Genomic DNA, 104537 nt, shown 5'->3' with positions numbered 1-104537 from the left:
TAATAAACAAGGAATTAGGCTCAGTTATGAAAAAGAAATTGGCTATGATTTTGACCCCTGCCCCTTGTGGGAGGAGTCACGTGACGGGGATGTTACAGTCACTGGATACACCCTGGTCAGGAAGGACAGAGTGAGCAGAAGGGGCATGGCCTGGACATCACAGATCCTGTCCCCTGCGCTAGTGACTGACTGTTCAGTTCAGAGGGGCAGGACTATTAACTGGGTCAATGTTTTAATGATGTGTCACAAGGCAGGACACTGGGTGGCGTCTGTTATAGAGACCAGTCGGACAAGGGAGCAGAATAAGCAGCTGCTTAAACATCCGCCCCAATGTGTAGAAAGAAAGACCGTGTTATTGGGGGGCGATTTCATTGTCCGGGGGGGAGGCATGCTGGAGCTTTCATGCTGCCACTAGTAAGATATCCTTGAAAGGTTCTAAAAATTATAGACTACTTTCTGACACAAGAATTGGGGTCATTCCTCTTTCTGATAGATACGACTGAATTGATCATAGAACTAACTTTGATGGTTGTGTAGGTATAAGCGATCGTGACAATTTTATTTACTAGGTGCAAACAATATAGTCAAGTCCAGGAATATAGATACTTGATGCTTTAAAAGGGCCAACTTCCCCAAAGTGAAAACAACCATGAGCAAAACTGAAGGGGAGGAAATAATTAAACATGCAAATATGAATGGTAATTGGGAATGGTTTAAGAATGCTTTATTAGATGCAAAAACACAACAAACACTCACTGTTCTGCAATCACAAAAGAAGGCTTTTTCATTAATTTTAAAAAAGTCCTAATGAAGAGGAGAGGTGAAAGAAGCAATAAAAATATACATATAACAAATGGGAAAATGGGGAAACTGATACCGTGGAGTACATATCAGCAGGTAAGAAATGCAGACAATTGAAAAGGGAAGCTAAAAGTATCAGTGAAAAATCTGTGGCAGGGAGAATTTTCAAAAGCGGCTAAATGACTTACGAGCCTGAATCCCATTTTCAAAAGTGACTTAGGTTACTAGGGTCCTGAGAAGGTGTGTGATCTGGAAGGCTCTTAAGCTGCACCATTACCATGAGAGGCAGGAGAAAAAGGCCAGCTCAGGGATGGGGCTGGGCTCTCTACAGATACCCAGCATTTAACAATGCCATAAAGCAACCCTTGTGGCAGCTTAGCACACCTATGTCCAGCCAGACCCCTCGCTCCACATAGTGTCTCCCTCCTTGGAGTCTCTGTGGTGCCTGCTGGGGAGTTGCTCTCTGTCCCACTCATCCTTGTTGCGATGACACTTTCCTCCAGTATCTAGTCTGTGTTCCCTGGCACAGCTTGGTGCCATTGCAGCATGTTGCCTGAGCCCATCCCTGTTCTTTGGGCACTGGGAAGCCACATGACGCCTTCTCTTTCCCCCAAACGGTAAGTAATTACCATCTTTAACACCACTGGGTGTGTGTGTGTGTGGGGGGGGGTTCTTTCTGAAGAACAACAGGGAGTCCGGTGGCACCTTAAAGACTAATAGATTTATTTGGACATAAGCTTTCGTGGGTAAAAAACCCACTTCTTCAGATGCATCTTCAAATGCACCTGAAGAAGTGGGTTTTTTACCCACGAAAGCTTATGCACAAATAGATCTGTTAGTCTTTAAAGTGCCACCGGACTCCTTGTTGTTTTTGTGGATACAGACGAACACGGTTACCCGCCAATACTTTCTAAAGACCCTCTCCGGCTAACAGGAAAGGGAACGAGGCCTGTTGTTACAAGGAAAGCCTGACATTGCAAATGCTTGAATTTTTCCTTCTCTTCTGTATCTTTTAATAAAAGGTTAAGAGGATTGTCAATGGTGTGTTTGCTGTGGGACTAAGCAGGCTGAGGTCTCTGTGTGCCAAGCCGCAAACAGGGCCGGGTTACCACCTTTGACTCTCTGGGACCATGTATTTCATAGACATTAACACAGCAGGGGCCTGCGACTGCACGTGAGTGTAGAACGGGATCCTATGCTGCTTTCCCAGTCTCTCTGGGAGAAGAAGGGGAGCCTCACGCAGCCTCAATCTCATGGGGATGTTACAAGAACAGCCATGCAGGGTCAGCCCAATGGTCCAGCTAGCTCAGTGTCCTGTCTTCTGACAGGGGCCAATGCCAGGTGCTTCCAAGGGAATGAACAGAACAGAACAATCACTGAGTGATCCATCCCCTGTCATCCAGACCTAGCTTCTGGCAGTCAGAGGCTTAGGGACACCAGAGCACAGGGTTGCACTCCTGACCATCTTGGCTAATGGCCATTGCTGGACCTATCCTCCAGGAACTTATGGTCTTTTTTCCATCCAGTTATAGTTTTGGCCTTCACAACATCCTCTGGCAACAAGTTCCACAGGTTGACTGTGTGTTGTGTGAAGAAATACTTCCTTTTGTTTGTTTTTAATCCTGCTGCCTGTTAATTTTACTGGCTGACCCCTGGTTCGTGTGTTATGAGAAGGAGTAAATGACACTTTCTTATTCACTTTCTGCACACCAGTCATTTTATAGCCCTCTATCATATCCCCTCTTAGTCATCTCTTTTCCAAGCTGAAAAGTTCCAGTCTTCTTAATCTCTTCTCATAAAGAAGCTGTTCCATACCCTTAATCTTTTGTTGCCCTTCTCTCCACCTTTTCCATGTCTGACATACCGTTTTTGAGATGGGGCAAACAGAACTGCACACAGTATTCAAGCTGTGGGCGTACCATAGATTTATACAGTGGTATTCTGATATTTTTTGTCTTACTATCTATCCCTTTCTTAATGGTTCCTAACAATCCATTAGCTTTTTTGACTGCCACTACACATTGTGTGGATGTTTTCAGGGAACTATCCACAATGACTCCAAGATCTTTCGTGAGTGGTAACACCTAATTTAGACCCCCATCATTTCATATGTATAGTTGGGATTATGTTTTCCAATGTGCGTTAGTTTGCACTTATCAAACTTAAGTTTCATCTGCCATTTTGTTGCTCACTCACCCAGTTTTGTGAGATCCCTTTGTAACTCTTTGCAGTCTGCTTTGGACTTAACTATTGAGTAATTTTGTATCTTCTGCAAACTTTGCCAACTCACAGTTTACCCTTTTCCCCAGATCATGTATGAAGATGTTGAATAGGACTGGTCCCAGTACAGATCCCTGAGGAACACCACTATTACCTCTCTCCATTCTGAAAACTGACCATTTATTCCTACCCTTTGTTTCCTACCTTTTAACCAGTTACTGACCCATCTTGTACCATGACTGTTTAATTTGCTTAATGGCTATTGGTGATGGACCTTGCCAAAGGCTTTCTGAAAGTCCAAGTTCACTATATCCTCTGAATCATTCTTGTCCACATGCTTGTTGATGTTCTCAAAGAATTCTAATATATTGGTGAGACATGATTTCCCTTTACAAATGCTGTGTTTACACTTTCTCAACAAATCATATTAATCTGTGTGTCTGATAATTCTGTTCTTTACTATAGTTTCCACCGGTCCTGAAGTTGGCTTGTAATTGCCAGGATCACCTCTGATGTCTTTTAAAAACATTGGCATCACATTAGCTGTTCTCCAGGCATCTGTCACAGAAACTGATTTAAGTGACAGGTCACATACCACAGTTAGTAATTCTGCCATTTCACATTTGAGTTCCTTCAGAACTCTTGGGTGAAGACCATCTGGTCCAGGTGACATAATACTGTTTAATTTATCAATTTGTTCCAAAATCTCTATTGACACCTCAATCTGGGACAGTTCCTCAGATTTGTCACCTAAAAAGAATAAATTGTGTGGGATTTTCCCTCTCATCCTCTGCACTGAAGACCAATGCAAAGAGTTCATGTAGCTTCTCTGCAACAGCCTTGTCTTCTCTGAGTGCTCCTTTAATGCCTCCTTCATCCACTGCTTGGTTGGCAGATTTCCTGCTTCTGATGTACTTAACCATTTTTATTTATTTATTTATTTATTTATTTATTGCTGTTCGTTTTTGTGTCTTTTGCTAGTTGCTCTTCAAATTCTTTTTTGGCCTGTCTAGTTATACTTGACTTGCTAGAGTTTCCTTCTTTCTATTTTCCTCAGTAGGAGTTGACTTCCAATTTTTAAAGGATGCCTTTTTGCCTCTGACCACTTTTTGCTCTGTTGTCTAGCCATCATTTAGTAAACTATATGAAGATTTATTGAATAGGAAAAGGACATTTAGAGAGTTATTTACAAGGTTAAAGCAAGCCAGCATAAGCATACAAATGAGTTAGTCTTAGGTTTCAAAAGGTAATATACATTTCTATCATCAGCAAGCTCTATTTGTCCCTTAGGGCTAACCCAGGCTAAGCAGCTGGCGATCTCTTGCTTATGCCTAGGAACACCTCCCCTCCCCCTCCCCCAGCCCCCAGAGTACAAGCAGCACAGAGATACCTAGTTCCTTTGGTCTGGGGTTCTCCGGCCATGTGCTCTGAGCTGCAAGCTCAGCTGATAGGAGGAGTTAACTTGCATAACTCATTTTCACGTGGAGAAGAGCAGAACAATGAGTCTTTAGTCCTTTAGCTGACGATTCATCAATCCAGAAGTGGGGAGTGTCCAGTTGTATGATCCAACCACAGCCTGTCTGGTATCAAAGGGTCTCCTCTTTCAGAGGGGGCCTAACAATTTCTGTAGAACAGCTCTTCCCACTAACGTACGTCCTGCCAGGAGTGCAGGGGACTGGACTAGATGACCTCTCAAGGTCCCTTCCAGTCCTGTGATTCTAACGTCCTTCTCCTGTATGGCGATCCATGTGTGGTCACAGTACAACTGCCCAGGTACTACATTACAATGTGGAATACAGATATTGCAAGTAAGATCAGTGCAGGCAGCAACTTACAAGCATTTAGTAGAGCCCAGACACTCCAAACTTTCTTATAATTCTAATATCTACCATATTAGTATTAATCTACAAGTGAGCCAGATTCCAGCTATGTATCTGTTCGTGTCCAGTTGAGACCTGGGGATCTTGGTGTGAGCTGGCACCTGGCCTGCCAGCGTCACAATATTGTACTGAATATTTCATATGGTAAGGTTTGACACTATTGAAGTGAAATGTTTCAGTGGTCCTGATTCGATAGTTTTTGACATTTCCGTTCCCCAGAAGATTTTGAAATGTTGGCTTTTTGTTCCAGTTCGCAATTCATAATTTATTTATTTATTTATTTTAGAAATATCGGGCTTTCTGTGGAACGGGAGTTCCATTTTCCAACCATCTCTACCTATCACCAGAGCATGTAAGGCAGGGTAGTCAATAGGCGGCCTATGGGCCAGATCGGGACCACCAGATGCTTTTGAACAGACTGTGAAATCTTTTTATTATTAGTAGTAGTATTTTTATTATTGTATTATTTTCTCTGGAGTCTGGACCTTGACTATACCTTGACCAAGAAATTTGGACCTTGACAAAAAAATAATTGACTACCCCGGTTTAGGCTATGAGAACAGAGATTTTCTTTGCCTGTTTTTGCCTCATGTCAGTGCAAGATGAATTCCAGAGCAAGACTCCTGAGCCACATGAGGGACTCAATGGAGCTACAGACACTGCTGATGGCATCTTGCTATCAGTATGTTCAAAGGAAGAACACTGTGCAAACTTTTGCACCATGCTCTAGAAGTCCTGCAGAACTGGTGCCTGCCTCATCCTACTGCACAGGTCAGCCTGAGTCAGTAAGGTATGGTGGCTACGGTGAGAGGGATCAAATTAGATACCGCTTAAGTGAGTATGAAACAGAAAGAGTGGTATGCCCATGTAGAGCTGGAGAGAGCCCTGGACATCTTGACCTGCCTGTCCTGAATGTACCCCGTGCTGGGAACTCCCAAAGCACGAGAGTGGAAGTACTCAAGCAGATTTCAAGATGCTCAAGGCTCCCAGCATTCTCTGAGTGAATCCCGTGTGGGTAGAATGTGCCGATGTGAAAGGCTTGGACGCTGACACCCTCTGGCCACAGAACAGCTTCTGCAAAGCAGCTGTAGGGCCCCTGGGGCCTGAAGACATCCCCACCTCTAAAGGAGAGAGGCTGAGTCTGTTTCCATGGACTGTTCTCTGCTGAGTGGCCAACAAGGGGCTCCGTAATGCCAAGGTGATGGCTCCAGCTAGGAACCAGACAAAGTTGACCGCCTCATTGATCAGGAGTGGGTGGGTGAGATTCTGTGGCCTGCATTGTGCAGGAGGACGGACTAGATGATCATAATGGTCCCTTCTGACCTTAATATCTATGAATCAGGGGGCCAAACAGCCTTCAGACAGGAACAGCTTCCAGTCGTTCCTGGCCAGGCCTGGACTCCATCTGGGGAGCTGTTGGTGAATGGAACAGGACAGGGGACTCTTACCTGAGCTCCAGCTTTACTTGAGCAGGTCACCTGTGGCTCAATGCACCCATGAAGGCCTCAGTTAGTGATCCACTGACCAACACAGTGTGTCCGGGGTCCCCAAGGGGCCACACTGAGATTGCTTGATCAGGGCAAACCGCAAAGAATGGGGCAGAAAATCCCCAAAGCTGGTGGTTATTTCTAATACTTAGATTCACCAAGCCAGCTACAGAATAGCTTCTTCAATCCCTTACTCCTTACCCAGAAGCCAGAAACACAGTACCTTAAAGCAACCCAGCCTTGGGCTTCCACCCAGACACCCTAGTCAAATATGATGAGGATTACCGAAAATCTTGTTAATCATATGAAAAGTTCTACCAATCCCAAAGGATCGGACACATGACCCACCAGGTTAAAGAATATCTCAAGCTCTTACCCAAATACACGCTTACAGCCCATTCTTATTAACTAAACTAAAATTTATTTTGAAAAGAAAATAGAGTATTGGTTAACAGATCATTATATATACAGCTATGAATAGAGTCCTTAGGTCAGTTTCATAGTCAAGATGGTGAGCTTTGGAGTTGCAAGAGTCCATTCAGAATTAGTCCTTAGGTTGCCATCCAATGTCCAATATCAGGGTGATCTAGATAGAACTGGAGACCTCAGTCTTGAGGCTCAAGCTTCCCCTGATGAAGCTTAAGCAGATTTGAGATGAAAGGATCAGGGCCCAGAGTTTTTATAGAGATTATTGGCAGGCTATGATAACCTCTTGACAGCATGTAGTCCTTGGGTGAACAATAGGCAATTATCCTAGCTTTGAAGTAGACCTCCTGTTTCCTAAGCACCACCGGTAATTAGCTACATGGATTAACATAAGGCAATTGCCTGTCTCTTGCCATTTGCAGGTGATTTACCACAAGCTTTGAGGAGGAGTTAAGACAGTGATATCACTGCATTTGCAGTTCATTTAAATGTTAACATCTTTTTTTGATCTCTGAATTAACGGAATACAGTGATAGTCAGGAACTGTTTGGTTACATTGTTAACCTCTAACAATATAAATGTAAACACACAAAACCACAAACATTATCTACTAATGTGTCTCTGAAGGTTGAATCTGGGTCAGTTAGCCTGCTAGTTGAGTAACCCCTTCTGGCCCCTTCTTGGCTTTCTCAGCTTGTGAACCAGGAACTCTACAGTCTCCTCTTAACCTTAGAGATGGTCCCTCCAGCGTAGGGTGAACGCATGGTGGTAGGCGATAGAGGGGCAGGTCGTTGACGGGGGCAGGGTCAAATGGATTTGCTTTAAAAAGTGCCTCTGACGTTGTTTCCTCTGTCTGCGGCTGCTCGGTCAGCCTGTGACCCTGCAGTGGTGGCTGGTTTGCTAGGTAGGAAGGAGCTGGTGGGAGAATTGCCATGATTGAGTGCGGTTGCATGTGCGTATCTATATGGGGGAGGGGGCAGGAGCTGTGTGTAGTCGCAGCTCCCTTATGGGGACGCTAGCCCAGGAGGGTTTCCCCTGAGTCCTGCCTGTGGCTGTGGCCCTGTCCCCAGAGTGCACCGGTGCCCAGCCCAGTGCAAGCCCCTCTCCCAGCTCTCTGGGCTGGAGACCGCGCTGCCGTGGAGACTTGGAGAGGGTAAAGTCGCTTCGGGAGGGCAGCCAGAGTTCACGTCTGGCTCCAGCACACCCAGGTAGGGCTGCGGATGGATGGCAGCCAAGAGTCCGTCCTGCCCGCTCCCCCTGCTCATCGCTGCATGGCGAAGATGGATCTCGGTGCACCAGCGGTGGTGCCCACCTGGCATGGCACTGGCAGCACCTCGCGGTGGGAGCCAAGCCGTGGATTGTGCCAGGTTCCTGGCCAGGATTTCTCACCCTGGGAACTGTGAAGGTACATTTGTTTTCCTACCTGTTTTGTTTCCTCACTGTCAGAGAGGGACTGGCACCGCTCAGGCACCTTTATTGCTCTTGGCTCCCCGTCAGTTCCTGTGGTGCCTATGGGTTGAGTAGGCTCATGCCAGAGGAGAAACCAGCTGCTTGGCCTGCAATCCGCCCATGAGCCATGTGTCTTGGAGCCAGCAAGGCAGAGGCAGGTGCCAGCCCTTGCCGGGAGGAGCTCCTGCTTGGTTAGCCTAGCTTGGAGCTCCCAGGCCTAGGGGAGCTTCATTAACCCCCTGAGCATCATCACTCAGCAAAGCCAAGCCTCGCAGCCCTCAGGGGGCCTCCTGGCCCACTACCACGTGCACCCAGCATGCCCTCGCTTTCACTGGGTGTCCTCAGCCACAGGTCTCCTGGCTGACCCGGTGTGATGTTCTGGGGTGCAACACCGAGCAGTGAGAGGTTGTGTCACCATCTGCCCTGTAACCCTGGGTGCTGTAAATGCTCTGTGCTGCTGTGGCTCCCAGCCAGGATGCCAGCAGACAAGCATGCAGGGTCACACCCTGAGTGTCTTTGTCTGTGCAGCCCTGGCTCAGTGCTCTGAGCCCAGCAGCCTGCCTACGACACAACAGCCCCACCCTAGTCTCCACCAGCCTGGGTTACTGCTTGCAGGTTGACCCCAGCACACCCCCAGTCCCGACTGTCTCTCAAACTGTCTGCCCTGCAATGTCCAGCCCTCTCCTGGCCCACTCACAGACCTTATGAAGTTTGCTGTTCCCTTTAAAGGAACAGTAGAACTGCCATGTAATGCTCTGTTTTATTCGAAGCACTGGATTGGTTTGTAGTCAAAAGTATAGCACGTTTATTGAACAAAAGTCCTAGGTTAAATGATCCTCCTCATCCTCGCTGTTCACACCAGGGGTCTGAGTCTTGGGTTCCTTGGAAGTACCCATGGTAGTGTGTAGCGGGGGGGGGGGCATTGTGGGACAGCTGCTGGAGGACTATTAGGGACAACATCAGTAATTCAGTCTTTACACTCATGCTGTGTCTACCTCAGTACATCAACCATGGCTCTGTGCCACTCGGGGAGGTGATGTTACACCATTGGCATAACAGGGCGCTTATATTGGTGAGAGACAAATTTAAGCATAGACGCACGCCCACCTAGGTCAACGCAAGGCGGCGTACGTCTACCTACCTTTGCAGTGTAGACCAGGCCTGACAAATACATGGCTGGGATTAGCCTGGGTCACCTGTGCATTAGTATTGTTAAAATAGGTATTTGGGTTGTGTTTAGCTGTTACGGAATGCTTGTGAATTGCTTCCTGCAGTAATCTGACTTGTAACAGCTGTATCCCACACTGCACGGTAATAGATGAGCGGTTCCATTGTGAGCCTCTGTACCTGTGTAAATCACCAGACAGGAGAGAGACATTAACTATTGTGAAGGGCTGATCTCCAGCAGAGGGAGTTACTTTCTGCCTCACAGGGAAGGTTCAACAATGCCAGATAGACTATTGTGGAACATTAAAGAGGACATTTGTTGTTTTGCTCTCCCCAGTCTCCTGTGAAGATGAGTCATGCAAGTGAATTCTTCCCGTCAGCTGAGTTTGCAGCTCAGAGCACAAGTGAGGAGGGGGATAAAAACCCCTGACAAGAAGGAGCTGTATCTCGATACTGCTTGGACTCTGGGGCAAGGTTTTCTAAGCAAAAGATCCCCATCTGCTTAGCCTGGGTTAGCCCTAAAGGACATATACAGCTTGCTTATCACAGAAGCGTCTATTACCTTTTGGAACTCATTTGTGTATCTCTTACCTACTTTTACCTTGTAAATAACTCTTGATTCCTTTTCCTATTTAATACATCTGTAGATGGTTTGTTATAGGATTGGCTTCAAGCATTGTCTTTGGTGTGAGATATACGGTGCAATTGACCTAGGGTAAGCGACTGGTCCTTTGGGACTGGAAGTAACCTGAATATTGCTGCGATCTTTGGTGTAAGAGACCATCTATCACACAGGCAGGCTCCCCTGGGTGGCAAGGCAGACGGAGCACCCCTGGGGACTGTCTGGGACTCCACGTTAATGCTGTTACAGCGCCTGAGGAGTTCACACGTGATACTTGGGTGATGCAACCTAAATATAGAGCTCACCGCCAGGGTGGGGTTTGTGCCCTGCTTCGTAACAGTCCGCCCTGAGGCTGGTACCCGCGCTCTCGAGCCGCTGCAGGGCAGCTGAACAGTCCTGAAGCTGCCCATGCTCATAAGCCTGTACTGCAATGATGCCTGCTGACGTTCTCGCCAGCTGGCGGGGAAAGCGTCCTACCGCAGAGGAAGAAATAAGGCTGCCATCCCAGCAAACCTTCGGCGGAGGACTGCAGAGAACCTCCATGAAAGTTTCATCAGCATCTCTCAAGGTGATTCCAGGGACATCCCGGTGTACATGAGCAAACTGCTCCATGTGCCACCAACTGCCTAACTTTACAGGGGAACGCAAAGCAGATGATAACTCTCCCTCTCTTTGCTGCGCCACTCCTTCTGGGACGAGTAAATTATTGGGAAGTCGATCGCTGTGTTCTGCTACGTTGGGGGCACCAGCAGGACATCACTGCAATGAGCAATACTTTTACATGCTCACCCAAGGTTCCTTCCCCTGCGTCGGGCTGGCCCGTGCTTGAGGGCTGGGACTGATGGGATCGCAGCGGAGTCTCAAACAGGCCCTGCTCGCAGCGTAGCTGGACCCCTGGTCACGTTCCCCATCCTCCTCTTCCTCCTCTTCCTCCTCCTCCACCTCCTCATCCTCATTGTTCAGGCCAGATGTCCGCGTCTCCGATTCCATGGTGCTTCTGGGGTCTCTGCCAAGCTTGGCATGCAGCTCTTTGTAAAAGTGGGTCAGTGTCAGGCATTGTTGGGCAGCTCCTGGAGGACTTTTAGGGTCAATAGAGGTATGACAGTGTCTACACTTGCATTGCGTTGACCTCAGTACGTCATGGCTCAACGCCGCTCAGAGAGTTGGTGTTACTGCGTCAACATAACAGGGCGCTGACTTTGGTGGGAGACAAATTTAAGTGTAGACACAGTGCAAGTAGGTTGACCCAAGGCGGCTTATGTCGACCTCGCTTCGTAGTGTAGACCAGGCCTTATTTCCATCAGGAGCCACGCCACTGGAACGAGGCTGCAGGGTTGTCTCTCTGCACTGCTCTGCCGGGGAGAAGCCAAGGGTTTGTCGCTAGATTCTTACTGGGATCACGCTTTAGTGGGGAGCAGAGCAATCAATCCTGTGTTAAATGACGGGAACTATGTTTTCCGTGAGCACTGAGAAGGAGCTGCCATAGCAACTCGAGAGGGACGGCCCTCCAGGAGAGAGAACCTGGCAGCGCAAATGGACTCTCTTGTGCAGCCTCTGGCTGGGCTTGGTTAAAGATCAACGCTCTGAGAACTAGCCCTGTTACTAACTCTAAATACAATAAATACCCAGTGAAAAGGCCTGGGCTCATACCTTTGCTAACGAATTAGCTCGAAGCAAAGCAGCAAGAAGAGCTGCACTTTAGTGCCAATCAGCTACACGGAGAATGTTTACTAAAAGTTCCTGGGAAAGGAGCTAGCCAGAGCCTGTAAAGCTGTTTCCCACGTACTGGGGTGATGGGAATCTTACATACGTCAGCAATCAGACTGCACCAACCAATACTCAGACACCCAGCTTCCCGAGCAGAGACAGAGATGAAATATGGGCCTCCTGCCTTCCATCACGCCCCAGAAAATCACTTGCACACTTTCAGGGCTGATTCCCCACTCTGGCACTTCGAGTGCAGAAGCTGGGGGCCCGCAAGGATTGTACAAATTCTTACTGGCCACTCCAGGCTGGTATTAAACTCCCAAGATTACAGCTGTTTTTTGACATTGGAGGGGTAGATGCTGCCACTACCCAAGTGCATAAAAAACTCGGTGAGACCCCAAGAAGGTGCACGTGGGAATTCCTTCCTGCGGGGTACCCTCAAGCCCTTTCACCCACCCCCACCCCCAGGAAGAGCTGAGAAAGAAAACCAAGGAAATCAGCTGTGACCACCAGCTAATCAAACAACATCTGCACAAACCTCTTAGGACATAAAAAGCCAATCCTGTTCTTAAAAAAGGTAAATTTTATTAAAAACAAAAAGAAAGAAAATATATCTGGAATTTAGGCTTACAAGCAAAACAAACGCACCTGAGGTTAGCACAGAGGAATCCACAAGCCAATAAGAAATAAAAGAGAGAAACCTAATCTCTGGTTGGACATATGGTTGGACATATGACCAGGGAAGAGTATAAAAATATTGCTCGGGCATGTAGGAATGATATCAGGAGGGCCAAATCGCACCTGGAGCTGCAGCTAGCCAGAGATGTTAAGAGTAACAAGAAGGGTTTCTTCAGGTATGTTGGCAACAAGAAGAAAGCCAAGGAATGTGTGGGCCCCTTACTGAATGAGGGAGGCAACCTAGTGACAGACGATGTGGAAAAAGCTAATGTACTCAATGCTTTTTTTGCCTCTGTTTTCACTAACAAGGTCAGCTCCCAGACTGCTGCGCTGGGCATCACAAAATGCAGAAGAGATGGCCAGCCCTCTGTGGAGATAGAGGTGGTTAGGGACTATTTAGAAAAGCTGGACGTGCACAAGTCCATGGGGCCGGACGAGTTGCATCCGAGAGTGCTGAAGGAATTGGCGGCTGTGATTGCAGAGCCATTGGCCATTATCTTTGAAAACTCGTGGCGAACCGGGGAAGTCCTGTATGACTGGAAAAAGGCTAATGTAGTGCCAATCTTTAAAAAAGGGAAGAAGGAGGATCCTGGGAACTACAGGCCAGTCAGCCTCACCTCAGTCCCTGGAAAAATCATGGAGCAGGTCCTCAAAGAATCAATCCTGAAGCACTTGCATGAGAGGAAAGTGATCCGGAACAGCCAGCATGGATTCACCAAGGGAAGGTCATGCCTGACTAATCTAATCGCCTTCTATGATGAGATTACTGGTTCTGTGGATGAAGGGAAAGCAGTGGATGTATTGTTTCTTGACTTTAGCAAAGCTTTTGACATGGTCTCCCACAGTATTCTTGTCAGCAAGTTAAGGAAGTATGGGCTGGATGAATGCACTATAAGGTGGGTAGAAAGCTGGCTAGATTGTCGGGCTCAACGGGTAGTGATCAATGGCTCCATGTCTAGTTGGCAGCCGGTATCAAGTGGAGTGCCCCAAGGGTCGGCCCTGGGGCCAGTTTTGTTCAATATCTTCATAAATGATCTGGAGGATGGTGTGGTTTGCACTCTCAGCAAATTTGCGGATGATACTAAACTGGGAGGAGTGGTAGATACGCTGGAGGGGAGGGATAGGATACAGAAGGACCTAGACAAATTGGAGGATTGGGCCAAAAGAAATCTGATGAGGTTCAATAAGGATAAGTGCAGGGTCCTGCACTTAGGACGGAAGAACCCAATGCACAGCTACAGACTAGGGACTGAATGGCTAGGCAGCAGTTCTGCGGAAAAGGACCTAGGGGTGACAGTGGACGAGAAGCTGGAATTGAGTCAGCAGCGTGCCCTTGTTGCCAAGAAGACCAATGGCATTTTGGGATGTATAAGTAGGGGCATAGCAAGGAGATCAAGGGACGTGATCGTTCCCCTCTATTCGACATTGGTGAGGCCTCATCTGGAGTACTGTGTCCAGTTTTGGGCCCCACACTACAAGAAGGATGTGGATAAATTGGAGAGTGTCCAGTGAAGGGCAACAAAAATGATTAGGGGTCTGGAACACATGACTTATGAGGAGAGGCTGAGGGAGCTGGGATTGTTTAGCCTGCAGAAGAGAAGAATGAGGGGGGATTTGATAGCTGCTTTCAACTATCTGAAAGGGGGTTCCAAAGAAGATGGCTCTAGACTGTTCTCAATGGTAGCAGATGACAGAACGAGGAGTAATGGTCTCAAGTTGCAGCGAGGGAGGTTTAGATTGGATATTAGGAAAAACTTTTTCACTAAGAGGGTGGTGAAACACTGGAATGCGTTACCTAGGGAGGTGGTAGAATCTCCTTCCTTAGAGGTTTTTAAGGTCAGGCTTGACAAAGCCCTGGCTGGGATGATTTAACTGGGAATTGGTCCTGCTTCGAGCAGGGGGTTGGACTAGATGACCTTCTGGGGTCCCTTCCAACCCTGATATTCTATGATTCTAATGTGTCTTCCTAGACATTCCCTGATCTACTTACATAGCTGGGGTTTCAAATGAGTAGTTTCTAGGTATGCTCTGATGATTTTTCATACCTGGTTACAGTATAGTCCAGCCCTGTCCCTGCTCTCCGGGAGAACCACCACAGAGAGACAAAAGAAGAGTCTTGTTTCAATTTTAAAAAGTTCTAGCCATCCCACTGGCTCTTTTGGCCAGATGCCACTCACTTCCTTTTACCTATGCATGCAGTCAGACTTTTTAACCCTTTACAGGGTAGAGCAAGTAAAGAACAGCTACCAAGAGGGATTTTATAGCTAACTGGCTGGCTGGGTGTCCATAAAATGAAGCTCCCCCCGCACCTTCATTAATCACACAGCCCAAAGAACTGCACTCATAAATAACGCAACACAAAAGCCAACTACTCTCCTGGGTGCCCAGCCCAGCCTCCAGCATCTCTGTGCTCAGAGGGAGACCCGGGGGCCTCACCCCCCCCCCGACACCGTGACTGAACGACACCCAGCCAGCCCCCCAGAGACAACTTGCAAAGCCGATACAGAACATCATTCAGACATACAATAAGGCAACTGGACACACAAAGGTCTCCTCCAAGCCCTTCCCCCAGCACTGCCCTCCATCGCCTTCCCTCAGCCCTGAATGTTCCCCTCCATCACCTTCCCCCTCCCCAACTCAGGAGTGCGAGTACCAACTTCAGGACAGACTGTTACGAACCCGGGTATAAACCCCACCCTGGCTGTAGTTCTATGCTGAGATCTCACCAACAAAGCAGGGCTAGACCAGACCAAGCACGAGGGGTCTTTTGCTTAAGCTCAGTAATCCCTGCCTGTCAGAATCCAAGCCACAGGTACGGCCTGCCAGGGGCTTACCCTGAACAAGCCGTGAACCAAGTTTGGGAGCCCCTGATCTAGACCATCTCTGACAGGTGTTTGTCTAACCTGCTCTTAAAAATCTTCAATGATGGAGATTTCACAACCTCCCTCGGCAATTTATTCCAGGGCTTAACCACCCTGACAGGAAGTTTTTCTTAAAGTCCAACCTAAACCATCCTTGCAGCAATTTAAGCCCATTGCTTCCTGTCCTATCCTCAGAGGTTAAGAAGAACAATTCTTCTCCCTCCTCCTTGTAACAATCTTTTATGTACTATAAACTGTGATCATGTCCCCTCGCAGTCTTCTTTTCTCCAGACTAAACAAACCCCGTGTTTTCAATCTTCCCTCATAGGTCCTGTTTTCTAGACCTTTCATCATTTTTGTTGCTCTTCTCTGGACTTTCTCCCATTTGTCCACATCCTTCCTGAAATGTGGCACCCAGAACTGGACCCAATACTCCAGCTGAGGCTGTATCAGCCCGGACTCATTTCCTTGGTGACTACCCTGCCTACGGCACCTCTCTGGGTGTTTTATCTGCAGCTGCGGCTGTTGCAGCCTGGAGAGGCCCCCCCACCACATCCACAGGACCCCTGAGCTGAACGTGGAGGAGGAAGACGAGGACTCAGGACGACATGTTCAGCGAGACCCTGCAAGCCGGCGCTGCCTCAGACCGTGAGCCCGGGGCCCGGAGGGTGAACACTGAAGACAGCCTGGAGAAGGAAAGAGGTGACAGGAGAGAGGCCCAGCAGGAAAGGGAGAGGAAGATGCACCAGGACATAATGGGGCTTCTCCGGCAGCACACACAGCTGCTGCAGACTCTGGTGGAACCATCCCAGCCCCCCGCCCTCTGCAGTCCCTGGGGAACGCTCACATCGCACTCGACTTTCCCCGTGGCATCCCTGCGCCGAGCGCTCCACACCGAGGGGCCACACCGCTCCGCTCATGCTGGCCTGCGAGCGCCACCGTTTCTGGATGTGTAACTACAATGGACAGAAATGTTCTTTCCCGTGTTAAGTTCCGTTCCATTCATTTATTAAGCTGTTAATGTGTTTGCTTTTAAATTGCATGGATTTTTTTTTTTGCAGTGGTTTTGTTACTCCATAAAATTGTATTATTTGGAAAATAAACCCTCTTTATTAGTTCCCAACACACGCTGCAGCATGCCTCGCTGTACTGCAAGTGACAATTACTTGTTACTGTGCAGTGCGACACAACACAGGGCCAGTGACAAACGCCGTGTAATAATCACAAACATACCGCAAGCGCTGTAAATGTGCTGTCTTTGAATGTCCTTTTCTCCCTCTGGGGCACCTGGCGCTGGCCACTGGCGGAAGACAGGATACTGCACTAGATGGACCCTTGGTCTGACCCTGTCTGGCCGTTCTGATGTTCTTAATTTTTAACCGCCCGTTTGCCTTCGCTTTTCTGGTTCTCCTGTTTTCTTGCTCTCTCTTCTGGACTCTGGAACCTGAGCTTTGGCTGGTTTGCTCCTGGACGCAATGGGGGACGGGTTAGCCAGTGTCCCACTGCAAGGCACCCCATGCAGCTAGCACACCTCCCTCCCCGCCTGCCTGCCAGGGAGATGGTGCCAGCTGCTCGTGCAGCCAGCGTGTCTGGGGGGGACTGACAGACCCACCCCAGCATATTATCAGCAATGCAGGCAGCACCGGCGAGAGTTAAGGTTGTCCAGCAGTTCCCATTATCGGACCCTGTTTTCAGATGCTTCTATCTTTGCCTAACTTCAGTTGTTCAGGCTGAAATTCTCCATGCTGGGCATCTGCCTTGGGCTCAATGTTTGGAACGTTTCCGCTAAACCAGCTCGGCCGTTTCCCAGAACAAGGGCAGGGAAACCGCGTTGTTTTGCCAGATTCAAAGTATCCATAGAACTGGGTGTTGAGACGCTCCGACGCCTCCGTGCTTTGAAGCAGGGACTTGGTGTTTGGCGGGGGGAAGGGGCACCCTGGTGTCAGGACGTGCCTTTCGCTGTTCCCACAAAAATCTGTACACATCTGGCCAGGTTACAAACAACCCCAGTTGGGTGGAGGCTTGTTTGAGTTTGGCAGCAAAATTCTCTGAAGAGTTTGCCTGGACTGAGCATGCTTTGGCCCCCCCTCCAGAGCCCCTGTGCGCGACCAGACTCGGCATGCTCCTGCCCAGGGCTGCAGTGGCTGAGGAGGACTTTCCCTGCAGTGGTTCCCTCCAAATGCTAGGGGTGAGGGCTGCTGGGCACCTGAACTGTCTCTCCTGTGGGCTCCGTGCTCCTGCTGCTGGATACAGGCAGCCTGGAGGGGGAGGAGAAAGGACCGGGACTCAAATGCAGAGAGTGAGGAATAGAGAAAGCAGAGCTCAGGTGAGATGGGTCTCCCACAGTATTCTTGCCAGCAAGTTAAAGAAGTATGGGCTGGATGAATGCACTATAAGGTGGATAGAAAGCTGGCTAGATTGTTGGGCTCAACAGGTAGTGATCAATGGCTCCATGTCTAGTTGGCAGCCGGTATCAAGTGGAGTACCCCAAGGGTCGGTCCTCGGGCCGGTTTTATTCAATATCTTCATAAATGATCTGGAGGATGGTGTGGATTGCACTCTCAGCAAGTTTGCAGATGACACTAAACTGGGAGGAGAGGTAGATACGCTGGAGGGTAGGGATAGGAGACAAATGGGAGGATTGGGCCAAAAGAAATCTGATGAGGTTCAACAAGGACAAGTGCAGAGTCCTGCACTTAGGACGGAAGAATCCCATGCACCGCTACAGACTATGGACCGAATGGCTCGGCAGCAGTTCGGCAGAGAAGGACCTAGGGGCTACAGTGGACGAGAAGTTGGATATGAGTCAAGAGTGTGCCGTTGTTGCCAAGAAGGCCAATGGCATTTTGGGATGTATATGTAGGGGCATTGCAAGCAGATTGAGGGGCGTGATTATTCCCCTCTATTCAGCATTGGTGAGGCCTCATCTGGAGTACTGTGTCCAGTTTTGGGCCCCACACTACAAGAAGGATGTGGAAAAATTGGAAAGAGTCCAGCGAAGGGCAATAAAAATGATTAGGGGACTGGAACACATGACTTATGAGGAGAGGCTGAGGGGACTGGGGATGTTTAGTTTGCGGAAGAGAAGAATGAGGGGGGATTTGATAGCTGCTTTCAACTACCTGAAAGGGGGGTCCAGAGAGGATGGTTCTAGACTGTTTTCAGTGGTAGCTGATGACAGAACAAGGAGTAATGGTCTCAAGTTGCAGTGGGGGAGGTTTAGGTTGGATATTAGGAAAAACTTTTTCACTCAGAGGGTAGTGAAACACTGGAATGCGTTACCTAGGGAGGTGGTGGAATCTCCTTCCTTAGAAGTTTTTAAGGTCAGGCTTGAGAAAGCCCTGGCTGGGATGATTTAGTTGGGGACTGGTCCTGCTTTGAGCAGGGGGTGGGACTAGATGACCTCCTGAGGTCCCTTCCAACCCGGATATTCTATGATTCTATGGGTGGACAGGAGCAGGAGTAGTGGGGGGCAGAAGATGGGGGAGGGATAGGAACAAAATGCGGAAAGGGGGGGCAGGAACTGTAGGTGGCAGGAAGAGGCTGGAAGGGAGAGGAGCAAAAGGGTCTGTAATAGCTGCAGAACCTACTGGCAAGGTGTGTGTCTTATCCCATCAAGTGGCAGGTCGGTACATGTAGAAGATAACAGCCTTCTACTGCTACCAGCTATTCTGTTAGCTCCCATAGAAGAGGTCTGTGCTGTGGATCCAGAGATCCCACGTGGGGGTCAATATGGTTCCAGAATGTGACATTTTTTTTTCAATTTTTAAGTTTTTTTTAAATAGGAAATTACATTATTTAAGGAATATTCAGGTTGCAAAGTCAAGCACTCCTTGCCAGCATTAAGGTTTTCTCTGCAACCTCTTAATTCAACCTCTTCTGCATATGCATTATGATACAAGCATTAATTACACAATCATAGAATCATAGAATCTCAGGGTTGGAAGGGACCTCAGGAGGTCATCTAGTCCAACCCCCTGCTCAAAGCAGGACCAATCCCCAATTTTTGCCCCTCAGGAGGTCATCTAGTCCAACCCCCTGCTCAAAGCAGGACCAATCCCCAATTTTTGCCCCAGATCCCTAAATGGCCCCCTCAAGGATTGAATTCACAACCCTGGGTTTAACAGGCCAATGCTCAAACCACTGAGCTATCCCTCCCCCCCAAAATTTAAAGAAGCTTACAAGAAGTGGAAGATTAGACAAATCACAGAATAGAATATCAGGGTTGGAAGGGGCCTCAGGAGGTCATCTAGTCCAACCCCCTGCTCAAGGCAGGACCAATACCCAATTTTTGCCCCAGATCCCTAACTGGCCTCCTCAAGGATTGAACTCACAACCCTGGGTTTAGCAGGCCAATGCTCAAACCACTGAGCTATCCTTCCCCCATCATATATGATTTTTCCCATAGGACCCCTTCCTCATTCAGTGCACAGGACGGACTTGCTCTGGGGATGAATCAGGGCTGCGTCGTAAGACCCCAGCCTCATTTGTTGCAGAAGTTGGGCAAGTGTGTGGTGAATGAGGCAAGGGATTGCGCAATGAGAAAGGACATCTCCCATAAGCCACTTCCTCCTCAGTGTCTCGGAGTATTTTCGGGCACCATCTCCAGGCCTGCTCTGCCCAAATCAACCACCTTTCCTGAAAGATCATCTCTGTGCATGCTGGGTTCCCTGGGTGGGCAGCCCAGGAGGGGAGCAACTGCTTGTTAATCCTCCAGGGAGTCCTTTCCCAGCTGCCCCGTGTTGCAAAAGCTGTATGTGCAGGAGGGACCCAGGGCTTGCTGTAATTGCAGTGTTCACTCCTAATAGTGAGCTCCATGAAATGGGTGTGTCGTTCATTCTCTCTCTCAATGGGCTCCATCACACAGGGCTGAGGCAGTCAGTCAGTCAGGAGTCACCGCAGCCACTTCACCTCCAGTCCCACCCTGGAGCTGCCCCGGCTGATGAGACTTTCAAGGAATGAAGAACAAGTTCATCTGACTCAGTTGTTTTCCTCCTCTTAAATGTGTGGCACAAGGGCAGCTCCAAGCAGCGTGCGGTGCATTCCCGTGCCCTGGAGGTGACCAAGGTATTTGCAAGGACCATGTCAAAGAGGAAGGTTTGCAGCCTCCTAGCCAGCTGTACATAATGGACACACTGCAGGCTAGTGCTGCTTCCTGAGATGATGGAGCCACTGGGACCCGCCAAGGAATGACCCAGCGTGGCCAAAGGCAGGAAAACACCTTTAAAGAGGAGGCCGAGGAGGGTCATTGTTCTCAAAATCTGCCAGCAGATCTCATCAGATCAGCATGGAGACCGTCCCACCCTCCATAACTGGAAGAGAGAACCCCCCATTGAGCTCAGTAGAGGGTCAGATCCACAGTGCACTCTGTCCGCTGGGCGCCACTTCAGCACCGTGAAGCTGCTGCAAACCTGACTCAACTGCTCTGCACCACGGGAGCTGGACAAAGCAGCCAGAGTGAAACGCTGAATCTGGCTCGTAATTTCCATTCCATTCCCAGGCCTGAAACCAGACTGAACAAAATCAAGGAAATCGGTGGGATCTAAGGAGTGGAGTGGCTCCATATGCACCTTCTTTATTGCAAGATAATGTACGCTGGGAGGAACAATTTGGACCATTCAGACACATTGCTGGGTTGTGAATTAATAGTAACCACCCAGGAAAAAGACCCAGGCATCTCCCTAAGACCCGTTGCTCAAGGGACTGCAGCCCTGAGAAAAGCAAATGTAACTCTTCTGCCAGGTGGAGCCAGCAGCAATAAGGGCCAGGTTCAGTCTCTAGAGGTTCCTTTTCAACAATACAACACAACACCGGCTCGAGCCTCCACCCAGTGACCTGGGACAATGACACACCACCCCCTGGGCTCCTCTAAGAGGCAATACTTCCCCTCTCGCAAGCACAGAGTCTGAGCATAGCAAAAACTTTTAATAAAAGGAGGGAATTAACTCCAGCATTAATTTGGGAAAACACCGCAACTGGAGTTCATAAACACAACCCATGAGCAAAAGACCCACACCCAGGTAAGTTGGGCAGTGTCCTTTTCCCCTCAGGGTCTTAAATCCAGCAACCAAAAAGTCCCTTTAACGTGCCTGTCCCTTCTCTGTACCCCACTCACAGTTGCTGTCCTTGGCCAGTGTAGCCCCATGGTTCAGAGGTTCATCCACAGAGTTCATCACCCACCTTGGCTGGAAGACAGGGGAGATGAGTAAGGAGGCACCTTACAGGCTGCACTGCTCGGGCACTCACTCGTCACCCCAACGGCCGATTGTCATGCCTCTGCGGGGCTCTGCCCTGGCCCCCTCCGCCAGCTTCCCTGCTGGTCGCACCTTGCTGCCAGCCGCCCTGCTGGCTACCTGCCACGCCTCTCCGCCAGCCGCCCTGCTGGCTACCTGCCACGCCTCTCCGCCAGCCGCCCTGCTGGCCACCTGCCACGCCTCTCCGCCAGCCGCCCTGCTGGTCGCACCTTGCTGCCAGCTTCTCTGCTGGCCACCTGCCACGCCTCTCCGCCAGCCGCCCTGCTGGTCGCACCTTGCTGCCAGCTTCTCTGCTGGCCACCTACCACGCCTCTCCGCCAGCCGCCCTGCTGGCCACCTGCCACGCCTCTCCGCCAGCCGCCCTGCTGGCCACCTGCCACGCCTCTCCGCCAGCTGCCCTGCTGGTCGCACCTTGCTGCCAGCTTCTCTGCTGGCCACCTGCCACGCCTCTCCGCCAGCCGCCCTGCTGGCCACCTGCCACGCTTCTCCGCCAGCCGCCCTGCTGGTCGCACCTTGCTGCCAGCTTCTCTGCTGGCCACCTGCCACGCCTCTCCGTGAGCCACCCTGCTGGCCACCTGCCACGCCTCTCCGCCAGCCGCCCTGCTGGTCGCACCTTGCTGCCAGCTTCTCTGCTGGCCACCTGCCACGCCTCTCCGTGAGCCGCCCTGCTGGCCACCTGCCATGCCTCTCCGTGAGCCACCCTGCTGGTCGCACCTTGCTGCCAGCTTCCCTGCTGGCCACCTGCCACGCCTCTCCGCCAGCGGCCCTGCTGGCCACCTGCCACGCCTCTCCGCCAGCGGCCCTGCTGGCCACCTGCCATGCCTCTCCGTGAGCCGCCCTGCTGGCCACCTGCCACGCCTCTCCGCAAGCCGCCCACTTGCCAAAATGTCTTCAGCCCCCCACCCCGCCACCCCACACTTAACCCAGCTCTCAGTGATTTCAGTTGTTAGTGGGGGGAGCCTCATTGCTGGTGCACACTGGCAGTCTCTTGCAATAGAGACACTGTCCCAAAGTAGGTCTAATACTTAGACCTAGGTACCAGTGATTTCAGCTCTGCAGCGTGTAACAAGACTCTCCCTTGAATCTAAATTAGCTCTTTTATTATACCATGGAGCGAGGAAGGGTCAAATGGTGTCTAGGACCCTTAAACAGGGTCCACCCCACCAGGTGCAAGTACCTGTCCCCACCGTCTCTCCATGGTATAATAAAAGAGCTAATTTAGACTCAAGGGAGAGTCTTGTTACACGCTGCAGAGCTGAAATCACTGGTACCTAGGCCTTTCTGCCATTGGAAAGAGGGAGGAGGAGCCTGCTGCTTCTTCCTCTAGCCTTTCTTTGGCAATGTATGGGGGTGGAATGACAAGGCCATGGCAGTGCCTGGGCAGGTTTGAGTCCTGCTGACTTCAAAGTGATAAACACTCCCCGCCCCCCACCCCTCCGTTTTCTCTTCTCCTGGGTAGAGTCTTTGCAACACTGAAGCAATTAGCAGCTCCAGCTACAAAGCCCTGACAGGCGGCGGAGCTGTGATCTTGCAGGTCACCTTTGCAGAGGCGTAAAGGTGCTGTGAAAATGGCGCAGGTGAGGGTGAAGGGGGGGGGGGGGTCTATGTATGAATTTGCCAGGGTTCCATTTATTTTTTATGGCTGAAATCTAACCAACTGTAGTTGCTGATTTCAGCAGGGTCTGAATTGGCTCTCCCCTGACATCGAATGATAAGCTGGGGGAAAAGACTTCAGGAACCAACCGTGTTTGAAGAGACATGTCTACTCTGCCTTTCTGCGCAGCACGATGGAGCTGTTTTGCCCAAATGATTGATTTTGGCTGGTGTTGGATTGCCAGTCGCTCTGGTGTTGGCAGCAGGGGTGAAGGAAGGTGGTGGTGCGAGTGGTGACAGCAGAACCATGCTTGGCGTGCCCTGCCTGAGGGCTGTCAGTTTCCCAGGCATGATCCTAACCCCGTCCTTGAATTCTGTCCGTTGGCCTCTTTGTTTGGACTAATTCAGTCTCCGTCCCCCTTTTCCCATCAACATATTCCGCTGTTGGTTATTGTGACACGTTTTGAATTTTCGCTGTTTACAGTTGAGCTCACAGGGAAGGTTAGTTTGAAGGCTCAGTTCTTGCAACAAAGGAAAGTGACTTGGGCAGTGTGACCCTTGGAGGCCAGCGGCTGAGCCAGGAGGAGAACCTGGGTCTCCTGAGCCAAACACCTCTGTGGTTAAGGATAATGCTCTCAATCTCTCTCTGTATTTTTACCAGGCTCATCACCGTGACATCTGAGTGTCTAAGCCAAGCATTAACAGCCTGGGGTTAGGAAGAAATGTTCCCCGTGGGAGTTATTGCACGATTGTCCATTCCGGGGGGTTACACTTTCTTCTGAACAGCTGGTTCTGGCCATGGATAGAGAGAGGGTACTGGACTGAAGGCCACTGGCCTCATCCAGGATTACATTTCCTATGTTCCTGTAGCAAACTCCAGAGAGGGAGTTACACTGTTAACATCCATTTTTAAGTCTCACCACACCGCCCCCCCCTTTAGCCCCCCAGTCACATCTCTGACCCACTGAGTCAGCAGCCTCCTAGGATCACTGCAACGATGCCAAAGAATGGGCTGCAGCGCCAGGCTGTTGTCCCACTCTAGAGGCATCCCTGGCATGAACACCGAGGTTTCTCAGCACATGGAGTCTCAGCACTTCACCCGTGAAGAGCGTGGCCAGGTCAGGTGGAGGTTAGCAGCACACTCCGCATGCTGCCAGAACTCGCCTGGTCTCTTCCCTCGGGAGTCTCGTGTCCCCAAAGCCCATGAGCTTCACATATCAGCTCTGCCTGCAGGGACACTGAAGAATCCCATGCACCGCTACAGGCTGGGGACCGACTGGCTAAGCAGCAATTCTGCAGAAAAGGACTTTGGGATTACAGTGGACAGGAAGCTGGATATGGGTCAACAGGGTGCCCTTGTTGCCAAGAAGGCCAATGGCATATTGGGCTGTATTAGTAAGACCATTGCCAGCAGATCGAGGGACATGATTATTCCCCTCTATTTGGCACCGGTGAGGCCACACCTGGAGTACTGCGTCCAGTTTTGGGACCCCCACTACAGAACGGATGTGGACAAATTGGTGAGAGTCCATCAGAGGGCAACGAAAATGATCAGGGGGCTGGGCCACATGGCTTACGAGGAGAGGCTGAGGGAACTGGGCTTGTTTAGTCTGCAGAAGAGAAGAGTGAGGGGGGATTTGATAGCAGCCTTCAACTACCTGAAGGGGGGGTCACAAAGGGGATGGAGCTCGGCTGTTCTCAGTGGTGGCAGATGACAGAACAAGGAGCAATGGTCTCAAGTTGCAGTGGGGGAGGTCTAAATTGGATATTAAGAAACACTTTTTCACTAGGAGGGTGGTGAAACACTGGAATACGTTACCTAGGGAGGTGGTGGAATCTCCTTCCTTAGAGGTTTTTAAGGCCTGGCTTGACAAAGCCCTGGCTGGGATGATTTAGTTGGGGTTGGTCCTGCTTTGAGCAGGGGGTGGGACTAGATGACCTCCTGAGGTCTCTTCCAACCCTGATCTTCTATGATTCTATGACACTGGAGGGAGTAGGAGAGCAGGAGGGTACCACGTTAGCTGCTGGGCAGGTCACAGCTCAGTGTTCTGGTTCATGGGGAGGCAGGCTGGCTCCAGAAGCTCTGGGCTGGCTCGAACCCAAAATAAAGCCATTGTTCCCCTTTGGCTCATAGGGGCACTCTGTCGAATCCTGGCACTGTCATGGCTGGAGGGGACACAAATCCAGCCAGAAGCACCAAGAGCCAGGAGGATGGGAGGGAGTTTTATCACCTAACATGACCTGCCCTGCTGGCAGAACCAGCCCAGCAGCCAAGGGCTGAATGGGCCCAAAGGTGCTCTCCTTTCACCCCACGCGTGGGGCCCTCCAGCACAAGGGCTGTGGCACATTGGGGAGTTTGCACTCTGCCTCTGCCCATGCAGAGAGGATGCCGCACTGCCAGGCTGGCACCTTTCCCCCTCCCTGACTTTCTCCAGGCTGCTCCATCACTCTGCTGCAGGTTGTAAAGGGCAGCCTGGCATGCAGTAGCAGCCTGAGCGAGGGCCTGAGTGAACAAGTGCTTGTTGTTCTTGCAGATCTTGGCTTTGTAGCCTTGGAGCTGCTTTGCCTCCTCCCCGACCTCATCTCCCAGGCTCCTCACCTGGCTCCAAGCAGACGCTGGCCTTGAATGGTGCCTGAAGGGCTTGAATTCGCTCTGATGAAAGTAAAGCCTTGCGAATAAAGCATCAGTCATGCAAAGGTCTTCTTGGTGCGGAGAGCACAGCTAGAATGAGCGATGGGGCTGGGTGGGTTCACAAGCCCACTCCTGGAGGAAGGGGCAGGCTCCCGGGCCTGGTCTCTTCACTCTCTCTGGGGCACCTGGCATTGGCCACTGTTGGAAGACAGGACACGGGGCTAGATGGGCCATTGGGCTGACCCAGTGTGGCCGTTCTTATGATTTGTACCTGCACCAATCCAGACACACCCGCACTTGGGCAGATTGCTGAACTGGGGCCCCTGTAACAACTCTGAGGCCTGAGTGAAACCTACAGCGCTGTCTTGAGAACAGGCGCCTGCCTTCCTGGAGCTCCAAAGCACCCGAATTCCACCCTGAAAACTTCACAGTTACCCTTGCTATTGAATATCCTTACAACTAGGAGGCAGCACACCCATTTCTACTAAGCAGAAGAAGCATTGGCCACCCTGGATACAGCTGTCCTACTACCAGTCTCCCAGGGAAGGACCCTGCAGCCCCAGCTCTTCCTTCTGTGCTACTGTCACACTTGGCTTCAGAGGGGCAGCCATGTTAGTCTGTCTCAGCAAAAACAATGAGGAGTCCTTGTGGCACCTTAGAGACTAACACATTTATTTGAGCATAAGCTTCCGTGGGCTAAAACCCACTTCATCAGATGCATGGAGTGAAAAATACAGTAGGCAGAATATATAATACAGCACATGAAAAGATGGGAGTTCATAGAATCATAGAATCTCAGGGTTGGAAGGGACCTCAGGAGGTCATCTAGTCCAACCCCCTGCTCAAAGCAGGACCAATCCCCAACTAAATAATCCCAGCCAGGGTTTTGTCAAGCCTGACCTTAAAAACCTCTAAGGAAGGAGATTCCACCACCTCCCTAGGTAACGCATTCCGTGTTTCACCACCCTCCTAGTGAAAAAGTTTTTCCTAATATCCAACCTAAATCTCCCCCACTGCAACTTGAGACCATTACACCTTGTTCTGTCATCTGCTATCACTGAGAACAGTCTAGAGCTATCCTCTTTGGACCCCCCTTTCAGGTAGTTGAAAGAATCTATCGAATCCCCCCTCATTCTTCTCTTCCGCAGACTAAACAATCCCAGTTCCCTCAGCCTCTCCTCATAACTCATGTGTTCCAGTCCCCTAATCATTTTTGTTGCCCTCCGCTGGACGTTTCCAATTTTTCCACATCCTTCTTGTAGTGTGGGGCCCAAAACTGGACACAGTACTCCAGATGAGGCCTCACCAATGTCAACTAGAGGGGAACAATCACGTCCCTCGATCTGCTGGCAATGCCCCTACATATACATCCCAAAATGCCATTGGCCTTCTTGGCAACAAGGGCACACTGTTGACTCAGATCCAGCTTCTCATCCACTGTAGCCCCTAGGTCCTTTTCTGCCGAACTGCTGCCTAGCCATTAGGTCCCTAGTCTGTAGCGGTGCATGGGATTCTTCCGTCCTAAGTGCAGGACTCTGCACGTGTCCTTGTTGAACCTCATCAGATTTCTTTTGGCCCAATCCTCCCATTTGTCTAGGGCCCTTTGTATCCTATCCCTACCCTCCAGGGTATCTACCTCTCCTCCCAGTTTAGTATCATCGGCAAACCTGCTGAGGGTGCAGTCCACGCCATCCTCCAGATCATTAATGAAGATATTGAGTTGCCTTACAAAGGAGATCAGTGCCAAAGAGGCCAATTCAATTAAAATGTAAGTGGCCTATTTTCAACAGTTGACAAGAAGGGGTGAATATCAAGGGAGGGAAAATTACTTTTGTAGTGCTAACGAGGCCAACGCAATCAAGGTGGACATAGCCCATTTCCAATAGTTGACAAGAAGGTGTGAGTTTCAGCAGAAAGAAAATTACTTTTTGTAGTGACCCAGCTACTCCCAGTCAAGGGAAGAAATGCAGAGAGGCAGCCATGTGATTTGGGGCTGGCAGGGGTGGGGATACGTGTGGAAAGTTCTTAGTTGCCGTGCGCTGTACCTTATCGACAGGACCTTGGGGGGCCTGAGAGACACCTCCCCATATCTGTAGCGAGTGGACCGCCAGGCGGGGCAGGGTAGTGCAAGGAACTTAGCACCAGAATGATAAACTGAACAAAGCAAAGGCAGAGGCTGGGTCTCAAGAAGCGTTTCCTGACATTGAGAACTTGCAGGAGTGAAATAATCTCCCCAGGGATAGAGGCCGCTTCTTGGTTTATTTAAGAATGGGCTGGCCTAAGAACTTAAAAACACACCATTATGTTGAGGACAGTCCTGCTTGGGCCAGGAGACTGGGCTAGGTGTGACTGAAGAGGCCTCTGCCCTCTAATGTACTGTGAATGTCCGCATTCCTGCCCAGCGGCGTCTGGCTGGCAGGGCTCCTGCGCACATGGGACAGGGCTCCGGTGGCTGTTTGCACTTTTGCAAATGTTGGCCATGCTGGGCAGCCACCTCCCAGAGTCGTGGGTCCAACAGGAGAAATGGGTCATGGATTAAAGGAATCTGGTGAGCATCACCTAGTCCCTCCCTTGAAGTCAGGTGTCCATCACGCAGCCAGTACCCAATTGGCGCAACTAACAGCCTTTGCTCAAAGGAGGCCAAGGACTAGACAGCAGGTGTGGCCATTGCTCAAAACTAGGGGCACTGGCAAAGCTCTGGTTCAGGGGAGCCCAGGACTGCGTAACGAATCTACTGGTCATTCCCATTGACAGTGGCCAGCACCAGATACTCAGAGGAAGATACAAGAATAGTGACGATTGTCATTTGTGGGATAAGCTGCCCATAGAGGAAGTTTCTTCTTTAGCCACTCTGTTAGTGGTTGGTTCATGCCCCAGAGCACCAGGGTTTATACCCCCTAAAATGTTTCTTTGCTAATCTAGCTCTGGATGTTCTCATCATCCGCCAAAATGTCTAATTTGCTTCAATCATCCGAAGCTTTTGGCCTCAGTATTATCTTGTGGCAATGGGTTCCACATGCGTTTTGTGAGTTGTGTAAAAAAGTATTTTTGTTTCTCAGCTGTAATTTTACCACCTTCGTTTTCATGGACGGCCCCCTTGATCTCGTATTACAAGGAATGGGAAGCAGGAGGACCTAATTTACCACCTCTTTACCTTCATCTCTTTAGTTCTATCATGTGGCTTCTTTTTTATCTCCTCCCCAACTAAACAGCCTGAATGGTTGTTGCCTCTCTTCTTTCTAGGCCTTGCAGCCTTTACATCCCTGTTCGGATGGGGTGCAGAAGTGAACGCAGTACTCCAGGTAAGGGCACGCAGTTGCTTTCTGCTACAGAATTTGCGAAGCTATTTTATGGATTCATAGATTCCTAGGCCAGAAGGAACCATCATGATAATCCAGGCTGACCTCCATATCACAGGCCAAAGAACCCATCCCGTGACTCCTCCATCCAACCAATATCTTCTGGATGAGCTTGAGTAGATCTTTTAGAAAGAAACCTCCAATTCTGATTTAAAGACTCCTAGGTGATGGAGAATCCACCACATCTGTTGGTAATTTGCTCCAATGGTTAGTTCATAGATCATAGAAGGTTAGGGTTGGAAGGGACCTCAGGAGGTCATCTAGTCCAACCCCCTGCTTGAAGCAGGACCAATCCCCAATTTTTGCCCCAGACTCCTAAATGTCCCCCTCAAGGATTGAACTCACAACCCTGGGTTTAGCAGGCCAATGCGCTCAAACCACTGAGCTATCCCTCCCCCCGTTACCTCACTGTAAACATTTGTGCCTTAGTTCCAGTCTAAATTTAACTTCATATTCCAGCCATTGGCTCTAATTCTGCGATTGCTAAATTAAAGAGCCCTCTTCTGTCACAAATCTTCTCCCGTGTAGCTGCTGATAGACTATAATCAAGTCTCTTCCTAATCTTCTCTTCGCTTTAATGCAGTGGTGTTGTAGCCGAGTTGGTCCCAGGATATTAGCGAGACAAGGTGGGGGAGGTAATAGCTTTTATTGGCCCCAAGCTTTGGAGCTTACCCAGAGCTCTTCTTCAGGTCTGGGAAATGTATCAGTGTCACAGCTAAATACAAGTGGGAGGGGAACAGAGAGCTTAGCGTCAGTAGTTAACATATTTCAGGGGCCCATTCAAGGGGAAGCAGCCTGGTAACACCGCTCCCATCACGGGATGGGGGAACTGGGGAGTTGGGCAGGCGATCAAGGGCCATGCAGGTGGGGAGAGGCATCTTTCCCCTGGGCTGCTGCGGCGAGAGAGGGCTGGGGGGAGTTCTCTCTCCCCACCGCAGCCCCGGGGCAACCTGCACCCCAAACCCCTCATCTCTGGCCCCACCCCAGCCCCACCCAAGAGCTCTCATCCCTAGCTGGAGCCCTCACCCCCCAGAGTCCCAAACCTCTGCCCCAGCCGTGAGCCCCCTCCCACACCCCAAACCCCTCATCCCCAGCTCCACCCCAGAGGCTGCACCCCCCAGCCAGAACCCTCACCCCCCAGAGCCCCAAACTTCTGCCCCAGCCGTGAGCCCCCTCCCACACCCCAAACCCCTCATCCCGGCTCCACCCCAGAGCCTGCACCCCCCAGCCAGAGCCCTCACCCACTCCCCCGCACCCCAACCCTGAGCCCCCTACCACACTCCTAACCCCTCAGCCTCACCCCCGCCACACATCACCTCCATATTGGTGCACATAACAAAATTCATTCCGCACATGGATGTAAAAAATTAGAGGGAACGTTGGAGTTGGGGGTTTAGTGGGTTACAGATTGTTGTAATGAGCCATAAATCCAGTGTCTCTGTTCAGTCCATGATTGTTAGTGTCGAGCAGAGTTATGAATTTAAGCTCCTAGGCTCCTCATTTGAAAGTGATTTGCAGGTTTCCTTTGAGGATGAGTACTCGGAGGTCAGACACAGACTGATGAAAGGTGATCACCCATAGGTGACGGGGTGTTTTGTCTTTTATCATTTCCCTGTGTGAGTTCATGGAGAGCATAGTGAGTGTCTGGTTTCACACACACAGTTGTTTGTGGGGCATTGAGTGCACTGGATGAGGTACCCCACATGTTGTGATAGGCATGTGCAGAGCCCATGGATCTTGAAAGGTGTGGGGTGAGGCTGTTGATCATTGTAGCAGTGGAGATATGTCTGCAGGTTTTGCAGCTGCTGTTCTGGGAGGGTCTGGTGCAGCTTTGAGTTGGTGTGTTCTGGTCTGTGGGGAGCTTGCTTCTGATGATGCCCTTGGAGAGGTTGGAGGTTTGTTTGAAGGCCAGAAGTGGGGGTTCAGGAAAGATTTCTTTCAAGGTATGGTCCCCATCGAGTATGGACAGGTTCCAGTGTGGGGTGGTAGGTGACAACTAGAGGCGTGCAGTCAGAGAGGGTTTTATTTCTGCATTGAAACAGGTTCTCTCAGGGTATTTGGGTGGCCCATTCTATCATGTGATCTGCTTCTCTGATGGTTAACCACCTTCACTGATTTTAAAAACAGTGACTTATTGCTAATTGAACTGGTCTGGCTTTAATTCTAGCCACTGGTTCTTGTTCCACCTTTTTCTGACAGATTCCAGATCCTGTTAGTATCATAAAAACAACAAGAAGTCCGGTGGCACCTTAAAGACTAACAGATTTATTGGAGCATAAGCTTTCATGGGTAAAAACCTCACTTCTTCAGATGCATGGAGTGAAAGTTACAGATGCAGACATAAATATACTGACACATGAAAAGAAGGGAGTTACCTCACAAGTGGAGAACCAGTGTTGACAGGGCCAATTCGATCAGGGTGGTTGTAGTCCACTCCCAACAGTAGATGGGAAGGTGTCAATTCCAGGAGAAGCAAAGCTGCTTCTGTAATGAGCCAGCCACTCCCAGTTCCTATTCAAGCCCAGATTAATGGTATTAAATTTGCAAATTAATTTTAGTTCTGCTGTTTCTCTTTGAAGTCTGTTTCTGAAGGTTTTTTTGTTCAAATATAGCTACTTTCAAATCTGCCTGCATGCCTTGTTCCTGCATAGGGGGCCTTCCACCGGTCTGGGTTTAAATGCATTTTGTTTGAATAGGCCCAGCTCCACAAGTGATCCAAACGTCTCTGTATGGCTGCCCTGTCTTCATCATTACTTACTCTCCGCCAGTCTTTGGGTCATCTGCAAATCTTATCAGCAGTAATTTTATATTTACTTCCAGGTCACCGATAAAAATATTGAATCGCATCAGGCCTAGTACCGATCCCTGGGCATCCCCACTAGAAATCTCTGATGCTGATGCTCCACTGACTTCAGAGATCTTTCGGGTAGCCAGTGCTTAACCCATTTAACGTGTGCTTTCCTGGGATTGCACAGTGCTAGTTTTTTAATCTGCATCTCAGTTGGTACTGCGTTAACCACCTTACCAAAGTCCAAATCTACGACACCTGTGCAGTTATCTTTACCAACCAAACTGGAGAGCTCATAAAAAAAAAATAGACTCGGGTTTGTTTGACGTGACCTATTTTCCATAAGCCCATGTTGACTGGCATACAATATATTCCCCTCCTTTAATTCTGTATTGATTGAATCTCCCATCGGCTTTTCCATTATCTTCCCCAGGCTAAGCAGAGCAGAGTGCTGCATGTTGCTTCTAGTCAGCGGCAGAAAGGAAATAAATCATTGGAAGGAGGGGGCTAGGAGCCCTGCCAGCACCAATTGTCCTAAGCTCTCCTGTGGGCGTACAGGATGTACTGTTCTGCCGAGACGTGACATAACCCCCAGACCTGTTTCTGGGCTGGAGATGTCAAAGCCCTGCCTGCAAGAGCCAGGGTGTTAACTACATGGTCCTGACCAAATTCCAACGTGGTAATTATATTCTGCCTCCCTAGAATTGCTCCTGCAGTTGCAACTGATCGATTTATTCTTCACTGAGAGTAATTAGGCAATGGGACACTTTACAAAGGGCTGTGGTGGCTTCTCCATCCTTTAATTCATGAGTGGCTGTTTTGCTAAAAGATCCGCTGTAGGAATTATTTTGGGTCAGTGCGAGGGCCTGTGTCATGCAGGAGGTCAGACCAGATGATCCCAAGGGTCCCTTCTGGCCTTGGAATCAGTGAAGCACGTCCTATCCTCCGCACTCTTGTGTGGTGTTTCTGCTGCAGCGTGGCTGCCTCTTCCCAGCCCCGATCCACGGTGACGAGCACGGACGCAAACGGCTGAGAATGTAGCTGGGCCGGCCATCCCGTGGTCATTAGCCTGCTCCCAGGGCACAGGGAAGGCAGGACCCCACCACAGAAGTGGAACTGCTGACGTCTGCAGCACCTTCCCCCATCCTCAGTCGCCCACAGACCAGTCCCTTCACAGCTAAGGGTGTAGCCATGTCCGCTCCTGGCTGAGCGCAGTTGAGGGACCCCTCAAAGGACTAAGGGCACATCTCCGCTCCTAGGGCGCCTATCCTCCGTCCATCTAGACCACTGACCTTCCTGTCTGGGCACAGGGCCTGGGAGACAGATGGGGAAACGGAAAGCTGAGGGGCCGTGGACTAGGTAGGCCGGACAATGATGCTGGGGGGGGCCCTGAGCTGGTCCTGGGTGGGGGGGACCAGCTGAGCTGGTCCTGGGCCCTGCTGTGCGAGGGGAGAGAGCAGCACCGGAACTGTCTTCAGCCATATCCCTCCCCCGGAACTGGAGGGTGAAGCTGGTCCACTCTGGGGGATGGAGGAGTGATAAGATAGGGAAAGAAAGGGGAGGCAAGAGGAGCGCAGAGCAAAGGGGCTGAGAAATGGGGCGGGACGAGGAGCCAGAGGTAGGGTTGCCAGGTGTCCGGTTTTTGACCAGAATGCCCGGTCAAAAAGGAGCCCTGATGGCTCCAGTCAGCACCGCTGACCGGGCCGTTAAAAGTCCGGTTGGCACGGGGCTGACAGGCTCCCTACCCGGCTCCGCGCAGCTCCCGGGAAGGGGGCTGCCTTGCTCTCCAGCAGACGGGATCTGGCTGGGTGGTTGGTTTGGGCCTGGCCCTGGGAAGCCCTGCTGCCCCAGAAGCAGGGCAACTAGCATGGAAGCAGCCGGCATCAGCTCAGCAATGCAAGAGTTAACTGTGCAGGACAGACAAGGCATTACAGGCCCTGTGGGAATGTTTCCAAAAGGACTGGGATGTGCCAAATCACACAGTTGTCCCCACTCCTCTCCAGGAAGCACAAGAGACTTCATTGCGAGACAGCCGGAGACGCTGGGCAGGAGCTGGCAGGGCCCAAGGCAGCCTGGCTCCTGGGAGGGAGGTTGCAGCCCAAGCCCGGCACAATGAGCGGGAGGCAGGCTGGGGGAATAGACAGGGTGAGGAGGGCATGCATGCCCTCGCTGCATTTCCTCAGCATCCCCCTCCATTGGGTTTGAACCCTGCCTTTTATCCTCCCCAGTGCCAGCTCCAGGGATCCTGGCCCATGGGAGCAACCCAGAGCAATCCCCTACGTGAGCCTCCGAAAGGGGCAGAGGAGAAAGCCCACTGGTGACTAGCTTTGAGAAGCGAGAGGAAGCGATGGTGGCCCGAGCCACGGGGAAAGCAGCGATGGATGGCCCAGAGCAGCCTGGGAGGTGGCCAGACCATTCTGGCAGTCTGGGCTGAGGACTCCAGCCCGACAGGAAGGCAGGCCAGTGACACGCCAGACAGATATCCGTCAGGAGGGGAAAGAAATGGAAAACCAGAGGGTTGGGGAGAGAGGCCATTGATTCCATAACTGCAAAGGGACCAACAAGGCCCAAGAAAGGGCACTTCTGCTAGCCGGAGACCACTCACCCTCCCGGCGCAGGGGAGTGTTAATGGCCGCCAGAGGCAGACGCTGTGGGGGACTGCATAGGAAATGGGTCCAATTCCAGCAGCTACTGCCAGGACGAGAACTCATGTGAGCAGAGGGGCTCGGGCCGCCAGGGCAGATCGAGTAGCTGGCTGAGGAGCTCCCTGGACCATTAATGCTGATGTTCTATACATCTTGGAGCACTGGGGAAGTCCCAGAGGACAAGAAGGAAGCTAATGTGGTGCCAATCTTTTAAAAGGGTACATGGGATGACCTGGATTAAAGAATCTTGACATCTTTTTTTAGATAAGATTACAAGTGCCGTTGACAAAGATAATTATGTTTGATGTAATAACCTGCTACAAGGCATTTGACTTGGCATTGCACAACATTTTGATGAAGAAACTAGAACGATACAAAATTAGCATGGCACACATTAAATGGATTCAAACTGGCCAGCTGATAGGTCTCCAAATATAATTGTGAATGGGGAATCATCATGGAGCAGCTGTGTTTCCAGTGTTTTTAATGGGGTCCTGTGGGGTCACAGAATCATAGAATATTAGGGTTGGAAGAGACCTCAGGAGGTCAACTAGTCCAACCCCCTGCTCAAAGCAGGACCAATCCCCAACTAACTCATCCCAACCAGGGCTTTGTCAAGCCTGACCTTAAAAACTTCAAGGGAAGGAGATTCCACCACCTCCCTAGGTAACCCATTCCAGTGTTTCACCACCCTCCTAGTGAAAAAGTTTTTCCTCTTTGGAACCCCCTTTCAGGTAGTTGAAAGCAGCTATCAAATCCCCCCTCATTTCTTCTCTTCCGCAGACTAAACAATCCCAGTTCCCTCAGCCTCTCCTCATAACTCATGTGTTCTAGTCCCCTAATCATTTTTGTTGCCCTCCGCTGGACATTTTCCAATTTTTTCACGTCCTTCTTGTAGTGTGGAGCCCAAAACTGGACACAGTACTCCAGATGAGGCCTCACCAATGTCGAATAGAGGGGAATGATCACGTCCCTCGATCTGCTGGCAATGCCCCTCCTTATACATCCCAAAATGCCATTGGCCTTCTTGGCAACAAGGGCACACTGACTTCAATGTCCTTAACTACTTTCTCCTTCAAATTTTTTTCCAAGACCTTGCATACTACAGATGTCAAACTAACAGGCCTGTAGTTACCCGGATCACGTTTTTTTCCTTTCTTAAAAATAGGAACTATGTTAGCAATTCTCCAATCATACAGTACAACCCTTAATTTACAGATTCGTTAAAAATTCTTGCTAATGGGCTTGCAATTTCATGTGCCAATTCCTTTAATATTCTTGGATGAAGATTATCTGGGCCCCCCGATTTAGTCCCATTAAGCTGTTTGAGTTTCGCTTCTACCTCAGATATGGTAATATCTACCTCCATATCCTCATTCCCATTTGTCACGCTACAATTATCCCTAAGATCCTCTTTAGCCTTATTAAAGACTGAGGCAAAGTATTTGTTTAGATATTGGGCCATGCCTAGATTATCCTTGACCTCCACTCCATCCTCTGCGTTTAGCGGTCCCACTTCTTCCTTCTTATTTATATGGCTGTAGAACCTTTTACTATTGCTTTTAATTCCCTTTGCAAGGTCCATCTCTACTTGACTTTTAGCCTTTCTCACTTTATCTCTACGTGTTCTGACCTGAATAAGGTAGCTTTCCTTGCTGATCCCTCCCATCTTCCACTCCCTGTATGCTTTCTGCTTTTTCTTAATCACCTCTCTGAGATGCTTGCTCATCCAGCTTGGTCTACAACTCCTGCCAATGAATTTTTTCTCCTTTCTTGGGATGCAAGCTTCCGATAGCTTCTGCAGCTTTGACTTGAAGTAATGCCAGGCCTCCTCTGCCTTTAGATCCATAAGTTCTCCAGTCTATGTATTCTTTATTAATTCGTCACGCAAATAGGGGGTTAACTGCTAAGGTAGCCCGGGAGGGGTGGGGGAAGAGGGAAGGACAAGGCCACACTGCACTTCAAAACTTAAAAACTTAAAAAATTTAAAACTTATTGAATGCCAGCCTTCGGTTGCTTGGGCAATCCTCTGGGGTGGAGTGGCCGGGTGCCCAGAGGCCCCCCACCGCGTTCTTGGGTGTCTGGGTGAGGAGGCTATGGAACTTGGGGAGGAGGGAAGTTGGTTACACAGGGGCTGCAGCGGCGGTCTGAGCTCCAGCTGCCTTTCCTACAGCTCAACCATATGCTGGAGCATAGCAGTTTGATCCTCCAGCAGCCTCAGCATTGAATCCTGCCTCCTCTCATCACGCTTCTGCCACCTTTCAGCTTCAGCCCTCTCTTCAGCCCGCCACTTACTCTCCTCAGCCCACCAACTCTCCTCCTGGTCATTTTGTGCTTTCCTGCACTCTGACATTGTCTGCCTCCACGCATTTGTCTGTGCTATGTCAGTGTGGGAGGACAGCATAAGCTCAGAGAACATTTCATCGCGACTGCGGTTTTTTTGCCTTCTAATCTTCGCTAGCCTCTGGGAAGGAGAAGATCCTGTGATCCTTGAAACACATGCAGCTGGTGGAGGAAAAAAAAAGGGACAGCGGTATTTAAAAAGACACATTTTACAGAATAATGGGCACACTCTTTCACGGTAAACCTTGCTGTTAACATTACATACACAGCTGTGTGCTTTCGTTCCTAGGTCTCATTTTGCCTCCCCCCACCGCGTGGCTAGCCCCTCCCCCCCCCATGGCTAACAGCGGGGAGCATTTCTGTTCAGCCACAGGCAAACAGCCCAGCAGGAACGGGCACCTCTGAATGTCCCCTGAAGAAAAGCACCCTATTTCAACCCGGTGGCCATGAATGATATCACTCTCCTGAGGATAACAGAGAGATAAAGAACGGATGTTGCTTGAATGCCAGCAAACATACACTGCAATGCTTTGTTCTACAATGATTCCCGAGTACGTGCTACTGGCCTGGCGTGGTAAAGTGTCCTATCATGGTGGGTGGAATAAGGCTGCCCTCCCCAGAAACCTTTTGCAAAGGCTTTGGGAGTACCTCCAGGAGAGCTTCATGGAGATGTCCCTGCAGGATTTCCTCTCCATCCCCAGACACATTAACAGACTTTTCCAGTAGCTGTACTGGCCGTGAATGCCAGGGCAAATTAATCCTTTCACATGCTTGCTTTTAAACCATGTATACTATTTAAAAAGGTACACTCACCAGAGGTCCCTTCTCCACCTGGCTGGTCTGGGAGGCAGCCTTCGGTGGGTTCGGGGGGTACTGGCCCCAGGTCCAGGGCGAGAAACAGGCCCTGGCTGTTGGGAAAACTGGTTTCTCCACTTGCTTGCTGTGAGTTATCTTCAACCTCCTCCTCCTCATCTTCCTCGTTCCCAAAACCTGCTTCCGTGTTGCCTCCCACTCCATTGATGGAGTCAAACAACACGGCTGGGGTAGTGGTGGCTGAACCCCCTAAAATGGCAAACAGCTCATCATAGAAGCGGCATGTTTGGGGCTCTGACCCGGAGTGGCCGTTTGCCTCTCTGGTTTTCTGGTAGGCTTGCCTCAGCTCCTTAAGTTTCACACGGCATTGCCTCGGGTCCCTGTTATGGCCTCTGTCCTTCATGCCCTGGGAGATTTTTACAAATGTTTTGGCATTTCAAAAACTGGAATGGAGTTCTGATAGCACGGATTCCTCTCCCCAGACAGCGATCAGATCCCGTACCTCCCGTTCGGCCATGCTGGAGCTCTTTTGTGATTTTGGGACGCCATCATGGTCATCTCTGCTGATGAGCTCTGCACTCACCTGCAGCTCGCCATGCTTGCTAAACAAGAAATTAGATTCAAAAGTTTGTGGGCCTTCTCCTGTCTACCTGGCCAGTGCATCTGAGTTGAGAGTGCTGTCCAGAGCCGTCACAATGGAGCACTCTGGGATAGCTCCCGGAGGCCAATACTGTCGAATTGCATCCACACACCCCCAAATTCGATCCGGCAAGGCTGATTTCAGCGCTAATCCCCTTGTTGGGGGTGGAGTAAGGAAATCGATTTTAAGAGCCCTTTAAGTCAAAAAAAAGGGCTTCGTCATGTGGACGGGTGCAGGGTTAAATCGATTTAACGCTGCTAAATTTGACCTCAACTCCTAGTGTAGACCAGGTCTAAGATCTTCCGATCTCTTCACCCTACAGACCCTCGCTCCAGTCTTTGGTGGCATTGTCGTGGCGGGGGGGCAGAGGGGGTTGTCCTTCAGTGCCGAAGACCGGAGCGAGTCAAGGACGCAACTCCAAAGTGCTGCTGAAGACCCGGAGCACCGCCGGGTGAGTACCAGGGGGTGGTGCCTTTTTTTAATCTCCACTCCCCCTGTTTTTTCCACCTGGCTACGCCACTAGGTGCGTTCCTTAGTATTGACTTAGCTGTGCTCCTTTCTTTGCCTCCACAGAAACATCTGCAAAGCCCCAATCCGCTGAACTGTCGCAGGTGGCTAGTGCTCCGGGGATCCAGATTGTTTGCACCAGCTACCAGAGTCCAGCGTTCCTGGCAGTGAAGAATTTTCAAAGCTGTTTGTGGCTTTAATTGCTCGGCCCTGGGCTGAGCTGGTGTATGTGATCAGATGCTGAGTGGGGGCTGAGATGTGAAGGCTCTGATCTGTGAATTATATCCCTGTACCCCTTGCCTGGGGCCATTCCTGGAGCGGGCTGTCAGCACTTGGCTGAGGGAGGGCATGACGCCAGCTTCTCTTAAAGAAGTGATTGTTAGGCCTTGCCGAGGGAATGGTCTCTTTGAAGCTGAGGCTTTGTCCATTTGTCACTGGGTTTTGGATTGGAAGGACCCTTCGACTGAGGCAGCTTGTTGATAAGGTGTTGACGAGACCACTCTCCAGCACTCCCTGCTTTGTGGAGGGCGATTTGGCAGCTCCCCAGGCCTCAGTGGACTGTAGCTGTCAGCTGTAGTGTTGCATACTGAGCCCTTGTGAAAACGAGGCCATAGGTTGCCCCCAGCTGGGCATGGACACACGGAAGCACTCCGACTGACTGGGCTTTTGTGGAAACAGAGGCCTCGCTGCCAGGGTGAAGAGGGCGTTTTCACTAGGTTGGAATGAGATTTGGAAAGAGATTTGCTAGAAAAGGGTCTTTCTGAAATGCAGAGAAAATGGCTGATTAGCTGTTGTGCGCTTTGCCTCCCTCTTTCGTGCTAATATAAGGATCATAGAAGCATAGACTATCAGGGTTGGAAGGGACCTCAGGAGGTCATCTAGACCACCCCCTGCTCAAAGCAGGCTAGCTACAGACTTGATGGGAAACTAAATCGACGGGATGGTTTAGTGCACAGAGCACTATAGTAACCGAGGGAATTAAAAATCAGAGCGAAAACACCATTATGTTCCACTAAGTCATGAGTGCCTGTCACGGAACATGATGGAGAGAAATACATGCCAAGTGCCGCAAAAGACAATGTCATAAGCCAATGTATAAAATCCTAGAGCCCTGTGCTGTGTGAGTAGGATTATTATTCATCTGTATTATGGTTGCGCCTAGAGGCCTCCACCAGGATCACCCCCCTCTTGTGCAAGCCGTTGTGCAAACACACATAGGAAACAGTTTCTGCCCCCAAGAGCTGAGACTTTATGTAATCTCACCTTTTGTCTTTTGGGTGCTGCGTCTTTAAATTCCTGCCTGCATGGGAGGTACAGCTGAACTATGGAGTCATTCCCCCACTCTCTGGCCCAGTGATTTTTCAAACAAAGTGGAACAGCTTCAGTGTCAGGGCTTGAGAGGGCAACGTACCCTAGCCTGGTGGTCGGGGCACTCAGCTGGGCGGTGAGAGAGCTGGGTTCAGAGCCCTGCTCCACAGCAAGCAGAGTGGGGATTAGAACCTGGGTTTCCTATAGCTTGAGAGCGTGCCCTTCCTACGAGGTATAAACAGGGCCAGATTTACACCTTACACCCCCCTAGGCACAGCATCTTCAGTGTCCCCGCCCACACCTGACCGTCATGTTTTCTGTAACTTTTAGGTACCCCTAGAACGCCAGTGCCTCTAGGCACATGCCTACAGTGCCTACTTGGAAATCCGGCCCTGGGTATAGATGGGGGGTGGGCTAGGTGTGCTCTGAGCACCCACCTACTGGATCAGGCCCTGTGGGTGAGGGAGGCAGAGGGACACCTTGTTTGAGAATCCTGCCAGGGCTTAGGTGTGAGCCAGGGTGCTGAGCCGGGTCAGGAATGAGGCAGCTTTGTAAATGGGCACTGGCAGAAAAGCAGCTTCCTAGGGGACTTCGCCAGCAGGGATTTAGAAACCGGCGGGGTTTGGTGGCAGCTGAACGGGGTTTTGAAGATCCACATTTTGGACTCAGGCACCTAAGTCCCTTTGTTGCTCTAGCCCCTAGTGGCTCCAGGCAATGGGCTGCATGTGCTTTTCCCCCTGCAGTGGGATGCTGTAGCAGAGAGGAAATGCCCCCCACAGACAGACAGGTATCTTAGTGGCTGTGAGGGTACCACTGGGCTTTCACTCACTTTTTAGCTTTGCTTCTCTTGTAGGCAAACAGTCTGTTTGGGCCGTTCCCAGGGGTCTGGAGTTTTATCTCAGAGGGTAACCAGATCCACTTGGGATCTAGTGGCTTTTACTCCCCCAGTGCAGGTGTGTCTTCAGATGGGAAGAGGACATTAAAATATCCACTAGCTGGGAGCAAGTTTTAGTTTTTACTGAGCATGGCTGGATTCAAAGGGGTGAGCGCCAGGGAATGGGCTCTGTACCCCAATAGCAAGGCACTGAGGCAGCTGGATCGCCAGAATGTGCTAGCATAGGAGAGGGCTCATAGCTAGCTAGCTAGTGCACGCTCAAAAAGACCTGAAAAGAACATTAAGGGTGCAAAGTCAAGCACTGGGGCATTAGAAAACGCCAGACTTAATGCTACCCACGCAACCTTAGTTCGGCTTCCATGCACGTATACAGTAAGACAGGCTTGAGCTGCAGGAGTGCAGACTCCATCTTCCCACGTGGATCAGCATGAAGGTTTGAACTTAAGCCTCTCAGATCCACAGCACTGTCCCCTACTACAGGAGCTAAAAGAGCAGCTCCTAACAGAAGTAGGCTGTTATCCTCTATGTAGACCAATTTCACAAGACAGCTGTAACACACACGTGACGAGTGAATCACACCACTATTTGCTAGCCAGCAACAGTAGAACCTTCGGTATCCAAAATCCTTTGTTCTGTTCTCTGCGCTGGGAGGGGAGTGTTGTTGAGGAGTTAGAGCAGCAATTAATAATAGGTTGGCCAAGTACAGGCAGCTCTGCGGGGTGGATTATACTTATGCTTGCAATATTAGAGATCGGGGGTCTCTTCCCAACTGACTTCATCTTACAGTGTGTGTAAAATTGGGGAGGGGGAGAGAGGCTGATACATGTCTGCCGAAGAGGGAGATCATAAGCTTTCCATAATATTAAGGGATGTGACCTACCCAGAGATAGTAACAGCTGAAGAGATGACTTAAACTCATGGTTGCTGGGCTCTTAGCTCTGTGCACCTTCCCTGTGTCATGTTTCACAGCGTGCGCACACGCACGTACACACACCCCTTAGATAAAAACATAAATACTCTTGTGGGAAGGTTGCAACGTAACATAACTTTAGTTCGTAGAATCCAAAATGATAACACCCAATAATTCAAAACCAGAGAGAGATGAAGCAGGCTGCTCCCTAAGGCAGGCAGAGGCACAACTCAACCCTCCTCACTCTAGGGTGTCTGGCCCAGGTCGCATGCTGCCCTACAGAGTCCTCCACCTGCAAGCAGGACCTGCAAAACCCCAGAGAATTTAAAGTGATAGAGCAGAATTCTAACAACATTTTCCATACACCATACCCTGAGGCTATAGGGACCTGTCTGTGCACAGGGAGAATCATAGAATCACAGAATATCAGGGTTGGAAGGGACCTCAGGAGGTCATCTAGTCCAACCCCCTGCTCAAAGCAGGACCAATCCCCAACTAAATCATCCCAGCCAGGGCTTTGTCAAGCCTGACCTTAAAAACCTCTAAGGAAGGAGATTCCACCACCTCCCTAGGTAACGCATTCCAGTGTTTCACCACCCTCTTAGTGAAAAAGCTTTTCCTAATATCCAACCTAAACCTCCCCCACTGCAACTTGAGACCATTACTCCTCGTTCTGTCATCAGCTACCACTGAGAACAGTCTAGAGCCATCCTCTTTGGAATCCCCTTTCAGGTAGTTGAAAGCAGCTATCAAATCCCCCCTCATTCTTCTCTTCCGCAGACTAAACAATCCCAGTTCCCTCAGCCTTTTCTCATAACTCATGTGTTCCAGTTCCCTGATCATTTTTGTTGCCTTCTGTTGGATGTTTTCCAATTTTTCCACATCCTTCTTGTAGTGTGGGGCCCAAAACTGGACTCAGTACTCCAGATGAGGCCTCACCAATGTCGAACAGAGGGGAATGATTACGTCCGTCAATCTGCTGGCAATGCCCCTCCTTATACATCCCAAAATGCCATTGGCCTTCTTGGCAACAACGGCACACTCTTGACTCATATATAGCTTCTTGTCCACTGTAACCCCTAAGTCCTTTTCTGCCTAACTGCTGTCTAGCCATTCGGTCCCTAGTCTGTAGCGGTGCATGGGATTCTTCCGTCCTAAGTGCAGGACTCTGCACTTGTCCTTGTTGAACCTCATCAGATTTCTTTTGGCCCAATCCTCTAATTTGTCTAGGGCCCTCTGTATCCTATCCCTGCCCTCCAGCATATCTACCTCTCCTCTCAGTTTAGTGTCATCTGCAAACTTGCTGAGGGTGCAATCCACGCCATCCACCAGAACATTTATGAAGATATTGAACAAAACCGGCCCCAGAACAGACCCTTGGTGCACTCCACTTGATACCGGCTGCCAACTAGACATGGAGCCATTGATCATTACCCATTGAGCCCGACAATCTAGCCAACTTTCTATCCACCTTATAATCCATTCATCCAGCCCATACTTCTTTAACTTGCTGGCAAGAATACTGTGGGAGACTGTGTCAAAAGCTTTGCTAAAGTCAAGGAACAACACGTCCACTGCTTTCCCCTCATCCACAGAGCCAGTTATCTCGTCATAGAAGGCAATTAGATTAGTCAGGCATGATTTGCCCTTGGTGAATCCATACTGACTGTTCCTGATCACTTTCCTCACCTCTAAGTGCTTCAGAATTGATTCCTTGAGGATTTGTTCCATGATTTTTCCAGGGACTGCGGTGAGGCTGACTGGCCTGTAGTTCCCCGGATCCTCCTCCTTCCCTTTTTTAAAGATTGGCACTACATTAGCCTTTTTCCAGTCATCCGGGACCTCCCCCGATCACCACGAGTTTTCAAAGATAATGACCAATGGCTCTGCAATCACATCCGCCAACTCCTTTAGCACTCTCGTATGCAGCGCATCCGGCCCCACGGACTTGTGCTTGTCCAGCTTTTCTGAATAGTCCCAAATCACTTCTTTCTCCACAGGGGGCTGGTCACCTCCTCCCCATGCTGTGCTGCCCAGTGCAGTAGTCTGGGAGCTGAATCAATTCCGAATACTCTTCCCTGGTCATTTGTCCAATCTTCCACTTCTTGTAAGCTTCTTTTTTGTGTTCAAGATCAGCAAGGATTTCACTGTGAAGCCAAGCTGGTCGCCTGCCATATTTACTATTCTTTCTACACATCGGGATGGTTTGTCCCTGTAACCTCAATAAGGATTCTTTACAATACAGCCAGCTCTCCTGGTCTCCTTTCCCCCTCATGTTATTCTCCCAGGGGATCCTGCCCATCAGTTCCCTGAGGGAGTCAAAGTCTGCTTTTCTGAAGTCCAGGGTCCGTATTCTGCTGCTCTCCTTTCTTCCCTGTGTCAGGATCCTGAACTCGACCATCTCATGTCACCGCCTCCCAGGTTCCCATCCACTTTTGCTTCCCCTACTAATTCTTCCCGGTTTGTGAGCAGCAGGTCAAGAAGAGCTCTGCCCCTAGTTGGTTCCTCCAGCACTTGCACCAGGAAATTGGCCCCTACGCTTTCCAAAAACTTCCTGGATTATCTGTGCACCTCTGTATTGCTCTCCCAGCAGCTATCAGGGTGATTGAAGTCTCCCATGAGAACCAGGGCCTGTGATCTAGTAACTTCCATTACTTGCTGGAAGAAAGCCTTGTCCACCTCATCCCCCTGGTCCGGTGGTGTACAGCAGACTCCCACCACGACGTCACCCTTGTTGCTCACACTTCTAAACTTAATCCAGAGACTCTCAGCTTTTCTGCAGTTTCATACTGGAGCTCTGAGCAGTCATACTGCTCTCTTCCATACAATGCAACTCCCCCACCGTTTCTGCCCTGCCTATCCTTCCTGAACAGTTTATATCCATCCATGACAGTATTCCAGTCATGTGAGTTATCCCACCAAGTCTCTGTTATTCCAATCACATCATAGTTCCTTGACTGTGCCAGGACTTCCCGGTCTCCCTGCTTGTTTCCCAGGCTTCTTGCACTCCCAATTCACACTTTTCAAACAACCAATCAAGCACACGGACAAACTGTCCTCACAACAGACACTCAGATACTCACCAACACAGCCTCTTTAATGCAGCCCTTAGTGTACCTCCTCTCAGGCAGATCCCAGGGAGGAATGGGTCTATTTCTTCCTCACTACACTTTTGCCCTCAGAGAGCTGGAAGAGAAGGATTTTGGATGTTCTGGAGCTCCTGGCAATGGAACAGTCTCCTGAACTTAAAGCCTAGCCTGCAAACTTGGGACAGACAGCAACACTAGTCCTGATCCACCCACCAGTCCAGCCCAAAACACTCAACCTACCTTGCCCCAGCACGGCCTATCTCTAGCCAGCCCAGCACCCCGGACCTGGGTCAGCTCAGAATGTCCCATGGAACCCACCACGTTCCACTTGTCCAACCCCACCCCCCCGGTCTGGGCCAACTCATGAAGCCCATTCAGCCCATCACAGTGACCCCTGGCAGATGCCTGGCTATTCACCTTTTGAGTGACCAGCAGCCTGGTGACCTGAGGAAATATCTTTGATTTGAATGGGCCTATCTGAGTGCTCTGTGCCATGTGGGGGGTGGGGGCGGGAAAGCTTTGCATCTCGTCCATGCCCAAGTCCACCTCCAGAAAACGCCTGAATTCCTCTTGGGGAATGCCTGTCGTATGCTGTTTGAGAACATGCCCCCTCCCCTCCCTTCCCCACCATGCTGGCATTTCCTGTATTGTCTTTGTTGAAATGGAAAGGCTGTGAACTGGGACCTTGGGTTCCAGCACCACGCCCAGGAAAAACCACCCAGGCCAGTTTGACTTTGCAGCTCCCGCTAAGCTGCTGCTGGGGTTGTGAAATGTGTTTTTCCCCCAGTGCAATGGGGTTTGTTTTTGTAACATGCCCAGCAGCTCTCCTGAGAAGGATGCAAACGTCATTCTTCATCTCCTCTACAGGCCGGGTTCTTAGGCTGTGCCAGCATGCCTGGCCCTGCCTGCTGCTGCTCCCTTCCCCCGCCGCCTGTGCCCACCCACTGCCCGCCAGCAAGGGAACTGGCAACTCTGGTCAGCCGGCAGTGACCACGAACCAATTGGCAGAGCCTTGGCAGAGCTCCTTGAACCGGGTGCGATTTGGAGGTTGGCACACGGGGGGGACTCTGGCTCCCAGACAAACACATGCAGAGGGCGCCACGGGTCAGGCTTGTTGCAGGAGGCGGTTGGTGATCCAGGGCAGAGAAGCACAAAGGATCACTGAGTACTGACTCAGTGAGATATTAAAAAACGTGTTTTATTAAGTGAACGAGGCAGAAGCAATTACCTTGTGTAATAAATAAGGAGACAAAAAAGGACTTTGACCCACCATCTCACAGGGTGAGGGTGGGGAGCTCCTGACTTGCCACGCTGTTCATCACATGGACTCGGCCCCTTCCCAGCGCTCTGCCCAGCCCGACGGTGGGACGCCATCACTCTGAGCTGGCCAGTTTCCACCGGCGCAGATGATGGCGTGCAGGCCAGGGCGTTTGGATGCGAAGAAGAAAGTCTGAGGCAAAGTGGGGCATTTCGGTTAACTCAGCCATTTGTCTGTGGATACCCAAAACGGGTCAGTCTTGTCATGCTTCATCTTCATCTTTCAGAGCCCTCGGTGCCCTTCCAGCCCCCTCCACAGCCTGCCCAGCCTCACCTGAACCCCCAGCTCCTTCATGGACTCAGCCACTCCTGTCTGCCTGACCTCAGAGACCGCTGGACACCTGGCTCTCTTCCCCACGCAGCCCAGCTCCAACTCACCTGTTGGGACCATCGGGGGGAGCTTCTGAGGTGGCTTCTGGCCCCTGGAATCCCCCTCACAGCTGCCTCCTGAGAGCAGACACCTACCTGCAGTTGATAAGCTCTGCTCAGGTTCACAGCGCTGGCTTTTTGCTGCCCTGTCCTCTCTCTGCCTCCCTCCTCACGCCCCCTTCCCCACCACACTCACCTCCCCACCTGCTCCCAGCCCCCCTTGTTACATCCCCACCTGCCCCAGCCAAACTAACAAACAACTCTGCTCGCTCAGCCACGGGCTGGGCATCATGTTATCATCACACGCACACGACTAATGCTGCCCACCAGCCCCCATCCCGGCTGCCTGGCCTCCTTGGCAGCTCCTTTCCTGCTTGCGCTGCACTAGGAGCTGCTAGGGCGAGGACTGCGGGATGTCTCTTCGTGTCTGCACAGAGCTTGGCACAACAGGGCCCCGGCCCAGCTCACCAGTGGCTGCTACAACTCTTCAATAACACTTGGCACTGATGCAGCGGGTTGCCTGTTCCAAGCCCTGAACAAACAGCTGTCGATGGTTGTGACATCCCTGGGAGCAGGTCAGGGTCATTACCCCCATCGCACAGCCAGGGGAAGTGGCTTGCGCAAGGTTGCCCGCCACGTCAGTCAGCAGCAGCCACGAATAGAATCCAGGTCTGCTGACGTCCTGCCCCGTCCTCACACCTAATCACAGCACAGCAGCAGGGAAATAACCCAGTTTGGCCTATTAATGGACTAGGGCCCTGCTTGTGTGCTCGGTTGCCCAAAGCCACACTGACTGGCCCCTTGGAAACCCCGCTGCACCAGCCGGGTGGAGAGGTGGGTGGCAACAGGAGGCAAAATCAGACTTTGAAAGGTGCAGGGGATGTTACCTTTACCCCAGCCCCCCAAAGCTGCGCCAGCCCTGGGGCTTGGGCCTCATAAATGAGGGTGTCCGCTGGAGCTGAAATGCCCTTTCCCTTGATCTCTGGCCTTTCCAGCAGTAGGCAGGGCTCTCTGCAGACCAGGGTGGCAGTGGCCACACGGGTTGCAGCTCTGGGCCACCAGCAGAGCGGCAGGCGTGACTCCAGCCTCGCCGCGTGGGGTTCCACGGCGTGAGCGTCACAGACATAGAGGCCCCCCGGGATCAGCCAAGATGCCCCCCTACGGATTTCGGGGCCCCAGGAGGGGGAAGAGAGCACAGGCTGCAGGAGGGTAGAGATAGCACTACCAGGACAAAGGTCTCATCCTCACCTGGAGCCTGGAATCTGGGCAGGTTCCCTGGTGTGAGGACAGGTGCAGCACACAAGAGGTGGGACTGTGGTTAACCCTTTCGTTGCCTTCCTGCTGCAGAACACCAGGAACGAAGCTCTATTAATGGACGGAAGGCGCCCAGGGAAGCTTGGCTGCAAAGACTAACAGTGTGGAGAGGGACAGAGTGTCTCTCCGCAGGATCAGGAGGGGAGCCTATTTCAAGGGGCAGCAACAGCGTCAGCAGGAACGTGCATAATGAGACTTTGGACAAAGGAATCTGTCCTTTCTGTGCAGGCTGGACTAAGGACGTGGATGCATGTGTCCTGTAAGAATGCATTACTGATCAACCCAAGGGTCAGCCCAGACAAGAGCCGGGGGACCTGGCTGGGAGCTCACGCCGCACACGGTTTCTCTTTTTAATCTCTCTTATTGTTTCCATGGCGGTTCTGGGCAGGGATTCCACACGCTTCTCTCGGGGATGAACAGTTCTTTGTCTTTGCATGGCCATAGCTTGATCCAATTTTTTGGTGTTATTATTTACAACAAGGAAAATATTCAACAACAACATTAAACTTTCTTTCACCTCACACAACCCTTTCTGCTAACGCTTTGCAAATACCCCTGTGGGGGAGGTGATCACACCTGGTAACTGCTCACAATGCTGGGGCATAGGGGGTTACTCACCAGCCTGAATCCAAACTGGGTGGGTAGAGAACAATTGCGACTGTCCGATGACTGCTCAGCAGCCAGTGTGAAACAGACAGTGGGCCAGAGGAAGGATGCCCAGGGGTTAGGGTATTCACCTAGGACTCAGGACATCTGGCCCAGGTCCTTGGGTGACCTTGGACAAGTTGCTTTGGGCTAGAATATTAGCCCATCTTTAAGCACCTAAATAGCTTTAAAAGTCTGGCCCTTGGCCCCGCCCTGCCTGAGTTCCCTAGCTGAGACTTGGGGGTAGTGGTCTGCCCGCGGGTGCTGAGAAGATAAACGCATCAACGTTGGTGAGGCTCTCGGCTACTCCAGTGGTGAGGGTCCTATTAGAACCTAAAAGACCGAATTCCCAACCCCACCTTTCGCAGAATCATCAATCAGCCCACAAAGAATCACAACCGTTTACAAAAATAACAAAGGTGGGTGCTCTGTCTTCAGCTTCTGGTTTATAAGCCCGTAAGGGGGATGGACACTTGGGTCACTGTTCCAAGTGGTTAGTTGCAGCCAGGAGGACTACTAACTTTACTTTGTATTGAATGAAGGCAGTGAGTCTCTTTGGCTCACCTGACTCCAGGAGCTGGGGCTTTAGGAAGCACACCCAGTAATGGGAGACTCTCGGTGAACTCAGGAGAGCTGGCCCCACTGGATAACTAGAGCTGTTCCTCCCCCACTCCCCCCAGCTGTCCCTAATCATCGCCCCCCCCGGTTGCAGCACAGTCCCAAGGACCGAAAGCCTGGCAGAGATGGGCCCGGGAAGGGGGGGGCGCTTGCCCTGGCTTGGGGGCGCCCCTCCAGGGCTGCCAATGGGGCACTTCCCCCCCCCCCAGAGAGGAAATAAATAAATGGAGGCGAAGCCGGAGCAAAGCGCCGCTTGGCCGGGGAGCTCCCGGAGGGGCTGTGCCCACTGCCCGGCCGGCCCCCCTGCTCCTCCCGCGGGGCCGCCCGGGGCGCACGTGGGGTGGAGGCGGCGCCCGGCGCCGGCCGCTTTGACTTTGACTTTGACTCTCCGAAAGCCGCGGCCGGGCGCGGGCCCCGGGGGCTGCTCCGCGCCCCGGCGCGCTCTGGCCCCCAGTGGGCTGCGGCCGGGGCGCGGCGAGGCGGCCCAGCCCGCGGGCCGGCTCCCATTGGCAGGGCAGGGCCGGCTCCGCCCTCTCCCGCCCGGCCCCGCTATAAGTAGGTGCCGAGCCGGGCCGCTGCCCGTGCCGGGCGCCGCTGGCCCTGAGCCATGGAGCGCTGGGTCTACGGCTCGCTCTGGGCCCTCTTCGCGGGCAGCCTCCTCCTGCGCCTCGCCCGCTCCCAGCTGCTCCCGACCCGGGCCCTGCTGCACCTGGGGCTGCTGGCCCTGCTGCAGCACCTGTGCCAGGCGTGCCTGCCTCTGCCACTGGGTGCCCCCCTCGCCGCCGCCGGCTGCCTGGCCCTGGGGCGCGCGGCCCAGCGGCGAAGGCTCCCTGTGGCGGGGAAAGCCGTCTTCATCACAGGTGAGTGAGCCTGGCACCCCGGGCCCAGCCTCCCTCCTCCCCGGCGGTTAATGTTTAATTGGCCTGTTGTCGCGGGGACGCCTGGGTGTGCCAGGAGCCGGGTGGACTTGTCTCTGGTTGGCGCGTGTGGCCGGCCGCAGCGCCGGGCGGGTGACTCTCTCTCTCTCTGCGTGTGCGCACGTCGGTGCAATGGCGTGATGTCAGCGGCATGTGTTCACGCTAGGTTCCTGCACCGGGACGCCTACGTCCTGGGGGGGAGGGCCCCCCTGGCCTGTGCAGCAGAGTCTCCGTTCTGAAGGCTCAAAGTGGGCCCGATGCCTGCCGTGGGGCCTCCCGGATCTGCACGGGGCTAGGTTGTGAGGCTCTGACCTTCTGGAGGGCCACGGTGATCCAGCCCACTGTATCGGCGGCTGCAGTGCCTGGGACCGAGGGAGGCAGGATGCCCCTTGGAGCAGGGTATGGTGACGTGCTCAGGGTCCGCGCTGGGACTTCTCTGCCATCGGAGTGCTCCCCTGCAGATGGTGGTATAGCCTCGAGACCAGGGGTTCCTCCCAGAACCCAGGGTAAGTTACACTTGTATCACGTGGCACTTGCCTGGGTCAGAGCGGGAGGTTGGGACGGTAACTGTCCCCACTCCATGGGCAAGGCCTACCACTGGCTGCCCCATAATAACACCTTCCTTCCACCTCCTCCTGCGCTTGGCGATCCCTGCCTGGCCTAGCAGAACAGACAGTTGTCCTTTGTCCCGGGCTCCTGCTCTCTGAGCTGGGTCAGCAGAGTTTGGACTTGCACTTAAAAGTGCTTTCCTGGCGGAAGGACTGTACATCTACGACACAAAGAAAAACCCCACGGCTGCCCCAGGCCAGCCGACTCAGGCTCAAGGGGCTCGGGCTCCGGGGCTGGTTCTTTGCTGCGCAGACTTCTGGGGCTTGGGCCTGAGCTCAGAGACCTTCCCACCCTGCAGGGCCTTGAGCCTGGGCGCAGCCCAAGCCCAGAAGTCTCCGCAACAATGAAACAGCCGCACAGCCCAAGCTCCAGGAGCCTGAGAATGGTCCCTCGAAGATGGTGTCTCCAGTGCGATCCTGGCATGCTGTCCCACGGCTGTATGGCTGGCTAGCCTTGGGCTGGGCTGCTACCGGGGATGAGTCTCAGGCACTTCCCTCTTGCTCCCTGCAGCCTGGTGGCCTGCTGGTACTGCGTGGCTCTGCTTAGCTGTCTGACGGTGAAGCTGAGAAAGGGCTGATGAACACTGCGAGGGGCCCCTTGATGGGAGAAAGCATGCACCAGTGAGGAGGGCAAGGTCAAGGGAGCCTCGGCACCTCGGTCCTAGCTCCAGGTCTGCCCTTAACTGCTTTGTTAGTGAATCTTCCAGGGCTTCTGTTTCCTGTTCTGTAAAATGGGGCCATTCAGTCACATACACGCACACACATACTTGCCCTTGGAGAGTGCCACGCTGTCTGTCATGGCCATGGGCTTCCCTCTCCAGGGGCTGGCAGGGAGGGCTGAGGTAGCTCTCCATGAGCACTTCTTGGATCCTGATCCCTCCTGGAAGGAGCCCACTGACTGATGCAAATCCCAATATGCTCCAACAGGGTAAGAGCCGTGGTCCGGGAGCTGGTGTGATTTTTGGCACGTGGGGGACGTTTGGGCAGGTGCTTCCCAAGGGAGCAAGGCCCGTCTCCTTGCAGGAAGAGTGGGCTTTGCTCTTTGGCTGTTTCCAGCAACTGCAGTCTGATGGAGTAGAGGTCCCACAGTGTCTGGAGTGGCGACGGCCTTGCCGAGAGAGGAAGGGCCTATGGGAGGAGAGGAGGCTAGAGGGACTTCACTGGGACAGACTTGGAGGATCCGAGCAGTTGGGGAGCCATGGGAAGGTGGGAGGTGTTTCCACGCACATACAGCTGGGAAGGTGGCTGCAGAGCAGAGTGCAGGCCGGAGAGTGGCCTCGAGAGGGAGCTCCAGAGCTCAAGGTGAGAGCTGACAGATGCAGCAGGCGTGAATGAGTGATTCAGCTGAGAGAAGGTCAAGGCGGCAGCAGATACAGGCCATGCTAGGGAAGGAAGAACAAGTGTGTTCACTGAAAGCCGCCGTGCGTGATCTGCGTGTGCACACGTACTGTGTTCCTGAGCGCATGGATGTTCGCCTGTGTCCGCACGTGTGCATGTCTCTCTCGGGTCCCTTGGCATTCCCAAAGTGCCAATGACTCCAGCTCTTGATGCAGCGTGCTGACCCAGGACGTGGCAGAGTGTGTCGAGTGAGGCCTGTGCATGGCACTGCTTGTGTAACTGGTGAGTCAGCGAGTGGGACGAGGTGTTCTTGCCTGGAAGGCAAGGAAGGGACACTGCAGGCCTGCGGGGTTTGCTGTTAGCTGGCATTACCTTGTAGTTTCAGGTGCAGCTGGTGACCCGGGTCAGTTATTAGCTGTGCCCTGGCCCGGACCTCTTGGCAGGGCCGGATGCCAAGTGCTTCATTCAGGCAGGATGGGCATCAAATCAATTTAGCATTTGCATAATCAGTAGCCCCATTCCCTGGGGAGTTAATTCAGCGTGTGTCACTCCCTCAGACAGAGGCACCCAGTCCCCAGGAAGAGGTGGGGGCCTTTGTCTTCCCCAGCCCCATGCCTTAGGGGCAGGACGGCCTGAGGCAGGGTAGTGAGGCTCCTCTCTTCTTGCACAATGCCAGCCGCAGGAGCGTGTGGCATACACAACCAGCCTCCAGCTGGCAGCTCTTTCCTTCGGCCCTCACTCGCTCACCATCCGCAGGAGGTTCCTGTTGGGCAGTGAGTTAGACAAGTTACCTGTGCCGTGTGGAACAGCAGTGTTTTCTCTACTGTGGGTGCAGCAGCGCTGGCCCCTGGTTCAAGTTGCATTCACAGTTTCTTTACCGGAGTTTTTCACTTTTTGGACCCTGGTTGCAGGCTGTGTGAAAGCTACAAGAAGTTGCTGCGTCGTGAGCTGATTCAGACCGGAGCGGATAGACAGAGGGTCTGCTTGTTTATAGAGCATTTTTAGAATACAATAGCTGTGTAACCCAATGGGAATGGGTGGTGAAAGCCTCCTCTACTGGCTGGTCCACAAAGCGGAAGCAGTTCCTCTTGCAGCTCAAGTGGTACGGCTCTGAGCTGGGAATCTGCCAGACGCTAGGCCGTGCTGCTGATCTTGGGGGGGGGGGGGAGATATGTGGTGGGGGGGGCTGTCACTCAACAGACAGATCTCTTTCAAACGGATTTTGTGTCGAAACCAGGATGATAGGGCAATTGTGGTAGGAAGCAGCACGCCCCAGGTGTTCCTGTGGCCATCCCTCCTGCATGTTTGTTTGGGTCCTGGGGGGGTCACCTGCTTGAGGGTGGAGAGGCAGGATCCATGCAGGTGGGGAGGACTGAGCTGGCAGATGTGCTCCAGGCAGGTAGTTGCTCCTGGCCCTAGCCAGGTTCCAGGCGTCCATGGGCAGCTGTAGTGTGTTTTGGGAAGTGAGTGAAGGTGGGGGCTCTCTTATGGGGCTGTTGCTCCTCCTTGTGTTTAGCAGTTTTTAGTCAGTAACTTGTAAGTGGGGTGCACAGACCTCCGCTCTGGATGGGTGCGGAGCCCGGCTACTGGTGTCTATGCGCCGAACGAGAAGAGTGTGATGGGATGGGACCGGCATGCCCCGTGGTGGTAAAGGAAGCATTAACTCTCTTGCCCTGGGAAAGTGCACAGCTCTTTGCCCTGATTGCAAAGACACTGAGGGAGCAGGGAGAGAGGAGATCCATCCTCCTACTCTGGACAGGGTAACAGAAGCCCATGGGAACAACCACTCCTGCAAGACTCCAAATGCTTTAAGCTTAGGAAAAAGCTGCAGGATGCCAGGAGCCCAGGGAAGGGCTCTGGGAGCAGCTGAGCTGCTGTCCCGAGGGGCTTGCACTAAGTGGGCTCAAGCCAGCCTGCCAAAAATAGCAGCATGGACGGGGCAGCTCCAGCGGAGACTTGGACTCGACACCTGAGCCCAGCCCCAGGTGGTCGGCTGGGCCTGAGATGCTCCTCGATGGCCAGGGAGGCTGTGTCCGGACCCACCCAAAATGATGGCGGGTGGAATTCAGTGTTGATCGGTTGAGCAGTTCCCGTTTGCCCTCCAGTGTGCCTGGCTTCACAAACACCTGGCAGGGTTTGCAGCAAACTGTCATTCCTGAACCAGCTCAGAGAGGTGCTGGCCAAAGGCCACCTCCAGTCTCCTCTTGCCCAAGGCAGACACTGTCTGGATTCCGGCCAGGACACTGCATGCCAGCAGTAGCATGAGCACTGATGACCAAGCTGCTGCTGTCTGTGTATGGAAGGTGGGCAGACGTCCATTCGCATCCTCCTGGACCTCTCTTACATTCCCCATGGTTAAGACGCAACAGTCCGTACCCGTGGTAATTTCTAGTGGCTAACTACTCTGTGTGTTAAAATTACTCCTTATTTCCAGTCTTAATGTATCTAGCTTCAACTTACAGTCACTGGATCAGATTAGACCTTTCTCTGTAAATTGAAGAGTCTGTTATTCAATATCTGTTCCCCATGCAGGTACTTACAGACTGTGATCAAGTCACCCCTTAGCCTTCTCTTTAAGCTAAACAGATTGAGCTCCTTGAGTCTATCACCTATAAGGCAGGTTTTCTAATCCTTTAATCATTCTTGTGGCTTTTCTCTGAACCCTCTTCAATTCATCAACATCCTTCCTGAATTGTGGGCACCAGAACTGGACAGTATGCCAGCAGCATGTTCCCCAAACTGGGGGTATGTCCGATCATACAATTTCACCAAGCCAGGAACAAATGTGCTTCCAAAATACTACTAGTTATTATGAAGCCACAGACAATCTCCCTCAGGCCTCGCCCCTCATGCACCACCCAGACAGCCAGACTTTATGATGAAAGGCTATTAAAACCAAAGTTCATCACATCTTTTTTGGTTCTTCCAGCCCCAGAGAGCCACCCGCTCACCCAGGGTCAATATGGACTTCAGGATCTTACCAAAAAACCATGCTGATGCCAATCCTCTATTAATAAAAAGTTATTAAAAGGTTAGTTTACTAAACCTTTCATTTTAAAGTGAATCGTATTGATATCAGAGTCTGGAGATCAGTAGTGATGTTGAATCTGTTGGCTTGCAATACATCTTCCTGGTTCACCCAAAAGATTGGGGTCCTCAGTCCAGTGTTCAAAGCTCTCCTTGTTAGAAATCACAGGCCAGAGATGTGGGGCAGGAATCAGGCTAGGAGGTGATGTCACCACCACCCCCAGTCCATGTATATAGCAGAGTGCGGGCTCAAACACATGCTTTGTGTGCCTTGCCGAATCATAGGGTTTCTGTTGTCTCTGTGCTCTCTGAGGCACCTTTTGGGAGGGGCTCACTCAGGGGCATGCACAAGGGGGGGGAGTAGGGGCATGCCCCCCCATCAGTGGGGGTGCAGAACTCCTCTGGGGCCTGGGGTGAGGAGAGTGAACTCCTCTGGCCTGCGGTGGGAGATGACAGCTCCTCTGGCCCCGGGGCATGCGAGGAGATCCAGCTCCTCTGGCCCTGGGGCTGTGGTGCGGAGAACTAGCTCCTCTGGCTGCAGGGGGCACAAAGTGCCCCTCCATAAGCAGCTGAATTTTTATTTTGCCCCGGGTCCACTGAAAGAGTTGATTCTGCTTAATGCCCCATCAACACCTGACGGGCTCGTCTTGATGTAAATCTGTCTTGTGGGTGTTACCCAGGAACACATCTTTAGTAACAAGCGTGTTTAGACAGCATACAGTTTCATATCTTCATACTCAATGATGGCTCACACATTTCCCTGAGATGTAATCAGTGGAACAGCACTAACTTAATTTAATTGGGGATTGATCCTGCTTTGAGCAGGGGGTTGGACTAGATGACCTCCTGAGGTCCCTTCCTACCCTGATATTCTATGAACTTTTCCAATGATACAAGGCATACTTTGTACAAGATTTATCGCAATTGTAGAACTGCTGTGACAATATTGGTGAAGACGGTCCCCTTCCTTTTCATACAGCTTCACAACCTATACCTATCTAGGTCATCCTGTCTTCCCTTTTTGAATATTGGCATAACCGCTTTCTTCCTGTCTTCTGACACTTCCCTTGTGTTCCAAGATTTATTGAAAATAAACAAATGAATCTATGAGCAAATTCATCTGGTTACACAGAACTTTAACTGACCTCACTCAACAATGGGTGAGTGTAACCAGTGAAATAAACAACCCAGGGAAATGGTAGGTCTTCCATCTCTTGGTGTCGTTAACACTGGATGTTTCTAGACCAGGCCTTAGCCAATCACAAATTACTGGATTCAGTTCAGTTCAGGGGTACCTGGGTGAAATGTAATGGCCTGTGATAGACAGGAGGTTAGAGGATCTAATGGTCTGTTGTATTTAGATGGAGTATATGGGCCCAAAGACTAACAGGTGCTTACAAGACCCTGTCACTGTCCAACATTACAGTGTTAAACAAAGCTCGGGGGCTGGTATACGGAGATCTCTGTCTGCTTAGTCCCATGATAAATACAGCATTAAACGTCATTTCACCTTTTATTAAAGATACAGAAGAAGGCAACCCAGTTAAAGCCTTTGAAATGTAAGGTGTTAAATCAGGCTTCCGCCCTTGTTACTTTTCCCTTTTAGCTGGAGAGAGTCTTTAGAAGGAAAAAAACCTTTGTCTGACAGTCCCTTAGCTGGTGTAAAGATGGGAATAACTGTCCGGTCGGGGCAAAGATCAGAAGTTAGTAGAAACGGGCTGGAGCTGTTGGTTTTGTTGTTGCTGTTAAAGTTCAATCACGTTTCCTGCAAGACAAACACATGCAAAAGGGGAGAAGAAAGAACAGCCAAGAGAGAAAATGCAGCTTCTGTCTCTGGCTTCGACTCGCTTAGCCCCTCGTGGCTGGAGAAACACAGGCCCAGCTCTGCGATAGCCTCATGTGTGTGGGACCCAGGTCTGAGAGAGTCTGACGTGGGGCTGCCTCATTCTCTCCTGTGGAAGCTGTTCCACTCTGGATTAGTAATGAAAGGGTGATTAGAGCAGGGGACTGGACCCTAGGTCTCCCGCCTCCCTGAGGGGGCCCTAAACACCAGGCTACGGAGTCCTCCTCTCTGGCCCAATGAGTGTTCTGGAAATACTGAACTAATCTGAGAGCACGCGAGTGTGTGAGACTGGTTCTGTAGCCCACTGGTTTAGGAACCCACCTAAAGGGGAGAGGAGAGAAATAAAAACGTGGGGAAATCCCGAACTTTTCGACAGAATTTCCGCACTGTCTAAACTACGTTTTTCCGTCAAAAACCCACTGTCAGAAAATTCCTGAGCAGCTCTATTTTCATGTCCCTTTGGGCCCCGACAGTTTCATTTTGAATGGGCTCATTTTAGCCTGACCTGGCCAGAGGATTTCACACAGACTCTGTTGCATCCATCCCAATACTGGTGGCTGAGCTAGAGCACGTCTCTTGGACAGGTGTCCAGTCCTGCCAAAGACCCTGCCCTGCCCATCTGTTCCAATGGTGAATCGCCCTCACTGTTCTGAAGAAGTCTTATTTCCCGTCCGACCTCTGCTGCCTTCAACTGCCACCCTTGGGAACCTGTTACACTTTGCCTCCTGGATTGCAACCCTCTAGCGTCAGATCTGTTCTCCCTCTGTAGGTAATTATAGAGTGTGATCAAATTACTGCTTTACCTTCTCTTTGATAAACTGCATAGATTGGGCTCCTTAAATCCTATGTTTAAGTGCTCCACTGAACTGTGCACTGAACATTCAAGGATTTCATTAGCCCTCTTAGCCAGCATTGCACTTATCTACCATGACCTCCAAGTCCCCCTCTCCCCCGCCCCGCTACTTTCCAGGATACAGTCGCCGATCCTCTAAGTGTGGTGTGTATTCTTTATTCCTAGATATGTGATCTTGCATTTGGCCATATCAAAATACGTGTCTGAATGTACTCTGTTTTGTGGCAACGACCTGTCCTTGTTGTAGTTTACCACCCTATCAATCTTTGTGGCCGCTGTAAAGCTCATCAGCAGTGATTTCATATCCTCTTCCTGAGCATTGATAAGGGAATGAAATATTACTGGTCTAAGAACAGGTTCCTGCAGGGTTCCACTAGACATGTCCCATTAACACATTTTCAGATCTCTCCGATAACATTATTTTTTAAAAGTGATGTATTAACTGGATTAGAAACTAGCTCGTACTTTAATCCAAATGTTGCATGATGCTAAATCCGATGCCTCACAGAAATCAATCACACTAATTAACCAAACTTGTACTCTCATAAACCAGATAGGTCTTGTCCAGTGACCTTTACATCTCCCATGGCACAATGTTGACTTGTGGTTAATTATATTTCTGTCTTTAGTTCTCTATTGAAACAGTCCCACGTCCGCCTGACAGCCCTCCCCGGAAACGAAGCCATGGAACAGCTATCTAGCCTGTAATTACCTTTTTAAAGAGAGGCATAAAATCAGCTAATTTTCAGGAACTTCCCCAGTTTGCCTACAATTATTAAAAACTAACAGTCCAGGCAGCTCCTTCCTGGTTCTTTTTACAACACATGGTGCAAGTTCTCTGGTCCTGCAAGCTTCAAGACTGTTCGTAGTGGTAGATGCTGTTTAATATCCTCTTTAGTAACTGTTGGGAAGAAACAAACGTGTTGAAACGTGTTGGCAGTTTCCACGATATGCATCTGAGGAAGTGAGCTGTAGCTCACGAAAGCTTATGCTCTAATAAATTGGTTCGTCTCTAAGGTGCCACAAGTCCTCCTTTTCTTGTTGGGAAGAAATGTGGCTTACCACTCAGGCTCAGATACTCAAAGGGACATAGGCAGCATCAGGTGCCTTGAAAATCCCTGTGCTGCACAGAACCTGAGCTATGCACCTAGGCTCGCTATGCAATGAATGGGGAGAGCCCGGCATCTTCGATTGGGATCCCCAAAAGCCCTGCTGAAGCTAGCCCAGGGGAAAGGCTAAGGAGAGAGGCGTCCTTCTCAGAGGTGCCCCCCTCTGCTAGCAATCCCCTACCAGGAGTCAGGCTGCTTTAGTACTGAAGCTGTTCTTGCATGAAATAGCTTAGGTACCCACCTAATTGTGCACAAAATGGCTGAGGTGGTTGGGCAGGTCAGGGAGGGGCCTCCCTTATAACCTTTAGCCTAGTGATTAGGCCACTCCCCCAGGATCCGGGAGTCCCTGGTTCAATTTCCTCCCTGTGCCTGGTGAGAAGACGGGACTTGACCATCATTTAGCTACAGCTAATCAGGGGAAAGATCTTGGAGTCATCGTGGACAGTTCTCTGAAGACGTCCACGCAGTGTGCAGCGACAGTCAAAAAAGCAAATGGGATGTTAGGAATCATTTAAAAAGGGCTAGAGAATAAGATGGAGAATATCGTATTGCCCTTATATAAATCCATGGTACGCCTACATCTTGAATACTGCGTACAGATGTGGTCCCCTCATCTCAGAAAAGATATACTGGCATTAGAAAAGGTTCAGAAAAGGGCAACTAAAATGATTCGGGGTTTGGAACGGGTCCCATATGAGGAGAGATTAAAGAGGCTAGGACTTTTCAGCTTGGAAAAGAGGAGACTGAGGGGGGATATAGTAGAGGTCTATCAAATCATGAGTGGTGTGGAGAAAGTGAATCAGGAAAAGTTATTTACTTGTTCCCATAATATAAGAACTAGGGGCTGCCAAATGAAATTAATGGGCAGCAGGTTTAAAACAAATAAAAGGAAGTTCTTCACTCAGCGCACAGTCAACCTGTGGAACTCCTTGCCTGAGGAGGTTGTGAAGGCTAGGACTATAACAGGGCTTAACCTCCATTAATTTATCCAGTTCTCTTTTAAGTCCATTAATGGCTATTAGCCAGGATGGGTAAGGAATGGTGTCCCTAGCCTCTGTTTGTCAGAGGGTGGAGATGGATGGCAGGAGAGAGATCACTTGATCATTACCTGTTAGGTTCACTCCCTCTGGGGCATCTGGCATTGGGCACTGTCGGCAGACAGGATACTGGGCTGGATGCACCTTTGATCTGACCCAGTATGGTCATTCTTATGTTCAGGGGTCTTCCACCTCACAAGTGAGCTCCCCTCACCACTGGGTGAGAGCATCTTCCACTCTCTCTGGTCCAGGTAATATTGAATTCAAGTGGAATGGCTTCAGCGAGAGAGACTGACATCAGGTACCCCACTGCTCAGTGGTTAGACTCCTGAGATGGGGGAGACCCCTTCAGACACAGGAGGGCTCGAACCCCTGGGCTGAAGGTTCTGCTGGAGGCAGCTGGCTCCCCCCCGGCTGTTCTGTGCAGAGTTAAGCGTTCTCTAGGCGAGCTTACCGCACGAGGCCGGCCCTTGGAGAAGACAGGTGGAGGGATGCCCGTGGTCACCTGGCTCATGGCTCGGGTGCGGGATAGGCGTCCCAATGCCAATGGTGAGGAAGCAGCGCATGTGTCCCGACATAGGTGCCGAGGGAACCCTGGCAGCAGAACTGTAGCTGCCTGCAGGGGTTTCAGGGATCACCCAACACTGGGACACAGACCAGGGCAAAAAATATTTTAAAAACAAACAAAACAAGAAACCAATGCAGCAGCAGTCCCTTGAAGACGGTGCCCAGGGAAACTGCTCATCCCCAGACCTGGCCCTGCTTAGTTAGGCATCTGGATCCATTTGTGGATCCTTCTGACCCTTCCATCTTTTCTGCATCATTCTGACAACTCTTCCTTTTCCATCTAGCACCATGCCTCTGCGGTGTGCAAATTCCTCTAGTTCCTGAGTATGGGCAGCAGGCTAGGCCGCCCTCAGCCAGCCCTCTTTGGAGACGGCACCCATTAAACCCTGCTGCTGGGGGTGATCAGAGCCAGCTGGGAGGGGGTCCAGGGCCGAGCACCCAAGTCCTAGAAAGCCTGAGCGCTCGGGGTGCGGGGGACAGGCAGGAAGTAGGCTGGAGGGCTGTGGTGGGCAGTGGGATTCCTAGGCAGACTGGGGGAGAGGTGCCTGGTAAGGAAGCCGTGGGGTTTATGCTGAATGATGGTGCCCCGAAGAAAGTCCTGAGTGGGCTCTGGAAGTGGTGGTTAATGCTTGCTGCTGGCCTGTATCCCGTGCCAGGATCTCTCTCAAAAAATCCCTCCTTGCTGCCCTTAGCCTTGCCATGGGGGTTTAATTGATCTCTGGCTATCGTTGTCCGTTGTCTGTAGTGCTTCACGGGTGACTTGTAGCCATGGCGCCCCCCCCCCTTGATCTATATAAAAACACCCACCCCCTTTTTCTCTCTCTCTCTCTCTCTGTCCAATCACCATAGTAGCCTTCACTGAAGTAGCACTTTATGTGGCCGAATTTGTGCCTTTCCTGGCATCTAGGAAAGTGTCCTTTAAACAACTCCCCATTCTCCGTCATGCTGACTCAGCTTGGCTCAAACATTTAGCTTCGTTTGCTGATATTGGTGCCTGGGGCGGTTACAAGGCTGATCTAGCCAGCTCATGATCATTCATAATGAAGGCAATTGCTAATTTTTAATCCAAAGATCAATTAGTCTAACCATCAGGATGAGACCTAATACTGAATTACTCTGTGCCCTCTCTCCCAGGAGGGGATGGATTGTAGGCCATTGAAGGGTGACTTGTCCATCTCTAGCCCCCGGCCCCTGCTGTTTCTCTAGGTGCGGGATTAAAACATTAGAAAAGTATCTGACCTGCAGAAACTCAAGATCGTCTTGTGACAGGCAGCATGAGACCCCAGCACGATGAAGTGATTTAGGGTCTGTTCTAATCTCCCAGCCGCTACTCTGCTGGAATGCCAATCCACACGCAGTCAAGATCCTGTGTTTCCAGGTCCCCAATAACTCTGAGCCATGTAATGTGCCTTCTGGTGAAGAGCGCTTCGCTGTTCCCACTCACCCCGCCCCATCTGCATGGGCTGGAGCCAGGGACTCTAGCATGCCAGTCCTGCAGAGCCCTACAGCGCTTTCGGAAATGCCGACTGTCAGAATTGTCCTTGTGCGTGAGCATTTTTAATTCCTTCTGTTTGTTATCTGGGCTCCTAACACTAGGTTGTGGGCAAAGAACTTATCCCCTTCATGTGCCTTGAGCCTGAGTTGTGTGTTTGATCGTTTGGGCTGGTTGTCTCCTTGCCACCTTCCCCTCACATAGCTAGTTTAATGACTGGTTCCTGTGCTCATACGCTGGAGGCCATATACAGCCCCCTCTCCCCATAATGGAACCAATGCCCTCTACTTACCTACCAATGACTTACCTCCAGTATCCTCTGCTATCTGCTTTTCCTTGCTCATGGGACAGGGAAAGTCTTGAGAAGGTTACTTGGACTTTCCTTTCCTTATTCCCTTCTGAGATCTCTGAAGTGTCCCCTGATGCCATGTGGCTGGTGCAAGATTCCACTATTGATGCATGACTATGTGCGTATTGGCCTGCTGCCTTCAGAATCCCTTCCAGCCCGATCCCCTTGGCTTCACGCCAGAAAACAGCACACAGTCTTGCTGTCCAGTTGTCGTAACATGGAGTCCTCAGTGCGGATTGCCTGTTGTCGATTTGGGCTGAGCAGCTATCCTCAGGTATGGCCCCTGTAGTTCTGTGCTGCCTCTCGATTTAATGCCTCAGATGTTTCCCTGGCCACCATGCTGCATAGTAATTCTAGCTGTGTTGAGTCCCTCCTGCTCTCTTCCTTAGTCACAAGACAGCTCAGCTTCTCTATCCTGCTTTCCTCTGGAGGACACAACCACCAATCTTGAATGCTCTCTGGCTTCCTCACTGCAGATTTCTCCCCCTGTTGTACCTGGTCGTGGTGCCTGTCTGGCTGTCCAATAAATCTGCAGCCTCTAGGATACTACGTAAGGTCAATAATTGCTTTTCAAGACCACAGTCCTCTTCTTCTTTCAACACAGCTGCCAATTTGCACTTCATATGTATCCTCCTCCTGTGGGCAGGAAGGACACAACCCGGGACATTTCCTGCAGGTCATAGTAACTGTTCCCCCTCAAGCAATCACTTTACACCTAGAGCGTGGGTCTGAGATTACAGTGGAGGGGGGGAAGAGACGTTGTCAGGAGGGTGTTGGGAGCAGTGACCTACCTGGCAGAGGGGAGCTCATATTGAACAGCTAATACAGGAGACGTTCAGGAAAGTGGAAAGGTCTGAAATTGAGCATGGCAACTAGGTCATTCCTGGGAAGGAAAACAATTAATGCCGCTTTTTGGGCGAAATGTGATGTAAACCGGGGTTACTGCAGAAGGTGAATATCAGAGCGCAAAGAGCAGACGAGAGGTCACTTCCGTCAGGTGGCGCTGGCTGGGTGGGAGGGTCCTGCGCTTGTAGGATGGGGTGGAGTTGACCTGCCTTGTAGGGCTGTCCAATAGCAACCGGTCAGCGAGCGGTGGTCCTGTGCGATGCCCCCAGCACTCGCTATGGGTGTTCCCCTACTTCAGGAACGATACCCGTAGGAGTGTAGGGAGCCAGTGCACCAGACTGTGAGACTCCTCAGCCCAGGCACTGGGGCTGTTTGTGAGGGAAAGAGAAAACAGTCCTGCTGCCTTCACCCCTCCGGCCTGTCTAACAAAGAGCTCCTGCACCCTACCTTGAGATTTGTGGTGACTTTAGAATCCCCCCCCACTTGCATCAGCCTGAGGGGGACACGCAATCCATGCCCGGTCTGGAGTTCGCTGCCCCATAATATCGCTGAGCCCACCTGCTCTGCAGGAATAAAGTCCTGGGCCCTGCTCTTCAGAACGGGAACATCCCCCACCAGGACATTAGGCGGGAGCTAAAAGAAAACAAACAGACATGGGGAGAGCGAAATGCTCCTGCTGGTGCCATTATTTCCCACATCGGGGGATCTTGCAGCTTCTGAAACATTGGGTGCCAGCCCCTGTAGGAGACAGGAGGCTGGATGGACCCTTGGTCTGATCCCCAACAGCAGTTCTGATGGATGGTAGCTTTCAGTGCTACCTCAGTTTCTCTAATACTGGTATTTTCCTTGTACGGCCCTTCAGAATTATCCATAGCAGCCCTGTATCATTTCCCCTTCTCGGTCCCCGCTTTAACCCCCTTTTCTGACACGGCTCTAATTCTGGAGGGGTTGGCCCGGGCCTCCCCTGTCCCTCCCAGCAGGACTCTAGGCACCCTGCCCTCAGGCATCCAGGTGCCCACCCTGCTGGCCCCCACGCTGCCTAGTTGCAGCACGCTCCCCCCCCTCAGCCCGTGGAGAGGCAGCTAACGCTGGCTATGCCTCTTGGTCCGATCCTGGTGGTGCTGGCAGGTGGCTGCTATGTTTCAGTTCCTCAGGACAGAGGTGCTGCTCTGTGCCTTCTCCCTCCACATGGGCCATGCCAAGAATTTGTTCTCTCCAGCCTGAGTTCACCTCCCCCATTTACCACGCGGCGTTCCAGATTCGCGCTGCGGCCAGGAGGTGCTGGCTCTGCGGCTCCCCTACAGACACACACCCTTTTGTTCACCTGTTTCCCCTTCCCAGAATCAAACCTGACACTGGAGATCCTCTTCCTCCGGGTGTTCTGTGCCTGGCATCTGCACGGCCTCTCTGCCCCATGCCTGCCTGTCCTCCGGGCTCGCTGCCACTGAGCCGTTCCCAGGCTGCCGTTGCTGCAGGGCTGCCAGCTAGGGGAGTCTGAGCTTGCTGGGTCCCGGGAGTGTGTGTCAGGGCCCTGCGGTTGGTCTGTAAGGCTCCGTCTCAGCCCAGATTGCCTGCTGCTTTGCTTCCCAGCTGCACTGGGGACGGGAGCTGATGCTGAGCATCCTAGGGGATAGTTACTGAGCACTGGCTGTTTAGAGCTGGGATTAGTCAAAGGTAGCCTGTGAAAGGGCCGCTGCCAGAGCTTGGAGGGGCCTTTCCTGGATGGCTCTGTCTGGGGGGGGGGGGGGGGAGGACAGGGATGTCTCTGCCCTTCAGTTTTAGGATCTGTTCAATTACAGGCCATGTTGCCCAAGGCTAACGTGCATCCGAATCTTCTCTGCGTTGGCAGAGGCTGTCAGTCACTGGCTGTGGGAGGCTGTGTGGAGGGATGCACATCGGAGGAAGCATGGGGTGTCACAGAGTTCCCACACGATGCTCTGGAGCTGCTCCCTACGAAGCCAGGCAGGACTCTGGGGAAGTCTCCTCTCTGTGAGCAGACTGTCTGCAGGGCACACAGCTCACACAGCTTTCACCTTCCTGGGTCTGACCTCGGAGCATTCAGCATCCTCTGCCCCTCCGTGCGCTTCCCACAGCGACCCCCCAACTCTGCAGTCAAACGTGACTCTCAGCCAGCCAGTAAAACAGAAGTTTATTAGATGACAGGAACATGGTCTAAAACAGAGCTTGTAGGTACAGAGAACAGGATCCCTTCGCCGAGTGCATTTTGGGGGCAGTGAGCCAGACAATTATGTCTGCACTTCACTCCACGTCCCCAGCCAGCCCCAAACTGAAACTGTCTCCAGCCCCTCCTCCTCTGGCTTTGTCCCTTTCCCGGGCACAGGAGGTCACCTGATCTTTGTCTTCAACCCTTTAGGTCTCACCTTGCAGGGGGGAAGGGCCCAGGCCATCAGTTGCCAGGAAACAGGGTGTTGGCCATTCTCTGTGTCCAGACCCCTGCACACACCTGCCCTCTAGGGTTCTGCAATGATCATACACCCTTATCCCACCACCTAGATACTTAAGAACTGCATAGGGGAAACTGAGGCACCCCCACAATAGTCAGAGGAAACATTAAGAACAGTCCCACTTCATCAACAGTCCCACTCCTGGGGGACCAGGAGTAAGGAGCTCTGTGCTCTTTAGTCTTCACCAAGACTGCAGTGGCTGCCTTGCAGTAACTGGGGGCCCCAACCATGACTCAATGTATAGGAAGAGGGGTGAGCCAAATGGCTGGCATGTGAGAACCAGGGCAGGCTGACCCTGAGAGCAGGAGGTTAATGAGTGAAATGAAGGGTACGGTCTGGGTCCGCTTCTGCCAGGAGAATAGTTGAAGGGTTTGGCATATGCACAGGGTCTTGATCCCCACTGATCCTACCTGCTTACCCAGGCCAGCTGTCTCATGAGCACCAGCGTTGCCTCTGGACACACTTCCCTATATAAATCCCGAATATTGCCTCTTCCCCGGGGGGCTAGGGCGGGACTCTGTTTCACTTACCATGGCAAACTGTAATCCCGGGAATAAACCCCCCGTCCAGGGCAATCGCAGGCGAGGGTGTACAGGTGTGTGCCGAGAGAGGGGGTTAGCCCAGCCATCGGCAGGCGCCGTTGTAATGGAACCGGACGGGGAGCTGCCCAGTGGGTTAAAGAGCAGATGCAGAACATCGCACATGGCTTGCAGGTACCGCTGATGCTGCATGACTCATGTCTGAAGGCCCTTGGGCTGCTACCTCCTCGGCCCTGGGTGCAGCAGCAGCGTGCGTGGGCTCAGTCAGGTTCCTCTCCTCAAGTGCCCGCGTTTTTCTTTAGTGGGCCCTTCCAGATGGGTCTGATCCTGAGTCTGGATTTTGCCTGTCCCCGTGTGACTTGCATGGCCAGTTCTTAGCCTAAAGTGCTTCCTCCTGCCTTGCTAATCCAATTCCTCGGGCCCTCTGCATGAACCTGTTGGGCTTTCCGCATCACTGATCTTTGTTTCCCAATGCAAAATATTTGTTCCAAAGAAAACCCGTCAGCTAGAACCAGGTTATTCAGAGACAGCCCAGTGTCTGAACAGGTCTGCCTGCGATAGCTCCACCCAGCGCACTGCGAGCCAGCGAGACCCTGAGGTCTGTGTCCATCACTGGCTGTAACAGCTGCCAGGTCGTGCCTGGGCCGGATCCTGCCGTCGGTCCCCCCTCTGCATCCCCTCGTGGCCTGCTGTCTCTAGAACGTTCTCCCAGCCTGGGGGCTGCCTGCTTGGGAACCTGGCATGTCTCTGTAGCAGCAGCAGCTGTCCACTGGCAGTAGGTGGGAGTGAATTGTTCTGGGATGAGCTGGACAGTGGGGGGAATACACTGAGGGCAGCACGCAGGGCTGGTATAGATGACCTGCTTCGTCTGGGGTTTCCTCTCCAGAGGATGCAGCCGTGGGCTGGATGGAGCAGTATGTGCTATGGGGCAGGCTCCCCCCCAAGCCAAAAGCAAATCTGGCAGGCAGAGCGGCACTAGGCAGCATGCTGGTCACAGGCCCATCCCCGTACCACTCCCTCAGGCACAGTGCAAGCAGGGCGCTGCCCGGTAGAGCTGGCAAAGCTGACAGTGCGGACAGTAGCTCTCAGATCCCAGCCGGGCGCAGCCCAGCTGGGGAGGAAGCTGTCACTGGCAGGGATGCGGATCGGTCAGCTCCTGGGCCGTGTCCCCGGCTGTCAGCGAACGCTCACTGGCTATGGCGCAGTTCAACACCCGCGGCTGGTCCGTGTCCGCTGGCTTGGGCTCAGGGCTGCGGGAGTCTTTAATTGCAGTGTAGACGCCCAAGCTCAGGCTGCAGCCTGTCTACACCTGCAGTTTGGCAGCCTGAGCCCCGTGAGCCCGAGCCAGCAGACCTGGGCCAGCTGCTGTCTGGCCAGCCCCAGCACGGTTCACGAGCTGCTGAGTAAACCGTTGCTGGGAGTGGCGGGCACTGAACGGAGGGAGCTGCGCTGAAGCTGCAGGATCGTCCGAGGCCAAGCGTGGGCACGTGCTGGGACCTGTGGGTCAAAGGGGCCTTCTCGGAGCAGGTGTGAAACCAGGCGTTGGCCCCAAGCTGCAGATTGCGTGCCCGGGTTCTGATCTAGTTCCACACCAGGGGTGTTTGGACTGGGGGTCCGGTTCGGGTCGCTGCTTGTACTCCTTCCCTTGTCTGACTAGCTTAGCCCTCCTCTGCTGCTTGCACTTATTAGTGATGTGCGGTTGTGACACCAGGTTCTGGTGAACCAGGTTCCAGTTCTGTGCTGGGGGGAGATTGGGAGTGGGGGCATCTGGCGTAAGAGCAGAGCTCGTGTTGAGCAGGGAGTTCTGGTTCCTTGAGCTCTCCTGAGGCCAGGCTCCATTCTCCGGGTAGTAGCCACCTAGCTCCCCTCTTGGGAGGAGTGGGGCTCTGTCTCTCGCATTGGTGATGCTCCCAGAAGCTCTGGGATGGGGCTGCTGCCGGCCCCCTGAGGCGCAGCTGTTCACTCTGTCCCCAGGACTGTTCCTCTCTCCCCTGTGAGTGCCTGGTTATTCAGACAGGGTGAAGGGTTCGGAGGCTGGACGGACCCTCCAGCTGACTGCAGTACAGAGGAGCCCTGCTTTTTTGTCCAGCCTGGCTCCCTTCCCAGCCCCTCGCTGGTCAAATCCACAGCCGCCCAGTCCATATGCACCAAGGGGCATCCACTGACTTGCACTCTTCTAAATAATATGACAAGGTTTCCTTCCTCCCTCCCTCCGCGGAGACTTTCCTTGCCTGGGTTTGGGCGGTTTGCTTTCGGCTGCACGCAGTGACTTGCGTTTGTGCTCAGAACGTTCACTGTGGCCCATGATCAACACTCCAGCGAAGGAAGCCTAGTTCCACTGCACCTTAATGGTGAGGAGCAGCGTTGTTTTCAAAGGAGCTCAGCAGCCAACAGGACAGCTCCTGCGAATCTGTGCAGGGACGTCCCAGTGGGAGCTGCTGGCCCCCAGCTGGGGGTGCTGAGCCCTTGAAACCTGGTCTGTGCGCTTGGGGGAATCTGACTCTGTTAAGTCTCCATGCGCCTGCGTTCTGTGATTCCCTTGCTGCGTACTAGGCTGAGTCCCATTAGCCTGTGGCGGCCGGGTCCAAGCTTCCCTGTCCAAGCTTCCCGGTGAGCTACCCGGAGCAGGGACGGTGATTCTAGGCCCCAGTTCAGCAGAGCTTTTTACTCACATGATGTAAGCATCAAATTCCAGCTGAGTCTGACCCTTCCTGGCAAGGTCTCGTTGGGCACCTGCTCCTGGCAAGCTCCAGCACTGGAGAATACCAGCTGTCTTTGTTCGCTGAGCCATCAGCAAACCGATGAGCTGGGCAACAGCGAAGCCGGAGACACACACCCCCAGAGAACGTTTGGTTTCCAGGAAAGAACGCAGCTGGCAGGGTTTTGTGTATTTCCTTTTACAGACTAGATCGCCCAGCCTCTGAGGACAGCACCAAGAGGCCCTTCATGTTTACTGTAAGCCAGGTATGGCTGGGTTCCTGGTCCCTCCGCACCTTCCAGGGACAGCGTCCTCTGTGCAGAGCCCTCACTCGGACTTGTTTAGAGGGGGAATCTAATGGTGAATACTGCTGGTATAGGGCAGGCCTGCCCTGCAGCCCCCTGCGATTCCGGTGCTGAGCTTCTCTCTCTGCCGCAAACCAGGCAAGCCTTGCGGGGACTCTCAGCAGCCTAAAGGAGCTCCTGGGACCGGAGTGTTCGCTTTGTTTCATTTAGGATCTGATGTGGGGTTTGAATTAGGGGCTGGAAACAAAAGAGCAGAGCATTACTCACCTACCCCTCTTCCCTTCCATCCCGGCTGTACCTCTCAGTGGTTCCCTAGAAGGCCTCTTTGTCCTATTCCAAACCCTGTCTGCCCCATATGTATAGTTCACCCTCTACATGTATGGGGTGGTCCTGCCCCCCCCCCCCCAACCCCCATCCCCACCCTCCGCTCCGCACTGGGCGTGCTTAGAGTCTCTGGGCAGGAGCCCAGTCTGGGAGGAGCCCAGGTGTGACTCAGAAGAGCATTGGATCTGCAGGACTCTGGAGGTTTGGGGATGCTAAGGACACCTGTCCGTCCCTCCCAGCAGGGACACTGGTAGCACCTGGAGGACAAAGCCTACATCAGGGTGTCTGCAAGCGGGCCAGCAGCGGGGCGTGGCACAGACAGTCCCATGTGTTTTAGCGCTCACTGGGCTGGCTGGGCAGTGTGGCCCTGGGTCGGACAGAGCAGGTAGGATGGCCTAGTAGTGAGGGCACTAGTGTGGGAGCTTGGTAGACCGGGCTTCAAGTCATTGCTCTGACACAAGCTTCCGGTGTGACCTTGGGCCAGTCACTTAGTCTCTCAGTGCCTCGGTTCCCCTCTGCGCAGTGGGGAGGTGGGCGCTGCCCTGCCTCCTGTGGGTGTGGTGGGTAAATGCACTGATACCTTGGTTAGACAGGAGCCCCAGGGGTTGTTCTTTCACAACCACCTGCAGAGGGCTGGCTGGGCTGTCACCACCTGGAATCCCAGTACCACTGACTGCCATGGAGGCATCTCCTGCCCTGGCACACTGTCTGTTGGAGTAGCCTAGGGCTGATTACCCTGGGCCTAGAGTGTTCCTGGCCTGGCCCCAGTCCCTGTGTAGCTGCTGGAGAGCACAGCCCCTCTATATGGAAAGAACCCCTAGATGTGGGCGAGGGGGGACCCTGGTGCCTCACAGGAGGGAAATGGCTACATGAGGAGCAGAGCACCTTGGTGAGTGGGCTGTGGAGGGCCACCTAGTGAAGGCAGAACTGCTGAGCTGCATGGGGGGGCGGTGGGTTTAGACCCTACCACCAGTCACGCCTCTGTTTCCTGGGGTGCTGATGACTCCCCTGCGGCACCCCTGGGATCTTGGCTGGCTCAGCAGCGGTGCAGCAGCGTACCTGGCTGTGCCGTGCGGCGGGGCACGCTCCATCGGGCAGAGAAGTGGGCCCGTTCCTGCAGCAGGGCAGAGTTCACCCAAGTGTCCTGTCCCATTAGAATGAGCTGCGCTGGCAGTAGTCTTCAGAGCCATCTACTGGGACTCCCAGCTCTGCTGCAAAGAGCTGCCACCGGAGGCAGACGACCCCAGAAAGCTCCCGTCTCCCTCTTCCCTCCCCTCCACCCCCATGTCGGGTCTTGCCAAGCAGCCGAAAGCCACTGCTGGGCTGTGGAACAGGACAGAAGTCACTTCTGTAGCTGTCTGGACGCTCGCCCGCTAGGTACTGCTGCTGCCTGGCTGCAGGGTGGTGAGGCCTCTTGGGCACAGGAAGGTGCAGCCAGTCGTTGGCAGAGCTGGGCTTGGAAACCGGCTGGAGCTCCTGGCTTCCCTCCTGCACTCTGGTCACAGCCAGCCAGTCTGAGAATCTCCGTAAAGGTCAAGGCGGGGCAATGGAGAAGAATCCAAACCAGACTATCTGGTCTGAAGGTGACTTAAAGAACCAAGAACACGAACGCCAGCTTCTCAGCCTCCCCGGGGCTAGGAAAGGACCTTGCAAGGTCACGGCGCGCTCTCTTGAACTCACTCGCGGAACTCTGAGACTACTTCTCTTCGAGCACTAGCCACCGAGCTCAGAGCGCAAGCCAGGAGCGGCTTGAAACCCAAGGCAAAGCGGTGGGAGGCCTTTGAACCGCAGCACACAGGTGGCCTCTGCAGATGGCTCTCCGTGGTGAGGATCCCTGCTTGAGTTCAATGTAAAGCCGCGCGGGACCTGCCCTGTACAGGCTACGGGCCAGGGGTTCCCAACCAGTCCTGGGATCCCAGGTCAGGTAGCCACTGCTCCTTCAGCACCCTTCTCCCACTGACCAGCCCCTCTCCGCCTCAACACTGGGAATCCTGGCTGCCGGGACTCCCCAGGGAGACCAGCTGAGTGCTCTGAGGAGCTCCATGGGACCAGCGTGGGGAGAGGCCCGTGGAAACTGTGTGGACTCACTGCCCCGCCTGAGGGCTAGCAGCGGCCTCCTGCAGACCACTGCAGGCCTCCACAGACTCCGTATTTAAGGGTCGCTGTCCTGCTGCGGGGCGGGCTGGATGATCCAGGCAGAGAATCCCGCTTGGCCATTCCTGCAGCCAGCCCCGTAACTCCTGCCTGAGCCGGCGCACCAGTGAGTGACGCCCAATTGAAACCGGGGCACCTTGTTTCCAGCTTGGCTGATGCTGGCATTTCGCAGCACTTGGCTCTTCTGCCTCTGCCCGCTAGAGCAAAGTGTCTGCTCTCTGGTCCCTTCTCCCCTGTGGGTACTTTGCGGCTCTGAGCCTTCTCTTGGCTAAATTCAAGATTGGCCTTCTCAAGCCTCTCGCTGTCAGGCGGGTTTTCCAGACCTGGAGTCATTCACCTGGTTCGTCTCTGAACCCCTTGCAGGGTTTGAACGTCCTTTTTGCAGGAAGGGCCCAAGAACTAGACCCTGTGCCCAGTCATGGGCTCCCCAGGGCATTTAGAGAAGTGACGTCACCTCCCTACTCCAGCTCTGCATTCCTCAGCCTGTTCGCCCTGGCCCCATCGTCGCACGGGGAATTCCTCTTCAGCTGGTGTCCTCCAGGAGCCCTTCCACCTTTTTCTGAGTAACCATCCTGTCAGTCTGACCTGCAGCCTTTGTTCCTAGTTGTATGACTTTGCATTTGGCCATATCAGACATCTGTCTGATTGTGCCCAGCATCCCAAGTGCGCCAGATGGCTCTGTGGAACTGCCCTGTCCTTATCTACCATCCCACTAATCTGTCCTCTCCATACTCTGTCAGCAATTCTCTTCTCTTCTTCCAGAGCATTAATACAGATATTGAATAGCTTTGTGCCAAGAACAGACCCCAGCAGGACCCACTGGAGGATGATTCCTAATTAACAATTACACTTTGAGATTGGTTGGTTACCAAGCTACTAACCCATGTACCATGGCCCCTAGTGACTCTGTAGAGTGCTACCCTGTCCCCAGCAAAGTTAATCACTGCATGAACCAGGGCCTTGCTCCTGAGAGGGTCTCTGCCCCTGGATACTCCTGGCATTAGAATCTGGGGCTGGAGTAACACCTCTCCGCAGCCCCTGTGTCCCACAGATGGACCCTTGTGTGTCTGGCAGAGCAGTCTGCAGTGAGGGCAGAAGGACTCTGAAAAGGACAAAGATCCTGGGCCTGACTCACGGTTGCACCAAGAAAAAGAGGGTAAAGAGCTGCCATGTGGATCGGGGATTGTTTTACCCCCATGGGCCTGTATAAATAACCGCACAAACTGCGGGGCCGTGGGGAGTTGGCCCAGGTTTCCATGCAAATGTCTTTGACACTTCGGACCCCTGCAAAGAGTGGCTGGACATACTCTGATCCAGGGCCTTGCCAGCGCCAGAATGTTTCTTGTAGTTCCCCGCTGCTAGCGTCACCAATGGGATTGCTAGTGTAGACAAGACCTGCAGCAGCCCGCAGCACTTTAACCACCATGTTTCCTAGAGCTAGTCCAAGTGACATGCTGGTTAAAATGCCGAGGTGACCCAAGGGTGCTTACTGCAAAACTGCTACCTCAGTTTCCCCTGTCTGCACACTCGTGTTTGGTGTGAAGGACGTGGGAATGACGTTGGGGAGGGGAATGTAGGTGCGGTGACTCTTACTGATCGCTTGTAGCAGGGAAAGCACGGGGGCCTCTGATCTCTAGGCTCTCCAAAGCCAGGCTCTGGGCTGGGCCTGATAAAGGACGTGACTTTCCTGGTAACTGAACCTGTGTTTGACCCTTCCTGGTTGCAGCAGGCCAGCTGTGAGGGAGGGTGCCGAGGATAGGTTTGGAAGCCGCTGTTCTAACCCCCTCTTGCTGGAACTGACTTGTTGAACGGCCTTGGCCCAGGGGATGGGGGGTGCCTCCGTTTCTGCGGTGCGTTGAAGACCAATATCTGTACAATGCTTTGAAAAAGAGGAAAATCAGCTTTCGTCTAGCTGGTGCAGCGAACGGTCAGTGTAGACATGACGGCGTGGGTGGGCTAGCTGCCCCAGTCCATCCTGCCCACTGGGGACGTGCTCTGGTAACCCATGCTGAACGCCCGTGCCACTAGGTCTAGGCGGCCACTGTTGCCCAAAGCGAGCGTGGGTCTGGTTACCCCTGCTCCAGTCACGCAGCATAGACGGCCCTTTAGTAAGCTGGAAATCCCTGGTGGTATCGGAACGCTCCTTCCCGAAGCTGGGAGTGGGCACCCAAGCAGTCTCCCTAGGACGCGGGTGCCCAAAGGAGCTTCAGCGTGCAATGGGACGGGAGCAGAGCTCCCTGCTCTGGGCGCACCGGGTGCTTGGCATAGGCGCTGATTTATTTATTTTTTCCCCGGGGGTGCCCTACCCTCACTCCGCCTCTTCCTCCCCTCTCTCCACCTCCTCCCCGAGGCCACTCTCTGCTCTCACTGCCACTCACTGCTCTCCACTCTCCCTCCAAGCCCCCTCCCCAAGCCATCAATCAGCTGTGGCTGGTGGGTGCTGAGCACCCAGAGCCGGCATCTCCAGTGCTTGGGCAGTCCTAGCAGGGGCAACCTCCTCTCGGCTTGCAGTCTGGTCGCATTTCTCCAGAGTGGAGCTCTTGTCAGAGGGTCTCCAGAACCACCTTTCTGCTACATCGCAGGAACTGGCTAGGAATTTACAGGCAGACTGTCCTCTGAAAAGCCAGACCCAGCTGCTCTCCTTTGGCCTGCCAGGACCACGCACTTCAGAATGCATCCCGGTCAGGCTTGGGAAGGGATATGGGTGTTACACCCTGACACCCCGATACTCAGGATGGAATTAGGATCTGTTTTGTACAAAGGATGCCTTGTGAGGTGTCACTCTAAAAGTCTTGATCTGCGAGGCAGTAATATCTCGTTGGATTGTAGATGCTGCCGTCGTGTGTGAAGGCTCACGGAGGAAATGCACACAAGCACCAGGGTTACCGCAGGAACTGTGTACAAGAGAAACCTCGCAGAGGTAGCACTGTACAGTGGGGACTGTTTGACCCAGGTCACAGCAGAAGAGCTTTCAAGCAAGTGGGGAGAAGCTATAAAAGGGGGAAAATTACATTATGGATGGTCCTCACTCTGGATGGTCCTCACTCTTCCTAAAACACACCTGGAAACACCCAAGGAACAAAGACTGAACTCTGGGAAGTGCTGGTCCCAGGCCAGAAGGATTTTTAGCCTGTGTATGAAAACCTGGGAAAGCCAAGGCAACTTGTGCCTTAAGAATCTGCCAGCCTGTTTATCACTCAGGGTGAGAATTTGCTCATTGATATCTTACCTATCTAGTGTGTTAAACCTGGTTTGTGGTTTTTATTTATTTACTAAGGTAATCTGCTTTGATCTGTTTGTTTGCTATCCCTTATAATCACTTAAAATTTACCTTTTGTAGTTAACCTTATTTCTTGTTTATAACATAACCCAGTTTGTGCAATTCATATCTGGGGGGGCAAGAAGCTGTGCATATCTCTCTCTCCACGTGGAGGGGGCGAGTGAATTTTTAAGAGCTTGCGCTGTGCAGATCTTTCTATACACTGCAAGACAATATTACTTTGGATTTATTCCCCAAAGGGCGTGTGCACATGAGTGCTGGGTGAACCTGAGAGCTGAACCCTCTCTCACACAGCTGACTTCAGTCTGTGTCTGCAGCTGGGTGTGGCCTTACCTGTGTGTGTGCACGCTAGCGAAGGCTTGAGGGCCTGGCACAGCATAAGTAGGGTGAGGAAGCCCTGGCTGGTGGAGTGGGATGGGCTCAGGTGGCATCCCAGATGGGGGGGGGGGTCCAAACTGTCAGTGGAATATTGGGGTGTCAGGGTGTAATGGTGGGGTCTTCGGGTTGGAGAATACCTGCTGCTTCCTTCTCCTCCTCACTCACCCCATCCACATGATACTGCTCTAAGCCAAACTGGCCCTGCCCTGTTCTATAGACAATCTCCATCCTCCCATCTCACATAGTCATTCACTCCTGGTGGCCAAATCCATTGTGCAGCTTTCCATGGCTGGCAGGAGTGCCTGGCACATCACCAGCACTGCCAGGAGTCAGGGCTGGGTAATATTCCTCCTCAGATCCATCTGACACGAGAAATGTCACAACCTGTATGTGCCAGCAGGTATGGGCGTAGACAGGCAGTAAATAAAATATCTTTAAAACAAGCCCTAGACCTGCTGGCAACCACTAAACTCTCCCCGCCCCTTGCCAACTCCACCGATTTAAAACCTCTATCCCGCAGGCTGCCTTTGTGCCATCAGCGCCGTGCGGCATGTGCCACGTTGCCCAAACACGGCACAGCAATTGCAGGACAGCACGATGGCTGCATCCCCTCGGCGGGCAGAGATGAGCTCTGCAAGCGATCAGAAACCTTAAACCTGGGCAGAGATGAAGCCAAGAGAGGAGTGAATTCAGCCTGGGGGTCTTCCCGGAATGCACCACCCCGGAGTACGGAGGAAGAAGCAGCGAGGCCTGAACCATTATAACCACCCATCTGCAATTGCATAACTCCAGCAAACTCAAACTGTTTGAGCTGCAGGTCTGAGGGTGGGGGAGGGGCTCTGCCTCTTCACAGACCCCCTCAAACAGCTGGCTCTACTCCTGGTTATATGCCTGTGCGTGGTTCTCGGGAGTTCCCCAGTCAGTTACTGCTTAGCACAGCTGAACCTAGCAGGGCTTGAAACCCTCCCGGTAAATGACTCCCTCCAGGCCCACTAATTCGTTTATCTTCCCTGAGCTCCCTTCAGTTTGTCTGAAGCCGGTAACAAGTTTCTGAGAACAGAAGAGCAGGTGCAAGCCCATCCGCACCAGAGAGGGGAACGCTGCCCCTCGGATGCACGAATCCGGCTGTTGCCTCTGCACGGTCACCGTCATTCAGCTCTTTGCTCCTCTGCACCCTCTTGTAATGCACTCTCCGCTGTCATCCCTTGAGACATCGCTGCTTCCCAGGCCTGTATTCCCCGGAGTCGCTAATCCCGGACACTTCACCTGCATTTCCCCAAGATGAATCTTGCTTTTGTTCTGTTCCCAGCACTTGACTCACCATTTCTCTGCTCTCACTGGTGTTTGCGACTCTGCCAATTGCGTGTCACTGGGGATTCGTTCGGTTTGCTCCTGCTTTCCAGACATTGCTGAAGATCTTAAATAAGACAAGAGCCTACTACATACCTCCTTACAACTCCCTCCAGTGCCCTGTGTCTGGAGCCCTTCCCCACCCTTAGGTGCATGTGTCCGCATTTCCAGGCAAGCCAGCCGGAGTTACTGGTGCAAGTAGGAATTCTGGAGGCACTGTCCAACACCAGCGGACGTCAGCTGCTTTCCTTTTATCCGCTCTGATTTTGTTTTAAATCCTGTGACGTGTCTCTCTCTGCCCTGGCTTGTTCTCTCCCAGCCCATCTCCCTCTGATGCTGCGTGCAAACTTGTACTCTCATGTTTGACCATGTGTCGAGGTTGGTTGCAGGGTAGCAGCTACCCGAGCTGTTTCACTTTCCTTCTGGGAACCTGGGCCCAGCTCTGAGCTCTGGGAGAGAAGCACCGAATGGGGCACGTCACCCTGTCGCCCTGCATGCGCCAGTGAAGCAAGAGGGCCCGAGTCAAGGGCTGCAAGGAGCTGCAATCTGTACCTCGCCGTTTCTGCGGAGGGCACACGGGCAGGGGAGCTGCCCCTGCACATTCCTTGAGGTTTCAGGGCAGTGCCAGTTGCCTGGCCTCGGGTGCTCTGCTTCTTGGCAGAGCAGGGTTTGCGGGCTGCCTCATCACCTGCAAACCCTGCCTCCCTCAAGACACGGCCAGCTTGTGCCAGGTGACTCCGCGTGGCACATGCCCGGGTAGCCCGCTGGGGAGCGCTGTAGTGCCCTGCCTGTGCTGATCCCCAGAGGATGAGTTGTTACAGCCCCCAGCAGCAGAGCCTTGCCTCTCTAGCTTAAGCTGTTACAGCTTCCGCTTGTAGCGCTGGAGGTTCCCCGGTTCAATTCCCGGCGTGGGTCCAGACGCATCCTGACGATTCCGTCCAGTGCCTGGGTGTGCACAGCCAGACCCCCAGAGCGGGTGCGGCTTTGGGCATTGTGTGGTTTCTCTCTGTGGATGGCGGATCACGGGGGGGTTCATATGACCCTCCTTCTGTAGGACAGCTCTTCTGGAAGTCTCTTAATCTTCCATATTGCAGTGTCTGTTTTTCTTGGAGTTCCCGACTGTCACAAAAACCCTGCTGGTCACTATCAAAGAACCCTCGCTCTGTTCTCCTGAAGGAACCTTCATCCTGGCCTTTGAATGAAGGTACTTCCAGTGGAGAGAGGCTCCTACCACTGCAGGGTGCTGCAAATGGGGTGGTGTTAAATTGGGTGGGGAGGGAAGCAATGCAAGTCTGCCTCTTGGACAGGCCTCCTTACACTGTGTCCGCTCTCCAGGGAGAATCCCGCAGTCACAACCACACACTCTTAAGAGCTGTGTCGTGTTGTCTCAAGTACTTAAGCCAAGGTCTCTGAGCTTCTTCCACACTCCTGCTGATAATAGCTTATCTTAACTGATTAGCCTCTCACAGTTTGGATGGTCACTTCCAACTTATCTGTATGTATGTGTGTATATATATTTCTTTTTACTGTGTGTTCCATTCTATGCATCCGATGAAGTGAGATGTAGCCCACGAAAGCTTATGCTCTAATAAATTTGTTCGTCTCTAAGGTGCCACAAGTACTCCTGTTCTTTTTGCACACTCCAAAGCACAAGCATGTCCTCCTGCCCCTCCTTGAAGGGTAGCCCCAAAGGGGCGAGGGTAGGCTAGGAAGAGCTCTGTTCTGTGTAGTGTCTGTGTCGGGCAGGTCTGGCCATCCAAGCAAGCTGGGGGCACAGCTGAATCTCTTGTGCGTATTGAATGAGGCTTGGGAACTCTGATACACAAAATGAAATCCCTCCGTCTGTGATCACTGGGGTGCGTCATGACCCCTAGAAGGAAGATGGCCTGTGCTGCATGAGGCCAGTAGCCTGTGATTGGGTAATTAGACTGCGTTTCCAAAGGGAAAGATTTTGGTAAATGAAGCCGAGAGGCAATTCTAGTGCTTAGCCTGCGTTCGGAATCTATCCTGCTCTACGTCCTGCCGGGGACTACGCTGCCCCCGTGCTCTTGGGTGCCGCTGCTGGGCTTGGCTGGGACTTGATTTGTTCTTCTAACTAGCCCCGGCAGTCAGCAGCAGGGAGCCAAGAATCAAGAATGAGCATCTGTGCAACCTTTCCTTGTGCAAATGATGTATGACGGGGCACCGCAGAGGCTAGGCTGTGCATGCCCTGAGCACAAGTCTGTGTCCCTCGTGGCTGGGGTAGGGGAGGGGGTGGAGGAGTTTCGCCTTGTCGGATCTTTGCAGACTGATTGGAGGGAACCACTTCAGCAGGCAGCCGGAAAGAGCTTGGTTCTGGTTTTCCCCCAGCCTGGGGGTGGGGAGGCCCCTGTGCCCAGATCACGGGGCTCTCTCTGGCCTTGGGCAGGCACCCCAGCCATGAGACCATAAGGCACTAGTTGGCAGCCCGGCCTGAGAGGAGACATGGTCTGTTAAGCCCCCATTCAGGCAGCTGCAGGGTTTGGCCCTGGACTGCAGGGATGCCGAGTGCTGTCACCAGACCCCTAGGAAACAGCCTGGGGGACATTTGGACTCGCCCTGGAGCGCTCACCTCCCTTCAGACTGATGCTGGGGAAGCCGTTCCCATCACCCCATCCATAGCGAGCCCTGGGCCAGGCGGCCCCCAGGGAGCTGGCTACCGAGCTGCTTGCTCCCTTTCTTGGCCCCGGGCCCTGGGGGGGGCGGCTGGGGGAGGCAGAGGCTTAAGCTGTGCTGTCTCTTCGCTTGCAGGTGGGCTGGCAATCTCGAGCGGGAAGGGAAAGCACGTGGTGCCCTGGCGGCTTGAAGGCCAGTGGAAACAGCTTTTGAGTGGGGCCGGGCCGCAGGGGCGCTGCGGAAGGCAACGTGTCTGTGATGCTGCCAGCAGCTTATTGACCGGGCCTGGGTGTGCAGCCACGGCGCCCCCCACCCTGCGCCCCCCTGGGGCCCCCCGCCTTGCACCCCCCCCCCCGACGCCCCCCATCTCGCTCGTTTGTCCGTCCGTCGCTGTCGCGCCCATGGCCCGTCTTGCTGTAAGGCTAGGTGTGAAATATCCGAATTCCAGCCCGGCTCTGCTTCCTGGCTGTGTCTCTGAGGGTGCGGACAGGGACGGGAGGCAGCCCAGGGCGACCGTGCGGGACGCACGGAGGGGTGCATTGTGCTCTGCAGGCTCTGGGACCGCGGGCCCCTGACGGTTTTCAAGGCCGTGAGCTGGAGGGTGAGGAGGCCTGGTTCAGCCAGACTAGCCCCCTTTCTCCGCTGCTTGGACCACGTCCCAGCCTGCCCCGGGCCTGCAAAACAGCTGGGAACCTGCCCCTCCTCCTCCCTGATGGAGAGGTGCAGCAGCTGCACAGGGCTGTTCCCGCAGCACCCCAGCTGCCGCCAGGAACTCCTGCCCAGCTGCTCGCGAGAGCTGCCAGCCCAGGTGTCCAGCTGATGCCTCAAGCAGGCGGGCCCCTCCACCCGTGGGACTGAGCTTCTGCTCTAGTTCCCCGGCTGTGGGCCCTCCCCGGCTGTTTTCCTTTGTCTCGGTGCGAAACCCAGGTAACTCTGGCTCTGGTTGGGTGGTTTGTTCTGGAAAGGACACATTGGTAGCAGGTGCCCTGCTGGGTGGTGAGGTCCAGCTGGGGCTGCGTGGCACTGGGGAGCTCTCCCATACCCGTACAAGGGAGGAAAGGGCACCTATTTCAGTGTCCAGCCACTGCCAGGCTGTTGGAAACAGCAGGGAAATGCCATGTCCCTGTCCTTTGGCCCAGGTTCCCAAGGCAGCGTCTGCCTCCTGCCGCACTGGCAGCGGGCCCCAGCAGTTCGGAATGGGCTTCGGCCTCCCAACGGCTGGTGTCGCTGACGGCAGTCATGCTGGAGCTCAGGTCTGGCGCTGATTGAAAGCGTCTCCTGTGATTGTGTTTCATGCAAGTGCTCGGAGAAGCGTCTGCCCCCATAGGATGAGTGCGGGGAAATCCCGGGAAAGGAGCACTTCGTGCCCAGAGGGGCAATCCTGGATGCAGGGAGACCCCTGTGCCGGACGCGGGGCAGGCTGACTGTCCCAAGTGCCCTAGGAACTGCCTATACGGCTGCTTTCTGCCTCTCCCCAGGAAGGCTGGATGTGTGTCGGGTGTCTACAAAACAAGCCATGGAGCTTGAGGAATGGGCTGCTTGGAGGATTTAGTCCTTGGGAGGCTGTTTGGGTGAGGGCAGCTTTATGTTTTCATGGGGATGCCTAGCAGCCGCTCCTCTGCGTTCTCTGGCCTGTGCTAGACAGGAGGTCAGGCCCCTTCTGACCTGGGAATCTCTGAATCTCTTGGAGGGCTTGTCCAGGACTTTCTTATGACTGTCTTTGTAGCCCTGCTCTTCTATCTGGGCACAAGGGAGCAGTTTCTGTCTTTCCCTGGGTGTCTTTCCGATAAAAACATCGCTGCCCACAGATAACTGCTGACCATGTGTCCACCCATGTTCATGGGCCATGGGCATTTTCTATCCTTCTTATCAGATCTGGATTTTCCTGTGTGACACTTGTCACCTGAATGCCTTATGGTTGAGACTGAGAGACTGCCGCTAGCTACTGCTGCTGGAGACAGGTGTAGCAGACCCCAGGACCCAGAGAAGAGAAGGCTCTGCCTTCACGAGGATGACTCTTACAAAGGAAACCAGGGGTGTGGAGGCCCCCCTTCCATGGGGTTTCAGACTCTGGTGTTTTTTACAGACTTTACATGGAGCGCTGGCCACCGAGATGTGACTTGCCAGGGGGCTGCGTGGACTGGGTGTCGCTCTAGGCTGCCCCCCAGCGTGAGTGCGTAGCTCTTGCTGCTACAAGTTACTGGCCCTCCTGGGAGCGAGGGGCTGACTCTTGGTCAGCAAATGCTCCTCTCTCTAGGAGCTTTTCCTGTGAGTAGTGACCCAGCAGCAGGGCTGTCCAGGGCAGGCTGCAGATGGATTCATAGGCTGGAGCCCGTGTGCTCTGCACAGGCCTGGGGAGACAAATGACTTTCTTGGCTTGTGAAATTAAGTTACTCTCCTGCCAGCAGCTCAGCGCAGGTCCAGATGGGCCGGGGGGCCTGGGTGCTGGCCTCTAACTGCGTTAGGAACGTTGGGAACCAGCCGGCAGGATGTCGGGCACCAAGAGGGCTAATGGCCAATAAAAGCCAGGCAGGAGCCCCGGGGACACGGCCCAGTGCACTTTTATTTTTAAATCTTATCTTTATTGCCGTTTTCTCCTGCTATTGGGAAACACATAATGCCCCTTATCTCTGCCGGCTTCTGGCAGCCGGGCCTGTTCGCACTCACACAGGCTCCCTGGTAACCGCAGGGCAGAGGGGATGGAGAGACGAGAGAGCCCCTGGAGGGCAGGTTGCCAGGTGGCAGGTGGCTGGATTTGCAGTGCGGCACCCTGGCCCTGGGTAGATTTACATTGCCCGTCCGCGCCGCACAGAGCTCTCCGTGCCAGGCGGCTGGGAGCTCTATGGGGAGCTGAGAGATCAGGCTGTCAACCCCCCACACTGCCCCACTTAAGTCAGAGCAAGTCTTAATTACGCTCCTGGTGAGGACACGCACCCCCCCACCCCCCAATTCCTGTGGTGGCTAAACATCAACCTAATGTAAGTCGACTTCATTGTGCCGTGGAGACCAGGCCTGGGGCTGAGCATTCACACTGCACACAGTCCCTTTGGTTTCAGAGTAACAGCCGTGTTAGTCTGTATTCGCAAAAAGAAAAGGAGTACTTGTGGCACCTTAGAGACTAACCAATTTATTTGAGCATGAGCTTTCGTGAGCTACAGCTCACTTCATCGGCTTTCATCATCCCTTTGGCTGATCCCTTCCCGGGTGCTGGAGCTCGGTGTTTCTCTAGGACTGGTCTGTGGACCAGCGCCAGACCCCGAGATCCTTGGGAGCCGCGTTCTCCTTGTTAGGCTGAGGAGCCTGCCCGTGGGCCCCAGGGGTGTCTTGGGGCCCAGAGAATGGGCTGTTCTCAGTTCCTTAGCAGTGGGTCTGCTGTGTGTGCCTATCGCTAGTGTCCCAGATGTGGGCACAGTGGTGGGGCCGTCTGGCTGCGCCATCCGAGCTGGGGAGAGCTGGGCCACCAACTGGCAAGTCCCCAAAATCAAAACAGTATTAACCCGCAAGGTCTCGAAACGTCCGGCAAAACAAAGAGTCGGAAAAACATTCGTTTGGGGTCAAACAAAACATTGTTTGGCCAGGAACGAAGCAATTCTGTCAACGCTGTGGGTTTTGAACACTAATTTCAAACTTTCCTTCATTTTATTTTTTAAAAAATTGATTTGTTTCAAATCGAAACTTTGACAATTAGGTGAAACTGACGAGAATTCACACACTATTTGGGTGTCGCCCGCTCGGCATTCTTCCCCTGACAAACGTTCTGTCTGGAAACATTGGCGGGATGGCTGGAGAAGCAGGGGCGCCAGGCAAACCCCATCCCCAGGCAGGCAGGCTCTGGCCCAGAGTTCTGGGATCTCTCCCTGGCAGGGAGCGTGGGCTGAATGGCTCCAGCCAGGATTGGGGCCTGCGCTGCCAAGCAGTCAGGATTAAACCAACTGATCCTCATTTCTAGTGGTGTAATGCAGACCTGGCCTCTGCCCTGGGTCCCCGTAGTGCAAGGGAACGGCAGGGCTGAGGAGCTTTATGGCCAGAAGCATGGAGATTGACCTCACGGGCTTCCCTGGCACCACCAGATCTCTGGAGCAGCATTGGGGCCATACGTCCATGGGCTGCTGAGCTGGGACACTCCCTGCTGCTGGGCTGGGAGCTGCCAGATTGCCTCCTGCTCCTCAGCTGCAAGAGACCACTCGCTGCCCTGCCCCGGGTCAGACAGCTCTGCCTTCCGCAGGCCTCGTTCAGGGCTTCCCTGACCCAGACTTGGCACTGGGAACCAGCTAGCCGTGCTCCAGCACCTACCAGCTGGGGCCCTAGCAGGTCAAACAGGAGAGGCGTTGGCTTTGGCTGTGCGACATCCAATCCTGCTTTAAAAACGGCCAGTGATGGAGAATCTGCCATGGCGCTTGGCACACTGTAGCCACGGTTAATTACGCTCGCTGTTAAAACCGTACGCCTCCTCTCCAGGCTGAATGTGTCTAGCTTCAGCTGCCAGCCATTGGATTGCGTTAGCTTTCTCTGCTGGACTGAAGAGCCCACTAATAACTATTTGTTCCCCAGGTAGATACTAATAGACTGTGATCAAGTCACCCCTTAACTTCACTTTGTGAAGCAACATAGATTGAGCTCCTTGAGTCTCTCACTATAAGGCAGGTTTCTGATCCTTTAATCATTTTCTTGGCTCTTCGTTGAACCCTCTCCAATTGATCAACATCCTTCTTGAATCGTGGGCACCAGAACTGGACACAGGAGTCCAGCAGCGGTCGCACCAGCCAAATAGAGGTAATATAAACCTCTCTACTGCTACTCTCCATTCCCTGGTTTGTGCATCCCAGGGTTGCATCAGCTCTTTTGGCCACAGCATCGCACTGGGTGTTCATGTTCAACTGATTATCCACCATGACCCCCCAGTCTCTATCCAAGTCAGTGCTGCCCAGGCCAGAATCCCGCATCTTAGAAGTCTGGCCAGCATTCTTTATTCCACATATACATTTAGCCCTATTAAAATGCATAGTATTTGCTTGCGCCCAGGTTACCAAGCGATCCGGATCGCTCTGTATCCATGACCTGTCGTTTTTGTTATTTGCCACTCCCCACATCTTTGTGTCATCTGCAGACTTTATCAGTGATGACTTTGTTTCCTCCCAGCTCATTGACAAAAATGTTTTAAGTTCTGCCTCTTGCATCGATCTCTCCCCTTCCAGTGGCAGCAAGGTGTCACCGCGTGTGGCCCGGTGCGTTCCAATAGAGAAGGGGTTCTGCGCCCCCCCCCCCCCCCCCCGTGAATGCACCAGCCCTTCTCTGTCACATTCTGCCTTAGAACAAGGCCGGGGAGGGGGTCCTCAGATTCTAGTTCCCGTTTGTGCCTGTCGTAAAACCACAGTGTGGTTCCAGTTGGATCAAGAGCTCCTGAGGACCAGAGGAGCAGTGGGGACTGCTGGTTGGGATTGAGGGGTATTGACGTTTCAGGGCTGGCACAGCAGTGGGCTGGGGTTGGGATTGAGGGACACTGGCAGAGCTGTGTGTGGGGAGCCCAAGGCTTGGGTAACAGGGGACTGCAGGACTGGCAAAGGGGGTCTCTAGGACACCAAGGAGAATCTAACTTTGCAATGACATTTCATGGAAACAAGGTTCTATTTGTGGTTACTGTGACAGACTGACAATGGCCTGCACCATCCGGACAAACCTTATGCAATTAACATACACTTAATTCCATAAAGGGAAACGTTCTTGAATTAGGGTTAATACCTGTGGGGTCCATTGTATTAAAAATGCGATTGTCGGTGTGTTAGTGTGGGCCTGTGTGTAACTTTTCTAGGAGACTGGCTAGTGTCAACCTTGGGGGGAAAGGACTGTCCTAGGAATGTCCAAGGACTTTTGGGGCCAATAAGCTTAAAGTAGATTTCCTAGGAAATAGCGGGGGGGTGGGGGAAGGAATGCAAATGTCCCACTTCCAAGCCATCCTTTTGCAGCTATGCCTTGGGAAGAGAGTCCCATTGTCCATTCATCACCTGCTCCTGCCAACTCCAGGCAATGACCCCAGGCTGTATAAAAGGTGGATTAAACTGTGATGAACTTTGAGCCCACAAGGAAAACCCTTGTAGCTGCTTTTAGTGTTTACTCAGTAGCACTTTTACCTTAAGAATAAAATAGGAAAATCTGTGGTGACTTATAACCATGGGTGATCGCACTGTTCTCAATCTTGGAAGAGAAAGCAAACAGGACTGGTTAAGCAGACTCTCCTGGGAGTAACCCAGTGAGGGCAAGGATCTGTTCAGCCAGGGCAGAAGGGAGAGAGACACAGGTATCCACCCAAGAGAGGTGAGGGCCAGGTGAGCCAGCAACTTGAGAGTGGGTGCCTTGGCTGGACCACTGAAGAGGAAACAGAGGGGCAGGTACCCTGACCGGTGACACAATCCAGATCATATCTAACCTCTGCATTAAATGCGCGATTCACAGGGAGTGTGGAGCCCCCTGAGAAATGCCATAGTCGAGGTCTTGGCACCTTTGGGTAAGAGAATTTAGGAAGATCAGCGTGTGGCTTCCCCTTTCCAGTGCGGCTTGATCTTCAGTTTTGGCTCACCCGTGTCTCCATAATGGAGAGGTTTGGAAAGGGCAGGTGGTCAGGGAGAACTTGGCCAGCAGAGCCTTGGTTGGGGCCAAACTGGTAGCTAGGAAAAGCCCTTCCCCAGAGCGGAGCTGTGAAGTGCTTGGCAAAACTGAAGTGTTCAGAGAGTGCTTGGCTACTCTAAGAGCAGGGTGCCATTCGAAACCCCCGTACCCTCTTGGCAAACACTGTAAGGGTTGCAGGCGGTGCTGGTACAGTGAGTTGCCAGGAGTCTCACAAGCTGGCTTTCTGAGATACAGTCAATTCGCAAACATTAGATGTTCCATCCCCGTCTTTATGGAGATTCTGGGTCTCTGTGAAAGAGTCAGAGCCAGCTCACCGCCATTATAAAACACTGGCTGTATGGAGAAGTTTGTATTCACCACGGTGTGAAACCCCTGGTTCTCAAGGGTGTCATGCCCACGTGTCTCAGGTTAGTTTCTGAAACCCTTCCAACTTATCTGAGGCCTTGACTCAGAGCCCCACTGGGGACAGAGAGGGAAATCTCAGGAGTTAGCCCAATTATGCGTTTTAAATGTAACCCTGTAACTAATGGATAAAAAGCAGGAGAGAGGCTCTTTGGAAAGTGGAATAGATGCAAACCACACAGGGCAGGTGCGTCCAGGAGGGGTCAGGGAACAGCGCTTAGGCCCCTGGCCATGACTTAAATCCTGGACAACTGGGAAGGTGCAAGGAGACTGGAGAAAGCAAGTACTACATACAACAACTCTGAGTAAAGGACAGGAAGGCCATGTCCAGCTGCCAGAGCCTATGTAGGCACAGCTCTGCTGCTGTAGCGAGACCGGCATGGCCCCTAGTGAGGACGCAGAGAACCCTGACAGCAGTGGCATGCCTGTGCCTGCAACCCCCGGACACGCATGGAGGATGCCATTTTGTAGAACAAGATGGTGTCCTCTGAACAGCATAACCACACATGCACCATTCCTGCCACATCACGTCGAGGGATGTGATCGTTCCCCTCTATTTGGCATGGGTGAGGCCTCATCTGGAGTACTGTGTCCAGTTTTGGGTCCCACTCTACAAGAAGGTTGTGGAAAAATTGGAAAATATCCAGCGGAGGGCAACAAAAATGATTAGGGGGCTGGAACACATGAGTTATGAGGAGAGGCTGAGGGAACTGGGGATGTTTAGTCTGCGGAAGAGAAGAATGAGGGGGGATTTGATAGCTGCTTTCAACTACCTGAAAGGGGATTCCGAAGAGGATGGCTCTAGACTGTTCTCAGTGGTAGCAGATGACAGAACGAGGAGTAATGGTCTCAAGTTGCAGTGGGGGAGGTTTAGGTTGGATATTAGGAAAAACTTTTTCACTAGGAGGGTGGTGAAACACTGGAATGTGTTACCTAGGGAGGTGGTGGAATCTCCTTTCTTAAAAACTTCTAAGGTCAGGCTTGAGAAAGCCCTGGCTGGGATGATTTAATTGGGGATCGGTCCTGCTTTGAGCAGGGGGTTGGACTAGATGACCTTCTGGGGTCCCTTCCAACCCTGATCTTCTATGATTCTATGGTCACACCACAGGGCAGATGCCATTTTGCATGCAAGTGAAAAACCGCAGGCCTCACTGAAAATGTCACAGAGCAAGGTGGGTGAGGTAATATCTTTTTACTGGATCAACTTTTGAGCTTACAGAGAGCTCTTCTTTAGGTCTGGGCAAGATACTACCTCACCCAGCTTGTCTTTCTGTAGCCTGGGCCAACATGGCTACACCACCACTCTGTTATAAAACCAGCGTGACGCACCCTTGGCCGCCAGGCAGGGTTCTTCTGCCGGCACAGTAACACACCTCCCTGAGTGGAGGAAGCTGTGCTGACGGAAGAATGATTCTGTTGCCTTCTCTCTGGGGGGTTTGCTGGGTTCGTGCAACGTTCATTCAGCTCCCCTGGGCACATGCATTCGGGCACAACCTGTAATTCCACGCTCACAGGCTGGCGTTTTTATGGCACCACGAACAAGGTCACTGGCGCTAACTGAATGCGGCCACGGTTTGGTATTCCTCCTTCCCGGGGTCATTCAGTGTGTGGCCCTGAGCCTTATTTCATGCCCCCCCCCCAAAAAAAAACCAAAAACCCCTGCGCTAAAGATGGAGTATCTGATTTCTGTGCGGGTTTCTCGAATGCACTTGCAGAGCACCTCAGATCTTCACACCACTCTGCCTCCGGTCCCCGTCTGTAAAATGGAATAATCCCTCTCTGCTTTACAGAGACAGACACCTGCTTGAAGTGTGCCCACCGGGTTTGGGGGCCCATTTGGCTGGGGGCGCCCATGCAGCACTCTGCATCCTGAAAACCACGCCCCAGGCGTCTTTGGTTGGCAACGCAGGGCCGACCCCTGAAAAGCCGGGTGACTTCTCGACATCGCACAGGGAGCCTCTGGCAGAATCAGGGGCAGAACCCAGCACTCGTGGGTCCCGAGCCAGAAGGGATCTGCATGCTTTCGGCTGCTGCAGCGATTGAGGCAGGGCGCCTGTGGACAACAGGCTCGCCCCTTAACCCTCAACAGGCTCATCCTGGGCAGGGAGCGAGCGGTGCTGATTAACGGGCAGGGAGCTGCATGGCTGGGAGCTGAGTGGGGGCTCACTGGGCATGTGTTCTGTGTCCTCCGGAAGGCATGGGAGCAGGGTGGGGAGGGGAGGGTGGGTTGAGTCCTGGGGCGTGTTCCCCACAGCCTGACTTAGTGGATGGGCTGTGTGGGGGTACGTACCCAGCAGGGGGTGAGAGCAGGTGCTGTCTGGCGGTTGGTGCAAACCCCTCTGTGTGTGGCTAGGGAGTGGAGGATGGTGTGTACCCCATGGCCAGCGTGACAGTAGCTGGCGTGTGGTGTGAGTAGGGTGTGGGGGCTGCCTTGGCGAGGGGATGCTATTTGCACAAGTGCGGGAGTGAGTGTGCGCGCCGTGTACACCTTTGGCGTGCGGGGGCGGGGGGGGGTGCATGGGAGCGTGCAGACTGCATAGCGAGCTGTGCTCCTTTGCCAGGCCCCGCTCCTGTTAATGGTTAATGTCCCGCCAGGAGCTATCAGCCCTGCCATCAGCACTGAGAACAAACTGTACCTCGGTGGGATGGTTTGTTTTCATTCCTTTCTCTCCTCCCCGGGACATGATACCTGCAGGTGTACAGAGCTCTAATCAGCCCCACGGGATTGCTGCTCTGCGCTCCTGTAATCTTCCCCGCCGCTGCCGCGTGCTAGGCACCGCTGCCCGCCACGCACCGGCCTCGGCTCAGCCCTGCTCCAGCCAGCCACCTCCCAGCGCCCCTACGGGCTCGCCCGCTCTGCCGGGCCAGGCTGCTTGGAGCCGCGTGCGTGAGGGCAGTTCCCTGGGCCTGCCCCCTGTGCTAGCCCACTCCCTTTGGCAGGCCGGGCGTCCAGCAGACAGAGCCGCGCTGCAGCTCAGAGCTGCCCCAGGGAGCTGTGCTGGTCGGTAACACCTGGTCATGCCCACCCGGGGAAGGGAGTTAGAACGGCACCCCCCCCCCACCCATACACACACTCACAGGCATGCAATACCCTGCACACCCTGATCCCCGGCAGCTCCCTCAGACGCTGGCCCCTGCGTGAGAGCCGGAGACGAACTCAGCCTGGCGCAGCAGAATCAGCCGTGTGGCTGGCCAGCGGGGCCTGGGCCCGGCTCCAGCGTCGTTCCCCTGACTGACCAGTACCCAGGTGCCCTGCCACCAAGCTCCCTCTGCAGAGGGCCCTGGGGCACACAGGGCCTTTGTCCTCCCTGGCATTGGGCAGCCTTAGATGGTGCTCAGGTGAGGCGGGAGCTCTGGTGCTGGGGATGGTGGGGGTCCAGCCCGGGTAGTGGGAGCCTTTGCTTTCTCCGGTGCTGTGAAGAGGGACGTGTGTCTGAAGCAGGCAGGGATGGGATGTGATTCCAGGCTTTCCTGCTCTTCTTCTTGGGCATCTCATCTGGTCTCTCCTCCTTCCCACAGGCCAGCTCGGAGGCACAGTGAGACTCACCCATGTGGGTCTTCACACCACGGCGAGTCCCTCCTTCCCCCAGCACGGTGCGTCGACGCTGCACGGGCTCAGAGCTGGTGCTGCTCGATTGGTGCAACCCCGTTATAAATCCCGCCGTGGCCTGCTCTGCCCCCGGGGGGTGCGTTGGGGGCCCAGAACTGCCCGGGCCAGCCGGCTGTTCGCCACTGCAGACTGAGCCTTTGCGTCTTCGGGGGCTCGGCCTGAGGCACCAGAGCTCGCGTACGGAAAGGAGCGGTCACCGCCCTCCCCCGGCACCCACGACACCCTGTCCCTGCTCTGCAGCACCGGGGCTCCGTGGCGAGCAGGCGTCAGTCCTACTGGCTAAGGAATTGTTGGGAAAGGGACGCAGGGGGCTTGGTTGTGCTTGACTCACTTGCCGGTTGCTTGCCATAATGCCTGTCAGCTCCCAGCAGTGCTGTGGTTTGCATTGTCCTACAGGCAGGGTGCTCTGTCCGGGAAAGAGCCTTTGCTAAGGGACAGCGGGGGGGAGTGCAGGGGGGCTGAGTGGCCTATGTTAGTCTTCAGCCATCCTTGATATGAAAAGCCAGAAAATAAAGGTCCTGAATCGTGCTCAGCAAAGGTGGGTCCCTGTTCAAAGGACAAGCCCCTCATCCCATGCTGCCATCTGTCCCAGTGCACCCCCAGGGGCCGCAGCCTCCTGAGTCACCTGCCCGTCTGCCCTGCCAACCCGCTGCCCGAGAGGAGTGAATCCTGGTGCCTGCGGCAGGGAGACGGGGGCGTCCGAGGCAACCTCTCCTCCCTCCAGTGCTGCGTGGCTGGCACAGCTCTGAAGGCCCTGCATAAACGGCGGCTGTTGGCTTTATTGATGGTCTCTGCAGCAGACTGGTGGCTTTCATATCAAACTGAAGACAACAGCGATTCCAGCAAGTCTCACTCGTGTTTCCATCGCACTTCGGAGCATGCTGAAAGGGTGCTAACCGCTTACTCTGGCTGGCGCTTGAGCGTTTCCATGCGAACGGGTCTCGGCGGTCACCGGTCAGCTACACGTTGGCTAGGCCTGGGCTCTGCCAGAGCGGGAGTTCTTCCCGGAAGTCTGATTTCCAGGCGCGAGGAGAGGGACCCAACCCGCCTTGCTGGGCCGATCGAATGGACGGGAGCGTTTCTGGGCCGGCTTCGGCACCAGGCTGAGCGGGGCAGGACGCTGGAGCATGGCAAGGGAATAGCCCGCCCCGGGGCTGCTGGCAGCTGGTTTGATTGGGTGCGGGGCTTGAAATTGCCATTGTAACGGTGGTGCAAACCTCTTCTATGCTCTTAGTAACGGTCCCTCCGGCTCTGGAGGCAGGAGGCTGCTGCGTGAATGCGACTGTCTGGCACGCACGGGCCCCTTCCCAGGGAGGGGGCCAGCTGGACGGGATGCATTGCTAGACGGGAGAGTTTAAACCTCACAGATGCCAAGTGGCCAGAGAATTGCTGGGCTGAGATTGCCCGCCGCCCCCTAAAAGACGAACACGGAGAGCCCCGAGAGAGGTGCGGCTTGCGTTTGTCCTCACAAGGCGCCTTTGCCGCTACTGCCCAGCGAGAAGGCCGGGCCGGGCGGGGCGCTGCAGGCGGGGCAGGGGACTGATACGGTCTTTAAGGCGGTTGTTGCAGCTTGTTAGGGGTGTGAGAATTCTGGCCCTGAGCCACGGCTGCACTTGCTGAAGCACCTGACACATCCCGTTGACTTGGTTAGGCCCCAGACACTTATGGGGAAGCACGTGTGTAAGCGGGTGGTGTTGGATTGGAGCCTGTGGCCTGGTCTACACTAAGCTATATCGCCCAGGGGTGTGAAAAATCCACACCTGTACATGGCATAGTGGAGACAGTGCTGGTCAACAGAAGGATTCTTCTATCGCCCTAGCTACCGCTTATCAGGGAGGTGGATTACCTGTACCGATGGAGAGTACCGACGCCAATGGGAGGAACTCTGCCAGACTGCAGCGTTTCAGTGTACAGAGTGGGTGAGGCTTGGTGAATGAGTCAGGGTGGCCCCTTTATGGTTGAATACTTTTTTTAATCGGCAGGAAACCAAAGGCTGCAGAGTAAAATTGCCATCTCTCTTCCAGCGTCTCTGAACTTCTTTTCTTTCTGGCATCTAAATAAATCAAAATTACGTCTAACTCAAATATTTGTGGCTATTTTTAGCAGATGATTTCACTCCAGTTTTACAGAAAAGCCCAATTAGGGTGGAGACAAAGAATGGACAGTTTCAGCCCCAAAGGACAGAGAACAGAGGGTGCGAATGGAAAGTGTCTTGCAACCTTAAAAACACTGTAACTGCGGTGGAACTACCCACAGCATTACAGAGTCCGCATTCGCTCCCTTGCTGTAAACCAACGGAGCCCATTCTTTGCTCTGGTGTTCACGCCGGCGCTCTGAACGCGTTCGGTGTATTTCTCTTGAGTTGTTCCAAAGCAGATTCAATCCTTGTTGCCCGTATTCCCTCCACGGCATGATGTTAACATGTGGAATTAACAATGTGTGAATGCATTTCTGCAATATTTTTATCTGTCCTACCATTTCCCTCCTTTTCTTTGGATGCTTTGCAGAGACTTTCACGTTCTCTTCCCTTTGGCTGGAACTGTAAACAATCTTCAGAAGGCTAAAAATATCCAGGGAAGGAAGCGTTTTCCACCGAGATTATTGTTAACGATCAAATTCAGGCAGATCAGTCCCTAGTTTCGGGTGGTTTCCGCCCAAGGTGGGTTGCAAGGTCCCAGTGGCATAGGGCTTGCATTGCCCCATTACCAGGCTGCAGATGAATTGCTTCTGCAGGAGTTTCAGCCCGTGGAACAAGCTGTTAGATGACTATAAATCTTGCTCTGTATCCTGGAGAAGTCTTGTGCTGACCGACCCTGTAGAATTCCACCTCTGTGCTCCCAGCGGTCGCACATTGGGAGCCATCTCCTTCAGTTTTCCCACCTCAGCCCAGGGTACATGAGTCCAGCTGTTGGAGATTGGGAGATCTTGGTTGGCTGCGAAGTGTTGCTGACTTTCATTGCTAGTCTTGTGAGATTTGGCATCTGTCACAAAACCCCAGCTTCTGGAGTCAGGTGATTGGGTGGGAGTCTCACTGGCTTTTTTTTTTTTAAATGAAAGTTTCTAGCCCTCGTGGCTGTGTGAAAATGTGACTTGAAAAGCCAGAAGATGAATTAAAAGAATCCCAAATGTCCACATTTTTAAACCCTCCTGACTTTGTAGCCAGCCTCCAAGTGTTGAATGCATGGGGCTAGCAGTGCTGAGTGGGGGATGCGATGCCAGCAGGAGCCAGGACAAGACAGGGTGCTAGATCTGACAAGCGGTATCATCCGGCTGGCCCCTGAGCCTTCCCGCTCTCGGCTTGGCAGTGTGAATGATCTAGGGTGTTTATCTGGGGCTATTTTTAGAGCTGTGCTCTGTGATGGGTTTGGAGATAAATGAGTGTTTTGTTCCTCCTCTGTGAGGTAAAAACAGCAGCTGAGTGACCTAATAAATCCCTGTGCCAAGGTCACGTCCCCATGGGATGGGGGCCTCCTCCCTTGCTGCTTGTCTGCGATGAGATCGGAGGGGAAGATTAGGGAGGTGGTGGAGTCTGAGCAGGGCTTGGCTCCCGGGCGTGGGAAGGGGTGGAAGGGCAGCAGGAGGCTGGGGCTGGTACTGCAGGCCCTGGGAAAGCTGCGTGCATTTGGAGTGGATGACGTTCATGTGGTGGCAGGTGCCCTGCTGATAGCCCTGGGGGCCAAAGTCCTCGGCTCATCCCCAGACCAGGTACGGCCTGGAGAGCAGCGTCCGCCGCGGGCTGGCTCACCAGTGTACCTCAGCCTGCGCTGCAGGAGGAGAGAGGCCAGTTTCCGTTGGTTCCTGAACCTCGTTGTGGAGCCTAAAGCAGCCCAGCCGCTTGTGGGGAGGTGAGGGGGACGGGCTGGCCGGACTGGGACCTCTGCGCGCTGGGTTTGGGCGGCTGTGACCGCTCCCACGGGGAAGAAGGCCCCTGCACTGCTGGGTTTGTGCCGTGGGCTAGGGCTTGGTGCACAGGTATTACCCTGTAGTAGGCACCATAAGTATATTTTAGACAGTTCCACATGTCCAGTCCATGCTAGGCTTTCTCCGTAAGAATCTGTTATGCCGGAGGTGGGATGGATCCCAGGAAATGTGTCTTTGATCTGTGGGCAGCAGCAAAGCACTTTGAAGCTGGTGGACTAAATGGGAGAGCAGTTAAATGTCCCTTCATATAGTGATAGCTGAGACAGTAGAAGCCACCACTCAAATCACAGGCCAATGTGGCAAAACTGGGGTAGGAGTCGAGCCATGCAATCTGAGGGGTTTTCCCAGGGATCTCAATGCAAACACAATGGGCTGTGTGTGGTTTGGTGGAGCTGTATGTATGTGCTAAACACAAACAGCAGACAAGAGGAGAGGGCCCAGAGAAACCCAAGGAGGCTGCAAGAGCTTCCTTGTTCACAAATCCAAGCCTCTTTCCAGCAAGCACACTGCCCAAAAAGCTCTGTCTTGGCTTTCTCACAGGGTCGTGCTCTTAGCACTGAACACAGCAGACGTCAAACAGGACTTTCCATGTTCTTTGTCAATAAACAGGTTTGCATCACAGAAACACCTGACCTCATCATCAACGTCTCCTCTTAACAAAAACAACCAGCAAGGACCTGAATATTGGTTAACATCTTGGGCTAAAAAGGGGATGACTAAAGCTTGGTGTCCTTTAAGTCCTTAGTTAAGGTCAAGTCTACACTGCAGGCTTCTGCCAGAATAGCTATGTTGGCCGGGGTGTGAAGAGGTCTGAGTCCTGATTGGCAAAAGCCCAGAGTGTAAATGGAGCTGGACTGGGAAAGCTGCCCTTTTATGGGTGTAGCTTGTTTTGCTCGGGGTTGTGCTATGCCAATCTGTAGCGCAGTGTTGCCGATGTAGCTGCATTCGCAGTCAGGAGGCTTTGCCAGCGCTGCGTACCAGCACTCGCTGGCCCCGGGAGCGCTCCTAGCCACGGGAGACACACACACGTCCGGAATGTCTCAAGTAGTGTTTCCTGTTGTGCTACTTCTCTCAAGTTAACCCAGGACCACCAACTCTATCCAGACACCCCGCCTGAGACTCATGAAAGTAGTTGCGTCTCTGGGGTGCGTCGTACGTGGGTTTAAAAACGTACCTCCCCCACGCTGGCTGCCAAGTCTCACAGCTGGGCTCCCGGTCACTGCTGGCACTCAGCTGGGAGTGCCGCTGTGCTCAAGGCAGTGCTGCCCAGTGGCTGGATGAACAGACTGGGAGCCAGGAGCCTGGGTTCTGCTCCTGACTCTGGACCGTATGGTGCCATTCTTTGCTGGAGTTAATGGGGAGTTCTGCTTAACAGCTAGGGGCACCCTCAGGCACCAGCTCCCTAGGACAACCTGGCCTGCCTGTGCCCGCCTACAAATGAGGCATAATGAGACTTACCTGCCTTTTGAAGGCCCTTTGAATGGTTCTCATGAAAGATTTTATTGTTGCTACGAAATCCCCATGGAGTAGATCCTGCCCCCCTGCTCGCAAGGCGCACAGGTGCTGCTCCAGCAGAGGGTCTCTGTGCACACATCCTGCTCTGGGCCAGATCCTCAGCTGTGCCCAGTGGGGAGTGAGAGGGCAAGATGGCTTAGCTACCTTTCCACACATCCCACTCCTGCTGGGGCTGAGGTGGGGGATAAGTTATGGTGGCTGCAGCAGGCCCATAAGGAAGGACCTGTTGGCTGAGGATTGGCCAGGTCACGGTGCCCTGACTCTGCCCCCCATCCTGCCCCTGATATGTTTTCTACGTGTAGGGGGAGGATGTGGTGTCAAGCCAGCTGCCATGGCTTCACACCACCCCCAAACTCCCTGACACAGAGAGAATCCTGGCTGCCCTTTTAGGGCATCTTCCCAGCTGAGGGGAGGAAGGGGGGGATATGTGTGGGCCCAGTCCCTGTTTCCTGGAGCTCAGGGTGCGGAGGCTGCAGCTAGGCCATCTTGTAGGCAGCGGGCAGCGCTTAGCACCCTCGCTCGCTAAGTCTTCTCTTGGCTCTTGCAGGGTGTGATTCTGGGTTTGGAAAGCAGGCCGCGCGCCACTTGGATTCCATGGGCTTTAAGGTGTTTGCGAGCGTGCTGGACCTGGAGAGTGCTGGTGCCAAGGAGCTCCGGCAGAGCTGCTCACCAAGCCTCACGCTGCTGCAAATGGACCTGACCAAACCGGACGACATCCGGAAAGCCCAGCAGCTCGTCCAGCCCCAGACGGCGAGCACAGGTAGGAGCCCTGGCTTCCGGGCGCCCCCGTCCGCATCAGACCGCTGGGGGCAGCCCATCACGAGCAACCCCACGCGGGGCCCTGCTAGGGCGGTGACCTCAGCCTGTGGAGCAGGGCCCCAGACCAGCCCCTTCTGCCTGATATTCCGGTTATGCTGCTCAGGCTGCACCCACAGCCTCCCACCACGATCCGCGCGGGAGTCAGCTGTTCGTTTCTCCTGCTCCTTCCTGCCAGTGGCTGTCCCCCCAACTCGGCTCTCCCCTCACCCTTGGGCTCCAGCTTTGCAGGTGCATGGAAAACGATCTGTGCCTGGCTCTGAACCGCTGTCCCCTCCTGACCTGGGGAGCTCTCTTTGGTGGGAGGGGATAGCTCACGGGTCCTGGTGGGTCCCCTCCCTGCATCAGGGTAAAGCTGAGTTCCCTAAGCATCCCCGGTCGGCGCGGGCTTTCCAGGCAGTCGAACAGGGGGTAGCGTCAGGCCGCGCCGGTCCCATGCCTGCATCCCGCTGACGCTCGCCTTCTCCGCGCCCCTCTCCACAGGGCTCTGGGGTTTGGTGAACAATGCAGGCTTCGACGACACCATCGCTGACGCCGAGCTCTCCCCGCTCTGCAAATTCCGCACCTGCATGGATGTGAACTTCTTTGGCACGCTCGAGCTCACCAAAGCACTGCTGCCCCTGCTCCGCTCCTCCCGGGGCAGGATTGTGACCGTCAGCAGCCCGGCAGGTAAAGGCCCGGTCCCCACCCGGTGGGGAAGAAGTGGGGCTGGGTGGGGACCAGGCCACAGTGCCTCATAAGACCAGCCACATAGAGTCAGACCAAAGGTCCATCTAATCCAGTGTCCTGTCTTCTGCCAGTGGCCAGTGCCAGGTGCCCCAGAGGGAATGCACAGAACAGGGAATCCGCGAATGAGCCATCCCCTGTCGTCCACTCCCAGCTTCTGGCAGTCAGAGGTTTCGCAGGAGCTGTAGTTTGGTTGCTTTTGATGGTGAGCTGCTCACTAGGGCCCCAGTATCTTTCATCTGGCCTCAGCTCGTAGATACCAAGCCAGGTTTGCCCCGATCCCCAGTAATGTATGTTTTATCTGGCACCTGTAGCCTAGGCTACCAAATTTCTAATTGCACAAAACTGAGCACCCTAGCCCCGCCCCTTCCCTGACACCACGCCCCCTGCCCCCTGCTCACTACATTCCCCCTCCCTCAGTGGCTCACTCTCCTCCACCCTCACTCACTTTCACCAGGCTGGGACAGGGGGTTGGTGTGCGGGCGGGGATGGGGGATCTAAATGGGGGTGCGGGCTCTGGGGTGGGGCTGGGGATGAGAGGTTTGGGGTATAGGAGGGGGTTTTGGGTTTGTGGGGGCTCAGGGCTGGGGCAGGGCTTACCTCAGGCAGCTCCCAGTCAGCAGTGCAGCGGGGGGGGGGGGCTAAGGCAGGCTGACTGCCTGTCCTGACACTGCGCTGTGCCCCAGAAGCGGCCAGCAGGTCTGGCTCCTAGGCGGAGGTACGGCAGGTGGCTCTGCACACTGCTGTCATCCGCAGGCACCGCCCCCGCAGCTCCCATTGGCCCCGTTCTCCCCTGTCGAGGAGCCAGATGTGCTGGCTGCTTCCGGGGCATAGCGCGGAGTCAGGACCGGTAGGAACTAGCCTGCCTTAGCTCTGCAGCACCGCCGATGGGACTTTGAACGGCCCGGTTGGCGGTGCTGACTGGAGCTGCCAGGTTCCCTTTCGAGCGGGTGTTGCGGTCGAAAACCGAACACCTGGTCACCCCACTGTGGCCGCAGCATCTCCGCGTACCAAGCAGCAAACACAGCGAAGAGTCCAGCAAGGGGACTAGCTGCCTCCTTCCTGCCCAGAAAGCTGCGGAATGTTTTTATTTTTGCTGGGCAGGGTCAGCTGCTGCCAGTGTGAGGTTTGCATCTTGTTCTGAAGGCAGAGCTCCAAGCGTTGGGGGCGTTCTCTCCCCCAGGAGGCAGGTCCATAGCCTTGTGCGACTTGCCACGAATCTCCGACCCTTGCTGCCACGTGCCTCCCCCTGGAGGCTGGCGGGTCCATTCTGGGAACTGTTCCGAGAGCTTGACGCCCTGGGCGAGTGGCGTGGCTTTAGGTCACTTGCTCCAATGTCATGGGGGTCTTTAAGGAGGAGAAGTGATCTCGTGACACTCGCCTGTTGTTTGAGACGGAGGCCAGTGGGGTATGCAGTGCCGGGGGTGAGGTGCTCTCAACTGGAGGTGGAGTTAGGACTCAGACTCGGCTCTGTGACAGTCCTGAGTTTCACCCCCTGTGTCTCTTGGAAAGGACGTGCCAATCTGTGCTTAGCTGTGCTGTGCTGAAGTGCTGGACCACACCTTCCCCCCAGGACCGGGACCCAGGAGTTCTGATACCCGTAACTGTTATGTTGTCTCGCAAATAATTCTGCCCCCACAGCAACGGCCCGTGTGTTTTCTTCTCTCCAAGGCGACATGCCGTACCCGTGTTTAGCAGCGTACGGGGCCTCGAAAGCTGCCCTCACCCTCCTCATGGACACGTTCCGAAGCGAGTTGGAGCCCTGGGGGGTCAAAGTGAGTGTGATCCTACCCGGCTACTTCAAAACGGGTAAGAGCTCCTCACCTGCCAGCCGGGCTGTGATGGGGGGACACGTGGTGAGGCCTGCCTAGGGTGGTATATTGGGCAGGCTTGTCACAACGGCCCGCGTCTCAGGGAACAACCTGCACTCGTTGCTGTGAGTGAAGCCCGGCTCCCGAAAGCCGGCTGTGTGGAAAGACGCCCAGTCCCAGCTGTCCCCCTGAATGTTTACTAAGCATTTCACAGCCGGTGTTAATTAATTAAAGCCTCGATCTGTACAGGAGAGGAGGAAAGGACCAGCCGCGTCCGCGTCTTGGTAAAGATCAGATAACTGAGAGATTGCTCAAGATCACTTCAGGCACTGCCAGGACTAGAACCCTGAACTCTCTAATGTCACAGAACTAGCTGTCATTTGCTTCCCTTTTGGGAGCGCTATGTACTGAGCTGTGCTGTGTCTAATTGCCCAGTGTCCTAAGGGGCAAGACTGTCCAAATGTCCTCCTCGTGGCCACAGGTAAGAACACTGGCCGCTGCTGGATGCTGAGCTGTGTAGAAAATCTGGCTCTGGTTGCGATGCGGAGCCCCTCTAGAAAATCGGGCCTTAGCTGTCCCTTGGCCACACCTCACTCTTTTCTGGGACTGTGCTAACCATCCTTCCGGCCCCGGTCACGTCAGTTGCCAATCTGCAGATAGTTCAGAGCAGAGCAATACCCTCTTCTCGTTGAAGTGCCCAGAACCAAACCCCACGTTCCAGGCGTGTTGTACCCCAGGTTTAGAGAGGAGCGTTTCTCTGATGAGAGGAGACCTGCCAGCTGGGCACTCCCCAGCAGAGCTGGAAGGAGAGGGGCTTCATTGACACATGTTCAGACCAAAACTGCACGGGGCTTTTTCTGCTCCACTTCCGAGGAGAGCAACAGGAACAGATTTTGCTATTCGAACCCCAGCCAGTCCAGACATGGGGGGGCAGGTCACTTTTGTGGTCCGCAGGGGAGATGGAACTTTAATATCGTGGAACTAACTTTGCTGGCGGCTCCTTCCCTGGCCGTGTGGTGTCTCCCTGGGCCAGAGATCTTGTCCTCGCTCTGTTTTGATGGGGCACTAAGCAGCCTTCTGGCTGCTGGATGAAGTGGTGCTTTTGGTCTGCAATATCACGTCTAATTTACTTGGCCCAAGTCTCAGCAGTTCTGTTTCCCAGGGCACACCTAGGCATGGGATTATTTTTCCCCAGCTATTTAGCAAGCTTTCTGCAGGCTCCCTCACTTTACCTGCTGCCCGTGTGTCTTGTCTCTCTGGGACCTGCTACTGGGTTTCACGGGCCTCACTGATGTTAGCAACTCTTGCCAATTTAGTGTCATCATCTGCACACGTTGTCCGTGTGCTGTTTGCCTCGCCCTGTCATTATGATGCTGTTACTTAACAGCAGTGGTGGGCAGGGAGTGTCACAGAAAGATTGGAAACCCCGCGATGCACAACTCACAGCTAGATCAAAGACAGCAAGTGCAGGGAGATATGTCCCTGGGGGAACATGAGCAGGAGGTAGGGCTGCAACCTGGATGCCACTAGTTACTTTTAAAGATCCTTGCGCTGCATTGCACAAAGGAGGAGTGCGGGCTTGTCCACACATGGAGCTGTTCTGGAGTGGCTGTTCTACTGTAAATTCACCCTAGTCCGGAACAAAGTTACTGTGTAGACGAACCCTTACGTGGCAACAGAGGATCCGGCACCATGAGGTGTGTGCCGAGGCAGCAGGCGGGGGACACTGAGGTAGTGGAAAATCCAGGACTGAGGATGAGGGCTGAAGGCAGCACAGAAGTGAGGGTGGCACTCCCATGATGACCCCCTTTTGGGTCAGGACCCCCATGGTTCCAACACTGTGAAATTTCAGGTGTAAACATTGAAACTGTGACATTGACTAATTTTAAATTCCTATAACCATAAAGTTGACCAAACTGGACCGTGACTTTGGTAGGGCCCTACCCAGTGGGGACGGGTCACCAACTTGTATCTACGCAGCCAAAAAACCCCCATGGCAGTGAGTCTCCGCCCGGGACAACTGTCTTGGGCTTGTGGGGCTCAACAAAGCACAATGGATGTTCAGGCTGGGGCTGGACCCCTGGGCTCTGAGACCCTCCCCACTTGCCGGGTTTCAGCCCGAGCATCTACACTGCTAGTTTTAGCCCTGCAGTTTGAGCCCTGCAAGCGAGAGTCAATTGGCTCTGAGCCGCACGGCCGCAGGGTATTTTTGCTGTGTAGATGTCCCCTGAGAACCGGAGGCCATTCCCGAGCAGTGGCGTGTTCTCATTGCTGACAGACTGTCTCTCGCTCGACCCCACAGCTGGGAGGAGGGAAGGTTCCCTAGGTTTGCTATCCATGGACGCCCTGGGTGGAGGAGGGAGGTGCTGCACTCTCTGCATTCCCCCGGGTCGTGCGTCTGGGGTGGGGCGGCCAGGCAGCAGGGACCAGGGCTTAAGGCTGTTGGGTTCATTCTAGGTACGAGTTGCGACCCTGCCTACTGGCACGAGAAGAAGGAGCAGCTCCTGGCCAGCCTGCCCACGGACTTGCTGCAGGCCTACGGGGAGGAGTACATCCATGAGATCAACAAGCAGTTTGTTAAATTCATGAAGATTGCGAATGAGGATTTGAGTTTAGTGGTGAACAGCATCGCCGACGCCCTCATCTCCACCACTCCAGCGCCGCGCTATTACCCGGGGCGGGGCATGCGGCTCATTTATTTCATCCACCACTACCTGCCCTCCGTCATCAGAGACCTCTTCCTTAAAGCATTCTTCATCAACCAAAAACTCCCCAGGGCACTGCAGCCAAAGCACCAGAACGGGCTCAAGCAAGAGTAACCCTTGCCGCAGGCTGCGGGGGAGCCAGGAAGGCGCCTGGAGATGTTGTAAAGCAGTGGCGGGGTGGAGGGAGTCTTCTCACTGTATAGTCTTAGGCACAAAACTAGGTAAAACCGAGAGCGCGCACGTGCATGACACGGCCGCTGCGTTGTTCTTGTGTGCCGGGCAGGGCGAATCAGCACACTCAGAAACCAAATTGCTTTCTCTGAATCAAAGCGATGCAGATCTATTTCCTACTGTGTAAGAATCAAAGTGCTTGAGAGACCTTGGTGGGTATTATTTTTCTGACTGGGTGTCTCTCATGAAAAGGCCGCTGGCGAGACGCGGAATCACGTATGGGTCAGCTGCCCCCACCATGTCATGTACCTGAGTGATTTTTCTCAGCTAAGTGAATTTTTCTTTGCTGCTGCTGGGATGTAAGTGTTACTCTCTCAGTTGTCTCTTGACTGGCTCAAGAACGGTGGCCTTTACCTGTCAATGGACCAAACCTGTGTCTGCCTCTCTCTGCAGCTCTTCACACTCCAGCCCAGGACCCAGCTCTCCTGGACTTCAGCTGGGACTGTGGTGGCCAAGTCTCGAGCGGACGGTCTACAGATCTTTTCACAGGATGAATTATGTGATTGTCACTTTTTAAATAAACCGGTTATTTGTATTTCAGCTAAACCCCTGAGGTCTCGCTCTCTCCTGGTGGAAGGCGGTGGGGCTTCCCAGGGGAAGTCCACACCCATAGATGTTGGAAATGGTCATTCAGTCCATCCCCCACCCAGTGCAGGACTGGGCCCTACCAGCGTTGGCAGGGGAAGGACAGTCTTTAGGTGGGGGCAGCGTGTACCTCTAGCAGAAGCAGCCCTGCAGGGGTGCAGCTCGCTGGCTGAGGGGGCTGTTTTCTGGATGTTTGGGTGTCTCGGGCTCTTTGAGGATGGGTGTGTGGGGATGTTACTGCGTGGCTGGCACTGTGATGGTTGTGTTCATGTTCTGAGGTTCGGCACATCGACCCATTTGTCGGGCTGCCCTCCAGGGCAGTGACTGTGGGTCTCTGTGGTGGGAGGGGGGGCAGTATGCAGGGCTGAGTGTGTTTGTCCAGGGTTGTGGCTGTTGTGGGATGTGTTGCAGTGTGGGCAGGCAGGCCAGTGCCCATTTACCCAGGGAGCCGGGACAGTTGGCTCTGCCAAGCCATCTCCAGGACACTTGCCCAGGGCATTGGCATGTGGCCAGGTGCTGTTGGGGGGGCAGCCCAGGGCCTGTCAGGGTGTGAGATGAGCACAGGCCTTGGGGAGGGGCACCCCACTGACAGGACAGGGAGCTTGTGAGGTGCGGGGGACGCTGGGGCAGCCCAGGGCCTCTCCCTGAGACACAGGGTGATGGCTTCCCCCCACCCCAGCTGCTGCGGGTACCCGCTGCAATGGCACAGAAGAGAAGCTGCTGCTTCAGCACCTTTCCCATCCCACCCTCCACCTAACCCAGCTCCACTGGGGAACTGTACAGCTCACCTCCTCCTGCGGGGTGAGGCCTAGCAAACTCGGTAATAGGCAGCACCAGCACCCCCGGTCCTGGGACCTCTGCTGCCCCCAGTCCCACGACACCCCCAGCCTGCTCCTCCACACCCCCGCAGTTACCATCCCCCCCAGCAACACGGCTCATGGGGCCACCTGAGGGATGGGCGCTGGCTGGGCTAGGAGCTCTGGGACACCTCCAGCGCCCCAGCCCTCCCCTGGCTCCCTTCCATTCTCTAACCGGCGCAGGGGCCAGCCTGAATTGCTCCAGGCCAGGCTGAGCGCTCAGGAGAGCAGAAGTGGTTCCCATTCCCTGCTCTGCCCTCCTGTGGACTGGCAACCTCGCCCAGCAGCAATGGCAGCGGGCTGGGGCAGAGCCTTGTTTTGTCCCTCTCCCCAGGCCTGGCCCCTCCGCTATACGCCCCACACTCTCTGCAAGGAACGGCCTGGTTTCGCTTAGCCGCAATGCTAACCATGGAAACTGAGGACTAGAGCCCCTGTGCCAGGCGGGTAACCCCACATGCCCCGCGCTTCCCGCCCAGTGCAATTCACTCACTGCAGCTGGGCTCTCAGCCAGTGCAGCTAAGACGGCTTACAAGGCCTACAGCAGGGGTGCTTGCCTGTGCTCAGAACCTGCCTGCAGCGAGGGGGCTGGCCGGGACCACGCGGGTGGCTGGAGCCAGGCCTGCAGCCACAACGCAGGGTCCATCTCTCACACTCTGAAATGTGAGCCCGCTCGCTTGAGCTTAGGAGCAGGGGCGGTTCTAGGACTTTCAACGCATGTTACTTGTTGGAGTGACATCCCCAGGGGGGCAGGATTGCCCGCTTTGCCCAGAACAGCCACATGGCTGGCTGAGCTCTGAGGGGCCTTTGCTGCCTTTCTCCTGTTCCTGAGGCTTGGCAGAGAGCACTCAGGCTCTGCCACCTCTTGCCCAGTGCCAGAACCCAACAGGCCCCAGGGCAAGTGCTTCCAAGCCTGAAGCAAACATGTCCCTGGCCTGACACCTGTGCGCTCCCGGCAGAGCGGCACAGGTGCTGGGGGACCTCAGTGATGGACATCCGGCTCGCATGACGCTGGCCCGGCCATGACCACAAGGCAAGCACCAAGGAGCTGCTGCCCCGTGTGTGTGCCTGGCGCCCATGACCCTGCCCTGGTTTCTGAGGGCATGCCTGCCATTGACCAGCCCTGCTCCTCCCTAGGCCGCATCCCCTGACTGTCCCCTCTCAGGCCAGGCCACCAGCTGATGGCATCCTGTGTGCCAGCTGCCATTACGCAGCAGGGTCAGCACGGGCAGGTCACCCCTTCGGGAGCGGTGACCCTGGGTTCAGCCCGCACCTCGCCCCAAAGCG

At 53.4% G+C, this 104537-nt stretch overlaps 1 protein-coding gene and 1 long non-coding RNA gene across 4 annotated transcripts; one reads left to right on the top strand and one right to left on the bottom strand.

Moving 5' to 3' along the window:
- Positions 1-34886: 34886 nt before the first annotated feature.
- Positions 34887-45114, bottom strand: LOC140896515 (uncharacterized). Of its 2 annotated transcripts, none has more exons than XR_012154564.1 (3): positions 45069-45114; positions 37726-39632; positions 34887-37074 (listed from the first exon to the last, which is right to left on the bottom strand). It is a non-coding gene; the product is annotated as an uncharacterized LOC140896515 (long non-coding RNA). The 2 variants fall into 2 exon arrangements; XR_012154563.1 differs by lacking the exon at positions 45069-45114 and adding an exon at positions 41956-42092.
- A 4737-nt stretch (positions 45115-49851) lies between these two features.
- HSD11B2 (hydroxysteroid 11-beta dehydrogenase 2) lies at positions 49852-102351 on the top strand. 2 transcript variants are annotated; one of them, XM_073307283.2, is made up of 5 exons: positions 49852-50197; positions 96070-96282; positions 96822-97007; positions 98736-98873; positions 101333-102351. In XM_073307283.2, the coding sequence occupies exons 1-5, from the start codon at positions 49945-49947 to the stop codon at positions 101692-101694; spliced, it is 1152 nt and encodes a 383-aa protein (XP_073163384.1). In that variant the 5' UTR covers positions 49852-49944; the 3' UTR covers positions 101695-102351. The 2 variants fall into 2 exon arrangements, with proteins under 2 accessions (XP_073163384.1, XP_073163385.1); XM_073307284.2 differs by lacking the exon at positions 49852-50197 and adding an exon at positions 50347-50760.
- The last annotated feature ends 2186 nt before the right edge of the window (positions 102352-104537 follow it).

This window comes from Lepidochelys kempii, chromosome 12 (assembly GCF_965140285.1).
Source record: "Lepidochelys kempii isolate rLepKem1 chromosome 12, rLepKem1.hap1, whole genome shotgun sequence".
In the NCBI taxonomy this organism is placed as follows: domain Eukaryota; kingdom Metazoa; phylum Chordata; order Testudines; family Cheloniidae; genus Lepidochelys; species Lepidochelys kempii.
This window is presented reverse-complemented; position numbering and strand designations above follow the sequence as displayed.

What these genes read in the sequence shown, in the direction of transcription:
- HSD11B2 (XM_073307283.2), top strand. Translation starts at nt 49,945, where the DNA reads ATGGAGCGCTGGGTCTACGGCTCGCTCTGGGCCCTCTTCGCGGGCAGC. An exon ending in GAAAGCCGTCTTCATCACAG is followed by an intron (nt 50,198 to 96,069) that starts GTGAGTGAGCCT and finishes TGGCTCTTGCAG; the next exon opens with GGTGTGATTCTGGGTTTGGA. An exon ending in GACCGTCAGCAGCCCGGCAG is followed by an intron (nt 97,008 to 98,735) that starts GTAAAGGCCCGG and finishes CTTCTCTCCAAG; the next exon opens with GCGACATGCCGTACCCGTGT.